Source organism: Lonchura striata, chromosome 20 (genome assembly GCF_046129695.1).
Source record: "Lonchura striata isolate bLonStr1 chromosome 20, bLonStr1.mat, whole genome shotgun sequence".
NCBI classification, from domain to species: domain Eukaryota; kingdom Metazoa; phylum Chordata; class Aves; order Passeriformes; family Estrildidae; genus Lonchura; species Lonchura striata.
The window spans coordinates 8,824,526-8,944,778 of record NC_134622.1 but is presented as its reverse complement, the minus strand read 5'-3'; the positions used below and the strand labels follow the sequence as shown (position 1 = coordinate 8,944,778).

Sequence of the window (120,253 nt, the reverse complement as noted above, 5' to 3'; positions counted from 1 at the left end):
GAGCGGGAGCGGCGGCAGCCGCGCCGCTGCGATGAGTCATGCGAAGGCAGCCAGACGCGTAGGTTCCTCTCAGGAACCAGGAGGAAACCTGAGCGCACATCGCTCGTTACCTAATCCCTGCCTCCTTCGGGGCTTCCCTGGAGCTTCCGCCGCCGGCGGCGCCTCCGCGGCTGCCGGAGGGCGCGCGGGGCCGGGGCTCGCCCCGCCGTGAGGGGACGCCGCTGTCCCGCCCGAGCCGCGGCCAGGAGCGGCCTCGGAGAGACGGATGGACGTCGGAGAGTGTTTGCTGGCCATGAAAAAGGAAGAGGGTAGGTTTAGTTCAGGTGTTCGTGAGGAACTCTTCGCTGTGAGGGCGGTGAGGTCCCGGCAGAGGCTGCCCACAGAAGCTGTGGGTGTCCCATCATCCCTGGAAGTGTCCAAGGACAGGTTGGATGGAGCTCTGAACATTCCGGTTCAGTGGAAAGTTTCCCTCCCCATGGCAAGGCTTGGAATAGATGATCCTTAAGCTCCTTTCCAACCCAAACCATTCCACGATCCTGTGATAAATTACCTATTACACAATATCTACTCATTCCATGTTCTGGCAAAGGAGAATTTGTGAAAAACTGAAGATGCTTCACCAACTAAAACTTAAACGACAACTTGCCAGTGGGAGACAAACTGTAGTGAATATTCTCTTGCTGTCTAATAAATGTCTTTCATTTGTGAAAGGCATTTTGGCTTGTTTTATTCGTTGCTGCTGGAAAGCTATTTTCAGAGCTATCAGGTCCATAAATACAATTAATGAACAGGTATAATTGCCACACATTTAAAATAGCTTGTACACATGGGAGGGAACGATATCCTTAATGTGAGACATACCTTGAAAAATGGTGAAATCACGAGCTTCATATGCAAAAAAGACCCTCAAATTTTTATGTATTGTAACAAGTATCTTGCTGAAACCTGTTGTTCTCTGCATGTCAGGGTGCTCCTGTAAATCTGTCTTCTGTTTGGTGAATGATTCCAGAGCCAAACTAATTTTAGAATATTTTCGGCAATCGCGTTGACTGATCATATTGCGATCTTGTGAATATGTAAAAGCCCTGAGAGTTCAAAATGTGATTGTCACAGTTAGTCTTTCACAGCTGACAGTGACAAAAAATCACACTGCTTGTCCCGGAAGGTTATGGCTAAGCGATATTTTTCTTTATGCCATTTCTTTGTTTTCAATTTAACACTCATTTATTTAGCAAATGCCATGTGGGTTTGCAAGGTAAGAAACAATGAAGGGTAAGAAACATTGCAGTTCTTTTTGAGCAGAGAGCTCCCAGTTGCAGCTGATGATGTCATTGCTGGATTTTGTTTTTTATTTATTTTATGTTTGTGTGTTCTGCATCATCAGTGAGTCACAAGCCCCGGGAGGATGTATATCAAAGCAAGTATCACAAAGCAGTTTTAACTTCATGATCAGTTGTTTTTCACTCAGAATCCAGAGGCAGTTGGAATTTCTAAGAAACTATAATCCAGGTAATCTTAATGTAATAAGATCTGAATTATAAAAATTCCTATTATTACAATATCTTAGGAAAGTCACAGCTAATTCAACAAGATGCAAGATCAGCTTCATGTTTTATGAAAAACAGCAATTAAAGCTATCTAAGAAGAGATTCAAAAGCATTTAGGCAACCTTTTCCTGTAATTTTTGTTAATTTTATATCTATTTTTTTAGTTGTTTCAAACAGCACAGAAGAGTATCTGGGAGTAATACCTACTCTGTTTCATGTAGAAATGTTAAAGTTACCAGATGTCCTTGATTCATCTTGGCAGTCCCCATGTGCTTTTCATCATTTGTCTCGTGGCAGAAGACACTAATTAAAATGAAATAGAGTAGAACTCCACACTCAGGACACTTTGTCAACTTTTGGCACTACGGTCAAGCCGGGATTGTTTTGCTCCGATATTAAACAGAGAGCTGATGGCTCCAAGCCATGCTGGCATTTGTTTGTGAGAGGGAAAGGTGGAAAACCATTCCCATTAAGCTGGAACACGGAGCAGACGGTGGCAGTGGGTGGTGTGGCTGAGCCAGGCAGGAGGCTCTGCTGGCCCCGCTCTCTGTGGGGCCACTGGGGTGCCCAGCTCCCCCAGAAGGAGCCACCCTGCCCAGAAAAGGAAGCTCTGAGCACCCACTGATCCCTCAGAGCGTGTGCTCGGCGCTGTTATGAAATGTTTGGCGTGTTCAGGAACTCTGGGAGCTAAATTTAGAGTGCCTGGCTGTGCTCTGGATATCACTGGGTGGATGGTTCCTATGGGATGAGGGGAGGTGGATGGGATAAACTCACAATTCCCAACGTTCTGAGTCCGAGACCATTGGAAATCATATGGAGAACAAGGCTTGCACTTGATGTGAGAAGGAAATACAGGTGTTTGTATCATTTTCAGCTTAATCGTGTTGCTTTTTGTTTTAAAAAGGAACATTTTGCAGTATTGTTTTGGAACAAATCTGTTTCATTTTAGTCTTAAAACGATGCCTTTCTCTTTTTCATTTGCTGTTGAGTAATAAGCAGAGTTTGAACAGGCCTTGGGGAGGTGACCTGAATTGTATGGAGTGCAAAAATAAGTGCTTTTTAATTCTTCGTAACCTTTGGAAGTGACTCCTGTGGGCTGACAAACAGAAGACAGGTAGGCTCATGAAGAATGCTTTGTCAATACTTAACATACCTGTGATACATGATCTCATACCATACAAACGAGTTTAATGACAAAAATCCAATGGTAAATGGATTTTTAGCCAGGCTCCCTCTTCAAACTAGGGCTTCTTTCTTTAAAAAGTAGAGCTTTTGCAGTAAACCTGAATTAATTGTAGCAGCTATATTCAGTTTTAATAATTCCAGTTGCCTAAGACTAAAGACAGTGAGAATTTGTAAGGAATAGAGCAAGAGGACTCTTGCTGACAGAGTCAACATCCATCACACTGCAGTTCATTTTCTTAGGTTCAGTCTGGTCAACTGCAGCTTTGAAAAGCTAAGTAACTTCTGTCACCACAGTTTTACTGGCTCCTTGACCATAATAAGGATTTTTTTAGGGTGTTTCTAAACACCAAAGTCATTCTCTCTTTTTCTTTCTCTTATTATTTTTTTTTAAAGTTTTTGAGGTCAAGTCAGATTTTCCAGATTAATAGTCAAAGATTATTCTGAAATATCCCCATCCATTGCAAAACACGGGATTTTGGGCCTGAATCCCACTTCCAGCTGTCATGGAAATTTCCAGTCCCATCCCAAAGTAAAATTCCATTTTCACTTTCCATTCAGACCCCTGTTTAGGAAAGGGTGTGCTTTGAATTAGTGTCTCTCTCAAATCCCATTGATGCAGCTCATTCTAACTTCTTTCAACAGCCTCAAACCCCATGATTTAACCACAGATACTTGTGTTCATTTCACAAATTAATGAATGAATGGCTTTTAAAGAGATAAATTTATGTGATGGAACACATTTACTATCAAAAGTGTAGTAAGGAGTAAGTTTATCTAGTTAAAAAAAAAGGTGTTACAATCTCTTATTGACACGCTGCACTTTATAGATATTATTTTCTTGCTAAGGAGACAACTTGTTCTTTAGCCCAAAACATTTTAATTTAGTAACATATATGATACAAAAAGAATTACTAAGTGAGTGTAGTTGTAACTGTGTTGCTAAAATTGCAGCAGTTCACACTAAATAAATTAAGAGTATTAGAGGGATATGTGTCAGAAATTTAAACCTCCAAAATAATGGAAGATGAACAAGTATTCAAACAGCATATTCGTGACCTTTGAGAAAAACATCCAGACCCAATTAAAACCATTTGTTAAGGTCTGTAGAGTTTCTTTTTTACTTTACTATATATGTTATAAAATATTTTAAACATTCCCCCTTCTCATTGTTTGAAACTTAAATGTGATTTTTTTTTAATATCCCAATGTGTCTTCGGCTCCATTTAAATCCATGGCAAGTAATTCTTGTAAAAATGAGCATTATTAGCTATAATTCTTGAAGTCTGACTTAGTAAAATACAGACTTTTCTATGCGTTATTTTGGCACATAATCTAACATTTTTACTGCTTGTGTGATGATGGAACTATTGGTTTTAATGCCATTTATTATTTCAATAGATGGAGTTCAAACTGTGTGGAGCTCGGGCTCTCTAATAGATAGCAAGTGGATATTGTAGGAATATTTCTTGCTTGTGGGAAGCAAGACAGGAGCTGACAGTTTAACAGTGGGTGCATTTGTGGGTGAAATTCAGTACTGGGAAAGGGGCCAGTTCCCGGTGATTTCATTCTTCAGGAGAGAACATTAATGCAGGCATCTTGCTGCAGCCAAGGGAAGGCAGCTCCCCTGACCCTAATCATCCCAAATGAGCGCATGGCCAGCAGCCACGAGACACCGAGTGCCCAGCCTGGGGAGCAGCAGAGGGAAGCCCGGAGCAGGGAGCAGCTGGCACCGGTTCCTGGAGCCGAGGGGCTGCGGAGGAGGAGGGCTGGCCAGGCTGCTCCCGGCCACTGCCAGCGCCACATTCCCCTGCAGCCAGGCTCCCTGCGGAGCTCTTAGCACGGCCCTGCTGCTTTGGGAACACAGGCTGACCCCCTGCTTCTCATCCTTTTAAAAAACTGTTATTTCCCTTCTGTAATAGTTGTGTTACTGCCATGTCAGCGCTGTTTATTCCATTCCTCTCAAGGATAAGAAAGCATTAAGCCATGCTTCTGAATTTACCACATTTATTTCATGTTGAATTATCATGTGTTAATACAGTACGACACATCTTCATGTGCCTTTCTAAAGAATTATTATCCTGAGCATGGTAAAGACAGTCTCTTTGGAGAAGCTGGAGCACAATGACTTGCCCTTCCAACTTCTCTATCTTTTTTTGTTCAGGACAAGGGTGGAGTTCAAACAGCAGGCAGTAAGGATTTCACCTTTGTTGTTAATCCATGAAATACCTGAGAATAAATATGATCCTAAATTTAGTCTCCCTGTAAAATAACTAAAGGAACTGAAATTGAACAGGAAAATGGTTGTTGTAATTTAAACATGCTTTTCTCAGCTCTGTATTCTGCTCAGGTTAGTGGCCAATCTCCTTTCCACACGAGTCAATCTCTTTGTGACTGACTTCAAGAGGAGCATGATTTCCTACCTTGAACCTTGGCTACACCTTTTTATCTCCAGTTAAGCTATTTTTTCTCCATGTTTTCTTCAAATTACTCTACTTAGAGGCTTGCTGGTTCCTCAGTATTTCATAATGGAAAAGGTGCAGAACATATCAAAACAGGAACAAATAAATTGTTATTTTCCCTGTCCAAACTAAAGAGTTTCAAAGCAGGACTCAGGGCTTGAGAATTCTCCTGTGACCGCAGTGTTTGCCTGTTGCCAAGGCCCATGGTAGGATCTGGATTCTTGTTGTGGTGACAAAATAAGTTCCTCCACCACAAGTAAATGTCGTCCCCACAAAATGGAATAATTTCAAACTCAGCATGACAGTTAAAGCCCTTGGCTTTCAGCAAACTGGGACTTAAGCAGCAAATCAAACAACCCATTTTCTTTTTGATGCAGTGCCATGAGGTTGGCTACTTAGAATCTCACTTTTTGTGCAGTAATAAAATCCCTTCTGCCCCTCACTGTTGGGCACTGATGCTGTGACATGGATGAGAATTCCAGGCACATATGGGAAAAAATCAACTTGCCATGGAAGATTTACTGGTGAGGCAATGGTCACATTTTTTCATTCTCTGCAATTCTGAGCCTGGAACAGCTTCCTTGTCTCCAGCAGATGAGAACGAAATCTGGCTCATTTAATCTAATTTTGTCTCCGCCAACAGATCCTTCTCTCAGTTCTGGTCTGCAGAGCTGATTTTTATAATAGCTTCAATAGGAAAAAAAGAGTGAAAAATTAAAAAATCTCAGCATAGAGAGCCTCCAATGTTTCCTCTGGACATTTTGTAACTCCCACTGTTAACCAGTAACTGTGCATCTTTTTTTATTTGAATAATGATGCCCATAACACTGGAAGCTCTAACATTTACTCGGCCAAGACCATTTATCTTGTTATAACAGGATCAGCATCTCAGCTGGGGCTTCTGGATGCTACTCTACTACAAACAAAATTAAAACCACCAGTCAGCTGAAATTAATAGTATAAGGGAGCCACACTGTTGCTCTGCTTACACACGGAAGGACGTGTGGAGGGTGTTAAATCCCAGCACAATGCACTGAGAGAAATGGATTTTTCCATAATTACCAAACCCCTTAGATAGCAGCTATCACCAGGAACCAGGAGTGCTCTTGAAAATATTGCTCCAACATTCCTAATGGATGGTTTTCCTCGTGCCTACGTAGGCAAGAGCCCCGGTGCCAGCTCCCCCCTCCTCCTGCACTGCAATACGTAGGAAGGCTTTATTCCCAAACGGGAGCGTTTGCTTGCTGACATCACATGCGCTAGGATCCTTTTGTTTGCCTGTGTCTCCTGCATTGAAATGTTTGTCTGAGTCACAGATCCCGCTGCCTCCCTTCCCCTATGTCATGCTGCTTGCTTCAGAGCTTCTCCCTGACTCACAGTTTTTAAATTTTGACACAGCCCAGTTTGCTGCATGGCAACTCAATATTTTTCCCTTTAATATTTTATTATGTAATTTTTATCTAAACCCTGTAATGATGCAAAAAACCACTGCCCTTTTTTTTTTTTCCTTCAGCCTTTTTTGAATAAGGAGATTTTATGACTCAGATTCAGCACTGAATTTCGTTTCAAGGGAAAGTCAGTTTAGTGTATACTAAATAAAAAATTTAAGATAGTGACTCCCACAACTTGAATTCTCCATTTAGCTGCTGGCTGAGTTTCCTCAGCTCTAACGTTACTGAGTGCTCTGCCAAAAGGGGTCATCTATGTGCATGTGTACAAACACTTCTAATAATTGAAGTAATTACTATTTTGCAGTGCAGCACCTTTCTTCTCCTCTAATAATCTCCTTGATTTGTTTTGTCTTAATAAAAAAGAGGACAAAAAGCTGCTGTGCTTTCAGAATACATTCATTTTCTGGGTTTAGGCTCTGGAGCTGCTGATATTGCTGGTACCTAAGTCTGGATTTCCCCTTTATTACAGCCACAAACAAAAGAGATCCTGATTACAGCAAGAAATGAAATGAAGAATGTGGAAGTCATGGCTGTGCAGCAGTTTGGTTCAAGCCTGAGCCACGGTAAAATATTCCCACTTACTGAGACAGGAACATAAAATTATCGTGCTGGATTAAATCCTTTGTCCTTCAGATCCAGCCTTTCCTCACTGTTGTTGCCACTACAGGACAAAGGAGAAGTTCAAAGCAGAGCTTTGATTGTCCTTGACCAAGGACTTTGCGGCAGGTGAGGGCTAAAGCCCCACTCTGGTGTAGCACTGAAAGCTGCATTTCACTGCCTGTGTCCTGCTCTGAGCCTGTGGTGAGCACAGTGCTGCATCCAACCTCCTTAAAATTCAAGTACACACAAAGCCAGATGACTGATCCACATGCCTGTCATTAAATGTGCCGTGCTAGAGGCTCTCATTTCATTGTCTTTTTACCCAGTGTGAAAAGATGGAGTTGTAGCCCCCACATCCACCCCCCCTTTAAAAATAAACCCAAACAAAAAAGCCCCAACCCCAAAGCTGAAGCTGCCTCTTATAGAAAACACAGATTTTTATTATAAAAGTACAATTATGCCATATACAAAGGATTTTTACACCACAGAAATTTGCACGCTGCAGTCTTAATGCTAAAATAAAGTCCAGAGCAGGAACTGAAGTTGAGTCTCTCAGACTGCCTTTGGCTGCACGTTCACTCTGCCACTGCTCTCCTGCAGGTTTTTAACATCCCACTTTGGAATCACTGTAACTTCTCCTCCTCTGTCCGTGGCCTTTTCCGAGGGTTCAGCTCAGTCCCTCCTGTGCTGGGAGTGACAGCTGGAGGCTGCACATCTCGGAAGCCATGGGACTGGAAGATGAAAGGAAAATCATGTGCTAAGGCTTGTAGGGATAGAAAGCATGAGTAACCAGTTCCCAGAAGATCAGAATGAAGGATCATGCTGCCATTCATTCGGGATGAGCAGCCACAAAATGTTTATAGACCAGGTTAAGCTCAGCACTGCAAACTTTACAACACATGTGCCAACTCATGTCTGCTCATTTTGTTTTTTAAAGATATTTTATTTTCACCAACCAGGCTATCACTTTCATTTTACTGTTTATCACCCCTATGGCTATGAAAAACTGCTTCTCTGTAAATTAACTTATGTTGCCTATTTAAATAAATCAAAAGACAAATCCATCAGCTCCCACAGAAGCAAGGAGATGACTGGATTAATTGCCTCAGTCATTTTCAGAAACAAAACTGTGAATTTCTACAACCTAGGATATTTTTGTTCCATGTACCTACTTAATGAACTGAAAACATCAATGAGACATTGTAAGGGAACAGCAGAGCTGAATCTGTCTCTAGACTGCAAAGACTGTTCCAGCATAGTAATTTATGGGACACAATGGGATGAAAACCTTTGACTGCCAAAAACTAAATGGAGAAGTGAAAACTACATGCTGCTACTCAGGAGAGTGCTTGAAGTGATCTATCTGGCCTAGTACCACTCATATTTTCTGTTACTGTAGCTCACAATTTAATTTTTAACCGTTTTAAAATATGAAAGATCTCAAAGTCAGTTAGCTAAACATATTATGGATGCAGATGGAGATGATGAGATGTTGTGTGAAGCCTGCAACTCTCTGAATTCCCATCTCCAGCCAAATGCTGTGCAGAGAGCACTGCTGACAGCTCAGTGAACACTCTCGGTGCAGACTTAGCAAGGAAAAGGCATTAATCAGAACACAGAATTGCTCTGCTGATCCAAAATGCTCAGGGAGAGTCAATGTGGGGACGAGAGCATTTCAGGAACACTGACATTTTGGGATGGTGCAGTGTGAGGAAAGCAGGCAGAATTACCATCAGAGGTGACTCTTCCCAAATGCCAGTGTGTCCCACACCGAGATCAATCCCAAATCCCAGCAAAATGTCTTGTTTAAGTCTCCCATTCCTGTATTTCTATTTCTGAATGCCTCACCTCACCCAGCCTGGGCTTTTTAAAGGAACAAACAGCAAGAGCTGCTACAAGGGCAGGATCTGTGCAGCCCCTCTGCTATTTATAAGCAACTCAAGTGTTATTCTAAGGAGCATAATGGGGAATCTTCAAGTTTAATGTTTCACTACATCTAATCTCTGCCATTTCCCTGAGGCACAAAGGTGGATCTGTAGCCAAGTATCCACTTAATCCAGAATGCTGACTCCCAGTGAAAGCATTCCAAGGGTTAGAAGGGCCAGAACATAAAGCAGGCTGCCCAGGATGGATGTTTTGCACTTGGCTACAAGCAGGCACCTTGAAAATACAAGGATTTTGTGTATATTTTTGAGGTTTGGTAGTGGCTTTCACATGGTAAGGAGGTGGCTGCTGGAACCAAGGACAAAGCTCAGTCTTTCATTTTGAATTGTTCCTTAATGTCCTCTGGATTTCACACCCTCTGCAGCAAGACTGGCAGGGGTAGATGTGTTTATTACCTGAGCAGTGCTCCCACTGCTGGCCTGGCAGACCCTCCACAGATCAGGCAAACACAATTCCTACCCAGAATTTAGATCCTGCGTCTCTGTCTTTCACTATGAAATAATCAGGTCACATTCCTGGGAAATTCAGGTGAATCAGCTGAGCTACTTACTCCCTTGTGCATAAATCAATTGCCATTTCTATACTCTGCATTTAAGAATGAATCCTTATCAGCCTGTGGAAGAAAGGATTTCATGGGAGAGGAGTTCCACAGCCCCCTCAGAGTGGTGACTGACTCCAGTGTGCTGGAAAGGACAGGGATAAAAAAAGCCCAGAGCTCACTCATGAATTTACACATTTCATCAGCTCATGGGTACTGAGCAGCCACTTTGCCAGTGGTACCAATGCACCTCATTTGCCCATTTCTGACTCCTAAGGAATAATTACTTTCTAAAATATCTTTTTTTTTATTGTTGTTTGCTGGTTATACACAAATCTGACTTGGAAACACGGGACATGTGTTAACATCTTTCAGTTTAACTATTGAATGAGAAATGATAACAACATATTGTTATCAGACCTGAATTTCATGAAATAAATTGAGATAATACAATTTCTTACTAAAAGAAATCATCTACTGAAGCAATTAATCAGGATTAAGGGAAAAAAACCACAGCGATAATCTTAAATTTTAACTAATCTTTGATTAGAATTCACTCTTAACTCTATTTCAAGATAGTGTACATTCATACAAAAGAGAGCATAGCTGTTTCATGATGCTTATAAAACTGAAAGAAAAAGGCAATTAAACTGTCTGAGATAAAATCCATCTGTTTGTCAGCTGCAGAAAAAAGGACTCACATCACATGATCCCAACAACCTTGGGATGTAGTCCCACTTCCCCTTTCAGTCTTTATAAAAGTATATATTTGCAGTATTTCTTCTGTCCAGGTGAATACATTCAGGGGTAGCGGGGAAAAAAACTGATTTCTGTTTGAAAGTTTGAGAATCTCATTTGATGGCAGCATTAAAACCTGCAGAAAATGCTATGGCAACGTGTTTCCATGAGGACACGTAGCAAATAGTTATGGAATTGTACCTATGGGTGTGACATTTGAGGATGTAAGAATTGAGTGGTACTGTCTTTTTAAACCTAAATACAGCTTAGACAGCATCTCTTCTCATTAATATGTATCTAAGCACTCCACAATAGGAAATAATCACAGGATTTAACTAGGAATGAATAAGGACTCCAGCCATAAGCTGGAAGCTCCTTCTATGATAGGGACAGAAGAGAAAAATCTGTGTATATTGGCTGTAGGGTCAGTGTAGGATAAACACAGCCTGGGTTATACCACACATAAAGCAGAGATGGGGAAATACCTATGGAACAAAACTCTGCAGAGGCCTCTGGAATATCAGGTTTAATTCTGGTCATCCTCATCCTAAAAAGAGGAATTCAGCTGGAACAAATGTAAAAAGCCACCTGAGAAACCACACCCTACCTGACCAGGGAGACAATGGTTCAAGTTTCCAAAATACAGCTCAGATTGTCCTTGGTTACTGCACTTAGGGCAAAAGTTAACTTCAGGGGCAGATAAAATAAGCAGCACCAGCAGCAGAACAGATGGGGACAGGCTGCCTGAAAAGTTTGATCTGGAAATCAAAAGTATCTTAACTTTGAGTAGACAAAATGCTAGGTCACTTTTCTGAAGAGAAAAAGAGCAAATTACCCCTAAATCTGGAGTTATCCCAGTATTACTGCCTCCCTTCAGAAGGCAGCTGAAAAGCAACACTAAGAAATCAGACCATTCTGAGATTTGTCTGAAATTCCTTTCCAGCTGACAGCGTGCTCCCCCCTGGGAACGTCCATGCCCACAGGAACACTCACTGTGATGAGATAGGCTATGGTGCACTCCTTCTGACTTGGTGATTTGTACAACGTGGCCAACCTGGTAAAACAAACCCCAGGGAATTATGATGAATTAATACAGTAATAAAAATTCCAAATAGCCCAGTGACCAGAACCAAATTTTCCTACAGTACCAGTGGAATTCTAAGGGATGTATTTTCATATAGGTCATTCAAACTGTGGATTCCCATCCTTACATGACCTGTCAGCTCAAACACAATCTAGACCTACTAAAAAGAGTGAATGATTAATTAGCCTTGTTTCATCACAGTATTTGATGACATTTTTGGAACAATATTCATCATGAATTAATTCCAAATGTCACTTTCTTAAAATGCAAACAAAAATGGTTTTGAGCACACCTCTTCTCTACTCCATTAATCACTTGTTCTTTGACCTCTCAAGGATGTGAGAGACCTTCAAGAATTCCAGTACTTCTATGGAGACTTTTTCCAGAGATTTCCCAAGCCTGTCAATATAACCCAGAGGCTGGAGATGTTCTATTTCTAAGCCTGCCCTTGCCACTGACACACAGCACAACCTTGAGAAAATAGTTTCCCTTTTATTTCTCCTCTGATACTTCCCTGCTTTGCTGCATTTAGACTCTAAGCAACACACCTTGATTTGTGTTCTACAGTAAATGCTTGCATAATATAGAGAGAAAATTGCACAGCAGCTCAAAAGGAAAGGGGTTTTCAACTCTTGTCAGGGCTGCACCATGCCCACCTCCCCAAAACTCACACTTACATAAGCCAATCTAGAAAGTGTTCTGCTCTCTGTAGCAAGACACCCTGCCAAAAATCCTGTTAATTATTTTTGGGGGGTTTTTTCCTCCCTGAGGTGCCATTCTATTAGAGAGCACGTAATTACAGCCTGAGGAACGCTGCCACTTCATGTTAGCTACACAGGGAATTCCTCAGAACACTCAAATGCTGGGTTATACTTGACAAAATTGCCCAAATCTGGAGCTGCAGAAGCCAGGCTTTCACAAGAGCTCAGCTGGAGCCTCTGACTCAACAGGATCTTTTCTCCCAGCAAAGAGAACCCTTAGAATTAAGCTCTGACATTTTCAGGAGTGGAGAGAAAGGAAACAGGTATAAAACTTGGCCAAAGCACATTCAAAAAATATTTTTTAAAAGGCAAATGGATCCTCAAACGATCTTTGTGCCTTAATACCCTGATATAAAAACAATAAAATCCACAATGGATCAGCTGTAAGTAGCCTGTGCAAAAATTAGGCAGCATTGAGCTAGTTCTGCTTTTACAGTTGTATCCAGAATTGCTGTTTCTGCGGCCCCACTCCATGTTAGCTGCAGATTTACATCAGTAAATAAGCCAGGTTTGTCTCTCCTTGGCTTCTGTTCTGGGACTTCTATCTGCAGTCTTCCTAGCTCTGTTGCAGAAGAAGAAAGTTCTTTTCATATATAAAATTAACTTTTGTTCACTCTGTAATCATTATGTTGATGCAACTTGTCCTAAAAAGACTGTTAACTAATCAGTGATGTTAATTTAATTCCAAATTAAACAGCCTGCTGTAATCATCCTGCATTGCCTTCAAACTTAGAATTTAAAAACAAAACTCCCCAAGAAAGTGTCACTGCATTTTTCTTTCAAATTCAACAAGCAAAACACTGCAAAACAACATTCTAGCACCATTTTTGCTTAGTTTCCACAAGATTAGGGAATTGCAGCACAGCTCCTTAATCTCAAGCTGCTGTATGGTGATATTACAATTAGGACAAATTTAACTAACCAGGAAAGAGAAATGACCTTGCAATATAAAGACGGGAAACAAAGAACCAGGCAACAGAGGAGGTCTCACTGCAACAAACAGAATTTCACATGTTTTTTGAAGGTTCAACCCCTGAAGCTCAGGGTCAGCAGCCTGTCCTGAAGGTTACAGGCTAGGTGTCTTTAAAGCCTTCTTTGGTATCTCTGGAAACACTGAAGTAAAAAAAACTCTTCTCAAAGAAATTATAGTGGCTACAGCCAACCAGGGAGGAGTGGGAGGTTCTTTATAATGATACTGTTGAAATTACACCTCTTCAGAGAGAGGCATAAAAATCACCTTGTAACCCCCCAGCTTAATACTTGCACTATGGCAAAAATTCACATTAAAATGACAAGAGTTTTATTAAAAAATAAACAACCCAACCCTATCTTGTAAAATGCAGATAGCAAAATAAATTTTCTGCTCAGCCACCAGATCCTAAATCCTTGTGTCTCAACAACTGCCACGAGGATGTTACACTTCTATAAACCATGACAGCTTGTCAGGAAGAATGCACCATGGTGGGGAGGAGCCCGACAGTTCAGCCCACATTGTCCCAGCCTAAATGAGAAAATTCCCGAGCCTTGGGAGCCTGGGATGTGGCACAGCAAGGCCAGGAGCCAAATTCAAACCCCTGCTTGGCCCCCATGGCCCATTTGAAAGATTCTCCAGTGCCATATTTGTATTTTTGTGGATTTTCCTCACATTTTCCCTCACCTCTGACTGTTGTCCCAATGGAAGATTAAACGGACGGTGGCAGCGTGTCCCCAGCTTTCTCCTGAGGAACACAAAATGACAGATCATTATCTCTTACACTACCAGCATCAGCAAGCTGAAATGAAATTAATCTTCAAAAACCCCCTGTGATTAAAACAAAATATGTCTTTCTTGCAGTAATGCATCACATCTTTTTCATACTTGCAAGGATTTCACAACAAATAGACCTAAAAAGGAATAACCTCTCTAGTCTGTGTTTTACAGAAATCTTGATGCAATACTTCCATATTTGTAAAAAAATTTCCTGGATGCCTAACAAAGCACAGGTACTAGAAAGGTCTTGAAAACAGAGGCAGCTTGAAGAAGAGATTTGTCTAATTACTACTGAAGAAGTCTGGTGAGGAGGTCTAAATCCTAGCTCAGAACTGAGATATTCTGTCTCTCAGGCATAATTATGAACAAACATCAGTCCCTTTGGGACGCCAGCTTTGGAGAAAGTCAACCATTATTAAAGCATTAAGGACCCCTGAAGCAATCTTCTGCTTCTGACAGCAAAATGCAAAATAACACAACCTGCAAGAAGCAGGAAGGTGTGGTGGAAAGAAAGAAGGAAGTTTAGATTTCTATCTTACTCCAGGGGCTCAATCCCAATGTTTCAGGTTGCACCTGACCACAAGTCAATGTACAGACATCTTTATTGGGTGCTTTTTCCTCTGGTTATCCCTGTCAGCACTCCAAAGATGGACTGCAGTTTAAACCAGTCAAGTCTTCCCTGTGCACCTGCTCTTTGCTGCCCACTCCTCCCTGGCCTCCCTCACATCCCCAGACCCTCATGCCCCCTGTGCTCTGATATTTATTAGAGCACAGAGAAGGAAAAAAAATGATCCTGCTGTAATGAAGACCTAGACCCTTTAGGCATCTCGCCAGATCTTGCTCCACTACATCTCAGTTGAGATTAAAGATTTTGGCTCTCAGAAACAGCTCTGAGGAAGAGATCAAAACACATTTTACAGTGGCTACAAATTCCACACCAGCAGATTTCCAACTGCATTGAATATGAGTGAAAAATGCTACTGTAAAATGAGATATTTCTGAGTTGAACTGCCTGTAGATTAATATTTGACCTCCTTTCTAAATATATTTAGTAGAAATGTCTAGGAACACCCAGCTTAGCCATCACTAGTGGGAAAGAAAACTGTCCCCTTCATAAAGCTCCTGACTTAATACCTTGCAGCATCTGTGCTTTTTCTTTTTTTTTTTTTTTTTCTCATAATTAAGATCTTCCCTTCTGCTCAGGAGCTGAATAAGAGTTTAGAGATTAATGCTTTCATGAAAAAACTGTTTCTCATGCTTACCAATCAATGGGGGGAAAAACCCAATTTAGTGATTTTACTTGGGGGTTTGCTGCTGACTCCTCCCTCAACAGTTCCTTTGGCTACACCAAACCATGGAGCAATGGGAGGTTTTTTAGCCTTTATGATGAGGCTTTTGAAACACCATCTCTTCAGAGCAGGGCATCAAAAGCACTTGGTTAAATATTTTCCCAACTGGTACCAAGTTGCATTTTTGGAAGAGTTCACACTGCTCAGTTTAACAATACTGTGGTCACACATGCTGGAGAGAGTCACAGTCAGCTCCACAGGAGGTCATGTCAAATTAATTGTTTGTGAAAGAAAATATGCACAAGGCAAGGCAGGATATCTGGGACTTATAAACTTCCCTGAATGTCTTCACATTCTTTACTGTCCCCATGACTCAATAAACACAAGAGCTCCCAAACAATGCTGGCCAGTGAAAAAAGACAGGCTCTATTAGCTTTAATTGAGTTTGTAGCCAGAAAGGCTGCCAAAAATAATCCATCAGAGAGCAAGAGGCAAAACTGACAAAAAGGGTCAGATCCTGGGAGCTGGGTCTGCCTGCACAGCTCTGAATTCCATGTTCTCCCCATTCCTGCAGGAGGTGGGCTGTGTTTGTTCATTTTACCCTCTAGCTCTGCCAAATGGTTTGGTGCTTGTACAGACTCTGGGAACATCTTTGCCTTTGTACTGTCCCCTTCTCTCTCCTCTTCAGAGCAAAAGAATCATTACTTAGCTCACAGAAACTGAAGAATTTGTGCCCTTTAAGTGAATCATAAAATAATGCAATGCTACAGCCTGAAATAAGATTTAAATGTTGAACTTTTCCTTAATTTGTAGAAATCTCCACTTCAGAACTGTTTTATTTTCCCCTGTGACTGCAGCAGAAAGGCATGGATGAGGTATCTGCTCATTACAGGGCAAAATGGAGCAGCCTGCAAAAAAAAATCTTTAACCTGGCTCAGGGCAGGCTGTGCCTGAGGATCCCCCACAGAACTTCCCTCTACATCATAACTGCAAAGAATTCCAGTGATACAGCAATTATGAAATGCCTTTGCAAATAATTAACGGGACATGTTCAAGGGTAATGGGAAAATAAACAATTTAAACTGTTTGGGAGAGGCAGTAGATGGTTCTCAGGGAATTTAGGAAATTGCAGCTTAGTTTGGGGTATGCAACCATTAAGCTAGGTTCTTTTTTGAGTGATTTAACCTTCTCCTCACCACATCCCTGCCAGAGGTTTACAGCTCCCAGGCACATTTTTGGATTATCTATCTTTGTACATACAGCCGAAGGAAAGGAATTAATATACCAATTTTCAACTCAAAGCTCAACACTTACCTAAAGCAGGTACCAATGTGGACTGGCTTTGTCCAATCCTTGTTGTCATTTGGTTTGTCAGAACTACCTGAAAGAGGAAACAGAAGCAAAAAAATAAGAAAATCTCTTGGAAATCAGCTTACTGGTGGGAGGGAAGAGAGGGAATTTTCAAAAAAGTTTTTACTGGTGAAGCAGTTACTCAGGCAAAACTCCTGGCAACAGTAATGAAGAGAAACTTCATTAAGGTAAGCGTGCCTCATCTTTTCAAAACAAATTAAGACTACCCTGCAAAATGTATTTTTGGTTTGAATGGGAGATTTCTTTCATTCAAGACTTTAAAGAACTCTCAGTTTCTCCCTCCCCAAGGGAGACAAGCTCCACACAACTTATTTATCCCACAACATTTGTCCTAAATGTTGTCTGGATCTATGTTTAGCTGCAGCTGACTTGCACTGGCTCTCCATGAGGAGCCAGCTCTCAGTCCCTGGGGTAAATGAACTTGGTGGTGCTGCTCACAATGTGCATTAGCCTGGTGATTAACTGAATTTCTGTGCCTTGTAGTCTAAAAATGCACATGTGGGTACAACACAAAGCAGAATGGAAGTGAACAGACAGAGAGGGGGAGTGTTTTCGCAGCCCCAGTCACTTGTGGGAGGCTCACAGACAGTCTAGGTTAGATCCCTGGCAGAAGTGGGGGTGGGTGAGACAGAAAAGAGCCAGGAATATTAATGACAAAGTTCATTAAAAATGAAAAATTGTCCCCATCTAAGACCCTAGAGAGTTCCATTGTTTGACATGCTCAGAGGATTCTTGTTGGAGTACTTCAGAAAAGTATGTGAGAGCAAAGAGTTCCACTGAGCACACCCTAAAACAATCACACAGCTGAGAGCCCGGCATAGATATTGCACATTTTAGAGAAGTAACTCATCACAAGTGCATGGTAACAGCCCCAAATAGGCTCCTCATCTCCCTGCTGGAGAAGGGCTGGGCATCCTCACTCTGAGTCCAGCTTTAGGATCTGACTTCCTACCATATTAGAGCATCCAGAGCTGCCTGACCAGCAATCCCTGGCATGCAGGCTGGATTTAGCCTACTCACAGCTCATGGAACTAACTCAGACACCACTAACAAGAGGGCCAATCCAAGCAAAACCATTCCTGAAGCTCTGATTCCTTTAGCAAGAGTTCATTTAGCAACTTTGTTCTAAACTGCTGCCTGGTTCAGAAGAAATTATTTCTATATTTTATCCTTGACCAAAGGAAAACATTGTACAATGACAGCAGCCGCTGTTCAAGGTCACCAGGTACCAAACTGTGGGGGAAAGCACTCATGAAACCTGAGGCTGTGCAGATCTTGGAACATCATCTCCCTGGTGCCCAGAGCAGCAGGAAGGAGCTCCACAGCTCAAGTCAGGACACTTTGGGAATGCTGGGCTCTTCCCTTCCCACAGCTGCCAGAGGAAGCACAAGAAGAGTTTTATTTTTAGCAGCTCAGAACAAAAGCCAACTGCGCCAGAGAGTTGTGGGTGACAAGGTCACAAGTCACCTGGACACTGTTAGAGACAGGAGCACCATTTTGAGGGCTGGGGAAGATCCAATTCTTGAACAACGCTTCTCTGAGCTGTCAGAGACTTTCAAAAACAACTTCTGGAACAGCTGCAGCTTCCCAGTGCCATCTGCTGGCTGCGGGTCTGCTGCTCCAGTCAGTGACGTAGAAACAATGCCCAGGAAGGAGGCTCTGGGTTTCCATGGATGCCAGAAGAGAAGGCCAATCCAGTAGATAGTGGTTTTCCTCCCTAGGAATGCTAATATTTATTTTTAAACAGTGAGTGGAAAGTTGTGTTGGAACTGCTGAATGCTCCCAGGTGTTTTTGTAGGTAAAGTCAGCAGAGGAGCATTCATTGTCCAAGCAAATCATTGGAGATGATGGCAAAGAGCATTAGAAATGCAATGCTACCACTTAAGATCCACAGGAGACTATTGATGCAAATTTTACTTATTTTTTCAAGTCTAGGATTACCCCACCTTTTAGGTGTTTTGCCTTTGTGATCCCTCTATATTCACCAACTAAACTAGCAAGAGTGAATGCAGAGAGTATTACTGCAGCTTTATTTTGCTGTTTAGAGACACATTTCCTTAATTCTTTGTAAAAAAAAAGTAGCATCTTTTGGGATGGAAGCCTGCCCTGGACTTACAGCTGATCTGTGGTCGTTGGCTATGATGATGAGCTGCTGTGCCAGCCCGTTCAGCAGCCTCGTGCGCAGGGACAGGTCCTCGAAGTCGTGGCGGAAGGGAAAGGCAATTCCATCAATCACCACCAGCCGGACCTAAAGGCAGGAGAAAAGATAAAAAACTGCCATTACTATCCTATTAAAAAATGACAAAAAGCAGAAAGACCTGTTTTTAAGTGCACTGGAATGTTTTATTTCATCCTTAGGTGAACACGACTGGCAAAGCTGGACTTAAAGCCTTGCAGAGGAGAAGCTGGAGAAAATAATCATTAAACAACAGAACTGTACTTCAGTCAACTCTCCAGAAACAACAATTAATACACCTTCTCCCTCAGAAATTAAATCCCAATCGGAATCAGAATTCAGGCTCCCTAGAGTCACTGCTGAGATAACTCAGCTGTTATCAGTGATCTGTCTTGGAAACACAGAGTTTAGCATATGCCTGAAGGCATTCCAGGCACACTGCACTGGAGCTGAGGATCTATCTTGCCTCAAGATGTTTGCTTTGCTGAATTATTTCTTTTGTAGCAATCATTAGCTGAAGTCAGAGCACGCTGCAGCTGCTGGCTCATCACCCTCAAGACACTGTATAAACATTAGTCTGGGATTTTGATTTATTCTAACTTCATTTGTTGTGGCTGTTTTGATGACCCAAGTCTGAAATACAGGAGGGAGATGGATGGTCTAACAGTGCCTGCATATTCAGATGCCACTCAAATCCCTGGTGTCTATAAGTTCCTGCACAAAATAACCAAGTGGAAACAACACAAAAATCCTGATTTTCTGCATTACTGATTTAATTCATTACTGGGAAGCCTCTTTACAACTGGAATATACAGGCCTGCACAGACATCACTCTGAAATGGTCCTGGGCCTCCAACTGAAAAAAACCCCTTAATTTGCAAAAGAAGATTAAATAGTTGGGATTAAAAGAAGACATTAATCATACTCTCATTTTCCCTCCTTCCTACAAATTATTTTCCATGAATCTACATTTTCCTCACGTATCATTTCTTTAAGAACAATGAGTTTAACAGCATAAACATGACTCATGCTAGACAGGAATATATACATAGTTATATAACTTGGCTATCACAAGTATGTCCAGGCAGGATGCAATTTAGTTAAATTTCTCCCAGAGAGCAGACAGGAAAACTTAAAGTATTTAAAGTGTAAAGAGAGCTTGGTAACACCTGCCTTGTCCATGCCAGCTTGGCTCTCGTAGACCTTAAAAAATTAGGTTTTTTACCACAAGAACATTTTCTAACAGTCTTTCTCATTTTATTAACAAGATCTCAAATGAATTCGTATTTCTAAATGGCACATTTGGACCTCTAACTCTACATCTTTCTTATCTCTAAACTTCTACAACTTTTCCTCTCTCCTAAAATCCCTGAAATCTGAAGGCTTCCTGTGGTCCCAGACAGGGCTCCAGAGGGATCAGACTAATTTAAATGAGAGCTGGACTGCAATGAGCAATCTGTCAAGTCACTTCTAGCCTGTCCAAGGAATCAGCAGAAGGTCTTGTGGTTCTCCTGCAACCTTCAGCACTTCAGGCTGCAGGCCAAGCCCAGATAATCAGCACAGATGGTTCCAGGGAGCTGCAGCCCAGTGGAACTGTGCTAATGAAGCCATGTACTTTCCAGAAGAGCAAACACAACAGGGCACCGTTAGTACCTGGCAGGGAAAGGGAAATACCAGACTACACTGAGCACAAGTGAGGCTCCCATCTGTGTTTTCCAGAACATGACAGCTCCCATAAATGAAAAATTTTGGAATATATGCAAAAGACATTCTAATTCAACACTGATTTTTGCTCTGCTAGAACAAGGCACAGTCATATTTCCCAGATCCTGACAGGGAGTGATCTGCAGTGCAGAACCCAGAAATCTGGAGGGGAGGTGGTGAAAATCTGCCTTACAATAGCATTTCTCTAAGACATTAGGCACTAAGAAACTTTCTGGCTGCAGTCCACCCAAGAGTCAAGCTGCAGGCTCTGGTTGCTTGTAGCAACAGAAGATGCACTGAAAAGAAGGAGAGTCACTTGGATGGTGCAGGATATTTCTGGTCCTCAGTGCTATTTTAGGGCAAAAAAAGTGGCACCAAGGCTTTCTGATGGCACCCTCATGGTCACCACACACCCCTTGGCTGTGAGGCTCTTGTGAGGAGCAGTTCTGTGCTGATTCACAGCTCAGTGCTCACAGAAATGGAACATGTGGCAGCACAGACCCAGTGTCCTCAACTCCGAGTGGAAATCAGGAGGATGGCAAAAGCAAATTATTCTTGAGAGTAATTGGGATGGGAACGAAAAGGCAAACAAGCAGAAGGCTTTACATTTGTACTCTGCTATCAGCCAATATTTTACTGCCAAGCTGACGAGGTACCAAGGTGTTTACTCCTGTTACTACAGCAGACAAAAACTCTTCAGCGTGAAGATGGGTGACACCTCCTGACAAGCCTGCAACGAGCCTTACCTTGGAATGCTCTGACAGGAATTCTGGCAGGAGGTAGACCTGGGCCAGCAGCTCTGTGTAGTCACGACAACGGAAGTAATAGATGTGAGAGAGGATATTTTCCAAGGAGAAAGTCTCCAAAGCTTTCCGATGATCTGAGAACAAAACAAACAGATGAGTAAATGAGTCAGAAGTCTGTACGAGCATATTGTTACTTTCATCATCCCACCAAACCCTGCCCTCCACACATAGCAACAGCAAAGCCCCCAGAAACAGAACGGGCAAGGTAAGGAGCGTGGAAACATATTTTCCATCTGGCTTGAAAGTCAGGAAGGTGGTGAGCAGATGCTATCCCAGCATTTGCACACAGACACACTGGAGCCTCCAAGGGAGGCCTCCAACAATGAAAAATTTATTTCTGAAGCAAGAACTTCTCCAGTAAATCATTTTCAAGCCAGAACGCCACCAGAGGACATCAGGGACTATTAATCATCCCTTGTTTAATATACAGGCAGTAACTCATTTAATACAGTGTCGTTTTACCTCAGTTCAAACAGAAGTTTGGTGCATAAATTCTCCATAAGCAACACAAAAGTTGTGTCCTTATCCCCAAGAGACTGATGACTTAGAGAATAAAACTGTTATTAAAAGCAGCCTGGCTATACTGACTTTATGGAGGAGCTGAATTCCAGCTACGGTTTTACTCTATGGGCCTTCAGTAGCAACATTGCCTCATAAAATTCTGCTGTTCCTCTTTTCTTTCCCTAACTGTTCCTGTGTTTTGAAACAAAGCACTCAGTTTTGCTCAACAGGTGCAAATATGATCAATAAGGTGCTGCAAATATGATAATTAAGGTGCTGAAAAAAATTGGAAGGAAAAGAGGAAAGGAGGAAGGTCAGACATCAAAATCCCACATGCCACCAAAAACCCCCAAGATCAAAACATTCACAAAATCACCATGTAGAAAAATAATTATTTTTGAAGTAGCCCAGCTCAGTCTGCTCCAGACACAGATGTAGTTCAGGGTTTGATACACAGAGGAGGAAATAAAAAGCTGTCAGCAAACACTCCAAAAGCAACACTGCAGCCTACGAGACACTTGTTTCACTCCATCCTTGCCTCCTCCAGAAAAAAATGACTTGGCAACGTACCCTCTTCTTGCTGAGCCTCAGCAATAAGGTGGCAGTGCTGCACACAGGCAGCTGCAATGTCCACCACTCTGTCCACCATAAAACTTCCCTCGGTGTCAATGAACACAGCTTCTCCTGCAACGCCCCCGAAGCACTCCGGGATCTGGACATCCACTGCCAGCTGCATGCTGCCATGGGAAACAGAAATACAGATCAATATTTGCATCCCAGAGCTGTCCCTGCTCACTCCTGGAGTGATATGCCTGCTGAGGAATGCACGGGACAGGGAGCAGTACAACCATTATTGTATTTATAATGCTGGAGAAGAATCAGACATTGCAGTCACGACAAGAAGGAAAATGGACTCATTTCATAGCTGAGTTAAACAAAAAGTGATTCTTGGTTGCACACAAGCCACGGGACACTGAAATACCACAGCTGTGTTTTGCCAACACCGGGTGCTCCGCAGATCTCGGTGATTTTTGTCAGCTGCACTCCACCTCCCAGGATGTTGTCCAGTGCTGAACAGAAGGTGATGATGAAGCCCTGGCTTTGCTCTTCTTCCAGAAGCTCCAGGGCTGTGCACTTCCTGGTGCTCCCTGATCCCCCAGCCGTCCTTGCTGCGTGCCCGTGACATTCCTGCCTCACCACCTGCAGCGCTTCCAGCGCCTCTTCCCTGGAGATCCCAATTTCTAGAGAAGCCAAAAGCACAAAACACCACCTTTATTTAATAAGCAGTGACTGATTCCGCAGCATGACACAAAATTATCCATATTCACCCTCTCAGGACAACATGCACACAGCCCTGGTACTAACGATGTGATTTTCAAATTGTTACTGTCATAGATAATAAAACTATTGATAATCAAAATCCCAGACTGGTTGGGTTTGAAAGGGCTGTAAAGACAACCCAGTTCCACCCCTGCCATGGACACATGGACACATTCCACTATCCCAGGCTGCTCAAAGCTTCATCCAGCCTGGCCTTGAACACTTCCATACATCCAGGGGTATTCACAGCTTCTCTGGGCACCCTGTGCCAGGGCCTCACCACCCTCACAGAAAGGAATCACTAGATATATTCCTTGAAAAAGGCAATTTTCTAACTTCAAACAGGCTTATTTTGCCTCAATCACCTAGTAAAAAGAGGAGAGATGAGCCTAACAGAATCCCTTCGTTTTCCTGCATCCCATTGACATCCATCAGTGTCACCATTCGCCTATTTTCTTTTATTACTCACTGCGCCCATTTCCCGGAAGCCTCACCGGGGCGCCCCAGGGCCCGGGACGGACAAGGCGGGAAGGGCCCGGAAGATGCCGGGGAGGCCCCGCGGGGCCGCAAGCCGCCGGTACCTTTGCTCAGGCCGCAGGGCCCGGTGTCCAGCAGCTCCTGCGCCGTCTGGAAGCCGGCGGCGGCGAGGCGGGCGCGCAGGGCGGGGGCCAGCGGCAGCGTGCCCACCTCCCGCTGCATGGAGGGATGCCCCGGGACGTCCCGGGATGTCCCGGGATGCACCGGAGGCCCCGGATGGCTCCGGATGCGCTCCGGGCGCGCCCAGCGAGCGGCGGGCGCTGCCGGCCCCGCCCCCGGCCCCGCCCCCGCCCCACCCTGGCGCGAACCCGGCGGGCGGCGGCGCTGCGCATGCGCGCCGGCGTTCCCGCGTGTCGGGGCCGTTCGGGTGAGCGGAGCCGCGTGGGCCGCGAGGGGCCGCGAGTGGCCGCGAGTGGCCTCGAGGGGCCGCGGGCTCCGGGAACGGGCTGGAGCGGGCAGGCCCCGCCCGGGAACACCGCTGGCTGTGTCCCCCTGTGTGCCCCGCAGAGACCGCTGCTCCTGGCGGGTTCCGTGGACTCCCGGTTGTCGCCTCTCCCGTCCCCGCTGTGCTCCCGCAGCGGCCGGTCGAGAGGGTGCTGTTAGGGAGGGTAACAGGCCGATTTCCCCTTCCAGCTCTGGGTAGATCTGCAGGAGGCAGACGTAACTTTAAGCAGGTTCTGAAGTTCAGAAATAAGTTATTAACGTTGAGGTGCTTTGCAGCTTGATGGTGTTTCCTACCTTTTCCCACTTGTGTTCAGGAAAGAAGATGGCTCATCCCATCCCTCTTCCATTTCCATGCCCAGTCAAGCTTGGAAGTGTAAAAGGAGACTCCCCGGAAGCTGAACTGCATGACTATGTCAGGGAAGGGAATTATGTGAAAGTGAAGAAGCTTCTGAAAAAAGGTAAAAGCTAAGTTTAGACAAGTATTGGCAGAAAATATTTACTTTTTCCTCTGTTCTTTTATTTCAGGTAAGAAATAGTCAGCATACTGCTTGTAGAATCCAGTTTTCTGAGTGAAATACATTAACAAAATGATTTATAGCTGCCCTTTTCCATTAAGTGGGAATAGTTCTCGAGTCAAAAAATGTATTAAAACAAGTTATTTGAAAAGAAAACTAATCTTTTATAAGTAAAGGGCTCATGAGGACATAACTGAGGCATTGTAAAACTAAAGTTCTGAAAGACAGCTGTAGGAATATTCTCTTTAAATGGGGTTTTAGTCCGTAAAGCGAATTGCTAAGAAATGTTCAGACGTTAAGGATTTTGACAACCAGATATATAGCCGCATAGGAACAGGGAATTTTGTACAAGGAACCAAATACTCGGTGCGGTTTAGTTTCGGTTTTAGGATTGCGGGTCTCGGTGGGTTGCGCTCATCCAGAGCTGCACCTCCCCAGGGCGAGGCCGGGCGGGGCTGGGCGCTCTGCTCTGATTGGCCAGCGGGGCCAGAACATGCAGATGAGCCGGGTTCGTCGCGACCCGCGCCACGCGCGGCCGTTCCGCGGGGCGCGCGCGCTCCCGCGGGGCCCGGGGCGCGCTCCCGCGGCCGCGGCGGCTCGGCGGGGCCGCGCCCGCCGCTCCCGGGCGCGGGCTCGGGGCTCGCCGTGCGCTGGGCGCGGGCGGCGGCGCTGGGCGCGGGCGCGGGCGGCGGGGTTGGGCTAAGACTATACTTTCAGGGATCATTTCTGTAGTTGGTCACTAGAGGAGAGTGATCTTCCCTGATCGGCGTCACAAGCCACGAGGAGGAGCGAGGTGTTCTCTCCTGAGCGCGAGGCGGGCGGGCGGTGCTGCCTGCGCAGGGGCCGCCCGCCATCGATGACCGTTCCCGGCCCCTGAGCGGGGCTCGGGAGGGAGAGAGCACGGGCTGAGTGGTTTGTGGCCCTTTTTTATTGTGGTTAAAGAAAGACTAAGAGGGATGGATGATCCTCACCCAGGAGCGTTTCCTCCTCTCCTACACAGCTCGCAGTCAGGCTCTCGCTGCGGTGACCCGCAGCGGGTGATGCCCAGAGATAGCGCAGCAGCCACACGGATTTCGGCTTTATGGAGGTATTCAGACCAACGGCATTCTCGACCCATCCCTTAGTGCAGGGCAAGGGGGCTTTGTTTTTTAAAAGTGTTTCCTCTGAGTGACACGGAACTAAGGGGAACCTCTTCCGAATTTACCTTTCTTCACTTTTGGAAGCCCGTGTCATTCAGGCTACAACTTCTGATGGGGTTTAGGCAGAAACTGCTCCTTGTGGTGCTGTTTAACCCGTGCAGTCGATCCGTGATGCTCAGGCTGAGCCCTGAGAAGCGAAGGCCGGAGTTGATTAAACAGCGCGCTGCGGGGTTGTTCTTTCCGGTACACGAATGCCGCCCTGAGAGCGCAGGGAGAGGCCGGGAGCCAGCGCAGCCCGCGGCGGCAGCCGCGCCGCGCTGCGGGTGCTGGCACCGGGGCTCCTCTCCGCCCTCGGCCCGGGGCGGCGGCGGCGACAGCAGCGTCACTTGTGGGCGGGGCGGGGCGCGCCGCCGCCGGCTTGGGGAACGCGTCTGATTGGCCAGCGGGGCCAGAACATGCAGATGAGCTGAGTTCGTCGCGACCCGCGCCACGCGCGGCCGTTCCGCGGCGCGCGCGCGCTCCCGCGGGTCCCGGGGCGCGCTCTCGCGGCCGCGGCGGCTCGGCGGGGCCGCGCCCGCCGCTGCCGGGCGCGGGCTCGGGGCTCGCCGTGCGCTGGGCGCGGGCGGCGGCGCTGGGCGCGGGCGCGGGCGGCGGGGTTGGGCTAAGACTATACTTTCAGGGATCATTTCTGTAGTTGGTCACTAGAGGAGAGTGATCTTCCCTGATCGGCGTCACAAGCCACGAGGAGGAGCGAGGCGTTCTCTCCTGAGCGCGAGGCGGGCGGGCGGTGCTGCCTGCGCAGGGGCCGCCCGCCATCGATGACCGTTCCCGGCCCCCGGGGCGGGGCTCGGGAGGGAGAGAGCACGGGCTGAGTGGTTTGTGGCCCTTTTTTATTGTGGTTTAAAAACAGATCTCGGCGATGAAGGGATTCGGGTGTAGCTGCCTGCTGCATCCTCAATCCTGACCCCAGTGCCACAACCGCATGCCGTGCAAATCCCTCCCGGGATGGCGACACACCCCTGGCCAGCGGTGCCAGTGTTGAGAACATTCCAGTGAATTAATTTTTCTTAATATCAAACCGAAAGCTCCCCCTGGTGTGACCTGAGGCCGTTTCCTCTCCTGCTGTCACTTGTTCCCTGGAGGAGAGCCGGACCCCAGCTGCCTACATCCTCCTTGCAGGCAGCGGCAGGGAGGGTGAGAGTCCTCCTGAGTGTTATAAAATGAGGCGAATAATTTGATTCAGCCTTTTAAGATCAATTAATGCTCTTTATTGATTATAGCAAGCAAACAGCGCTGGGTGCAGCCAAGAGTCTGTGCTCCGCCAAGGGATGACCCCCTCCCTCCCTTCAGTCCCTTTTTATACTTTTTTTTTTCTTTTCTTCTTCTCCTCTGCGTTGTGCTAAGCTGGCAACAGTTGATTTCACAAGAAGGGTGATGGGTCTCGCTGCGGTTATCAGTTCCAGCCAGTCCTGCAAAATCTTTTTTCCATATATAGTTATTACATGGTTTTACAATATTTGCTTGCGGTTACCAGCTTTGCTCAAGCCTGCCAGTTCCATGCCCCGACCCCCACACTTTACCCTAATCTTCCACCTTTTGACGAACAAACAGATCAATGCAGTTTTTCACACTGAGGCTCCTTTTCTCCGGGCTGAGCCCCCCCAGCTCTCTGAACTGCTGCTCCCCAGATCCGTGACCCTTCCCGGAGTGCGTCTGCTTGTCTGGACACACTCCAGCCCTTCAGTGTCCTTCTGCTCGTGCTGAGGCCAAAAGTGGACGCAGGATTCTCACCAGTGCCGGGTACAGAGGACCCTCACTGCCCTGGTCCCGCTGGTCGCATCGCTGCCGACACAAGCCACGCTCCGGTGGCCTTCTTGGCCACCCGGCCACGCTGGCCGCTCTCGTGCACCCACTGTGGAGCGGCATCCGCGGGTCCTTTTCCTCCGTGCGGCTTTCGAGCGCGCCTTCCCCCCCTCCCGTAGCGCCGCAGGGTTTGACCGTGACCGCGCGCCCGCCGGCGAGGGCGCGGGCACAGCGCGGTGGCCGTTCCTGCGCGGGAAGGCGGGGCTGGGCGCGCTCCGCTCTGATTGGCCAGCGGGGCCAGAACATGCAGATGAGCCGGGTTCGTCGCGACCCGCGCCACGCGCGGCCGTTCCGCGGGGCGCGCGCGCTCCCGCGGGGCCCGGAGCGCGCTCCCGCGGCCGCAGCAGCTCGGCGGGGCCGCGCCCGCCGCTGCCGGGCGCGGGCTCGGGGCTCGCCGTGCGCTGGGCGCGGGCGGCGGCGCTGGGCGCGGGCGCGGGCGGCGGGGTTGGGCTAAGACTATACTTTCAGGGATCATTTCTGTAGTTGGTCACTAGAGGAGAGTGATCTTCCCTGATCGGCGTCACAAGCCACGAGGAGGAGCGAGGTGTTCTCTCCTGAGCGCGAGGCGGGCGGGCGGTGCTGCCTGCGCAGGGGCCGCCCGCCATCGATGACCGTTCCCGGTCCCCGGGGCGGGGCTCGGGAGGGAGAGAGCACGGGCTGAGTGGTTTGTGGCCCTTTTTTATTGTGGTTAAAAAATAGAATTAACTCCCCCCATTGCTACCGTGAGACCCGACACTCTCTCATTTGCTGATTCAGGTTCGGAATTATTTATTTAGAGTAAAAGCGAAGCGAGCAATATTGGAAATCGCCAAGGTTCTGACTTGTAAAGGGCCACAGACATCACAGGGTTAATCTCTTCAGTAAATGGCCCATGCAGGGATCGAACTCCTGACCTTGGCGTTGCCAGCGCCATGCTCTGAGCAATTAATAAAGAATAATTGACTTAATTTATTGATACTTGTTATTCTATTCTATTCTATTCTATTCTATTCTATTCTATTCTATTCTATTCTATTCTATTCTATTCCATTCCATTCCATTCCATTCCATTCCATTCCATTCCATCCATTGCATTGCATTGCATTGCATTGCATTGTATTGTATTATATTATATATATTATTTATATATTCATAAATTATGCTATTATTAATTATTTATTAATTGATTTTATGTCTTTATTATTATATTGCTTTATATTGTATTGTATTATATTGTATTGTATTGCATTCTATTGCATTGCATTGTATTGTATTACATTACATATATATATTATTTATATGCTCATAAGTTATGCTATTATTATTATATTATATTATATTATATTATATTATATTATATTATATTATATTATATTATATTTATTATTATATTGCATTCTATTCTATTCTATTCTATTCTATTCCATTCCATTCCATTCCATTACATTACATTACATTACATTACATTACATTACATATATATTATTTATGTATTCATAAATTGTGCTATTATTAATTATTTATTTATTTATAAGTAATAATAAGGATAATAAGAATAATCACAATCATAATAGTAGTCATACCCATAATCGCAACATAATTCTTTATTAATAACTAATTAATAAAGAATAATTTACATACTTATTAATTCTCTCCTCTGTTACATATACTCATCCATCTCTACTTAGATCTGCTTATATCGTACCATCCTTATATCTACTTTTATCATTTGTACTTATACAGATGATGAATATATATAGATATCCATAGATATATTTCCATTTATATTTCCATGTATATATATTTCCATATATATATATATATTTTCATACTTAACATATCCATCTCTCTGATGTAAACAGTACATATAAATTCCGTTTACACCACACTGAAGCACAGCCTGGAATCTTGCTTTTCCTCGCAGGAGTTTTTGTGGATGCTGTGAATTCCATGGGCCAAACCTGTCTGTTCACTGCTGCGCTGCTGGGGCTGGGTAAAATAGTGGATGTTCTGCTGGAGTATGGTTCAGATGTCAATCAGTTAAGTATCAAACTTTTTTTTTTTTTTTTTTTTAATTAAAATTAACCCTCGTGCGGGTTGATATTGTGTTATTGTGTTAGTCCTTGTGAATATTGTGTTCGTCCTTGTGAATATTGTGTTAGTCCTTGTGAATATTGTGTTCGTCCTTGTGAATATTGTGTTAGTCCTTGTCCAACACAATATTCACTGGGCATAAATGAAGAAGTGCTTAAGATGCACGTTGGTATTTTAGTTTTTAGCCAAAGCTCCTCAGAGGTAAATATAAAATAATTTTATTCTCTTTTAAATTTTCTTTTTTTATTTATAGCAATCATTTTCTTTTTTTAATTTTATTTTTTTAATATAAATAATTTTCTTTCTCCTGACTTTTTAAAACTCAGGCTGTCTTTATATATTTATTTTTCCCAATTCTGTCATCTGGGGGCACACGAACGTGTTAACCGCGCTGATTCCCCGCTGCTGACCGTTTTCTGCCGTTGCCCAGTCGCTGCTACGACGGGAGCACGCCGGTGCATGCAGCCGCTTTCTCGGGGAGCGCGGGCATCCTCAGCAAGCTGCTGGCCGAGGGCGGAGAGCTGCGAGCGCACGACCAGCAGGGCAGAACCCCCCGGCTGTGGGCGCTGGCAGCCGGCAAGGAACGCAGCGCCCAGGTAGGGCTGGGGCAGCTCACTCCTGCCTGCAACGCTGCACTGGAGATCTATCATATGTGATATGTGATATGTGATATGTGATATAATATATAATGTATCATGTATAATGTATAATGTATAATGTACAATATATAGTATAGTATATAATATATAAAATATAATGTATAATGTAGAATATATAATGTATATGATGTACAATATATAAAATATAACATATAATGTATAATATATAATATATAATTAATATATACTATATAATATATAGTATAATATATTATAATATATAATATATAATATATAATATATAATATATAATATATAATATATAATATATAATATAATATATAATATATAGTGCAATATTATATATTATATATATAATATATAATATATAATGTATAATTTATAGTGTATAATATATAATGTATAGTATAATATATAATATACAATATATAATGTATAATAGATAACATATAAGATATAACATACAACGTATACTATATAACATATAATATATTACGTATAACATATAATATATAATGTATAATCTATAATATATAATTTACAGTATATAACATATAATATATAATGTATAATCTATAATATATAATTTACAGTATATAGCATATAATATATAATATATAATATATAATATATAATATATAATATATAATATATAATATATAATATATAATATATAATATATAATGTATAATATATAATGTACAATATATAACATACAACGTATAATATATAATATATATTATATATTATATATTATATATTATATATTATATATTATATATTATATATTATATATTATATATTATATATTATATATTATATATATAATGCATAATATATAAAACTCCTTTTCCCTCTGATCACAACGCTCCTCTCAGAGACGAAGGTGAAGCTGCAGTTTTGTGGGGGTGAAGTGTTGTGTGCCGTCCCTGTTTGCCGTCTCCTTTCCTGCCGTTTCCAGCAGTTGATTTCCCCGTGCCCGTTTCCCTCTTGCCTGTCAGGAGTTCTGCGGCCGTGCGCTGCCTTTACTCGGTCTGAAGCTCTCTCTGTGCTCTCCCCCGCTGCTGCAGCTGCTGCAGTTCCTGCAGCGCTGCTCGCTGCGCATGCAGGCTGCCCTCTGCGCCCGGCCCCCCGACCCGCTCCGGAGAGCTGCCTCCTCCAGGGCCCTGCGCGGCGGCCCCGCCGGCTTGGCTGCCCTCCTCCAAGGGTAACGACATTGGGCTCCTCTTCTGTCCGTTTAAAATGGAAATATTCATAGTGATAGGTTATAATTATAATTTTAATGTAATTTTTAGCTAATCGTAATAATTTCTATAATAATGTATCATAATATATAGTTTCTATAATAGTATATATTTATATTATATAAAAATATATTCTATATGTTTATATATTTATATATAATTTATATATATAATTAATATATACAATTATATATTACATATATTTATACTTACTATATATTTATATATTACATATAAATATATATTTATATATAATTGTATTATATATAATATATATATCTACTGTATATAGTAGATATACAGTATATATACTATATATACACTATATTTATACTATATATATAGTATATATAGTATATATAGTATATATATATAGTATATATAGTATATATAGTATATATATATACTATATATATACTATATATAGTATTGTATATGAATATATACTATATATACTATATATATACTGTATGTATACTATATATAGTATTGTATATGAATATATACTATATATATACTATATATATAATATATAGTATATGAAGTATTGTATATGAATATTATATACTGTATATTATTATACATAATAATATATAAAATATATATTAATATATTAATGTATATTATAGGATTATTATATTAATACTATATCTCTAGAATTGTATATATAATATTGTATATTGTACATACAGTATTGTATATATAGTATTGTATATATAGTATTGTATTATTTCTATAAAATTATATATATTATCGAATGTATATTTATTATTATATATTTATATTACATAATTTTTATATTATATATTCTATAACAACAATATCATTATAATATTATATTTTATACATAATTATATAATTATATAATATAAATATATAGTACATATTCATATTACATAATGATAACTTTTACATATATATTTCATATATATAATTTATCTATTTTTAATATATTATAATTTAAAATTAGCAGGTTCTTTTATCTTTCTGACAACAGCAGATTTAAGTCCGCTGTGATTAATTTTATTTCTGTTGTGACAGTTCCAAATAGAAACTTGGTAGTTGTAAATAATTGTATATTAAGAGAAACTTTATTAATTAAACTCTTGGAACCAGCATTAAAAGCATGGGGTTTTAGTAGCATTAAAGTGGTAGCAGGAAGTAATTTGGTTTTTGACTTTTTAAGGTCTCTGCAGATCTTTTTGGGGATGCTCCCAACAGTTTCAGGAGTTTTTGTGTCAGATAAATGTCGGGGAAAATCCAGATTTGTGAACAAAAAGCAGTGCAGGATAGACAGTGTGTGTATATATCCATTTATTGGTTATTTTGCTTTAAATAAATATAAAAGTGCATCTAAAAATTTTTAATGAGCTGCACAATAATTTGGAATTTTAACATCCACATTATACGTGTGGGCCCAGTCAAATGCAGGGTTCTGGCAGAAATTCTGTTTATTTTTTTTTTCCCTTCTCTGTCTGTTTCCAAGCCTTGGAGTGAATAAATTCCTTTTGTTCCTTTTGCTTTTGGTATTTAGAAATGCTGAGAGTCCTCTGGGAAAATGGAAGAAGCTGCAAGGACAGCCCAGTGTGGCCAAGAACATTTACAGCTTTGGCTTTGGGAAGGTGAGGAGCTGTGGGGAGGGATGTTCTGATGAAAATAGAACATTTTTACCAGAATCTCCTGCTCCTAACAAATGATCTGTGCTATTTTTACCTTTTAGTGCATTCTTATTTTTAACTTTTAACATTTTAGTGCATTCTTAATTTTAATTTTTAGTGAATTCTTATTTTTAACTATTTAACTTTTAGTGAATTCTTGTTTTCAACTCTATCTTCTAGTGCATTCTTATTTTTAACTTCTAAACTTTTAGTGCATTCTTGTTTTTATCTCTTTAACTTTTAGTGCATCCTTATTTTTGACTTTTTAACTTTTAGTGAATTCTTATTTTCAACTCTTTTAGTGCATTCTTGTTTTTAACTCTTTAACTTCTAGTGAATTCTTAACTTTTAAACTTCTAGTGCATTTTTATTTTTAACTTTTTAACTTTCAGTGCATTCTTATTTTTAACTTTTAAAATTTTAGTGCATTCTTAATTTAAACTTCTAGTGCATTTTTATTTTTAACTTTTTAACTTCTAGTGCATTTTTATTTTTAACTTTTAAAATTTTAGTGCATTCTTATTTTTAACTTTCTAACTTTTAGTGCACCCTTATTTTTAACTTTTTAACCTTTAGTGCATTCTTATTTCTCCTGAAAAAATATGGGGAAAAGCCCACGAAGAGCACAAATATTTGGGCTGGAGCAGCAGAAATTCCTGTTCAGTGTCACCTGTGGCAGCTCCCAGGGACGGGTTCTGCTTTCCCCCTTCCAGCCTCAGTGGGAAATTCAGATTTTGGCTCCGAATTTTCCCATTTCCTGGTGATTTTTGGGTGCTGCTGCACTCGGTTGCTGGTGAGCCGCTGGATTTTGGGAATTGTTGCATTTTCCTCTTTCAGTTCCATCTGGCAAGCAGTGGCCACCTGGGCTACCTGGCCTCCCTCCCAATTATTGGGGACAAAGATGTGGTGCAGGCTGATGATGAACCTGCGTTTTCCTACCACCTGGGGCCCTACATGACCATGACCAAGTAAGTGGAATTCAAGAGGTTTTTAGCCCCAATTTGTGTCTGTTGCAACAAGATCATGGCCAAATAAATGGAATTCAAGAGATTTTTATCCCCAATTTGTGTCTGTTGCAGCACAATCATGACCAAATAAATGGAATTCAAGAGGTTTTTATCCCCAGTTTGTGTCTGTTGCAACAAGATCATGGCCAAATAAATGGAATTCAAGAGGTTTTTAGCCCTAATTTGTGTCTGTTGCAACACAATCATGACCAAATAAATTGAATTAAAGAGGTTTTTAGCCCTAATTTGTGTCTGTTGCAACACAATCATGACCAAGTAAATGGAATTGAAGAGGTTTTTAGCCCCAGTTTGTGTCTGTTGCAACACAATCATGACCAAATAAATGGAATTAAATGTTGGGGAAATATATTAAATATATTACATATATTAAATATATTAAATATTGTAATATATTATTATATATAAAACTTAAAATATTGTAATTACAAAGATTGTAATTAAATAAATAATTTAAACATTAATATTGATATAAATATATAAATAAAACAAACGTAAATATAATAAAATAAATAATATTTCAGTTATTTTAATTTAAACATTGTAATTACAAATTACAAGAATTTTGTAATGATTGGTAATGACTACGAAAATATGGTATTGTCCAATTACTGTGTGTTAAGCAAGTGGTTGTCTCTCAGAGGCAGCCAGAGAATTGACAAATTTGTGATTTAACCTCCCCAAAACTCCCAATTTGTGTCACCAATGGCCTTTGCTGAAGGGAATTCCTTGTGGGAGGGGTGGGATTTTGGGCAGTGAACCTTCCCTTTAGCAGGGCTGAGTTCGTTCTCAGTTTAAAAGAGCAAAATTCAAATTCCTGACGGTGGGAGGCAGCACCAGAGCACCACAAAAAACCCTTGGTGAGAATTTTCTTGGCAAGGCTCACGAAATTCTTGGTAAATAACTACGCAACTGGGGAAAAAATAAAAGAATAAAATAAATAATTTTTTTAAAAGAGCAAAATTCAAATTCCTGACAGTGGGAGGCAGCACCAGAGCACCACAAAAAATCCCTTGGTGAGAATTTTCTTGGCAAGGCTCACGAAATTCTTGGTAAATAACTACGCAACTGGGGAAAAAATAAAAGAATAAAATAAATACATTTTTAAAAATAGTTTTTTTTTTATTTTGAAGCTTGGTGTGGGGAGGCAGCAGGGTGACAGTGAAGGAGCTGAGCTTCCAGCCCCAGCAGCACAGCTGGAAGCTGCGCCTGGCCGATCTCCTCCTGGCAGAGCAGGAGCACAGCAGGTGGGACAGGAGTGGGATTTACCTCATGGGAATGGGATTTACCTCAGGGGAATGGGATTGACCTCGGGGGAATGGGATTTTCCTCAGGGGAATGGGATTTACCTCATGGAAATGGGATTTACCTCATGGGAATGGGATTTTCCTCAGGGGAATGGGATTTACCTCATGGGAGTGGGATTTACCTCATGGAAATGGTATTTACCTCATGGGAATGGGATTTTCCTCAGGGGAATGGGATTTACCTCATGGAAATGGTATTTACCTCATGGGAATGGGATTTACCTCAGGGGAATGGGATTGACCTCGGGGGAATGGGATTTACCTCGGGGGAATGGGATTGACCTCGGGGGAATGGGATTGACCTCATGGGAATGGGATTGACCTCATGGGAATGGGATTGACCTCATGGGAATGGGATTGACCTCATGGGAATGGGATTGACCTCGGGGGAATGGGAGTTATCTCATGGGAATGGGATTTACCTCATGGGAATGGGATTGACCTCAGGGAAATGGGATTTACCTCATGGGAATGGGATTTACCTCATGGGAATGGGATTTACCTCATGGGAATGGGATTTACCTCATGGGAATGGGATTGACCTCGGGGGAATGGGATTTATCTCATGGGAATGGGATTTACCTCAGGGGAGTGGGATTTATCTCAGGGGAATGGGTTTATCTCAGGGGAATGGGATGGATCCCAGGGGAGTGGGATTTACCTATCTCAGGGGAACGGGATTTTTTTCCTCAGGGGAATGGGATTTACCTGTCCCAGGGGAATGGGATTTACCTATCCCAGGGGAATGGGATTTATCTCAGGGGAATGGGATTTACCTCAGGGGAATGGGATTTACCTCATGGAAATGGGATTTTCCTCAGGGGAATGGGATTTATCTCAGGGGGATGGGATGGATCCCAGGGGAGTGGGATTTACCTATCTCAGGGGAACGGGATTTTTTTCCTCAGGGGAATGGGATTTACCTGTCCCAGGGGAATGGGATTGATCTATCTCAGGGGAATGGGATTTTTTCCCTCAGGGGAATGGGATTTACCTCAGGGGAATGGGATTGATCTATCTCATGGGAATGGGATTTACCGATCCCAGGGGAATGGGATTTATCTCAGGGGAATGGGATTGATCTCTCTCAGGGGAATGGGATGGATCTCATGGGAATGGGATGGATCTCATGGGAATGGGATTTTCCTCAGCCTTCAGGAACACCCAGAATCCCAGGATATGACTCTATGTAGATGCTTTTATTAAAGAACTTTTCTTCTCCTCAGCTCAGAATGGCCTTGAAAATTTGATTTTTTCCCTCTCCCTCTGCAGCAAGCTCCACCACCCTCACTTGCTGCAGCTGATGTCTGTTTGTCTGTCCTGGGACCTGGAGAAAACTCGTCTGGTCTATGAGAGGGTTCACTTCGGCTCTCTCTACAGCATCCTCCATGAGAGGGTAACTGCAATGCTTCCATTTTAAATGATAATTAACACAAGTTTAGTGACTAACATCTTCCCTCAGGAAGACAAAAGCCTCAGTCTGTATATGTATATGGTATATATAGTGTATATATGGTATATATAGTTTAGTGTATACTATATACCTTCTATATTATATATAGTATATGATATATGTACATAGTATATATAATTTATAAGTATATATAGTATATACTATATATACTATGTATCATGTATATATATAATATAGTATATATATAATATAGTATATATATAGTATATATACTATATATCACATATATACAATATACCTATAACATATATATAATATAATATAATATAATATAATATAATATAATATAATATAATATAATATAATATAATATAATATAATATAATATAATATAATATAATATTATAATATAATATAATTAATATAATATAATATAATATAATATAATATAATATAATATAATATAATATAATATAATATAACTAACATGCCTCTTTTCCAGCGTGCAGAGTTCCCAGTGCTGCAGACAGAGACCATCGTGCACGTGCTGCTGCAGGTCCTCGAGGCGCTGCGCTTCCTGCACTCCCGGGGCTTCATCCACCGCTCCCTCTCCTCCTTTGCCATCCAGATTGTGTCCTCGGGGGAGGCCAAGCTCTGCAACCTGGAGTACATGATCCAGAGGTGAGACCCTCCCCGGGGCTGCTCTCAAACGGGGCTGCAGCATCCAGCACCTCTCCTTAGACTGCTGCAACTCCGTTACTCGCTTCGGCACTGAGAACAAAAAATCGGCAAGAGGGTAAAGAGGATTTCTTGTCATCTCAGTGAATTATTACTGAAATTATCCCCTAGACACAGTGGAAAATGCAATTATTTTTGACAGGCTTCCTGTGTGTAATCCATGGTTGTTTGGAAAGCTCCTGTTGGGAACAGTTCAGCATTTTTTTAGTTGTTTTTGTTGTAAAGTCATTCAAGGAGTTGTTGGTTTCCCCAGGCTTTACTGCACGTTTCTATTTGCAGACATGCCCTGAACCTTTTATGAATTAAACTAAAAGCTGTAGCACACTCAGGTGTTTAATTCCTAAATATGAACCTTGTAGATGAGTGTGCTGTATGTCCTGATGTAGTTTTTGTGCTGTATGTCCTTGTTTATAGTTTTTGTGCTGTATGTCCTGATTTCCAGTTTTTGTGCTGTATGCTGTATTGATTTACAGTTTTAGTGCTGTATGTCCTGATTTCCAGTTTTTCCCCCTTTTTGCAGCAAGGACAGTGGAGTGCACAGTGACCTGACCCGAATTCCTGTCCCAGCCCAGCTGTTCCGCTGGAGCTCCCCTGAAATAATCCTGGGGAAACCTGGAACAGTCAAATCTGATGTTTTCAGCTTCTGTGCAGTGCTGCAGGAGGCCCTGACAGGTGAGTGCACAGATTTGGGCTGGGAAACATAAACCAGGCAAAAAACCCCAAATATTACTGACACTAACAATGATTATTGGGAACTCGTGTAAAATGTGATCAGAAAATTAAAATTGTGTGGCTAAGGGATGAAATTAATGGTGGGTGTTGGAGAAATACATTTGGAAATAAAGTGGTTTTCTGCTGTTTGTTTTTCTTCTTCCTACCAGCACAGCAAAACATTCAATTAAGTCTTTTCAGTGTTCAAAACAAGCTTGTGCAGCTTTTATGTTTTTGATCTCTGTGATAAGTTAGAGATAAGTTAATGTAACTCTGTTTTTGTCATGTATTGTAGCTGTTATTACAGATAATGTCTGTTCTGCATTCACTTTGACTATTCTGACAATGAAATGGGATCAACAATTACCCTAAAAATTAATCCCAGTGAAGAATCCAGAGCAGGGTTGTTTGCAGTGTCACTCTCCTCTAGATATTTCTGTCAGCTCCCTTGAAAGCATCCACTGTTGGAAACAGGGAGGAGCTGCCAGTGCTTGTTTTTATTTGTAAAACAGGGAATGGACAGGGAATAATGTGATTTAAAAAATTTTTTATTTTATAACATTTTATTTTATCACATTGCAAAAATTTTTGTTACATCGGGGAACGATGTAATTTTTTTTTTTTATATTAGCATTAATGTGCAGGTGGGGGCATAAAATCTGTACTTGTGTCTTGCAGAGAGCCTTCCCTGGAAAGGTGTGGAAGACTCAGCTGTTAAGCAGCTCATCCTTTCAGGGGAGCAGCTGGAAGCAGATGTCAGGCTCCCCCTGCTCTATTATGATGTTGTCAAGTCAGGCCTGGAGCCCAAGCCGAGGAACCGTTCCATGAAGCTTCAGGATATTCAATATATCCTGAAAAACGACCTGAAGGTGATTTCCAGCATTCTGATTTTGATGGATATGCTGTTTAAATCTAGAGGAAGTGATCCAGCACTCGGTGTTCTGCTCAGGGAGCTGGATCCCCTCAGAAGAGCAGGCAGGGACACAGAACTGACAAATTGTATTTTATTCTTTTTTTTGTTTTCTTTTCTTTTCCAGGACTTGGTTAAATCTGAAAGTGGCCACTCTGGTGGAATGCCCAAAGCACAGAGATCTGCTGTTCTTGCAGATGTGAACATCTGCTGGGCATCAGCTTTTAGCTTCCAGAAGAGAACAGTGGAATTCCAGGAAGAAGAGAAAAGCAAGGCTGGTGAGTTTCTTGGAGCAAGATGTCCTTCCTGTGTTCCTCAGTCTGTCAGAAATCATTAAAATAGTAAAATCATACAATCACTCACAGATTTTGTGATGTAGGTTGAGGATAGGAAGCAGTTGGCTTTGGATTTTAGCTTCCACTTCATTGTTCATGTAGACTCAGAATCTGTTTTGTTCAGGCCCAGTTTTCAGCAGAGGTGTCAAATGCTGCTCGTGGAATTCCTAAATTTCCAAAATTCTCTCCTCAGAGTGCAAATGCAGCACAGGTGCTGGGTTGCTGGAGTGTGAGCTTGTGGGTTCTAAGCTGGGTAACTTTTTGGGGGTTCTTTTGGTAGGGGAGACTCTTTTGGAGTAGTTTTGTGTTAGGAATGAGAGATGTATTGGATTTTTTGGGTCTTTAGGTTTTTTTTATTGTTATCTTATCAAAACTTTAGTATACTGTCTGTACTAGACTCTGCATGTATGAAAAGCAGTACAAAAATGGCTAACAACTTCATGTTGTAAGGTCTTTTTAAGTCTAATCAAAAACTAAACTACCTAATTAAGAAGTGACACTTAAATTATTTTCTTTTCTAACCCAATCACTGACCCCTTGGAATCCTTAACATCCATGTCATCGTTAAACAAATGATTTAACGTTTCAAATGGAATTTTTCAGGTGGCTTTTCTGCCCCCCAGGACTCTGTTCTCCCCAGGGAGAGCAAGGCTGTGGTGGTGCAGGAGGCAGCAGCCAGTGCAGAGCCCCCTGTGCAGGACAGAAGCCTGGAAGCCTCCTCTGAACTCCAGCCAGGAGCTTCTCCCTCCAGTGAGAGTGAAGTGGATGGGAGCCTGTGCAGCTTTGAAATGAATGAAATCCTGGCCAGTTACCCAGAAGGTCTCCAAGAGTTCCTGGAAGGAGGACCTGGGTCTGGCCAGGCTCTGAAGGATGCAGAAAAGCAGCAAAAGGAAGATCAGAGCCCGTGGGAGGGCGAGGAGGAAGGAGAATCCTCAGGGTCCAGCATGGGGTTCACAGGAGAGGAGGAGGAGGAAGAGCTGGAAGAAGAGGAGGAGGAGGAAGAAGAGGAGGGGGTGAGAGAAGCCTCGGGGCTGTCCCAGAGGAGAGGAGATCCCTGCAGGAGGCTGAGCAGCTCCTCCCAGAGCGAGCAGCACATCAGCAAATGCGTCCTGAACCTCAAGATCATGCAGAGCATGCTGCAGCAGGCAGGGCAGTCCCTGAGCAGGACTGAGGAGAAGCTGGACAGGCTGAAGGCCATGGCAAAGCAGAAGAGGCTGCTCCAGGAAGTCAGGATGAATCTGCTTCCTAAGGAAAGTTCTCAGGGAAGACACTGGGAAGGGTGTGATGCTCCTTCCCAAAACACCAAGAAGGCTTTTTCTGGAGGTGATGTTATTTTACACCAGGCTGTGGCTCCACCATCCAGGGACTACATTCCACCTCCAATAACGTGTCAGGCACCAGGCAGAGACAGCTTCCAGGCTGTTCCCAAGACAGCCAAGGAAAGAGAGGCAATTCAGAATGAGAAGTGGAAGAGAGAAATTGCAACCACCCATCGTGATCCGGGCTGCAGCGTGGGCCAAGGGCTGGATGATGAAGTGAGCCTAACCCAGGAGGTAAAGTGTTGAGCAGGTTATCATTTCTGTGTTCCTTAACAGGCAAAGAGATGCAGGGATGGGTGGTGTCCAAGAGGAGGGATGAATCTGTCCTTTAAAATGTGCATTATATACAAGAATGAAGACAGCTCAGCAGTGCAATTGAATTATTTCCTCTTTCTTTCCAGTCCTGCCAGGACAATACTGATCCAGTGGCTCAGGGTGGGGTTAAAATCCAAATCCTGCATTGAAATGGAGATGGGAATCTCGAGGAAAAGGCCAGTGGATAAATGTTTCTGTTTGTGTTGAGGCCTGAGCTGTTCTTGGGGAGGGCTTCTGGATCACTTTAATTATTAAATACATGAACCAAAGAGAAAGAGAGAAATTTGATTACATCTCTCCTGTGAGGTTAATCTTGAGTCATTCAGGTCCACTCATCCCCCTGACAGCTGCATGCAAACTACCAAAACCTGCTATAAATTCAGGGCAGAGTTTAGGCAGAGTTGTCATCCTTTTTCCTGAGCAGGGAAAAATAAAACTCGGGGAATAAAGTTTGTGCTGTCCTGTGCTCAGGCAGCAATTAGCAGGGTGCCCAGGGCGTGCTGAATCATGGCTTGGGTTCCTTTCAGCATCTCCTCCCACACGTGTCTGCAAGATGCCAGGAGGAGTTGAGCTTGCAGTGTCAGAGAGGAGCTGATTCACAGCCTGCAGCAGGAAGGGAAGAGGAGAAGTGGTGAGTTTTGATCTTATTCATAGAAGAGTTAATTCTGACAGGTTCATCTGGAGCAGAGTCGCTGTCAGAGGAGGCACATCAGGATCAAGGCTGGCGTTAAATGTTCCTCAGTAAGGCAAAAGCCATCTGTGCAGAGAGGAGCCTGCTGTGAGTCACTGTCAGCTGCAGAGCTGCTGTGACAGGGCACTTTGTGTTAAGGAGTGCTGTTAAAAATGATTTCACATGCCTCTGGGATGGAGGTCAGTGGTCCAAAACTCCAAAAACTCCAAAACTCTCCAAAAGGAGAGCAATCAGGGAAGGTATGAATAAAGGTTCTCCTCTCTGGGCACAGCCTCCATCAGTTCCCAGCAGAAATACTTTTTAATGTCATCTCTTTGTGTTTTTAAGCAGGAATGGAAAGCACATATTGAAATGACCTGGCAAAACTTGTGCAGATTCGTGTTGGAAAAGAGGGAGACAGACACTTCTTTCAGTGTTTGGTCAAATCAAAAAAACTGCTGCAGTTTTAAAATTAATCCATGATCCATTTGGATCAGAAAGACCTGTTGGCAAAGGTTAGAACAGAAATATTTCATGGTCAGTGAAGGTCAGGGAGTGAACTCTGGTGAGAGAATCATTGTCCAGGTCTGAAATTGTGATCACCTCAATAAAACAATCCCTACATCACCCATGGTGTGTTTTTGGAGCTGCAGCATCTGAAGGCAGCTGACAGCTCTGAGATGCAGAGTTGAATGTACATCTTGTCTGGTTAATCTAGAATAGACCTAAATAATAATAATAATAAAAAAATTAAATTATTAAAGTAATTCAATAATAAAATAATAAAAAATCAGTGCTCTCCAAGCTCCTGGCAGCTCAATCTGCTGGTTCTGCTGGGTTGTTAAAAGGCTGAGAGCACACGTGCTCTAATTAATGTTAAAACAACTTGGAGCCTTTTCCTGGCTGGGGAATACTTGACACAATATGCTCGGGCTCTAAAATAGTTTGTGCATTTCATAATCATTTATTGCAGGTGCCATTCAAAACCAAGGGCTGAATTCTGCAGCAAAAAAAGCAGTGAGAAGAGGAGGGTGATGCAGTCGGGATGGAGGAGTGAGTAAATCAGTGTTAAATCAGTGTTAAATCAGTGTTAAATCAGTGTTAAATCAGCATTAATATCAGAAATCTTGCTGCAGTGCATTAAACTCAGCACACAAGGAGAGGTCCCTGTGCCTTAATTGCTGCAGCTCTGTGAGGCTGTTTTTGGATGGAGCCCAAGTGAGGGGGATCTTGTGTCTTGCACATTCTGGGCATAAAATAATCCCAGGCACGTTGAGGTGGTTTGGCTGCTGGAGCTGAAGGGATTTTTTCCCGGTTTTGGGCAGGGTGTGGATCAGGAATGGCAGGGATGGCAGTGCCCAGTGGATGGCAGCACGGGCATGGATAATAGAGAACCAAACTAACAAAACCTGCTCCTGGAGAGACCTGTCCATGACAATTTATGCAGGTTTTGAGCTTTATTTGAAAGAAAAGAAAGTGTTTAGCTCTTTTCATGGTGCTGCCAGTTGTAACCTCAGCATTTCCAAGTCTGCAGGCACAGTGAAACACAGGGGCTGCTTTGAAGGCCCAGATCCTTGTTAGCTCAAGTGATCTCTGGAAAATCTCTTCTTTCAGGCGTGAAGTGGTAATTTTGTTTAATTCTGTTCTTTTTGCGTAGCTGAAGTCAAGCAAATGGCCAGGAGAGTGGCCTCAGGTCGGCTGGGGCTCAGCTGTCCCTACCCTGCCACTGAATGCACGTCTGAAAGTGAAGCAGAAAGTGTCAGGGAACCCCCCCAGCCTGTCCCTGGCAGAGCCCCAAAAATCCAGGAGCAGCAGAGGTGTGGGTGGCAGCCAGGTGAGCCCTGGGAGGAGGACAGAACTGACTCTGGGGACAGTGACCTGGAGCCTGCACTCAGGCCTTCCACAGGTGAGGCTGAGGAAGAAAATGCTCTGTTCTCTTTTTGTCTCCTTCCATTTCCAATCAGATTCCGGCTTCTGTGCTTTTTTTATTTTAATTTTTTTTTTTTTTTTAAACAAGTGTTGTCCATTTTATCTTCCAGAGCTTTGCCCTCAGAGCAAGTCAGTCACTCTTGATGGGCATAAATAGAGATGAGTATTAGGTGTTAATAGGTGGAGGGAATGAGCTTGGAGACCTTCATCATCACTGATTATTGTTATCAGCATGAGAAACCCAAAGCTTTCAGACCCTTGGGAGTGCTATCACACTTTTATTTCTTCCAGTCTCACCACACAGCTGCCTTTTCTGCAGCAGCTCAGTGGGTAAAGCTTTTGAAAAAGTTCTCTACAGAGGAACAGGGCAAGGTTCCCCTGCTTAGATTAATTAACGAGGTGAGCATTTAAATGTCATTATTTCTCCGTGTTCCTGGCAGACAATTAGTGTCACTGTCTGCTCTCATTGATATTCCAGCAGTGCCTCAGATCACTCACTTCACATCTCTATTTTTTTTTAAATTTTATTTTTAGTTAATAATTTTGTTCCATTCTGACATCCTAGGGAGGAGCTGCCAGTCCCCAGCACCAGATGAGCAAGCAGAGTCTGGAATATCCATTCCTAAGAGTTCAGTCCTTCCTCAGCAAACTGAGAATCTCTCTAGAGTATGTACAGAAATCCAGGGAATTTAGTGGCAGCTACTTATCATGGAAAAGTTTAGCCTGGTGTTGCATCCTGAGCTGATCTGAGTAACAATTCCCCTCCTCCTTCATCTTTTTTTTTTTTTTTTTTTTTTTTTTTTTTTTTGTTTTGTTTTGTTATTTTGTTTTAAAAACCACCAAGGTAATGCAAGCAGCAGGAATTGGGTTGAAAGTCAGTGAACAATTAAATAGAATTTCAGAATTTCAGCGGTTTTTATTGGCTGGAATATGTATTTTTTTTTATTAATAGAGGGTGGGATCATCTCAGGTGATGATGTCTTTCACAGGGACATTCAAGGGAATTACATTGTTCCCTTAATTCACCTCCTGATGTGACTGAAGAATTCTTCACTCCTGATTATTTCCTTCCTCCTGCTCTTGAGGGAAGGTCAGAACCAGAGGTAAAAATAACAATTTTTGGACATAAGTTACACAACATGTGGTTTAATTGTGCTCCCATTTGATTTGAAGAGAGATATGGAAAATGGGAGATTGTTTCCCCATTATTATTCTTTACTTTCAAAATAGTACCTCCAAATAAAGATTTCAGTAAGAGTAAGCAAATTAATCTTCATTATTTTCTGGAAGACACAAAACTTTCCTATTTTACTGCTACATCCAGTCTGGGCTGTTTGCTGATGAGCTCCTGAAGTTTCTCCATTCCCATTATTGGGAACATCATCCTGGGAGGGTTGTCCTGCCCTTTGCAGCTGCTCTGTTAAAAATGGAATTAATTTCTCTTTTTCCCCTTTTCAGACCTCAAACGCTGAGGGCAGAGCAGAAGCTGTTTGTGCAGGATTTTTGCAGAAATTACCTGGAGATGTAGCATCAGGAATTCAGGCTCCAGGTAAATGTCCTTTTCCTTGAAGCACTTCTGAGTCAGGGACACGGAGTCGTTGCGTTGGGATTTTTGCCAGCAGCTCTCCTGTCCCAAGGCTGGACTTTCATTCTTCAGGCTCAACTGATCTCTTTTTCCTCTTATTCCCAAATTATTATTTTTTTTGGGAGAGTTCAGGACACTTAGGATTTTGGTTTGGGCACTGCAGTGCCTGAAATAATTTCAGATGCAGTGTTCATGTACTTGCTGCGTTTCAGTGAAAAAGACAAACCAAAAAAAAACTTGTTTGAAACCTTTTCATTTTTACCCTGGGGCGAAGTTTAATCTTTTTATGCAACTTGCTGTGGTGCTGGAAACCGAATTAGAGTTGTATTTACACATTAATATTCTCATTGCTGGGAGGATCTTGGGCTTAAAAACAGTGAGAGCTGACAGAGTGCGTGTGCAGAATAATGGAAGAATCATTGTTTCCTTACTCTGTTGTCTCTTTTAGCTCAGATTTCTAAATGTTGTGATATTCCCCAGTGCTTCAGTGCCTGTCTGGCAGCTGTGCCATGTTTATGAAAATGCATCTTTAAAACACATTTGTCTCTCGATAACAACAAAGGTCACAAGAACTCAGACAAAAAAAAAAAATTAATAAAGTCACAATTTCCTGTTCAATGAGTTGGGTTGTTTTCTTTTGTGCTTGCAAAAGGCAGTAACAGGGAACATTTGTTATTTGTATTCAGGAGGAAAAATACTATTCTGCAGCACAACACCACAGAGCTGTGGCAGTAACAAGCTGGGAGTGAATCAGCTGAGCCAAATGCCTGGAGCCAGGTAGAAAAACTCATTTTCATTGTTCCTTCAGGCAGAAATTAGCTTTTAAAGTGTGCTCTCTTCATTAATTCTGCTTATATATCTAATATTCAAATATGATGCCAGTGGTGGTTTTTAATGATTATCTACATAGCTCAGCTCCTTGCTAAGAAAATACAAAAATGGATTTTCACAGGTCTCAAGGGGTTTTATCATTTGCAGAGTTTGGTGGTTTTTTTTTTTTTTTTTTGCCTTAATGAGGGAGCTAAAACAGGAAAAAAAGAAAGGAAAAAAAAAAAGCCATGTCCATATCACAATTCCTTTTCCACTGATAAACCACAGCCTGAAACAGAGCAGAGATAATTCAAATTAAAGCTTCAGTCGTCTGCTTTAATTTTGGTTGTGGAGCTGAAGTGCCAGGACGATCCTGCCTTTCCCAGTCCCGTGGGATCAGCCCAGTGCAGGAACGTTCACTGGATTTTGCCTGGGGGAAACATCAACTTTGGCAGTCTCTGAAATCTTGGAGGTTTGGCTGGCTCCTGAAAAACAGGAGGGGTTTTTTTTGTCCTGTTAATTTTATATTTTATATTTTATTTTTATTTTTATTTTTATTTTTATTTTTATTTTTATTTTTATTTTTATTTTTATTTTATTTTTATAATTTTATATATTTATATTTTATGTTTTGTGTTTTATATTTTATGTTTTCCTGTCAATTTTTTGTCAGCGTGGGGAGAAGTTGGCTGTGACTGTCAGGGCTCCTCCCCACCCAGGAGCTGAGTTCCCTGGGCCAAAGGGAGGCACCAGCAGTGGAAATCACTTGGCTTTAGGGTAAAAAAAGCATGGTTTTGGTTGCTCCCTTCACTTTTGGCAGCAGGGCAGAGGGAATGTTGCTCTCTGAGCATCTGCCTAATCCTCTTTGACCTTGAGTGGGCTTGTCACAATCTGAGGCAGATCAAGGGATGATGGAGTGGTTTGTATTCCTACCTAGGTTTTGAGTTCTTGTATTTAATTTTATTAATTTCAACCTAATTTTTATTAATTTCACTTAATTTTCTTAATTTCACTTTTTGTTCTGAAGCCGCAAATGTCAGTTGGAAGTTTTAATGAATCCTTAATGTGTTAAAAATGACATTTTTCTCCTACCAGTCCCCACTTTCTAAGGTTTTAAGCAAAAAGTGTTTCTGAGCTGCAGTCTGCCTCTGAGTGCTTAAACTTCCTGAGAGAAAGGAAACCAAATCCTTCTATTTCCATCATTTTCTGAGGGTGAACATGACCTTTCCTCCCTCATTTCAGTCTGGATGCTGCACGAGAAGCGATGCTGTGGGAGCCACAGGAAGAATGCCAAGAAAAAGATGTGTAAGAGCCACATTTTATAGCAAAACTCCAGCAAATTGGTCATTAACTCCAAAATTTCGTGTTGGTGCAAGACAGGGAGATGGGACAGCCCAAGAGAAAACTCCCCCAGTGTGTTTTCCTGTGAAAAGTTGTGAGATTGGTGTAAAAAAAAGAGTTGTCCTTAGCTGGAAATATTTTCATATTCTGAAGTAATTAACTTGGTGTTCATCTGGGTGTGCTTCTTCCCATTAAAGTGTGAGGATTCCTCGTTTCTTCTCTCCATATGGCACAGGGAAATAAAATCACTTTAAAGAGCAAATGGGTTGTGTGGAGCCAAATAAATTTTATTCCAGAAATAGTCCTGTGATTTTCGGGGGGGGGGGGGGGGAAATTAGCAGAGTATGTTTGTGATTAAACTAATGAAGTTAATTTATATTTACAGCTAATGGAGATTTGCATCAAATTACTGATTTACAGGAGGTGTCTGAGGATGATAGAATCCAGGGTGTATCTCCCCAAAATTTGATCAATTTGGATTTCATTTTTTTCACTTGTGTCAGTGCCTTCAGCAGTCTCAGTTTATCAGAATTATACTTTTAAATGCTCCCAAGGCCTACATTTAGTCTTAATGAATGGCTCGTTAATTTTTCCTAACCCTCGAGGTTTTCCCTTGGTTTTGGGGAATTTTTTCTACCTTTTGGTTCACATTTGGAGTTCCTGCCCTTTCTGGAAGCAGCTTCCTGAGCTGGTTTTATAGGAGGGTGATTTAAAAAAAATCCTGGAAAGGGAAGCAAATAATTAACCTTTTCTGCCTCTGCAACTTTCCTGAGGATGGTGATTTTGGGCCTCCCAAGATTCCTGTGGGAAGTTTCAAAGGGAACATCTCCCTCCATTCCAGTCAGCTAAATAAAACTGCACGAAAATTAAAATTTCAAGACCCCTGATTCAAATGTCAAGATCTGCTGATTCACAGGTGCAAGAAGTGGCTATTCTAACTGTCAGAACATCTCTCAATAATTCAGATCCGTGGCAGATATTCAGGATTTGTCCAGCATCCCCTGTGAGCAGAACTTCCAGAGGGGAGTGGAGTGTAAGACGCCTCGGCTGAGCCACGCTCCCACCAGTGTCAGCACCCCCCTGGGCTCAGGTAATGCAGGGAGGGGGAAAAAGAGGATTCACAGGGGGTGATTTCTCCTCTCATGCCAGCCAGACCTTTCTGCCAGGATTTTTTTGGGTGTAGAAAATCACCAAGGTGAATGGTGAAGCTCCGTTTCTCTGTGCAGAAGCGCTTGCACAAGAAATGCTGTTGCTCCTGTTTGTTGGGAATCTCACTGCCCAAAGGAGAATTTACAGGGACACAGAAAGGTCTCTGGAAGATATTGGCAGCCTTCATAAGTCAGATATTAAGTAATTTAAAATTGAGCTGATGCCTGTGGGTTTTAGCATTTTAAAGGCAATTTAATAAGCACTCAGTATGGTTTGAATGTTTATAACAAGTTAAATAGCATGATACATGCTTGTTGAGCTGGAGTGGCTTTAGAGTAATGAATTGAAATTTGCTTTGTGCTTCATTAATTTGGTGTAACACAGTGGCTGGAATTCCTCAGTTGGCAAAGTTTTGTCTGGGGTGAAACTCCTGGGTTATCAGTTTGGTCTTTTATGGGTAACAGTTTCTCAAGAGTTTCTTGTGCAAATGCCTGTTCCCTTTAAACATTTTTCTGCTTCTGTTGAAATGTGCGAAAGATACAAAACTTCCAAAAATAATTCTCCAGCTTTGCTGTCTTTTTTTTTTCTTTTCCCCCGTGTTTTTTTTTTTTTTTTTTTAATTCTAGAGGAAAAATTTCCATTGGCCTTTGAGAAATACAAACAGTGCCGTGAATTTTCTTCAGATTCTTCCTTTTGTGGCTCTCAAGAGACCTCCTCCACAGTGTTCCAGACTTTCACCACAGCCTGTGAAGGGGAGAGGAGCATGGAAATTCCAGTGGTGGCTCCAAGAGTTTGCCCATTTGCACTGAAAGAGCCTGTAAGTCAGAAGATAACTTAGGCCGGGAGTTTCTTTAAATATTCCTTTAATGTTCCTCGGAAATATTTTTAACAGTATTTTTATTAAAAAGAAATGCAAGTAGAGAAATGCTTGTAGGTCTTTGTTTTGGAATCGTGGCTCTGGTGGTGAAGTCCTGGTTGATGTCAAGGCACTGATGGTACAAAGGTTTGGGTTCCTCTTGCTGGTGCCTGCTGGCCTCTCTCCAAGGGGCCCTTCCTGCCTCCATCCCTGCCTGGCTGTGGGGAATTTCCACCTCCCAGCCTTCGGAATCTTGGATTCCCACGGACTCGGCAAAAGGGAAAACCCAGATTGAAGATGGAGTCTGGAATGGACTTGGCAAAAGGGAAAACCCAGATTGAAGATGGAGTCTGGAATGGACTTGGCAAAAGGGAAAACCCAGATTGAAGATGGAGTCTGGAATGGACTCGGCAAAAGGGAAAACCCAAATTAAAGATGGAGTCTGGAATGGACTTGGCAAAAGGGAAAACCCGGATTGAAAATGGAGTCTGGAATGGACTTGGCAAAAGGGAAAACCCGGATTGAAGATGGAGCCTGGAATGAACTCAGCAAAAGGGAAAATGTGGACCAGATTTCATCCGGAGTGGACTCTGGGAAAAAAAAGGGAAAACCAGGACTGGATTATGGGTGGAGTCTGGAATGGACTCTGCAAAAGGGAAAACCTGGACATGATTACAGCCGGAGTATGGAATGGACTTGGCAAACAAGAAAACCTGGACTGGGTTTTGGGCAGAGCCTGGAATGGACTTGGCAATAGCGAAAGGCCAGACTGGATTTTGGCTGGGCTCTGGCATGGACTTGGCAAAAGGGAAAATGAGGACTGGATTATGGCCGGAGACTAGAATGGACTCTGCAAAAGGGAAAACCTGGACCAGATGTTGTCCGGTGTCTGGAATGGACTCAGAAAAAAGGGAAAACCAGGACTGGATTCTGGCCAGAGTCCAGAATGGACTCGGCAAAAGGCAAAACCTGGACCGGATTTTGGGCAGAGTCTAGAATGAACTCGGCAAAAGGCAAAACCTGGACCGGATTTTGGCTGGGCTCCTGAGTGGACTCAGCAAAAAGGAAAACCAGGAATGGATTATGGCCAGAGTCTGGAATGGTCTTGGCCAAAGGGAAAACCCGGTCCAGATTCCGGCCAGAGTCCGGAATGGACTCAGTGGGTTGAATGAGCCCTTTGATCGGGGTTTTCCCTTTGTGTGCACATTAAATGTGCCCAATGTCAGCACCCCTCCCTCTGGAATGCAGAGTTTCCAAGGTCCCTGCAGCGATTTCCACTCATCCTTTGGGCACTGAAGGTGTTCCTGAGGCGCAGCGTTACCTCAAATTGTCTGTGCAGGCAGTTTTATATAAACCAGTTGCCTTTTCACCTTTCTGATGATTCCCAGTGCTGGGGCTGGGGTTCGGAGCTGGAATCAGTTTGCTCAGGCACGGCAGCAGCGAGTGCTCATTGTGTAGCTGACCTGACACAGGCAGGTCTGTGTCGTGCTGCTCCAGTGCCAGAACACTTGGAATTCATTAAATTCATTTACAGGGCAGAGTTGCCCTGAGTGGCCCTGCTGATGCTGTCACTTCTTGTCCAAAATCTTATGCTAGAATTAAGTGCATAGTGCCACTTTTAGGGCAGTGGGGATTTACCTCTGGTTACAAATTCTTAATTTTGGGGAGGGCTCTTCTGATGAACAAATGTGCCTGGTTTTAATAGTGAAAGATCCCAAGCAGAGAATGGGAACCGAAAAAATCTTGGAACTTTCCAGTCAGAAAATTCCCATCCAATTCTCCATTCAGAGTGTTGAAATAAAAGATTATGTAGCTGATGGTATCTCACAGCTAAAATATGACTGCACAGCAATCCAAGGAAAATTTTTGACACATTAGTCTTACTCTATTTTCATATTCTGGACTGATTGTAAATCTTAGTTTAAAATTTAATGGTCAGCTCAGGCTTTAATTGATGGTTCTACCTTATTTTGGATTTAGGATGTTGAAGGGGAGGATTGAACATCAGCAGTTTTTCAGTTTAACTTCTTGTATTTAATTCTGTTTGATCTCACACAGGTTGGGTTGCCACCAGTTGCTTCATCCCTGAGGAACACCAGGCAGGCACCTGGTAAGTCTTTTATCCCAGCCCCAGCCAAAATAAATGGTTCAATAAACAGAGAAATGGATTTGAAAAGAAATTCAGCAGTCTATTAATTATTTTTCCTTTTTTCCTCCACTGCATTTCATTGGATGTCTGTTTTTTGAGGGATAAATAGCTAAGCACTCAACCATGTACTGCTGGTGCTAATTAGGTTATGGATTTTGTGTTTGCACCTGCAGACTAAGAACTCTGACCTCTAAATCAACCTCTGTTTGAAGTGTAAATATTACTGGCCTCAGATTTCTGATACAGCATTGAGAGCTGCATGTGCAAGTCTGGCTCGAAATGATTTTTCCATTATGGAATTATTTAGGGAAGTTTGATAAAATATGAATGAGCCAGGCCCGTGCAGGGTGTTAAATGAAATATGTAAGCAAGATGCTATCAGAGTGTAAGCTTATGTCACAGTTATTAAGGATTAATCACTGCTAATTAACTAGAATTTTTTTCTCTCTGTCTCAGCACTCTCAGAGGCATCTCCCCCCTCCATTGATGAGCTGCCTCCACCAGCCCAAGAGCTGCTGGATGAAATTGGTAAGAGGCACTTCACCCCAAACTGTGGGAGGCTTTCCAGCTGTGCTCAGTCAGGATTTCTCCCAAACCATTCACTGCCAAAATACACTGGAGCTTCCAAATTAGTTGCAGTCAATTATTAGGAAGATCAAGAGCTTAAATGATCAACAGCTTAAATAACTGGCAGTTCTTGAAGCCTCTGCATTTCTCTGAGTGGTTTCCTTGCTGCTGCTGCCAGCACACTGAGTGCAGGTGGAGTTTAACACGGAGAGGAATTTGGTGTACACTGAATTTTTCAAAGGTGTCCTGGAGCAATTTGTGTTCCTCATTAGAGGAGGCAGCTGCACCCCCCAGGTGTCTGTGCAGAGCTCATTGATTTACATTTCTTCTTTTGTTCACACACATCTCCAGTCAGAAAGTTTAAAAACTGCGTGGTTTTCACTGGGAGGGTGTTGGGGAAGAGTTTCCTTTGCTTATCCATCACCAAGCTCTTCCTAAATTAACACCAGACATTGGGGTGATTAAAATGTCCATCCTGACTCATTCACCAAAACAAGATTGGCACCATCAGTGATGCCATTAATGATGGTCAGGGGCACTTTGTAGGGTAATATATAAAATAATTGTAAATCATGTGCAGGTTTTCCTCTGGGGTTGGATGGGTAAAGTTATATGATACTTCAGTGTATAGTCAACCTAGATCAATATGGAAATAATGCTGTTTTTAACAGAACACTTAAAGCAGCAAGATTCCATCACTCCAGACTTGGAAGGGATAGGATTGCAAGACTCCGGAGTGCAAGTGAATGGTTGGTTGCTAACAGTCCCAAAGTAGAGATTAAAAATAGAAAATTCCTTTTGCCTCGCTGCAAACTGCCTCTGAGTCCTCATCACTGTGTGTTCAGCTGTAACAATAAGCTGCAATTTTTAGCCTGGTGCCCCCACCAATGTTTGCTGCCTTTCCCTGTGTGTTCCCTCCAAAGTCCACGGGGAGCTGCTGTGGGAGGTTTGCAGGTCTAAGCAGGAGAATTAATTTTCTGCTTTTATTATGCCACTGTGGCTTGTGCTGTGTTCCAACACAGGTGGCAACAGCCACAGGAGCAGAGGTGGTGGGCAGGTGATGTCAAATCCATTGAAGTTTCCATTCTGGGAGGGTGATTCAGTTCAGAAAGTGGCCAGTGCACCCTACCTGTTAATGTTCCTAATTCTCCAGCGTGAAATAATGCCTCTGATTTCATAGAGGAAGAAAATAGCTTCCACTGGGGTAATGAATATTGTATTTCCTGCTCTGTTACAAAGACAGCAGAGTGGTGAATCTTTGTGCTGCTGCAAATGCAAATGGTGCTAAGTGGGAATCATTTTTAGATGTACAACAAGTCGTGTCAGAGGAGCAGAAAACCTAAATGTTTATAGGCTGTGCTTTTTTTTCCCCTCCAGTGAGTCACAAAGTGAGCAGCAGTAGAAAAAAAAGAAGCAGACAAAAAAAGGCAAACAAAAAAAACCCCCAAAAAAATGCAGAACATGAGTTAAGTCTGTAAAAAGCTCAATAACACAGTCACTTGAGAATGATGCTGGCACATGTTTGGTTATCCTACAGCTTTGTTAAATCTTTCCTGAGGGATGGAAGTTCATTGGAGCTTCTTGTTTTTAGGGGGAGAGGACTGCAGCAGGCTATTGCTGGCTGCTCAATCACTGTGGTTTTCTTGGATTTGCATAAAGCACAGCTATTTCAGACTCCCATTTTCTGTGGCAGCCTCGTGCTTCCTGCTTATCACAGCCCAGCAGAAGGGGCTGAAATATTCCCCATTAGCGCAAACCTAAATTTAACCCCATCACCATGAATTTCCAGATCAGAAAATTCACCATGGGGTGCCCTTCCCATCCCCAGTGTTCCTGGAGCTCAACCTCAACCCTAAGCCCAACCCTAACCCTGATTTCTGTGGGGAGCAGAACTTGCTGATAAGTTTTTAAGGGGAAATCACTGGATTTTGATAAATAGGCAAACCAAGCTGTCATCCTCAGGTCTCCCTTGGATTTCTCTCCCATATCTGGGATTGGAAGGGGAAAGATTAAAGATACATTTCCACATGCATTTTTCATTTCAGTGGGAAACAAAACGTAGAGTCCTGTGAATCTGGAAATGTGTTGGAGTGAAATATTTATCTGGGCCTTGCTGCTGGCCACCTTTGACTGCAGATAATGGGAATTTGTTCATCTGGTAGAAAATCAGGCCTGACTGAGGAAAGAGTGACTGAGAAATGGGCAACTGGAAATTGCCCAAGTGCAGCAAAGAAAACAAAATTTTAATGTCTTTATTTATCTTACTTTAATACTAAAATCTTGCTGTTTGTGTGAATAGCTCTTGATCAAGTTCAAATGGAAAAAAGAGGAAAAGAATCTGAGAAAAATGAGAAGGCAAATCAGAGTTCATGGACTAAGGAGTCATTTAATCTAGCAGAGGATACAGAAAGGTATGGAAAAGGATGGGAAGGCATGTTTGGCTTTGAGTTACAAAGACTTAGAATTTTAATAAGATTCAATGTTTGCAGAAAACTTTTAAGTGCCAAATGTTTTATTTGGAAATTTGCAGCATGAACCTTGTCACCATCACTTTGGGATCTTTTATTTAACAGGGCTCACTCCAGTCTTGATGATATTTTGGAAAGAATGCTCCACGCAGTTCCTGGAGATGAGGAGATCCAAGAACAACCTCAGGGACACACTTTTGGGTGAGCTGATAATTTATATTTGTGTTGAAGGGTTTATTTTGTGTGCTGTGTACAGATCTGTGGAGAACTTTGCAGAAGATGGGCTGTGACTCCTTAGGGAGTGTCAGGGAACTTGCCTGGAGACATGAATGTGAACTCTCCTACTAAACTGAGAGGGAAAAGAATGTTTTGTTAATAATACAACTTCCTGTAGGTGGAAAGCAAATACTTCAACAGCCCTGGGAGGCAGTGCTTGGTCTTCACAGAAATCAGAGATAATTTGACAGAATGGGGGAATTTTTTGAGACAGAGAAAATGTGCATTAAGAGAACAGAGTCATGAAAGCTCTTTATAAAGAAGATTTTGTGAAAATGGCTGTGCTTTCATGGCAGCATATTAGGAAATTTGAAGAATGTGACAGAAGTAATTTAAACGTCATTTTAAGGAAAACATTCACATCCTAAATAACTGTTTTTCCTCTTAGAACTAAAGCTCAGAGCCCAGTAACTGAACAACTGCACAGTGAGTGCTCATAACTGGTCCCTAACTTCTGTCTCACCAAGGAACTTGAGAAATTCTCATGTTTGACATCAAAATTTTCTGTTTCATCCTGTTAAAAAAAAAAAAAAAAAAAAAGAGATGACAAAATGACAAAAACTCTGTCATTCAAGGGCTGCCAGCCTGCAGGATCTGCAGGATCCAGAAGATGCTGGAAGGAAGAATGGAGTAGAGGAGAGAGGAGCCTGGGCTGGAGGCAGAACATCAGGGACTTCAGCAGGTGCCCTTTGTCTGTAGAGCTGCTGGATGCACCCAAAGTTTGAAATGTGCCAAATTTCTGGTTACTTTTGGAAATATTGATGGTAATTTTAAAATGTAGAAGCCTGGGAGTGACATCACTGTGCTTGTTATTGCATTACAATAACAGATTGTTACAGCATCAGCAGCTGTGCCCCTGTTTTCTGTCAGAGCTGAGCTGGGACTGGGCTTCAGGGATGGAAATCAAGATTGGTTTCTGATTTTCTGATCACCACAAAGCTCCTGGGTGATGCAGGAGCAGCAGAGCTGAGACTGGGCTCTGATTCCAAATGTGGCTGAAAGATTCAAGCAGAGGAACCTGTAGCTCTTGATTCACTTGCTGTCTCTGTGTGGCTTTCATGTTCTGAGCTGAATTTCCCTGTTTTTCAGATGAGATAAAGGATCAGGAATCCCACCCCCAGCAGCAGCTGGCTTCAGGTCCACCCTTCAGGTGAGACTCTGTGAGTTAAACTGGAATTGTGGTAGAAATTTATTTGTGCATGAGCTGCATTCCTGTTTTCCCTGAAAAAGAAGCACTGTGAAATCCCATTCCCTTCATCTTGTACTTTATATTAGAAAAAAACAACTGCCTAACCTTTTTTTACTCCCTTTTTTTTTTTGTCCCCTGCAGGATAATTGTTTTGGATGAGAGCTCTCTCCATGATTAAAACACAGAGTGAATAAGTTCTACCCATCACCTGCTTGCTGCTGCTTGCACTGTGTTTAGTCTGTGAATTACAGCCCTTTTTGGCCACATAAACACCTGTAAAGCTCAGACTTCATTAACAGCAGCAGCAAGTTCAGAAGAAAATCTAATTCTCTGTGTTCTGATATGGTTTGTACTGGTTTGATGCCATTGTTGCATGCCCAGGCAGTGTCAGTGTGCAGAAGTGAGCTGTTTTTTTACTGTCACATCCTTATGAAACTGCTTTTTATTGTATGTGCACGTGCACATTTTCATAAGCTAAAGAATTCCTTGCTCTGTTGCATTATGCAGTTTTCAGATTAAAGACAAAATGATTGTAATTCTGTGGGCTGCTGGTGCTGCTGAGGCACTGAAATGTTTCCATGCTGGAGTGTTACAGCCCATGTAGTGTCTGTTTTTCCTTGCTCATTAAATTTAACAAGGTAATTTCTTGTTTTCGCTTTACTTAGTGCTTTTGTGATCTAGTGTTGAACTGATTTGACTGATTAAAGGGATTAATTGCTGTGCAAAAAGCTAATGAGGAAAAGGCAGTGTTCTCCAGAGATTGCAAGTGCAGCAATATGTTCCCTGCCAGCACCAGACAAGAATGTGAAAAAAATGTGGTTGTTATGAAGGTACCTGGTATTTAATTCAACCACATTTTTGGTAGGCCTTGTCCAAAAAAAACCACCAAGATCTCTGGATATAATTGAGTTTTGGATGAGAATTTTGATGGGCACAGCAATTTCATGTTTAACACTTTTTTTTTTGTGGTAAATACTGTTCAAGGTGCAGGAGTGAAGGGTTGTCCTGTTACCTGGGCTTTGAGCTGGTTTTGCACATTTTCGGGAGTGTCAAGTTTTGCATCTTCCTTCCTGCTTTTGCAAGGAAGCGCTCCAATTCTGCACTTGTTTGTTTGGTTTAACAACATGAATAAAAGTTTCCAAGGTTCTTGTGCTGCCTTTGGTTCTTTCTCTGGCTTGGAGGTTCATTTTTGGGCTTGTTTTGTTGGGGTTTTTTCACTTGTTTTTAATGCTGCTTCCCATCATCAGCCCATGGTACGGCCAGGGAGCTGCTCCAGGGAGGATGCTGCAGAGGTGAGGGAGATTTCTGAGGAAAGATCAAGAGAAAATAAAAATCTTTCTTGTGTTTGTGCTGTGGCGGCAGTGACAGAGCTGGAGCAGAAACGCCTCAGGCCTAGCACGGGCCTCGCCCCAGGCTCTGACACAATTCTGTCCAAAAAAAAAAAAAAAGTTTCATATTTTCGAACCCAGACTTGTACCAACCTGGATTCTCCGTGTGGGACTTTTTTCTCCAGGCAGAAGGATTTTTATTCCTGGGAGGAGCTGCTGGAACAAGATCCTGCTCCCCACGGCCCTGGGGCTGTGTCAGCAGCAGCGACAGAGAGCGAAGAAAGTGAAATTGCAAATTTTTATTTTGTGATCCTGTCCTTGTGTGGCTTGTGACTCATAACTGAGGGTCATTCCCTCTCGCTTTTTGGGCAGTGTTTTTGTTGGGTTTCAGGCTTGTTCAATGAAATGAAAAGTAGCCAAAGCCCGTGGGGCTGCAGCAGTGTGGCAGAGAGCAGCACGGGATTTTCACATGCACAGAATTATCCATCCCTGCATGGATAACAACACGTGAAAAATCTCAGCTTCCTGCATTTCTTCTTCTATTTTATCTGTGGGACCAAATGGTGAGCAGACTGTCAGCCGTTTCCCTATCTTTTTTTTTCATCTTAATGTGGAGAATTTTTATTTCTGTTGGTGGAGGGCCTTTCAAGTAGCCCCATAGCCTGTCTGATCTCCTTATCGGGGCCAGAACACAGCAGAGATTTCAGTTCCTCAGCTGCTTGTACTTTCCCAGATTTAAGTTTAGCATGGATGTAAATCATCCTGATAACATAAAGCATGGGCACAAAAGCTGTGATTAACAGGAACAATTAAACAAGGGCCAGTGCAAGGCAGCAGAGGAGATCAGAGGACCCATCTAATGCTGGTTTTCAGCTTCCCAGAGAATGAAAGCCCAATTAATTAAATTAAAACAGTGATACTGAGCTGTTCTAATTCCTCTCTGAGCCCTGTGAGCTGAGCTGGTCTGCACAGCAGGAGAGAGGGAGGCTGAGACAGGGATGGGTGTCCTGTCCCCCCACACCAGGTCATGCAGCCATGGGATGGTTTGGGTTGGAAAATACCATAAATATTATATAATTCCACCCCTCTGCTACCTTCCAGTAGCCCAGGTTGCTCCAACATGTTTAATTCCTTTGTACTGGGCTGGTTTGGGGATTTTTGTTTTATTTTTGGTTTGAAGCAGAGAATCTCAGTGGAAAAAAAACCAAAACCAAACCCTCAGTCTCCCAAATCTCATGGCAGTACAAATTGCTGGGGTGCCTGGCTGTGGCTCACCTCATTTTGACAGCAATTCAAGGGTTGAGGAGCAGAAATCTGTAAAAAACTCTGAAGGCAGGCAGGCTTTTTTAGAGATAGAGGAATTGGGTGAAACCCAGTTTCATTGACTTGCTTGTCTTCAATATCACCTTCAGAAGCCTTTCCTGGGCTCCTGAATGGCAGAATCTGCCTCCAAAAACAGAAGTGTGATTGCAGCTGGGGTAGATAAACAGTGGGACTGGAGATTTAAGATGAGGTGTGAAGCTGTGGAGCTTGTGGAGGCTTTTTTTTATCTTTTATTTTATCCTTACAGGCTTTGGCATCTTTTGTTTGCTGCTGGTGGGTCTTTGCTATGCCTTGGGGCCTGTTACCATTTGTGTTTTCACCCTTGCTGGGAAATCAGTGGATCCAGACCTTCCCTTATTGCCTTAACTCTAAAAAAAGAAAATTAACTTTGTGTCTGGTTTGTTGTTTTTTTTTTTCCCCTGGCTGTCTGTAGTGATGTTTGTGGCACTTGCCACGAGGGATGTGCCAGCTCTGGTGGCAGGAGGGGATGTGTTTTCTGTCAAACCTTCTATCAGCCAATAAAACAGATGAACTGCTCCGTATTTATCAGTGTTTATTAACACAGTTGGCTCCTAAACATCCCTGCTGGATTTATGCCAGATTTGCAGCATCTCCCTGAACTTCCCAGCAGGACCAGGTGATGCAGGCAGGGCTTGGTCTGTCAGGGGATGGTGACAGACCATGTTCCACCTGACTCTGGGCGCCAAACAGCCACCTGGGATGTTGGGCACTGAGGAAAAATTGCTGTTCATTTTTTATTTGGTGTTCTTGAAAGGCTCCAAGGTGAGGGGCTGGGAGGGAGGGGGCTCCTTAGGAGAGGGGCATGGTGGAAATCTGCAGTTTCTCCCATGATGGGATGGCTCCTCACCTGCAACAAGACACTAAGACACTGTAATATCTCTTTTTTTTTGTCGCTGGGGACCTCTCCAACCTCTGAGAGGCCCCCATCAGCCCCACCCCGAGCCCCTCTGTGCTGCTGTGGGTGGCACAGGCAGATCCTGGAGCTGGCAGTGGTGCAGGCAGGACGTGGCAGCTGTCACACGGGGTGGGATGGTGTCACCTTGTTCCTCAGCCCCTCTGCAGCGACCTGGGGACTGGGGGCAGCTGGAGAGGTTTTCCCCATCCCCCGGGGGTGGTGACCACAGCACAGCATTCCCAGCAGGCAGCTCTGGAACTGGGCAGGGAAGGGAGGGACAGGTTATTTGTGGCAGCAGAAATCCGGCGTCACCTGGAGACCCAGCAGCTTGGACGCTGGTTATATTTTGGGAAAGATCTCTGTCTATTCCCAGCCCAACTCTTTGTGGTTTATGGACAATAAAAGTTTCATCCTGTTTGCTTTGTGCCTTCAACGAGCAGCTTGTGAGCCAACATTAAGTTGCCTGACCCCATAAAACCATGGAAGTGGAAAATGAGCTCTTGTTCAGGCTCGCAGGCTGCTCCCTCCCTTTCCATCTTATTCCCAAATCCTTGCTGCTTACACAGCAACCCCGAGCCTGTGACCACACTTCCAGGTAGGACAGATGGTTCCTCCAGGATTTTTGAGCTGTTCTCCAGCTTGGTTTGTTTCTTTGGAGCTTTGTCTCACCTGTTTGTTCATGAAGACGTAGATGATGGGGTTGTAAACCGTGGCCGTCTTGGAGAAGTAGGAGGGCAGGGATGCCAGGGCTGGCTGGATGACAATGTCCTTGTTGGTGGCCACCACCAGCGCAAAGGTGGTGTAGGGCAGCCAGCAGGTGAGGAAGGCCACCACCATGACCACCACCATGCGCGTCACCTCCCGCTCCGCCTGCTGCGTCGTGTCCGACTCCCGCTGCTGCGCCGCGGCCTGCGGGGAATTTTGGGAGAGAGGGAGACGCCTGGCAGCAGCTCTGGAGCAGCATCCCATCCCTTGGGAGCCCTGGTGGCAGTGCCAGGAGGAGCCAGCTCCTCTGGCTGTCCCCAAAACCCGCCCTGAGGCTCCCCATGCCGTGGGAGCGGAGCGGCACGGGCGCACTCACCGCCCGCAGGGTCAGCAGCAGGTTGGTGTAGGAGAAGAGGATCAGGCTGAGGGGCACCACAAAGCAGGTGACAAACAGGGCCAGGATGTAGCTGCTGTTGTTGCTGCCACCCATGTACCAGTTGGGCCCGCAGGAGGTTCTCAGGCCTGGAATAAAGGTTGGGAATGAGCCTAAAGCTGTTAGGGCTTGGATGAGGGCTCAAGGATGGGCTCTAAAACAGCCATGCCACCCGAGCACCTCATGTGTCCATCCCTGAGGGTCTGGAGATCAGCCACTGGGGGGTCTGGGCTGGCCAGATGCCCTCGGTGATTTTGTGATTTGTTGTGGAGTTGTGCCAGGCCCCTTCAAGAGCGGGTTTGGGCTGGGTGTGTGCAGCCAGAGCAGCTCCTGGCTCCAGGAAGAGTGTCCTGTGATGGGGAACTTCCAAAGAACAGCCTCCAGGAGAGGACTGTTGGCTGAGCAAGGAGGAGGTATTAACAGGAGAGATTAACCCTTTAGACTCCAGCCCAGACACTCTCCAGCTACCCCAGGCTTGAAAACAAGGTGCAAGAAGACAACACGGCACAGTCTGGTGCACATCTCCCCTACCTTCAGGCACGTAGCTGCTCCAGCCCAGGAGTGGTGGGGTTGTCCAGAGCAGGGACCAGCCCCAGGTGAAGGCACAGCCACTGGCAGCGTGCTGGTGCTGGAACCGAAAGTCTCCCAGGGGTCTGCAGACCACCAGGTACCTCTCCAAGGCCAGGATGGCCAGGGACCACAGCCCCACGATGCCTGGGGGGGACAGCAGGGGTTGTGTCTCAGGAACAGCTCCTGCTGCCTGTGCTGGGATGTGGTAGATGATGATTTAGTTCAAGTAAATATTATCTGAACGAGGAGTCGGATGTTTTTTTCTCACATCAGGGACAGCTGTGATATTTGGCAATTAAAAACTGTGATTTTGGCATTGTTTCCCTCACGGCAGGGACAACTGTGATATTTGGTCCTTAGAAGTGAAGCTGGCAATGGGTGGCTGTGATGCCTCCTAGTTACAACAGAGCATCCTCGAGGAGAAATTTTGTGCCATTTCCAGTCCCTGGTGCACAGCAGCCACCCCCCATGAAATGCATCCCAAACAATGTCCCCGGGTGGCATTTCTCACCCTGCCAAGACCCAGACTGGACGTGTGGTGACGTGGCACAGCCAGCCATCTCCCCAACCCTTCCCTGTGCTAACCAAGCGCTGAAGGACACGAGTCCCACAAGTGTCGACGTCAGGAGGCGAGCCACCTCCAGCTCCCTTCTGCTAAACCCGAAAGCACCGTCACGGCAGGTCTGGAGCGGCCTCCTTACCCGTCAGGGACACCATGAAGCCCTCCAGCTGGCAGAGCCGCTCCCCGAAGACGAAGAAGCCGCTGACGTTGTTGGAGAGGCTGACGGAGCTGCCGCAGAGCGTCACCAGCAGGTTGGCCACGGCCAGGTTCAGCAGGATGTAGTTGAGGGGCGAGCGCAGCCGCTTGTGCCTGATGGACACCACGATGACCAGGCCATTGAGCACCGAGGCCGAGGCCACCACCAGCCCCATCAGCACGGCCACCGCCACGTAGGTGGCCCGGGGGGCCTGGTGGGGCCACTGGGGGCCATCGAAAGGCCCCGGGGTGCTGCTGTTTGGGGGTTCCTGGGTGCTGTCCATGGAGCAGCAGCACCTGGGTTAGGTGAGTCCCCCAAAAGCAGAGCCCCTTTATAGAGCTGGAGGGGCTGACGTGCCCCAGAGCAGCTTGGCTTTCAAATACCTTAAGCTTTTTTTTAATCTGAAGGGTTTGTCCTCCCCTCCTGCTTTTTATAATCAGCTCTTTATTCCCGAGGGGATAAAGAGTGACTTAAAACAAAAATCTGAGGGCTGAACAGAGCATCATTTAATTGAGTAGGTATTTTTTTTTCTTTGTGCTTTCCAGGTGGGTTTTCCTGTGAGCCCAGCCTTGGCACCTGGATCTGGACATCATTCCCTGTGCCCTGGGTTTGCTGGGCTTCAAGGCTACTAAATACATATTAAACATAAATAAATATAAATATACATGCAGTATATATACTTAATTGGGCCATATAGATGTATTTTCTCTCTCCATATATATATATATATATATATATATATATATATATATATATATATATATATATATATATCCATATATCTCCATATATATATTTTTTTTACAAATACTTATAAATACATATATAGTATTTATGCTATATTGGACCAAACATCCCCCAGTGCTCTGGTTTAAAACCATTTCTTCCCAAATCCTTGCCACCACCCAAATTCAAAAGCTGCACCACCAGCATCAACTTCTTTTTTTTTTTTTTTTTTTTCTTCCAATTTTTATTTTTTAACCTTTTTATTTTCGGTTCTCATTATAAATATTAACAAATCTGACCAAAAGTACACAGATAGGTAATACTGGAATACAAAAGTCTCTCAGGATGCAGGTAAGGACGGTTTCTGCAGCCTTCACATGGTAGCAAAACATTGGTATCAAACATTTCACGAGGCCTGGCATGACAACCACCAACTCTGCATGCAGCTGGGATGAGGGACAGTGTCCACTTAGAAAAGACTGGGGTACAAAGTGAAGGAACCCACACACACGTGTCCTGCTCCAGCTCAGGCATCAGCCAGGTTCATAGGCTGGAAAAAAGGATGGAGTGGAAGGAACTTTGCCAGAAAAGGGAGGCACAGCCAACCTGGTGCTCCTGGAGCTTCCCTGGAAGCTCAGACCCCAAGCAGGTTTTAAGGTGCTGGACCAGAAAGGATTAGTGGGAACATCCGGCTTGACAGGCTGCCAGCATTCAAATAAAATCCGTGTGTATCTGCAGGATGCATTTACAAATACTGAGTTATTTAAAAAACCCCTATGAATGTTGTTTTTTTTTCTTTTATCTCCCCCTCCCTCGATATCAAAGGTGTAACAAGGTGTAACAGGATCGTCACTTGGAAAAGTAAACTGTAAGTTTCCAGAGATTCCATTGCTTCCCAAGAGAAAAAAAAAAAGAAGTTGGCAATACATGCACAGGGCTTGGGAACTGAGGGTAACTGAGACTCGTGGGGAAAGAGCAGCTCTTCCTAAGAAATCATTGTTTAAAGGCTTCCAAACATTTTGGGAATGGTGCAGCATTTCCTAGAAAGATTTAGCTTATCCCACTGGGCGTCTGGTGGGATGAGGATGAAGAGACCAGCCAAGGTGGATCACAGAGGATGATATTTGGGATTATTATAACATTAATATATTATTACAGTGCCAAATTGATATTACTGTGCCATACACAGACATTCATTTGGTTTGGATGCTGTTTGAGGCAGAAAACGAATCCACCTCACGGCCATGCCGAACTACAAACACAATTCCAGCTCGGCTCCGAGGCTCAGCATCTTCATTATTTAATGGATGAATCGGAAAGGGACGAAAAAGGGAAAAATGATAGAAAAATTCAGCCTGCAAGCTGGCTTTGCTGGCAAAACAGCCGTGCTGCTGCATGGCGTGCTTTCATTAGGAGAGAAGCTGCTTCCTGGGAAGCAGGAACAGGCAGGTTGTTCCAGGGAGCTTTTTTATTTAAATGTGGAGCTGCCTACCCCAGGAGGAAAAGCGTGCTCTGCACAGCTCTGCTGCCTGCACGTGAGTTACTGGAGAGGACGAGCACGACACTCCTGGAAGGAAAGCAAACACTCGTTCTGGGTTTACCAGGGACACGATCAATCATTCCAACAGAGGAGCTTTAAATGCAAAAAAGACTGTTTAGGCCCAAACCACAGAGACTGACAAACCACCAGAGATATGGCACAAGCTGCCTCGAGGAGACAGTTCTGGGTTTTGTGAGTTTTTTAGGGACGCCTTTTGCTGATGCCGGACACACGGACGCGGACGGACGCATTCGGTTTTTTGTTGGTTTTTTTTTTTTTTTGCCACTGACTTGCAAGGCAGCGAGAAGGTAACTGAGTGGAGGCAGGATTTGGGAGAGGAGCCAGGCTGCAGTGCATGCAGGGGTGCACACCTGCGTGAGTGCGAGCGGGAGTGTGCACGTGCACGCTCGAGAGCGGGGCCGTGGGCGCGGCAGGGCGCGGAGAGGCGTTCTGGACAAGCCTTGGGAGCCAAACCACCCGTGCCTTCTTCCCTGCGAAGGGCTTCCCTGCAGCCAGGCCCTGCTGTGGGCTGTCCTGCTCCCCCGGCTGGCCCGGGATCCCCCGGATCCAAAGCTGGGAGGAGCCCAAGGGCTGTGGAGCTGTGGCGCCGCGGGGCTCAGTCGCTGAGGACGGCGCCCGGCAGCTCGTTGGTCAGCGTGTGCCAGCGCTCGATTTTCTTGTCCTTGTTCTTCAGGCAGTCGAACCAGTGCTTCAGCCGCTCCCCTTTGGCATTAATTCCTAACACGACCCCGCCTTGGGAGGGAGACAGAGAGAGGGAGAGGTGTGGGGGGAGCATCAGTTCTGCAAGGGATGCTGAGAGATGCTGAGAAGGGACACCGGGGGATGCTGGAGGGAACCAGCATCCTCACAGCATCCAACCTGATGTGAAATCCAGCCCAAATTCCCCACTCCCTCGTGGCTCTGGTCTGGGATCTGTCCCAGGCAGTGCCCCAGTGCCAGGCAGTGCCCCTGTCCCTTGTGCCAAGGGCTCACTGCAATCACAGTGGCTGTCAGAGGTACCGGGCACTTGTTAGTGATAAATCACAGTGACCAGCAACAAAATCATAAGCAGCCCAGACATCCAACAGAGATAAATGAAACCTCCCTGTTAAACATGTTTTGCACTCAGAGGAAAACATCTGAAAACAGAAATGGACAGGCAGATGCATTTTCTCCCTGCTTGGATGCTCGTGAGAGGCTCAGGTGCAGGAGAGGGATAAAAGCAGAACCAAAACCCGGCGAGAATGAATGTGGGCATGGAGAACAAAGCAGGAGGGTGGAGGAGTGCAGGAGAAATAAGAGGAACAGACAGCAAAGATAAATAAAAAAGAGGCCAAGGAGACCTTTTGGAGTGTGCTGCTCACCTATGAAATCGTTGGATTTCCCAATGTCATAGTCCCACACAGTGACTTCCAGGGTCTTCTTTGCCAGGTCACCGTGCTTTATCTCATAGAAAAACTCCTGTGGAGGAGCAGAGGCAGCATGAAACAGGGGCTGGGGCTGCCCATCCTCCTCCTCAGGCTTTGCTGCCCACGGGGAACCCAACCCCAATCCCTCACACAGTGACTAAAGTGGTGGTTTTTTAATCTTTGAAGTCTGAGGTTGAGAAAAGCCCCTCGGTGAGAACCACACCCACCTCATTGAACTCGGGGTTCAGCGTTTTCTTCTTCACCGCCGTCTTGTGCTTGGATTTCTTGTCCTCATCTGGTTTCAAGTAACTGCAACGAGACCAAAGTGGGTCCCAGTGAGGAGGGCAGGAGGCCACGGGTGGGGACATCTGTGGCTGCAGAGCCAGGCTGAGCCCCCTGACCCTCCTCCCCTGCTCTCCCCTGCCAAAATGCCCAAAAATGCTGGGGCCAGCTGGGAAGAGGCAGCATTTCCCCTCCTCAGAACCAAGGCAGCTGCTGGCTGCAGGCAGAGAGCAGAGATTATCCCATCTCCAGTCCCTAGGGGACACTGGCACTGCACACATGCTCTCCAAACCCAGCACTGCCAGCCCAGCACCAGTCCAGACTGGGGACTGTGACTGGTCTGCTCATGCAGAGCCCCTCAGGAGACAGGAACCACATGCAGTGTGGAAAAGGGAGAGGAGCGAGCAGCTTTGAGCTGTTCCCTGCAGATATTGAGCAGCACAGCACCAGAGCTGGACAGCAAACAAGATTAAAGTGTCATCAGGCAGAGAGGGGACCTGAAATGTGGGCCAGGCCAAAGTCAATCCATCGTGGTTTTGTGCTGGTGCTGTGCCTTTAAACGTCAGTTCTGCTGCCTTGCTACACGTTCCAGATCTTGCTCATGATTAAAAAATTAGGCTTGTGCCGAGAAGCATCACTTTGCTATCTGCTCTGATCCCAGCCCTGCAGATGCAATCTCCTGTGGATGGCACAGGGGACACCCAAAACTGGCTGAGTGCAGTGGCAATTGTGTTGCTCAGGGACTGAGCCTCCCATGGGCATCTAAAAAAACAAGACGGGATTTTTATATAAACACCTCCACCCTTAAAAAACTATTAAATAAGAACATGAAAGTGTGCTGCTGATAAACTCCATTATTGGATCTCCCACGTATGGTTTCTCCCAGTAGTTCTGCCTTTGCAAATACCATCCCTAAAAGTGCCCAAATTTGAGTCAGCACATTGGGGACGAGGAGGCAGGACAGGCACAGGGTCCTTCCTCGCCATGGCCACCCCTTCTTCGCAGAGAGTGAATTTGAAACATGCCATCCCCCCAAAAAACAGCCAGGAGCCGTGGTGAGGCAGGGGGACAGCCCCACCCCACCTCACCTGGAAGCTCTGGCAGGGAAGGACGCCCCAGGCAGAGGCAAGCTGCTGCCTGATGGCCTCATTTGCATCTCCTAATGAGAACAATTAATTCCTGCTGCGGGGAGAGGCGGGGGTGACACTCACATTTTGACGTAGGGGTCGGAGTAGCCGTTGGCATCCATGGCGGCCAGGTGGGCACAGCGCATGATGCCCACCTGCAGGCCCTGCTTCTGCGAGCTGTACTTGAGGGAGATGAGGATCCTGCCACGCTCCTCCAGCGACTTGTCCTCTGTTTTATCTATCTGGGGAGGGAATGCACCCAGTCTGGGGGCTGTACCTCGGTACAGCCACAGCCAGACACTCCCCCAGCCGAGGGATGCTCTTCCCCGCATCCCTGATTATCTTCGAGGGGCCAAACAGCTCCAGGTTCCCACGTGCCACGGGGAGAAGCTGCTGTACCTGTGATTCCAAGGTGGGCTGGGGCTCTGAACCCCCTGCACTCACCGGCAGCTGCTTCTCCAGGCAGATGTTGAAGTTTTTGGTCTGGTTGGGTTTCAGTTTCTTCAGCGGGATGCGCGTCTCGCCGATGAACTCGTTGTGGCGGAACTTGTCCTCGTCGCACACCGAGATCCTGCAAGGGCACGGGCTGAGCAGGGACACTGGGGACAGGGGAGGGGCTGCCCCCTGCCCTGCAGGTCCCCCCAGTCAGGGAGCAGCTGAGGTCACCCTTCCCCAGGCCGTGGACGGGGCACCTCCTCTGCAGGCAGCTGGAAAACAGCTGGAATGCAGCTGGAATGGAATGCAGCCCGGGCAGGGCAGCTCAGGGTGTGAGCCTCTGTGTCTAAATGCACAAGCACCGTTGGAAAAGCAAGCTGGAGCCTCCACCATCCTAATGACCCTGCCATGAAAACATCAGAGTCATCAGTGACTAAAGCAAAATGATTCGGGGATGCTGCAGCTCCATTTTGCCCAGCCACGGAGGCTCTTCCTCATCCCTCCCTTGGACTCCCTGCTTCCCACACAGCTCCTTCCCTTCCCCAGGAGCTCAGGCACTGCTGGGAGCGTGGCAGCTCCCAGGGTGACCCTGGCTGGGACTCAGAGCAGCTCTGCCACCTCCTGTCCCACCAGCCAGACAAGGCCAGGAGTGATTTCCACCCCTCGAGCACAGGAAACATCCCAGCCTGGGCAGGTGAAGCTCCCCCAGCCCTGCTGGGATCCATCCCAGTGACGTGGTGCTGAGCCCAGGCTGCTTGCCATGAAAAAGCCACCAGTGCCTCTCCCTGAGCTGGCAGCTAATGAGTCATTCCTCTGCTGCTTCTGACAAAGTTGGTGCTTGCAGGGAGCCTCTGCTTGCAGCTCCCAAAATCCCAGAGGGCCAGAAGGGTGTCTTGAGGGACCAGCAGTGCTGGCAATGGGGAAAGCCACCCCCATGCAAAGGGAGCATCCTGCATCCCCACTGGAGCCATGCAGGGACTGCCTGGGCTCCCTGCCCATGAAGGAAAGGCATTTCTTTTCCCTTTCATCCTTTCTCCTTTAAAAAAAATATTCTTACAGTGTCTTCTCATCTTTTGGGTACCTGATTGTTTTATTTTTCACCCACTCCCTTTGGTGTCCATCTCCCCACAGGTGGCATTTCTGCCCTCAGGGACCACAAGGAAAAAGTAATTAAAGATAAATAATGCCCTGTGATCCCACCTGAGGGTAAATAATTGCACACCACACCTCTGGCCTGCTCAGCATCTGCATGGTTTATCCCTGGGTGGGTTATCCATGGATGATTTATCTGTAGATGATTTATCTGTGGATGCTTTAGTGCCTTACCCAAGGATGGTTTGACCACCCTCATGCTCACAAATGAGCAACAAGGAAACAAGGAAGCCATGGGGATGTCTCAGTGCCACAGCACAAGGATCAGCAGGGCTGAGGAGCAGCAGAGAAAAGGAGTTTGGGAAGAAAAAAAAAAAAATTACACAAGGAGGAAAACAGGGAATGCTGCTCTCCAGAAAACTGTGGCTGGATGCAGCGTTACTATAGATACCCACGGAAAAAACCACCCCACCACAACAGTAAAATCCTCAAAGAGAATCTCAAATGCAGGCACGATATTCCCCATTTCCTCTCCTCTTTCTTGTAAAGATCAAAACCAACAATGGAGCAGCAGCAGCTCCAGAGCCAACACTGCTCTTGCCAGGCGTGGAGGGGACAGGAGGGGACAGGAGGGGACAGGAGGGGACAGGAGGGGACATGGGCTCACAGGGAGCTGGCAGCCCAGGATCTGTGTCTACACCCAGAAACTGAGCAGTGGTGCCTGGGCACTCAGGGAGACAGGGTTTGGGATGGTTTACCTCTTAAAAATGGGAGTACCAATTCTCCTGACAATGTCCAGGGACACCCCAGAAGCACAGCAAGATCCCAAACACAACCTCCTGCTTGCTGGGAAAGCTCAGGAACCTCAGGATGGGCAAAAGCCCAGGAAGGAAACATGGAAAACTCATGGGGTGGTGGCAGGGAGAGCATCTCCAGTGTCACACTGGGAGAAACCCCCCTGGGCCCTGTCTCAGTGCCCTCAGGGACATGGGAAGGCCCTTGGGAATTGGTTTTTGGCACATCTGCAGGGCCTGGGAGCTGTCCCTGCCCTGGGCAGCACAGTGGAGCTGGAGACACCTCCAGACCTCTCCCAGCCCATTCCCTCTAGCACCTCTGGCCACCTCTCAGGTGGGTCCCCACATTTTGTGCCCACCTGTGTGTGCTGCCCAGAGGGGGTTTTGTGTCAGCTCTGCCAGTGCCTCAGGCTCAGCCCCCAGTCCCAGTTCCTCTTCCCAGCTGCAGCTCATCCCCACTGGAATGGCATTTCCAGCACTGCAGTGCCCTGGCCCGCCAGCGAGATGAGCAGGAAGCTCCAGCCCCATCCCTCCCTTTGGAAAAAGGCATAATGCAATCACACCAGCTTGGATTTTATTAGGAGAAACCCATCTGATGGAAATTTTTATGCCTTGGGTTAGAAAATCAGCCCCATGCCAAACAGCACGAGGCGCCTGTGGCAGCTTCATTCCCTTCCATCCCCACCTGGAGCTGGAGCTTCACCCCTTTCTCACATCTCCTTATTAATCCAAATCCCTCCAACCTGGTGTTTCATTTGATATCCTCACTGTGGGGTCCTGATCTTTACATCAAGGGCTGTGAACACCACCTTGGAAGGAAACTAAGCAGCAAATGAACAATCACTGCTCATTAAACTTCTCCTCCCTCCTACTCAGCCCGGGCTCCTGGGCTCCAGCCCTGACTCACCCAGCAGCTCCAGCAGCTGACTCACGGCTTCTGCTCCCTCACACCAGCTCCTCGGCCTCTTTCCCGGTGTGCAAAGGGGGAATGGGGGTCAGCAAGGATCCTTTGCCACAAAAACACACAGAGCACAGCCTGAGATCCAAGGTGGGACGAGGCTCTGAGCCCCCTGCACAGCCTGAGATCATCCCCTGCATCTCAGATCCCTCATGGCAGCAAGGGCGGCTCTGCGGGAGGAGCAGGTGATGCTGGCTTGGTTTAAGGACAGGCAGCACCAGGCAAGGAGACAAAATAACACCTTGGGAAAGTCCAGTTCTCCAGAAAACAAAAGGAGGATTCCATCACGGGCTCCATCACAAAATGCCTCCAAGTCGAAGCACAGAAACCACAGCAGAAATGAGTTGTAATTACGAGTGCACCTGCAATTCCAAGCAAACCTCATTCATCCAGAGTAAAGCAATTTGGGACCCCAAACCTTTAAGTGGCTGCACTCTGCTTATTAGTCCTGATCAAATACTATTTTCTGAATAATACATTTAATGAGTCATGATGTTTGTCAAACACATGATTAAACAAAGAATTCCTGGCATCCGTGGGCTAGCTGAGTACCCCATGAATAATGCATCACCTCACCAATATATCTGGATATGAATAATTGTATCCAATATCTGGCCAGCTCGGGTATTTATTATGAATGCAATTTATTTATTGTATATTACATGCCTTATTTAAATGGAGGAGATTGTCTCCTGCCTGTTTCAGTTTCCCTTGCAGCATTTCTCTGCCTCCCCCTGACATTGTACCCTGTGGTGGCAATGGGGGCTCCGGGGTGGGATTTCCCCCCTGGTGCTGGCAGGGAATCTGTCCCCAATGCCATCCATCTGTGCACTCCAGTGTGTTTTGCATGGCTCTGAACCTGCCTTTTCCCAGGCTGGTGGGTGGCTTCATCCCTGCTAAGCCTTGGGCTACACTCAGGGATATTTAATTCAATGAATGGATGAGACCTTTCGAGATCCTCCCACCTGCTGCTCTCCACGAAATCCCAAATATCTGCTGCTTTTTGAGGGGGTTGGATCATTAACAAAATCCTGCCTGCCAGTGCAATTAGCTGGGCTGCCTTCACCTCTCCTTCACCTCGGGGAGGTGAACGCTGCTGGCTCCTGGGGTCTGTGACAGCAAAGTCACTCCACCAGCTTGGACAAGGCCACGCAGGGATGAGGGAGAACCTGTCTGGCCATGCTGTGAGGCTGGTGGGCTTGGGCAGGAGGGGATCCAACACCCAGCTCCCTGGGATGCCCTGACAAATGCCACTTGTCCCCTCCAGAAGCTGCAGGCACTGGCACAGTGCCCCACACTGCACCACCCCAGCTTTCCATGCTGGACACGTCCCACCGGGTGGGCAGGGAAGATTTTTGGGTGCTTTTCCAGCTTCCCTGACACATCTCCAGGCTGCAGGGAGGCGAAAGCTGGCGGCAGCTTTGATCTCCACCTTTATTTTCACATTAAAGAGACTCTGGAATTGCATTCCCTGCCCAGCTGAGCACCAGGGAGGCTCCCAGGGAATGGTCACCGCCCAGACCCACGGGAGCATCACTGATGCTCTTTCAAGCAGCTGCCTGGCAGGAGCCTCTCCTGATTAGCACAGGGAAAATCAAGACTCCTCCTGGCTTTGAAGATGGCTTTTCCTCGTGGAAAAGGAGATATTTTGAGGAGAAGATGGATGGGTGAAGCAAAGCACCCAAGGCAGGACAGTGCACGGAGATGTTTCCTGCGGGAAGCGGCACTGGGAGAGCGAAGAGCCAGCTCAGAGCAGAGAAACAGCTCCAGCCACACCAAAACACTGACGGGTGGCCAGTTTAGATGGGATATTTGGGAAGAAATCCTTCCCAGTGAGGGTGGGGAGGCCCTGGCACAGGGTGCCCAGAGAAGCTGTGGCCATCCCTGGATCCCTGGAAGTGTCCAAGGCCAGGTTGGACAGAGCTTGGAGCAGCCTGGGACAGTGGAGGTGTCCTTGCCCAAAGGAAATGATCTTTAAAATCCATCCAGCCACATTCTCCTGCAGACTGAGGGGTCCCAGGTGGGGTACAGGGGTCCATGCACAGTTCTGAGCTTTGGGGAGGGCACAAGGAGCTCCACAGCACCCAGGCTGGCAGGCAGGGATGGGAAAGGGCAGCACAGGATTTCTGTGGGGAAAAAGGCAAATCCAGCCCCGCACATATTTTGGTGCATCCCCCATCCCACAGCTCCCTGCTGCCTCCAGGATAAACAGCCCTTCCCAAGGGAGAAGCAGCTCCCAGAGCCCTGAAAAAGTGGTGGTCGAGCCCTGCTGCTCCCTGTCGCCTTCCAGCAAACAACTCAGCCAACGTCTCCTTACAAACCCATTTCCACGCTTGAGGAGGCTGCAAACTTCAAAGCCTGCAGTGAAAAAAATACCCACCAATAATAACAACAAACTGGAGGCTTCCCAGCCCCACCAGCCTGCAGCACTTCCAGCATGACTAATGTTTTCCAAGTGAAATAATAATCCACGGTGCTGAATTTCCCAGCACCCTGCAGACAACAGGTGGGCTCTGCCCCTGCTTCACCTGCGAGCAGCACCTTTCACCAGGCAGCTTTGAGCTCTTGGCAGGAGGAAAATCACAAATTCCCAGGGCACCTGCAAATGAGGAGGGTGGGATTCCAGCCACGGAGCTGGCAAAGCCCTGAGTCCTTGGAGAAGGATGCAGAATCCTTTCTCTGCCAGTGGATCTTACAGCAAATCCTGCAGCGCAGCCCCAGATCCGTGTGGTGATGGAGCAGCCGAGGCTGCCCACAATTCCTGCCCTCCTCCAGGTGGGATAGAGGCTAAAACAAGAAAAATCTTTGCATTCCCTGCAGAGCATATTCCAAGCTCTGCCCCTGCTCGCCTCCACCCTCTCACAACTTCTCCCAGCCCCTGAATGCACAGACCGAGCCAACAAAATAAAATAATAAAATAAAGACTCACGTTCTTTGCTTAGTTGGACAATAATTCACAGGTACCCCCAGCTTTCTAACAAAAAGCTCAGCTCTGACAGGAGTCCAGAACTTCCCTGAGGAGATTTTCTCAGCAAGACATGACCACAAAGCCTCAAAACGTGCCCGTGAGAGCTGGGCATGAAGAGGTTAAACCCAATCCATGGCACCTCTGCAGGCAGGAGCCAGCCAGAGAGTCCTGAAGGTGATGATGCAGCAGGAGCAGGCTCCTGGCTGGTTCCCCCAGCCCAGGCTCTGTCAGTCAGGTGTCAGTGGCTCTGGGGTGATGGATGCACGCAGGGCACGCACATTCCTGCCTTTGCTGGGGATAACTCTGCCCTGCTCTGCTGGGAGCAGCTCCAGGAGCCTCCAGACCCTGGCAGGGGGCTCAGAGACCTTCAAAAACAGTTGTGGCTTCGATTTCAGCCCGTGGAAAAAGCTGCCAACTTTTTATAAGGAATTCCAAGCCACAAGGGTTTGAGTAGTGTGGTAGTTGGATAACACAGGATGAAAAAGTAGAATTTTGGGGGTTTTTAGAATGAGGTTCAAGAGGACAAGATGGAGGGATTTGGGTGTGTCCTGACCTCCTTCTCCTTCTCCTTGCCCTCCATGTCTTGCTGTGATGGTGACACTTTTCTATTGGTTTAAGGCACAGACACACTGTCTAACATAGATGACAGATATTGGCACATTATTGTAAACATAGCACAGGTAGTTTCTGGTATAAAATGCAAACACCACCCTGAGGGCAGACAGAATGGCTGACTTGCAAGACAGAGCTCAGCAGCTCAGAGAAAGAATGTTCTAAATACGGGAAAACAAACAACCTTGAGAGGCAGACCCTACACATTTCAGACTTGTCTGGCTGTGCAGGCTGGGAATCAAGGATTTTTACAACCTTGGGGTCATCCCAACACCCATAGCCCGAGAAGGGACAGCAGGCACAGGGCAGGGGGAGGGAGCCGTGTCCCCCAGGACCGGCCCTACCGCAGCGTCTTGCGGATCATGTCCTCGTCGGTGATGCCGTAGTAGGTGAGGGTCTCGTTCCACGTGGGGTTCAGGGTGTTGCGCAGCGTTTTGGTTCTCAGCTTGTTTGCCTGGGAAAGCACAGGAGGTGGGGTCAGTGGGATGGGCCACTTGGGCAGGACAGGAGGCCCAGTTTGGAGATGGAGGGGCAATGGGTGCTGTCACTCTTCCGCCCCAGTGCTGGCCCAAAGCCACCCCTAATCCAGCAAAAATCTGGGTGGCAGGTACCGCAGCAAGTGGGTCATCCCTGGCTGGGTAATAATTTACATAGACTCTGTGCATTTAAAGAAGGTTGACTATTTTCTTCATTAAGAAACCCATTGCTCTTTTATATCTTAGTTTGCTATAGGTGGAATTGATTGGTCTTTTAACTAAAACACTATCATCATTGGCTAATTAAATAACCACCCTTTGTTACAGAGATAAACAAATTTCTATAACACATTCTACATGCTCATGATACCAGGTGTAGCAAGTGGAGATAAGAATTGTTTCTCATTCTTTTCTCTGATCTTCTCACAGATTTTTCTCAGAATGATGCCTGGGAAAGTTGTGTTTCTCTCTGTGGCCACAGAGCTGCTGCCACAGGCAGGGACACAGCAACTCACTCATTTCCAAACCATCCCAACCCCCCATCCTGCATCCTGGAAACCGCCAGCAAAATGGGAACCTTGGCAGAGCACGGAGCAGGATTTCGTTTAAGCAGGAGAGAGCAAGGAAGGGGGGAAAAATACTTTCTGGATTAAATAAAAAAATGCTGATTTTCTGTTCTGGCTGCTTGTTTGCACTCCTACTCCCAGCACAGCTCTTGATCCTGCCTGACTCCAAACAACTTCCTTGGCAGGTGTTTTGTCAGCACCAGCAGCTCCTTCCAGCAGCCCTGCTGAGCAGGAGGATGGGGACAGCAGGGCTTGTGTCCCCTGCGTGGATGGGACATCCTGGCACACTGCCATTCCCCAGCTCAGGGGACATGGATCTCCTTGCCCCCTGAGCTGTCCTCACTTCTGGGAAGAGCAGACAAAATTAGGCTGAGGCTGCAGACTGGGCTTCTCCACCAGGCTCCCAGCCTGGCACCGCCTGGCAGAGCAGCAATTTCCCCTCTAATTAGGTGTCAGACAACTCAATCCCTGCCTCAGCTGCTGCTGGGCATAGGAAACTCTCAGCACATCGATACCTCCAAGTTGTCCTGTGGATCTTTGTGGGAAGCTGCTGCATCCCCCACCTTGGGAGCCCCGAGTGACAAGGACAGCAGGGAAGGTGTCCCAGTGGCACCCACAGCTTGCTCAGATCCTAATCCCTGCAGCTCCAGGGACTGGGAAGGAAAGTGGGTGACATGAACATCACCCAGCTGCTAAACTGCCCTGGGAAGGGACACAGTGAGATCAGAGGAGCTCCGGGAGTGCCTTTTTCTCCCATCTGGAATGACTCAGGAGTCAGCAGCCAGCTCTGCACGGGGAATGGATCCAGCCCTGATTCCCACACCCACAAGAGCTCTCAAGCCCAAATGTGGGACAGAAACACCCAAGGGACTCAGGGACTGTCCTGCTGCTGGAACAACTAGCCCAGGACAAATCTCTAGTCCCCCCAGAGCTGCTCCCCTCTCCCAGGGCAGAGCTGGAGCAAAGCACAGAGATGGAGCAGAGGGGGCATCCCCATGGCTTGTGCAGCTCCTGTGTTCCCTCTCCTGCCTCCACCAGCTCCAGCAGAAATGCTAATCAATGGATTTGCAAAACATGGAAATGACTGATAATATTGCTGATGAAAGCGCTCCCGGCTCTGTTTGCAGCGGAAGCTCAGAATGTGGTTAAAAACTCCCTCTGCCACCCTGAACATTAGGAATTAATCCAACTGAACTGTAACAAGTAAATACACCTTCCTCCCCCCCCCTCCCCAAAAAAAAAAAAAAAAAGGTATTTCCTTTCGTCTGGAGTAAGAGTGCAATTAATATTCCTAACACACACACTGAGCATTTAAATTCCACATCCCCGTCACTTACACCGAGCTCTCACCACACATCAATATCTTTAATTACTCTTCTCTCCAGCAAGCGCTGAACCTAAGGAGATGGAAATATTTCCCTTATGATTTATACTCTGTTTTATTATGATCTGAGGGGTTTTAAATGCAAAAGAATAAGGGCGGAAAACAAAAAAGGAAATTAAAATGGTCCGGTTTGTTTATAGCTGAGGCTGCTTCACTCGGTGCTTCCCGGGGGCTCCTGGAATGCAGCATTCCCATCCTGGGCTCCCAGGGTAAGGAATCAGGGCTGGCACCTGGCTGCCAGCCAGTGGATTCCCAGCAAGGCATTTTCCATCCCTGTAAGGATGGATTCAACCCCAATTCTTACCTCCTGCTCTCTCTGAGCACCTTTCACTCAAGAAACTCAAGCCCACAGCCCCTGGGTGAGGAGCTTCTCCCAGGCCTGAATTCCACCGAGAAGCTGCAGCCCCAGGAAAGGAAGGAGAAGTGAAAATGTTTCTCACCTTACTGGCTCCGGGGAGCAAGTGCAACTTGACATAAGGATCAGCCAAACCATTGTGGTCCATTGGCTTCAGGCCCTGGAGAGGGAACAGCAAAAAGCAGGCTCAGGGTGGCACTGGGATGCTGGGCAGGCAGGGTGGAGCCCATCCTCTTTCCCTGGAAACTTTCCCGAGGCTTCCCCAGGATTGGGGAAGGAGGGCAGAGTGGGTTCTGCAGGCTCCAGGCTCAGCATTCCAACCTGTGCCGTGCAGGAGGGGCAGGGGGAAGCTGCTCACCTGCACGTGGCACCATCCACCCCTCCCTGCCTCCCTCCCCCCCCAGCAGCCAGCTCTGCCACCCTCATCATGATTAATTTGGGGGTGAAGCAAATCAGTGCAGCGATTTTCCCAGGCTCGAAATTACAGGGTTCTGTCATTTAATAATTGCTTCTGAGCAAACACACACCTCTGCTGTTGTGGTGCCTTTTCCAGAGGGTGTGATAGCACCTACCTACTCCCAGTTATTAAGGAAGAACAGCTCCAGGCCAGTGGGAGGCTGGTGCCAGCCAGATGCTGTGGTGTTCACAGGGAAATCTGGGGTTGCAGGAGCACCAGTCCAAGGAAACACTCGCTGTGGCCATTCCTGGTGGGTTTTCTACAAGACCCTCCCAGCTCTCAAAGGATGGCGTGGATCAGGTTTGTTATAGCAATGCCCTGCTTTGGGCAGAGGAAGGGCACAAGCTGTGCCTCTGCTCCTCCTCTAAACCCCCTGAAAATTATCCAGGAGTGATGCACGAACCCAGCTGAAAGCCACACCTGCACAAACTGCATGGGAAAAAAAAAACTCCACAGGGCAGGGAAGCAAGTCAGGAGGGTGAAAAATGGAGCCTAATTTTCACCAGTGCTAAGTAGAAATGAGAGTGGTTCCACGGTGGAAGTCCTTGGATTATTTCCAGCCTGGCTGTGGGATCCCTGCAGGAATTATTGCTGGGCTGGCTGAAGGCAATCCTGTGGCTGGATCAGAGCAGGGCTTCTCTGCAGAGGTACCCATCCAATCCTCCAGCCTGGGCTTGGAGACAAGGCTGGGGGTGCTGAAGAGTCCTCACACCCTTTTTGTGAGGAGCAGAGTGTGTGCAGCTGCCAGGCATCCAGCAGCAGGGAAGAATTTGTATGGACTGCTGCTGGAATGGCTGCGTGCAGAAGGAATGCAGCAATCATCCAGGATTTGGGCAAATGGAGCAGGGGAATGCTGGGGGGAATCATTTCCATGCCTCACAGGTAGGGGATAACTCACCCAGCCTGACCCACAGCATCACAGGATCCTCTCTGAGTTCTGGCCAGGATGCTCCTGACCTTGGGAGTGTCTCAAGGGCTCTGCTACAGAGACAAGTGTGCTGCCCTGGGGCAAGGGAGGCCAAATGGTGCCCAGCAAAGAGGATTTTGCTTCTACAGCAAAACCGAAAGGATAAAAATATCAGCAGTGAATGGAGGTGAAGGGCTCTGCTTTAAGAGCAGCCTCTGGGGTGATGTCTCTGGCCCAGCAGATGAGGATGGGGCAGCCAGGGCAGGAAGGGGCTGGGCTGTCCCCAGACTCTGGGGGGAATTGCCTGCACTATCCACTGGTGCTCGAGGTGCCCAACCTGCCCGGGCTCCGAGCAAATGAAACCAGAACAGAGCAGGCAGATTCCCAGGCAAATGGATGGAGAATGACAGGCAGTTCTGTAATTCACCCATCAATTCAGCTCAATTAAATTACCTTCTGAGGAGGCTATTAAAGGCTTTTTTAATAGATGTGCTATGGAAGATGGAGTGACAGGAGCCTGGAAAATGGCTCCTAATGTCACGTCTACCTCCCTCCCGTGTCACTTGATCCGTGTTTGGCACAAACAGCTGAATTTAACAGGGCTCTGCTTTGCCAGGACCCCTCCCACAGGGAGGACCCCCATTTCTTCCCCTGGTGGAGGGACCACCAGCCTGGAGCTTCTCCAAGAGGGATGAGAAGCAGGGAGGGACAAGGCACAGAGTCACCCTCAGATCCAGCTGGGGCACCTCCCTGGCTCCAACTGATTTTTGGAGCTGGGATTGAGTTTCATCTTTTCTCTTCCTCTACCCAACCCCAAAAGTCTCTGCTGCAATCCTACAGAGACCTCCAGCTCCCTGCATGCCAGGCTGTGCCAGCTGCTCCCCATGCCAGTGACATTTAGCTAATCAATAGGATTTAATTACAGCTTGGGCTAATCGGGCTGCCGATTAATGCCACACTAGAGGCGTCCAGAAATCACAGGAGATGGATTCATTCCATCCTTCACCCCACAATGAGCTGCCTGCCCAAAACCCAGCCTGGAGAACTCCCAGGCATCCCGTTCTGAAAGGGGGCAAACTGCATTTGCACCCTGCCAGCCCAGAGGAGCCCGACAGCTGGAGGAATTTCCCTGCAGTGATAAATATTGATGAGTTAATACATAAGTAATGCTCCAGCACTTGCCTCGGGTGGAAGGGAGGGAGCAGCCAAATGTTCAGTGGGGTGGAAACTCCTGGGTGTTTCCTGGCCCAAGGATGCTCCAATGGGCAGCAGCTGCCTGGCATGGCCTGCCTGGGGCCAGGAGCTCCTCCACCATCGCCCCACAGCCTCCTGAGCCTTGTCCCAGGCATCTTTCTCCCAAAAGCAGGAGACCACTGGAGCTATAGGACAGCACAGCCTGCTGTGTCTGTGCTGCTGCATGCCCCTATCCATCCCCTGGAGCAGGCTGGGCTCTGTAGCACCGAGTCTCAGCGAAGCCATGGCACGGCAGGGCACAAAACCAGGCGCCTGCACATTCACCAAATCCTTTTCCATCCTATTTTCTGGGAGGTGGTGATGCCCAGCGCATCCCACACTGGACAGCAGAGAGCCACACAATCCCAGGGCTCGTGCAGGGCAGCAGGGGAGAGGGAGAGCCCTCCTGCCTGCCTGGCTGCTCCTGCAGTCCAGGAATGAGCTTCCACAATGCCCTGATTTATTCTCCTATTGATCTGAGCTGAGCTACAACGTGTCTGAGTTCAGCCGTGCCTGAAGTGTGACAGGCGGGGCTGCTGCCAGCACCCAGAGCCATCAGTGCCAGGTGGCTGCTGCCAGCCTGGCTGCTCCTGCCTTTTCCTGTCTGTTCCTGCTTTTTCCTGCGTGTTCCTGGCTGCTCCTGCCTGCTTCTGCCTGCTCCTGCCTTTTCCTGGCTGTTCCTGCCTGTTCCATGCTGCTCCTGCCTTTTCCTGCCTGTTCCTGGCTGCTCCTGCCTTTTCCTGCCTTTTCCTGCCTGTTCCTGGCTGCTCCTGCCTTTTCCTGCCTTTTCCTGTCTGTTCCTGGCTGCTCCTGTCTTTTCCTGCCTTTTCCTGGCTGCTCCTGCCTCTTTCTGCCTGTTCCAGGCTGCTCCTGCCTATTCCTGCCTTTTCCTGCCTTTTCCTGCCTGTTCCTGGCTGTTCCTGCCTATTCCTGCCTTTTCCTGTGTGTTCCTGTCTGTTCCTGCTTGTTCCTGCCTTTTTCTGGCTGCTCCTGCCTTTTCCTGCCTTTTCCTGGCTGCTCCTGCCTATTCCTGTCTTTTCCTGCCTGTTCCTGGCTGCTCCTGTCTTTTCCTGCCTGTTCCTGACTGCTCCTGCCTTTTCCTGGCTGCTCCTGGCTGTTCCTGCCTTTTCCTGGCTGCTTCTGCTTGTCCCTCCTTATTCCTGGCTGCTTTTGCCTGTTCCTGCCTTCTCCCACCTGTCTGGTGACACCCAGAGCCTCCCAAATCCTGCTGTGAACTTCCACCGCTCAGGAACCCCTGCGACATTCCCAGGCACAGCAGCAGGGTGAATTCCCACGTGGAGTGGCTGTCCCAGGGAATTGTTGGTGGAGCACAGCAGGTTGGATTGAACCTGCTGCTGCCCAGCAGTGATAACGGGACTCGTCAGGAGCTTCAGCAGATATAGAAGTGCTGGAGATTAAAAAAAAATAGAAAAAAAAATAGAGGGAAGTAGAATAAAAGGAGAGAGGGAGGTTGTTTGGGGTTAGCACAGAGAAAGAAAAACGTGTCTCACGTGGCTGAAATAGGTTTGAATGGCTGCTGGCAGCAACAGAGGCTCCAGGAGCTGCTGGAGTTGGGCACATCCTGAGAGTGTTTCCCTGGAGGAAATGTGACACAGGTACCCAGGAGCTGGGCTGTGGCTATTCTCAGTTCAGTCAGAGAGAAAAAGAGAAAGATTTCTGCCAGGCTAAGCCTGGGGAAAAGTCCAGGAGGAATGTAAACAATCTATTATCTCGTTTTCCCGTTCATATTGTTTATAGATATGTTCTACCACACTGACCTAAGTCCAGTGCACCAATCAGGTGAAATGTTTTCACTTTAAGACCAATGAAATTAATGTTCACGATGTTGTCTACAAAAGAGAGAGGTGCTTTTGAATAAAGATCATTCTTTGCCTTCTGAAGATGGAGTCTCTTCATTCCCATCCCTGCCTCAACAGCGACCCTGGGCAAGGGTAAACAACATCCCAGCACTGTGGGGCTTTTCCCCCATCTCCTCCTCTCCAGCTCTATTACACCAGCCCTGGAGCCAGCAGGGTCCTGGCCCTTACCTTTCTGTAGTCAAGTTTTGGCAGCTTTCCCCAGGCGAGAGATGAAATGAGAGCGAGCAGATGGCAATGTAAATAAAAGAGAAAAATGGGAGAATGAGAGCAGAATGGAAATGAACAGGACTGGAGAGCTCAACGTCAGGGTGGCCAGGGGGGCTCTGCCCTGCCCGCGGGCAGGGGCGATGCTGGGGTACCCCCACACCCCTGGGTGGGCACAGCGGGGACCAGGGCTCTCCTTTGGCAGCCCTGGGCTCTCGCTGATGTGAGATTTATCAGTTGCTGCCCAGAGCTCTCCTTCCTCCCTGTCTTCCACCCACTCCAAACCCAATTAGAAATCTCCTCCTTGGCACGGCTCCCGTGTGCGCCGAGGGAAGCCTGACCCGGCGGATTCACAGGAGACAGAGGGAAGCAAAGCCCTGTCTGCCTCAGCCCTGCCCTGCCGGGCACCTGGGGGTGCTGCCCTTGCCAGGAGCAGCCCCAGGAGCTGATCCCTGCACACCCATCCCCAAAATCCAGCTTTGCTGCTTGTATTCCAGCATGGATGAGACTGGGGGGGTGTGCTGCAAACAAGCCACGGAGGGGAGAGGAGCATCCTGTGGAGGTAAAACAGCGTGCTCTGACCCTCTGGGGCTCAGCTCACAGCCTCTTCTCCTGCCTTCTGTGAAAACCCTCCATCCCCTCCCAAAATCTGCAGGGTCTTTTCCCCCCAGCCCCCCCGGAGCCCTCGTTTCTGGGTGATGCAGAGGGGAACCCAGCAGCCCCCAGCAGCACCTCACACCGGCCCTGAGGCTGAACCAGGACCTCAGCTCCCTCTTTCCGCTCCCAAATGTGCAAAAAAAGCCCCTAAATTGCCTCAATCACGCAGGCGGCAAAGGCGCTGAGGAGCAGCACTTTGGGGCCGTGATTAGCAGCATTTAAAAGAGCCATTTATAACCCGACAGCCGGTGACAGTAAATAACAACGTGGGGATGGGCTGCTGGAAAAAGCATCCATCCCAGCTCGTCACAGGGGACGAACAGCCGGATCCCGACCGCCGGGAACGCCCGGGATGGAGGGAAGGACGGGCAGAGGTGCTGGGATGGCAGCGGAGCTGGAAGCTGATGGAACCAGGGATGCTGGGTGTATTAACAAAACAGCCTGCCTGGGACACTTGGCTCCAACTAAGTACTGACATTGAAATGTTAATGAGCTAATTGCTCCTGGGAATCACCTACAACCCCACCCACACTAGGACCGGGATGCAAAATAATCCAGTGGAATCATGGGAGGGGGTTTTGGGGATGAAAACAGCCCTAAATGGAAGGCTGGGCACAGTGGAGGGGGCTGGATGGGTGCGCTGGTTGGGGAAAAGGGAACCACATCCCTGGTCTGTGTCTGACCTGTCACCAAAGCCTGCAGGGGACCAGACTGGGCTGTGGGAAGCAGGGACAAAGGAATACAAACTCTTCCTGGTGTTACCAGGAGGGCAGGAGAGGGATAGCTGCTGCTGGACCTCGGCAGCAGGCTCTGCACATCCCCCCACCCTGCGACTACCAGTGTGCCAGGAGGAATGGAGAGAGGGTGGTCTGCTGGGATTTCAGATATAGACTGCACACCTCTTCACCTCCAGATACCAGTGTGCCATGGAGACCCCAGGGACAGACCCTGCATGGAGAATCCAGGGACAGATCCTGCACAGAGACTCCAGGGACAGATCCTGCATGGAGAATCCAGGGACAGACCCTGCACAGACCCCAGGGACAGACCCTGCATGGAGAATCCAGGGACAGACTCTGCATGGAGAATCCAGGGACAGACCCTGCACAGACTCCAGGGACAGATCCTGCACAGACTCCAGGGACAGATCCTGCATGGAGAATCCAGGGACAGATCCTGCACAGAGACTCCAGGGACAGATCCTGCATGGAGAATCCAGGGACAGACCCTGCAGCCTTCTCCCCCTTTGGCTACTGGGAAAAAGCTACAACGCAATCCATGTCAAGCCCCCTGCCCAGCTGACTTTTTAATAAAGAGCTGAACATTAATAAAGGCACAGACCCTGCTTATTTCGCAGCCAAGGCTCGGGTTCCCCTCAGCCCTACCTTGGCTTTGTTGATGGTGCAGTGGAGAGCGTTGTTCTCCTGGTCGTAGAGCAAGCTGAAATCCAGCGTCCCCAGCGCGGCTGCAAGGGAGGAGAGATGCGATTAACCTGCTGCACCCTGCGAGCACGGGCTGCTCTCCCTCTGAGCACGACAGGAGTGCGTGGAGATGCTGAAGAACAGGCTGCAGACATTATAAAACACAAAGCGTCCTGCTGGGAGCCCTGTTCTGAAACGTGGCTGCGTGCTGGGAGGCTGGTGGCCATTCCCAGGTTGGCTGGCACGGCCCTGGGAGAGGAGTGAGGGATGAGTGGGTGCAGCTCTGCCAGCACTGCAACTGAAGTAGAGATTTTTGGAGTTCACTTGAGCTAACAAAATGAATGTATCGTGAAAGAAACCTCTGCCATGGTACAAAGGGCATAGGGAAACGTAAATCTTTGGAGCTTCCTGCATAAAAGACAATACCAGAGAAGACCAGGGAATGCAAAGAACCCAGATAAAGGGACCCCTCTGTCTCCAATCATGTCAAGGCTGACAGACATACTCAGGTAAGACACCAAAAGACCAAAAGCATGCACAGAGGGGAAAAGTTCAAAAGTTCAACCCAGAGGAAGACCACAATCTTCAGCCTCAGAGACCACCAGGGACCACCACAGCAAACCATGCGTGCCCAGAAGGGCATGGACCTATTTAGCCTGAGAGAGGAGGACAGGGGTTGAATATGCACAGAAAAGTTGTGTAATGTGTTGCACATGGAACACCTTTGTGAATACAGATTTGGGACAGACGGCAGCTCGGGGCACAAGTTTTTGGAGAGTGATCTCACTTGTGCCGGGCGCTGACATACATACCCACTTCATAACTACATTGAGTTGTGGAGTCTATTTATTTATTCCACATATCACTTCACAGCCACGGCCTTTGCTTCCGTGGGCTCTCACCTGGGTTATCCCTGTTAAGTGTAGTAAATATAATTCACACCATTCCTTGTATGAAATATGTAATATTGGATACTTGTTAGATTATGCCTATTTGTATTTTGCAGGCAAGACTGGGTGTATATTGGAAACTGATTTACAAGTAACAGGATGTGGCTATGGGGATGGGCCATGGCTGGACTCCAGGTGCTGACCATCAGTAAAGGGCCCAAGATGGATCTCATGGAAATCCTCAGGCAGATCCATGTGAATGCAGCCTTCGGTAAAATCTCATCAGGAATTCACCTACTCCAGACACTGAATTATTCCTCCTCATCATCAAAAAAAAAAAAAAAAAGAAAATCTTATTAACCTACGGACTCTGAATAGAAGAAAAGACTGATTGCTGAAATCTTGGCTTCAGGTGGAATTTTCCCTATAAACACCACTTGGGCCAGGATAGAGGTGTGTGGGCATGGAGGAAAACCTCTCCTGAGATTGACTCCTTGTGGCACACCCAGGGTCAATCCCCGGGCTCGGCTCTGTGTTTTTCCATGGCTGGCTAGATAGAATTTGACCACTAATAAAATTATTTTTTTCCTTATTTTTAATCTGGCTGAATAAATTCTCATTTATAACATCCCCATCCCTCAGCAGCCTGACTGCAGCCAGCAGTCCCCCAGGAGATGAAGGATCTCCCCCGGGAAGATTTGGGAATGGCTGGGACACAGCTGAGAGCTGCTGTTGGCATTCCCAGAATGTGTATTTGTATAGTGACACCTTCAAACAAATGAGCCACCAGTGGGATCCCTTCCCAGCTCCAATCTGCCTGCAAACTGTAAATTAAACCCAGTGAGGATGGAAATACTTTCCTGGTTAAAATGAAAAACACCAACAGCTTTTAATCAGCGCAGGGTTCCTTTATGGCATCCCCAGGATCTCCTGGGATGGGACACAGGGATGGGACAGGGGAGCTGAGCAAAACCAGAAGAGCCTCAGCAGCAAAAGTCCTTTTGATTTGACAAATTCTTTCCCTTTGGATGATCTGAGCACTAATCTCACTAATCCAAAGCAGAGGAAAAGCCTTAAAAAGACAGGCTTCCCAAAAACATGGCTTAACCTTCTCCAAGGCTCCCAGGCCTGATTTGCACACCAAAGCCTGGGCATGGAGCAGCCTCTCCCCTGGCTCAGCTTCACCTGCCACCAGCCTGGAACTTCCAGGGTGGCTCTGGACCCAGCAAACCCCACTTTTCCATGCCCAGCTTCCCAAAAGAGTTTTGCCTGAGTGCTGCCCTGCCACCAAACACCATCCCACCGCTGTTTCCAAGGTAAATGCACCTTCCTGCCACGTTCAGAACGTGAAAAAATGTCCCAAATAAAAACCAGAACAGTTTTGCTTAATATCAAAGCAGGGTTTGCTGACTGGAGGAGAGTTGGATAAACTTTATGGGAGGAAATAAGGTGATTTTTCCCCCCCAGCACGGAGTTTAAAGATATTCAGGGGACCGAAACCTTCCTGCTGCAATTTCACAGTGATCTCCCAGCCCAAAGGCAAAGGAGCTACAGGTTTGCCTGCTGGCCAATGAAAAAAATCATTTCTCCCAAGCAAATATCTTGAGTTCAAAGCACAGTAAATACCCAGAAAGAGTTCTGCCAGAATAATGCACCCCCCTCGTTGTGCAGCAATTTCATGGCACATTAGCTCCTGCTCTGGGTAAGGCACAAATCAGTGGGGTTTTACCTGCCAGGGGAAGATGAGGGGTGAGGCCAAACCTGCTGTACCTTGTGCATCCTCTGTGACTCAAATGAGCATTTCCAGAGCAATTCCCAGCTAAACCCCTGCAGGGAGGAAGGACCAGCAGTGCTCTGGGTGCTCTCAGCGACGGGCAGCTCAAGGATGGCAGCGTGAGAAGCTGGAGGCTCCACAAACCAAGTCAGCAAAACTTCCCAAATCTGCATTTTTCACTCAAGAGCGGAAGATGAAACCTCCGGTTTCGGAGCCTCATCATTTCCACCTGCCCTTTAATCAGCATTTCCTGCCAGCCCCACCGCTCGGCCCTCCGAGTTCAAGCTGTTATTTTATTTTTATCACAGAAGGGGGCCCGCAGTTCAGCAATTTATAAAACAAATTAAAAAGCTTGCCGGGCAAACAGGGTTTGGCCAGGAAATACTGACAAAACCCCAGCCTACCCCCAGGGGGGAGGGAAGCGGGGAGCAAGACAGGGAAAACCCAAAATCACCCTGAGACAGCAGCAGGAGCTTGTGCTGCAGGTGGGGACTCGGGTCCTGCTCCCAGCCCTGGCAGCCCATGAGCAAAAATCCAGCAGTTCCCATTCCTCCTGGAGCTGCCAGGGGTGGGGGGGCACGGCCAGGGGTGCAGGGTTCCCATCCGGGCTCTGCTCCTGTCCTGGAGGAGTTTTCCTCTAAGCAGAGAGGGGTTTTTGTGGATGGTGAGTCTCAGTTCCCAAGGAAGTGTGAGTCTCAATATCCAGGGGCAGAGGGATGTGGAAACATCAGCACAATGCGTGCTAATTGCTTACAAATGTGGTTGTTTGATGAACGGGAGGAGGAAAAGTTTGCCAAAAAGGGGTCTGGCAGCCAAGGAGCTGCTGTGGGGCTGGAGGCCAGCACTGCCACCAGAGCCAGGAGCCAGAGGATGCCCAGGACTCATGGGACACATTAAGGACACGGTGACAGTCCCACAGCCTCTGGGACATCCTGGGAATGCACAGCCAGGGATGGATCCAGCACAGACAAGGCTGGAGCTCCTGCTCAGGGCTGGGGAGGTGGCAGGAGACCTCCAGCTACACCAAGGGCAGGAGGCACCCCTGCACCCCCCAGAGCACCCAGTGAACTGCCAGGAGCCCCATCCCAGCCCTGGGCTCCTGCACGGGGCAGCACAAGCCACCAGCAGCAGCCCAGCAATGCCTCCTGCAAACCCCAGCAGCATCTCCAGCCCTGGCTGGGGAAATCCTGCATCCCCAGCTGGCAGAACTGTGCCCAAAACCTCTGCAGGGCAGCCTAATCCCCCTTCTTTAATTGCTTTCCCCCTCCCACTCGAGATGCAGCTCGATTGTGATCTTAATTAGGGGAGCAAGTACCTAAAAAAGAAAAGGGCAGCAATTAGACTCAAAGCGCTGTTAGCAGGATTATTTAACTCGACTGGGCTATTCTGAACACTGCCCTCTAATCACAGAGGCTGCAAATAAAAAATATAAATAAATGCCTTTGTCAGGCATTACAAAGGCAGCTCGGGCACTCTCCAGACAGCAGGCAGGATGTATCATTATTATTACAATTATTCTGCTCCAATGATAAAATAACCATTAGGAAAACTGAACTCATTAGCAGGTTCTGACCCTCCTTCCTCTCCGTGAGCCGGGAGAGATTGATGGGAAGGCGCTGACCAGGGCCTGCCTTTTAACACGGGCTCTAAAAGGGAAAATAAATCCCACTTGCACGGGAAGGTGGCCTCTTCTCCCACTGACCTTTGGGCGTTTTGATGAATTCGGGGGGCCAGGGGATGATTGGGGGGCAGCAGAAGCAGCAGATGTGTCCGTGGGCTCGGGCAGCCCAGCACAGCCCCACTGAGCTGGCAGGAGTTTATTGTTTATTGCTGACATTTCCCGGCTGTGCCAGGGTGAGGCGAGGCTGAAGGAGCTTCTATTTATACCTGTGGGGTGAGAGGCAAGATGTGGTGATAAAGATAAATCTGTGCTCTGCTCCCTTCCCCAGCCCCTGTCCTTGCAGGGCTGTGCTGGGTGGCAGAGCCGCCCTCTCTGATGCCTGGGATGCTCCAAGGTAAAGAGTTTCACATCCCAAGATGTGGAAGAGCCACTGACACTCCCAGGAAAAGCTTCAGCAAAGCCTGGGAGTGATGACAGAGCACACTCCTTACCTTCCCAAGGCAGGTGTGACTGCCATTTGAAAGCCCAGCAAAGCTCTACACCAGGAGAAATTGAGGTGTGCACACAAAAACCCCACTATAGAACTAATTAAAAAGAAGTCCAAAAAGCCTTAAGTCCCTCTGCTTATCAGCATTGCTGCTCCCAAGATAATCTGCTCACGGATTTTGTGCCAGGGAGATCAGAGTGGAGCAGTAAAAAGACTGCTGGGGATTGTCTGGATTAGCTCTCCCTTACAGAAAGCACAGGTTCAGTAACCTTCAGACTGGGTATTTTTTAATGCACTATAAAAGATAGGTCCCTATTCTTCCATTGCTTTAATTTTCCCTTGCAATGGAGATAATTTTAAAGGTCCTGAAAGGCAGCAGGTAATTCTGTGCACTTAGAGGCCCGTATAAAATGTTGGTAAATGACTCCTCAGGAGGAACAGAAATCACATCCTGCCATTTCCAAGCCAGGCTGCTGGAGAACATTTTGGTGGGTGGCTGTGTGTGCTCCTGCCTCCCTGGCATCCCGACCTGGAAAAGCCTCAGTGTTGCAGAATTCTTGAGAGACAGAGGTTATAATTTATGTTTGGAATGAAGTTTGAGCTACTCAGTCAGACTAGGCTTGATAAGAGGCTTTGATGGGGCCTCGAAGCCTTTGATGCAGGGAGAATTCAGTTGTCGTGCAGATAGAAATTATGTTAAGGTAACTACAAAATAATCAACTATCCGAGCATGAATTAGAGTAGAGCTGCAGTGTGAAAAGTTTAGCCACCTTAAAGTTTAAACACCTTAAAGTTAGTGTGCCAATCAGAGTGCCTTTGTAACTGTAAACTATATAGAAGCTTATATAAACTACCACCTTATCTTGAATAAAAAGGCAACGTTTGATTAACCACATTGCTTCAGAGCTGCGTTTGTCTTGTCCAGCTTCCCGTTTTCCTAACATTTCCCTGGCTTTTCCTCAGGGTTATCCCTGGAAAGCAGCAGCATCCCCTGCAGCTCACCCTGCACCCGCAGCACCCCAGATCCGCTCAGGACGCTGCCCTGCCAGGGATGGATCCCAAAGGTGCTGAGCTGAGGAGCTGCAGCCTCTGAGGGCTGCAGAGCCCCCGATGGCAGCACTGACCTCTGGCATGAAGCTCCAGGCACGGCATCGCTGCGGGATCCAGCGGCAGCCAGGAAAGGCGCTGGAGGCAGCTGGGATGGGGTTTGTCTGAAAGCTGGCGTCACCATCAGCTATTCCATGAAAGCAGATCCTCTGGGAGGTTTTGGGGCATGTCCCAGGGGCAGCACAGCGTATTTGGGCATGAACATTCCCATCAGCACCACTGGACTCAGATCTGTTGCTGCCGGCAGGGCAGATCATTCCCAATCCTACAAAAAAACCCCAGGAAGGACCAGATCCAGCACACAGGCAGGAGACCTTCCCTCCTCAGCAGATCCACAGATGTGGCTGAACTCAGTAGGATCAGAAGCAAGGAACAAACAACTTTTCTCTCGTGCAACTGTTCCCTGCCTGGCCGTGGGTTTTTTCACTTAAAATCTGCAGCAATTAATATTTCTTCATTTTGGAGACACGGCGCCAGTGCCCGGTCAGCTCTGGAGCAGGGAGCTGCTTCTTCATGAGGTTGGTTGATGGATGCTCATCAGCTCTTCTGTCTTCTCCAGGAGGAGTGTTCAGAGGAACACTTATCTGCTCAGAACAGTTCAGAGATGCAATTATGTTTTACAGCACTAAATGGTCCCTGATGTCAGCAGCAATTAGACTTTCAGCAATTTCAGTTCAGAGATGGCCTTCAAATCTCTCCCGCTCTCCTCCTTTAATGAAGTACAGTATTGCAATTAACAACCCCCCGAAATTGCCTTCAGTGTTAAACACAACGAGGAGAGATCTGGGGACCCCTTGAGCGTGGTGGAACAGGGGGTGTCGGTCCTGTCCCTCCTCCTGCACCCCGGAACTGGGAAAGGGGAAGGGCTGGGCAGGCTGTGGGAGGGGGAACCTCGTTACCCAGCAGCTGCGTGGCTCCTTCGTTAGCCGAGGTGCCAGAGGCCACAGCCCATGTGCTGCTTGCACGGCTGTTGGAGGAGGGATGCCCAGCCAGACCCTGCTCCCCCTCGTGTGCTTTCCTCTCTGGTGCCCCCTGCTCACCTCCAGCACTTTAGGGTGTCCCTGGCTGTGGGCAATCCCTGGGAAGAGGAACGTTCCTCGGGGGATCGGGATGTGCAGCCTGCACCTGCATCGCTGCTGGGATGGTCAGCGGGAAGGTGAGAGAGCTCCCCCACACCAGCACATCCCAAATATCCATCTATCCCTCAGGAAAGCAGGGAGGAGCTATTCCAGAGTCACCCCTGGGACACCTGGGTGTGACACTGCCCCGTTGCTGCACACATTTCTCAGCTCGGGCCGCGCTCCGCTGGGCAAAGCCGTGCTCTGCTGAAATCAGTGGTGGTTTGTTTCGTTTCCTCAGCGAGAAAAATACTTCTTTTGCCCTTATCTGGATTGAAAAGACGATTCAAAGCTTATAAATAGCAGTTGCAGCATATGCTAAGGAGCTGTGTTTCAGAAGTAAATACCCTGCTCGTTCTCGCCGTCTCCTCTGCCTCCCCCTGCCTGGCCAAAAGCACTGCCAGGTGACTTGCAAACCCTGCACCCCTTCAGACCTTCTTCCTCCTCCTTTACGTCTTCAAGCAGCCAGTAATTAATATCTCCATGATGGCTTTGCCTGCCTAATTATCTTCTTTGCTCAAAATAAGAGTCTTCCTAAATAACTCGTGTGGCGCTGCAGGCGTCACGAGCCGCCGCGCACCAGGGCTGGCCTCTCAGCTGCACTTTGGAGAAGTGCTTTTCATGCTGCTGCGGCTCCAGAGCTCGGCAGGCTGCTCTTCCACGAATAAAACCGGGCAAGAGGTGGAGCTGGACGGGTTTGTGCACAGAGGAACAGTGCCACAGCGCTGGCAGGAGCAGGATGGGGCAACATTTCCAGGGATGCCGGCTCCAGCTGCAGCCCGTGGCTCTCAGGCTCTCTCCTCACCTGAAAACCCAGAGCCAAGCACATTTGGAGGAAGGAAAGAATTCCAGTGTGACCAGAGCCTCTTTCCAAAGCCAAACAGCAGCTCAAGGAACGGGGCATTTCTCCAAGGGCTGGAAATTTGATTGCCTGTTAAAGGAGGATGGCTGCTCCCTCCCAGGGACTGTCTCTACCTCTGCTCCTGCAGGGGTTTCAGAGACCTCTAAAAATCCCTCAGGTACAAATTCCTGCTGCTGCTGTGGAGGGGAAAGGGCAGGTAGTGGAGGGGCAGCAGCATTTGGGTGAAATGGGTGGAGATGGGAGGCGATAGGCAGCTCCTCATAGGTGGCACATTGCCATCTAGCTGGCATTTGCTTATTTTCCTTGCAAACCAAGTTTCCCTGGCACTGTGCTGCCCGGCGGGGTGGGAAGCATCCCTGGTGGCTGGGGACCCTGGGGACCTGCTGCTGTCACAGGGCACCAGCCAGGGGAGCCAAAAATGAGGTGACAGCTAGGTGTCTTGAGGCAGCAGGAGCGAATCCCCCCTCCCCAGCCTCCTGCCTGGTCCTCTCAGCTCACAGCAGACGCTGGTCCAACAGCACCAAACCACCCAAATCCCCATTTCCCACTTCTCCTGCCTCATTCCTTCCACCTCCTCAGCGGTTCTTCGGGGATAAACCTGCTGTAGGAAGAGTCCTGCCCTGTCAGGGCAGTGCTGATCCCTCTGCCAGGGTCTCCCAAGGGCCCTGGCATGGCACGGGGTGCCCACCACAACCCTGCACACCCTCACAGCAGCACTGCTGGCAGGTCTGATGGGAAGAGCTGGCTCCATTAAATTCCCAGTGATCCCAGAGCCAGCCCAGATGTCTCCACTCATTATCTGCTGTGTTGGTTCCCTGCCTGCTGCCTGCATTCAACAGGCTGCTGGAGAAGTGTCCAGAACCACAAACCTGAGCCTCCCATGGCTGTCCTCCCACCTCAGGCAGGTCCCTGCCCATCTCTGGGAGGATTTCACCTGCTTCCCTCAGCCTGGGGGCTCTCAGTTTTCCAGAGCACCGATTCCATCACGCACTGACATTCCCCCATCACATCCCTGCTCCCTGCAGGTGCCACACCTGCCTCAGGCCACCCTGCCCGGGTGGCAGCAGACACTGCAGCTCCCACGGGCTCCACGGACACTGCAAGGTTTGCTGGTGGGCTCTGGAGCACGACTCAGCAGAGGATGAAAGAACAGGGTGCAGCCAGCCAAGCTCACCTGAGCTGCAGCAGGGCCAGGCAGGACCTACCCTGCTCTCCCCCCACAGCCCTCCTGGAATTCAGGCTGGGATGGCAGCTCAGATGCTGCTGGAAAAACCCCAGAACGCCCAGGCTGGAGCAGTAACTCCAGGCAGGAAGGAGCTTGGGGAAACCCAGACAATTGCTGCATTTCTCCAGGCAGGGGCAGCTCTCCTCCTCCCACCCAGCAGCATTGCCTTGGCATGGGAGGAGGGAAACCCACAGGCAGGTGGGACAAACAGGAGGGAGCCATTCAATCTTCCTCCTCCTCCTCCTCCTCCTCCCGATGGATTCTGCCACGGCAAAATCCCTCTCCCTGCACCTCTCCGGGGCTGGGCTGGAGCATCTCCGAGGAGTGAGGCGTGATGTGCCTGGCAAAACCTTGATTTGTGGGTGCTGCACCCAGGCTCCAACACCAGAGACCCCCTGTGCCCCCCCAAGGGGACTGGCACCACCAACACCCCAGCGCTGTCCTGGCGTGCAGGCACAGACAGGTTCTCCAGGGGAAATTTAGTGCAGGTGACTAATGCAGCAGCCCTGAATCACCCTCCAGAGATGTGGGGGAGCTCAGGCACACTCCCCAGCGTGGCTGATGGCTCCAGTCAGGCTGCACGGATCCCCTCCCTGCTCCCAGCCTGGGGAATGGGTACAGGCAGCTCTTGCCTGGATTTACAACTTGGCTGCTAAACATGGGGGAGTGACAGTCTCATCCTGCACATCCATGCCAGCCGGTGTCCTCAGGGTGTCTGGGCCACCCCGTGCTGTCCCCAGAGATGTGACACCAGCACTGCCACCTCCCTGCTCTGCTCCTGGCACCGCTGTGCCTCTGCCAGCCCAAACCCCAGCGCACCTCTGGCAAAACAGCCTCAGCAGTTTTGCCTGACACCTGTTAGCTGCAGGAAACACTTCCTAACACCAGCCTGGGTGAGAGAAACACCACCCCAGCACCGAGCCAGGCTGCTTCCAGCACCCAGCTTCCAGCACCCAGCACCGAGCCAGGCTGCTTCCAGCACCCAGGATCCATCACCCAGGGTCCAGCATCCAGCACTGAGCACCCAGCACCCAGGATCCATATCCAGCACCAAGCACCCAGCATCCAGGATCTAGCATCCAGCATCCAGTACCCAAGATCCAGCACCCAGGATCCACATCCAGCACCCAGGATCCAGCACCCAGGATCCACATCCAGCACCCAGGATCCAGCATCCAGCACCCAGGATCCAGCATCCAGGATCCACATCCAGCACCCAGGATCCAGCATCCAGCACCCAGGATCCACATCCAGGATCCAGCACCCAGGATCCACATCCAGCACCCAGGATCCACATCCAGCACCCAGGACCCAGGATCCAGCACCCAGCACTGCCGAGGGATAAATGCAGAATGCAGCGCCCTGGGCAATTTCCATGCGAGTCACCCAGAGAAAAGCTGCTCTCCCCAGTGCTTTGGGCCACACACCCCTGGCCCTGCAGCCCGGCTTCTCCCGTTCTGCTGCCACGGGGAGCAGAGACGGGATAATTAGAGCAGCTAATGATCCAAAGCCGGTTAAAGTCCCCGTTAACTGCCCGGCCGGGACAAACGCGGCTTAGCAGAGATGTTCTCCCCGGCAGTGCCAGGGCTGTCGCCTCTCCGCGGAGAGCGTGACCCCGACAGCAGCATGGGGACAGAGGTGTGCCAGTTTGGGGCTGGCACCCAGCACCAGCCTCTCCAGGGCTGTGCCCAGAGGGGGGACACAGGGACAGCAGTGCCACCCTGCAGCCCTTCGGGAGCCCTGCCTGGGGTCACGCTCTGGGCTGTGGAATACCCGGCAGCAGCCAGGCAGCGATGCCGAGGCAGGGCGGTGACATTCTGCCGGGGGACAGCCACCGACCGCCCGGCGCTGGGCCCTGAGGCTCAGCCTCCCCGCAGGGCGAGCACGCAGCAGCGCCCAGCAGCACCCACCCCCTGCTCCCCGGCATCTCCCGGCTCCAAACTTTGTGGCCAGCCCCTCGCAGGGTCTGGCCCCCGCAGGCCGGGCTGAACCGAGCCCCTGGGGCTTTTCTAACTCCGGGGTTATCCCGGCGGCCGGCAGAGCCAGGCAGCGGCTGCCTTGCGGGAAGGACGTTTCGGGTGGGGAGGGGTTAACCCTTGCTGCAAACACCTGCATCCAGCAGAGCCGAAGCCCTCTGCTCCGAAGGCCCCCTGCTCTCCTGCAGGGCTCTGTGAGGAACGGAGGGATGACACGCCAGAGTTTGCCGAGGGAGAGGGCAGAGCTCTCCCGGCCGATGTCATTCCCGACAAATCTCCCCGCCGCGGAGCCGGGCGGTGCTGGAGCGGATCTCCAGCTCATCCATCAGCAGGGTGGCTGGAGCAGCCCGCACCACCGAGCCGGAATACAAGGCTCTGAGCCCAGCCGGAGGGCTGGAGGCACGGAGCCGAGCAGGGACGAGGCAGGGAAGTGCACCGACCACGACAGCAACTGGTGGCTCTCGGGAGACTTCCCTACTTTGGGTTCAGCAGCCAGCCTGGCTGCGGCACGGACACTCCCAGGGCAGCGCCGGCAGAGCCTCCCCGGCTACACCTGGGGACTTCTCGGCGCTGCAGGGTGATGCCAGGGACGGCCACACGCCTGGAAGGCTTCCCCGAGACGGACAACCAGCCCTAACACCCACCCCATGCCCTCAGCACCGAGCAAACTCCCACGGAAACTTAAGAACTCACTGCAATCGTCGGACTCGTAGCCCTCGGGGTCCACCGCTTCTTCGGGCGCTTGGCTCTTGGCCGGCTGCTCCGCGGGCGTCGTTCCGTGGGCTCCGAAGAGCTGGTCCACATCCTCGTCGTCGTCGCGGGGCGGCTCGGCGGGGCTGAGCGAGGGCTGGCTGGGCGCGGGGCGCGGGGCGCCGCCGCTGCGGCCGACGGCGGCGGGGAGCCCGCGGGGGAAGCGGGGGAAGTAGTCGGAGATCTGCTTGATGGGCTTGATGGGGCCGGGGCAGACGTCAATGGCCATGTGCTCCTGGATACTTATGGTCGTTTTCTCTCCTTTTCGGAGTGTCATGCACGCGGCTGTCGCTGCCGAGCCCTCCCCCCCCGGAGAAGCCCGGACCGTGCGGGAGAGGGAAGTTTGTGCCGGGGGATGCGGGGGCAAGGTGAGGAGGATGCTCCGGCGGGCTCCTTTACGTGGTTGTCGCGCCCTGAGCCTCGGCCGCCGCACGCATGCTGCTGCTGCCAGCCCTGGCGCTCGCACAGCCCCTGATCCTGCCAGCGCTGCCGGGGAATAAATGAGCGAGACGGAGAGACGGATAAGAGGCAGGGGGTGGGCTCTGGGTGATGTCACCAGCTAGCAACAAAGCGGTGCCCAGCAGCGGAGGAATGAGGGCTGTGGCCGGCCTGCCACCCCGGCCACACGGCCACCAGCGCGGCCAGCCGGTCCCCTGCTCCTTCCCCGGGCCCCGGCAGAAGTTGGGGTGATGGGGTGAGGGGAGGTGGGCTTGGATTCCTCTGGCAAAGCTGGGCTGGTGCCCGCTCCGGGGGCTGAGCTCACCGGGCAGGGGCAGGAGCCGCCGTCCTGCTGTGTCACATCCCGGCGCGATGTGGAGAGGGACCGGGACAGGGACCGGGACAGCCCCCAAGGACCGGGACAGGAACAGGGACCGGGACAGGAACAGGGACCGGGACAGGGACAGCCCCCAAGGACCGGGACAGCCCCAGGGACCGGGACAGGGACCGGGACCGGGACAGGGACCGGGACCGGGACAGCCCCCAAGAACTGGGACAGGGACCAGGACAGCTCCAGGGACCCTGACAGGGACCATCACAGCCCCCAAGGATCGGGACAGCCCCAGGGACCAGGACAGCTCCAGGGACCCTGACAGGGACCATCACAGCCCCCAGGGACCCTGACAGCCCCGCAGGCTGTGCCACATCCTGAGCCGAGGGCATGGATGGCATCGCTGCCCGCTCCCTGTGGTTCACAGGGGCAGGAACAGCCCCGACTCGGATCCCTGCTGCCCCAGCCCACAGCAATGTTCCTTCCAGAGCTCAGCACCAGCTGGACGAGCTTCTGGAACTGGGAACGCAGCAGGGACTGAAGCAACATGTGTGCCCTGCTCGTGGCCCGGGTGGCACAGACCCTGCCAGCCAGTGTGTGGCTGGTGCAGCATCACAGAGGGGCCAGGGACGGGCAGGGCCAGGCTCAGTGCCACTGTGGCCACGCTCAGCACCTCTCCTGCTCCTCCCTGGGCATGGCCAGAGCCCCAGCACCAGCCAGGACAGGGACTGGCTCCTGCCACAGGCTCCCTGGAAAGTGCTGAGCTGTGCTTTGCCCAGGGAGTTGGTCTCAAGCTGCTGTTTTTACTCATCCCCCCTGTGTTCAAATCAATAAATCTGCGGCTTTACAAGCTGCTGGAAGTGGACTTTTCAGCAAGGAGTGCCAGAAGAGAAACACTGCGAGAAAATGATAGAAAATCCTGCCCAAGTAACTCTCCCTGCCCAGGAAAATGTCTCTGAAATATTTCAGAGGAGCAGCCTCTCTGCTGGCTCGGCTCTGGGGGGGTCTGCTGTGAGCCTGGGACACTTGGCATGCTCTGGTCACCCACCACCATGCCCAGCTGCCCACAGGTAACCTGGCACATCCCTTAGCCATGCACACAGAGCTGCAGTCTCCTGCAGCCTGGCACGCAGGTGATTATTAAAAACAAAGCTCTGTTCTTCAGAGGATTCGCCCCAAATCCCAACAAAACAACACCCCAACCTTTCTGCCCACAGCGGGGTTGGGTTTTTCATTCAGATTTTGGTAAATGTGAATGCAAGGCTTTGAGTCACAACGCACTGACACCATGCAAACGAACCTCATTTGCTCCTCCCAGGGAAGTGAACGTTTCTCTCCTGAAGCATCCAAACTTGTCACTGCTCTGCACCCAGACACGAAGCACATCTGAGGGTGATTTAGTGACCTGGGAGAACAGGAGGCAGCTCCCTGCTCCTTTGTGTCCCTGTGTATTTTCACTCTGAGGTGGCTCCTGCCCGTTGCAGGTCTAACAGCAGATCCAGCCTCAGACACTTCAACCCTCTCCCCACATCCAAGGACTCCCAGGACATTAATTCAGATGGAAATGCCACCTGCTCTGCACGTGGAGGCTGGAGATCTCACGGGTGGGCTCACATCACAGCGAGCACAAGGAGGTACCTCCGGATTTGGGGGTGTTCATCCACACAGGCTCCATCTTTGGGTGCAGCATGCAGGATGTGGTGTGCACTCAGACAGAACCAAGCAGAAATTGGGCCTGATGCCCAGAAAATAGCAGCAATTTCCTCTAAGAAAGGGCAAATAAATAAATAAATAAAATCAAGTTACATGTGAGAGCCTAATGCCGTTACTACCATTACAAAAGCATCATCGTTTCAAATGTTTCCTCAAAGACCCAAACAGGCAAGGGTTGTTTTATAGGACAGAAAATCACGGCTCTGGGAATTAAGGTGAACCTCTGAGCTCTTCTTCCTCCTGCATCTACAGCCCACAGGTGGGATCAGGGCCCAGCAGCACCAACTGGGAGATACTCAGCTCACCCAGGGATTCAGAAGGGCAATAAGGGCACAAAAAAGGCAGAATTGAAGCAGAAAAACTCCCTGAAGCAGGGCAGGCGTGGCCCCCCGAGGGACACTCCATCACCAGCCCTACAGATGGAGAGAAAGCACGACCAAGACTCGCTGGTTTGGTGGCTGCTAATAGCCCAGATGGGACTGTGTGCTCCCCGCCCGATCCCAAGCCTACAGAAAGCAGCTGGAGCCTTTCCTTAGCCTTTAATGAGTCCCAAAGCAGCTTGGTGTTGATAAACCACATTTTTCCTGCCTTCCCATCCTGCCTGAGTGCACAGCCCCATGTGGACCCAGGGTTCCCCAAATGTGCCACGCACGACAACACGGAAGGTGAAAGAGGACAAAAATAGAAAGCTGGGCTGGAAGACAAAAGCAGGGCTTGCAGATACAAAGCCAGTTTCCAGGTAAAGCTCTTAATTCCCACCGTCTGTCTAATGCCCTGGAATGTGACTTGATTTGATCCCTGCCTCTGCCAGGGCCACCCAGAGCTGCTGCTCTGCCCACGCACGTGGCCTCTGCTGCCCTGGAAGGGGGGATTTGACTTCCCCACCAGCCCCCCAGGAGGGAGGAGAGACAGCTGAAATGTTAAAATGCCAATTTTGCAGGAAGCAAAGCCACTCTGTCAGGGAATAGCCATCCCTGTAGGAAGCAGGGACAGCCTCCAGGGAAGGGGGAGGTGGCCACCACAGAGCCAGCATCAAAGCAGGAATGGGGTGAGGAGGAAGAGCAATTGTCCCTGTCAAAATTCATGTTTCCTCCCAAGATCCTGAGCTCTGCACCTGTGACATTGTACTTGGGATGTGGGATGCAGGAACTGTCACTGCAACTGCAGCCCAGGCTCCGAAAACACCAAGGTTTTACTTTAAATGTTGGGCTGGACAGGAGCACAAGCACAAGTTTAAGTACATCCAGAAAAAAGCCTGTGGCACTCACTCTTCCTGTGCCACAGCCCAGATTCCTCCTCTGGAACTTCCCTGCAAATGGACAAACAGAAGGGATGTTCCTACAGCCCCCAAAACTGCAGCACACGGATTAAACACACACCCCAAACCACAGGTGTCCCCAGGACACACTCCAACCAATTTTCTAACAAATGCTGAGCATTTGTCCTGCTGTTCCAGGTTTAAACCCATGAGAGCAGGGGCTGCTTCCAGTTTGATCAAGTCCTTTCCAAATGGAAAGCACAGCAGCAGGATGGCACATCCCATTGCTTGCCAGGAATTCACCCCCTGGCTCTTCATTTATTTCTTTGTCAACTCAAAATCCCTCTGAGCCCCCCCTGCTCTGCTGGTGCTGCTGGAGAGAGCACAAGGAGATGATGCCAAATTAAAGCTTCACTGCCTCTGGATCTCATCCTGGACCTTGGAGAGGTGACACAGGGAGGTTTGTCAGTGTCCCCAGGGAGGTGACACAGGCAGCACCAACCTGCACAACCCTAGCTGGAATTTTGCTTTTCCCAACCATTTCTAAGCCTCAAAGTCCCCACAGCTGCAAGCAGGAGAAGGTGCCAGCAGGGACCAGCAGCTCAATCTGGCTGCAGGGACAGGACTGGGGGGCAGCAACAGTGCCAGGGGATGCCAACACTGCTGGAAGAGACCCCTCCATCCCCCTCAGGACTGCCCCAGCCTTCAGCTCCCCTGGCTGGGAGGGGTGAAACATATTTTTGATTCCTTCCAATGAGCTTAGCTCCAGCAGGGCTGTGTGCATGGGAAGGGGGTTAATTGAAAAGCAACATGTGCCTGGCTCCTTGGCTGGCTCGGGGCTCTGTCTCCTGGCTGATGCACAGCTCCTGGCAGCTGCCCCTCAAAGATCCCTGCCCTCCATTGCTGGGGAGGCTGGGCCGAGCCCATCCAGGGGATTGCACTCCTCACCTGGTCAAACAGCCTTTGCATTTGCTAAGTAAAGCAGTAATAATGATGATGATAACTGGGAAACTTGGCAAAAATAATCCTAAGGAGCTTATTCCAGGCTGTGCCGATTACGGCTCCCCAGCAGTGCTGATATCCCAATGCACCCCGGCCCCCACTGCTCCTCTGCTTGGATAATATCTGAAGTTATCTGTGCTCCAACAGGCCCTGCTAACAACCATTATTTGACCAGATTTAACCAGCAATTACTAGCTGTGAACAAAATCACTGTGGTGGAATACAACCCACATCCCTTTACAACACAGACACAAACAAACCCTTGGAGAAAGCCAGACAAGGGCCAAATGCCAGCAGGGAAGAGCCCTCTCCCCTCAAAATACAGCTTAAGGCTCCCAAAGACTTCATGAAATTCCCAACCAGTGGCAAAGGTGGATGGGATGTTCCTGGCCAGCATTTTGCTACCTGCAGATGGACCTGGAAAGGAGCTCCCAGGAGGAGGGAGGGAGGCATCAGCTCTCCCTGCATCTCCAGGATGGGCCCAGAATAGCTCTACTTTTGGTAGGGGCTGATGTTTAACGTTTAGCATATGTTGCCATTTCCATGGGAATCCCAAAATAGTTGGTGTTTTCTTTTGTAATTGGAATGCCCTCGGTTTTTTGGAGTCCTGTGGAACGTCTGCCCTCCTGCTGGGGAGGGGAGCTGCTCTGCTCTGCTCCCTGACACCCCACTGCCAACACTGCAGGCACCTGCCCATTGAGCAGGGGGGACAATCAGCTGCTGGAAACCTCAGCTCTGTGGAGCACAGCTGAAATCCACCCCAGGATTCAGCAGGGTGGGTCTGTGCTGCAGGAAAATCCACCCCAACGATGCCCAGGAGGAGAGTGGCATCCAATCTCGGGGCACAGCACTGCCAAGGGCTCAGTCCTCAGGGAGATTTTTTTAGGGATGAACCTTTTTGGAGGTTTTTTCTCAGATTTCTCTCCTGATCTGTGGGTTCCTCTGAACTCCAGAGCCTTGGCAGGGGTTTGCCATCACCAGGCCGGGCAGAGCCACCCTCTCACAGGGGCTGATTGTTGTGAGATAAATGCAGACCCACCCCCTTGCAATCAAGGGAGGGGAGACTTCTGTGCAGCATCAACTCCTATTAGACTAATTTTATCTGCTCTCAGTGCCTTTCCAAGCTGGAGTCCACATCCTCTGAGATTACCCAGCTGACTTGTCTTAGGAGTTTTACCCTGCTTTTACCCCTTCCCGCCTGTCTCCCAGCTGCAGGAGGATGACAACATTCCTCCTCAAGACTTTCCAGGCAGCCAGGAGCAAAGCCTGGCGTTAATTCTGCAGCAGCACCTGATCCCGTGGTGGCTGGGACACCACTGCTGGCCTGGAGAGCCGTGCTGGGGCTGGGCACTGCTGCTCCTGCACCCCCAGCTCTTCCCACTCCATCAGTGTCCAGGAGCAGAGTTCCCATCAGCATTTAGGGCCCGGCCCCGTTGCCATGGAAATGGATAGACTTTCTGCTCACATTTTGGTGGGAAGAGGCATTTCAGGAGCCACACCAGCTCCCAGAGTGAGCACAGGAGGAGCCAAGCGAGGGCAGAAAGCAGCCGAGCTGCACAGAGGCACCGGGGGGAAGCTGCTCCCACCCCACGCTCCAGGAACTCGGAGCTGGATGCAAGCAGAGGGAAAAAAAGGCACCAAAACCCAGCAGCAGAGTGAGCTCCAGGGATTCATGAAATAACATCTTGGGTTTGCAGTATTAAAGAGCAATTTGGCTGCATTAAGGGAGCTTTATAGCTGCTCCTCTCCCACATCCACATCAGGCTAATGACATCCTGTCAAAAGCAATCTACCCAAACCCCCCCTGTGCAATGCCTGTACCTGTCACAGCTCTGGGCAGCTCTGTCCTGGCTGCTGCTCCTCCCAGGGCTGGGAGATGTCCTGTCCATGCCTGGATCATGAGGCTGAACCATGAGCTGCAAGGGAATGATCCATCGTGGGTGGCAGGGCGTTTTCCTGGCCCCATCCACAGATCCCAGCATCGTACTAACATTTAAAAAAAAAAGGCAAGAATAATGAAAGAGCAACAAGAGGAGCAGGAAGAGGAGCAGGAAGAGGAGCAGGAAGAGGAGCAGGAAGGAGAACAGACCCCACAGATTCACAGTGGGATCAGGCTGCTGGAGAGCCAAACCCCAGATTCCCTGAACGTGCACCACAAAGACAAACTCACAGCAGCACCTGTGGGTCAGCAGGGAAGAAATCGAGGCCACAGCCCAGACAAGCTGATTCCTGCCTGGAGAGCAGCATTCCTGGCAGGGCTGAGCAGGCAGGCCAGCCTGCAGGATGCTCTCAGAGCCACGGGCTATTCACTGCCTGACCTTATGTCACCCGACTCAGGACAAAGTTCCTCTCCACTGCAGGGGAGCCCAAGAGTTTTCCAGCTCTGTGGTGATGCAGGGAAAACAAAACTTTGGAGCAAGGAATGCCCACCAGCTGAAATGATGGGAGCCAGAGGGAGAGGTGGCATTGCTCCAAATGCAAACTTTAAAATGATCGCCGCTGAGGGGGGGTCATTGAGCAGCCAGAGGAGTCACTAGATGGCCCTGCTAGCCCTGCTCATCATCTGATCACAGCACGGATACTGAGAAACTGCTCTGGCTGCTGGGCAGAGCTGGGAAATCTGCTCCAGCTCTCCTCCTGTGAGCAAGGGCCTCCAGGAGAGCCTGGCAGCCAGCTGGCACCTTGGCCAGGTGAAGGCTCCTTCCTGGTGCCACCACGCCCTGGATGTCCTCTTCCCTGCCCAGAGTGGCTCCAGGGATGCTGGAAAGCTCAGCACAGTCCTGTTAGCAGTGATGGGTGTAAGAGGCAGGGAAGCTGCTGGGTGATCATGACATTAGCCTTTTTGGATTAGAACATTTGCATCATTCGGGCACGAGCTGCTACCTGCACGGAGACAGATGTTGACATGAATTTACATCCATTTGCATCCCGATGAAGCCGCATCCCCAGCGGCTTCCCCGGCTGACCGGCCACGGGCCATTGGCAGCTCCACCCCGGGGGCATCTCCTGCTGCCAGGGGCGATCCCAAAGCACTCAGGTGTCGGAATCTGGGGTATTGATGACCCCGAGATTGTAAAAAGTCTCTGTCTGTCAGCCCCCTGCCAAAGCAGAAGCCATAATTGGTCTGTGCTGGTTTCCAGGTTGTTTATTCTGTTTATCTCTACCATGTTCTGCTGCCCTGCCCAGCTCTGTCCTGCAGGGCAGCGTGTGGGGCTCTGCCCTCAGTGGGACGTGACAAACATTAAATACCAGAAACTCCCTGGGCTGCATTTACAATAATGTGCCAATACCTGTCACCTACGTTGGACAGTGTGTCCCCAGCCTGAACCAACAGAAAAATGCCAACACCACAGTGAGACATGGAGGGCATGAAGAGGAGGAAAAGGACAAGGCACACCCAATTTCCTCCATCTTGTCCCCTTTGGAACCCTCATGTGGAATCCTAAAATTTTACTTTTGCACCCGTGCCACACTTAATTATTACTTATATCAAACACTCAGAGCTTGTAATTCATCCTGCAAGATTGAAAACTCTTTTGCATGGACAGAGATCACAGACAGTGTCTCTGGGGGCTCTGTCCAGAGACACTGTCTGTGATCTCTGTCCATGGATTCCTGACCAGGGCAGCCAGAGGGAAGCTCTGGATTCCTACACTCAAGGTGCTGACAAACAGCAACATTTTCCCTCCTCGAGGTGTTCCTCACACCTCATTATAGCCCTTATCCACCCCCAGCCTCAGCACTGGGGTCACCCAGCCTCAGTTGTCCCTCCCCAGCTCCCTCAAGCTCCTGCTGCCTCCCAGGTCCCAGGATAAGGGGCAGTTCAGTCCATCCTACTCACAGCTGTGAAAAGGGATCGATGAAACACTCCCAGCAGGCTGCAAAGCTCAGAATTTAAGAGGCCAATAAAGGAAACCCAAAATGAACTCCTTTCTCTGTCTTTTCAAATCACGTGCCCTTTGATTCAATTGCTTGATTTTACAGGAAAAGGGGGAGGGAGATTCAATTATTTGATTCTTGATTTCTTAGCTTAGAAGTATAGACTGTGCAACCACGGAAAGGCAAAAATCCCTTCAAAGCAGCATCACAACAATTTGGTGGCAACATCAGGTTTATAGAGCTGTGAGAAATCAGCAGTTCCCCCTCCTGGGCTCCACAGCAGAACCTGCTCCAGCATTAAAAGAGTGCAGTAATATCTGAGCACAAAGTCCTGCAGCCCAGCCACAAAGTTACAGGCTGAGAGGTGGCAGCTGCCTGGCCGTGTGTCCCTGAGTCCTTTCCTGGAGCTCAGGGAGTCACCACATCCCTTCACAGCCCCGGGAATGAGGATTTGGGAGGGAGCAGGAGCTGCACACTCACTCCCAGGCACCTCCAACCCCAAAAATTGCTGCTGCTTTCTTCCAAAGGAAGGCCAAACTGACAGCAGGACCAGCCCTGGGGTGTCCAAACCATTTCCATCCAGGCTCAGGGTAACCACAAGGCTGCAATTACAGGGATTTATCTCTGCAAATGCAAAGAGCTAAAAACCCCAAAGTGCCTTTGGGATTAAACCTACCTGAACCCATCAGCAGCACATCCTGCAGGGATTCCAGCTGGGAAGTTTTCCCTGGGGTGCTGAGAGCTGGAGCAGCCCTCTCTCCCCTGTTCTGGTGCACACAAGGATGCTGCCACGCGGATAAAAGCTCAAAGGGTGTTTCCAGGGTCTGCTCACCCAAACCAACCCACAGCTGCTGCTTCCTCTCCTGAAGAAGCTGGAAAGGAAAGGAGCATTAAGGAGCTGCTCACTTGGGTGAATCCAAGCCTGGGGGATTGGATTCAGAGCCCAGCTCTGTTCTGAGGAAGGTGAGGAAGGCAGCCTGGCCCCCACCCACCACATTTCCACTCCCTGCATAGCTTCAAAACCTGGCATTTAGCACATCTGTGCTTCAGCCCCTCAGGCTGTTAAATGGGCACGTCCTCCCTCCTAAAAGCCATGTCAAGACCCTCTGGGAAACTTTTATCCTTATTTTAAGTGGATTTCACTCCAAAGCTGTTCATATCCAGAAACTTTTGGACTCACAAAACAGAAACAAACCCAGCAGAGGGGTTGGGGGGACTCTCAGCTCCACAGGAGGGACAGCAGCAGAATTTCTGGCTGAAAAACTCCTGCTTTGGAGGAAGAACACGCTCGCAGCTGCCTGTGCCATCAGGTGCCAAAGGCAGCTGCTAATGCCTGATGGCAAAGAGGCAGGAGCCCAAAATCAGGGCAGCAGGAGGAAGGAAGTGCTGGAGCATCCCTGCCGGGACCTGGGCTGGGGCAGAGCCCTGCAAACATCGATGGGACGCTGCCTGGGGGCCACTGGGGTGTTTGTCACAGCTGGACACACCAGCTAACAGGAGAACATTCAACTCCTTTTTCCCTCTCCTCGCCCCTCCGGCCTCCAAAAGAGGGAGGAGGGAGGAAAGGAAGCTCAGTGAATGAGTCCTGCTGCTGCACAGCAGCTCTAGGCCTGCATCTGCCCAGGCTGGGGGTCCTGGGGGATGTGGGGTGCAGGGTCAGGGCTGCAGGAGCTGGCACAGGTGGGGACATGTGAGAACCCCGGGCTTGCTCTGGGGTCTCGTGTGGTGGAAAAGTCTCTCCTCCAACCCGAGCTTCCAAAGAAAAACTGTGCAGGCTCTTGCTGTTCAGTCTCAAGGCAGTTTATTGTGAGTTATCTAAAAGATTTTCTTCTCTGGCTGCAGTGGTTTGCTCACAGCTCAGGCAGAGGCACACACACACCCTGACATCCTCTCTGTCTGCTGTCCTCTTCTTCTCTCCCCACCCAGGGCTGCTGCTCTCTTTTATATGACATATTACATGTTCCATGTTTATAGTTTTCCCCCAATACCTACTACCTGTATTACAAAGTGCTTTTCTACTCTAAACCAATCTGTGAGTGCCAGCATCACCAAGAACATGGAGGTAAGGAAAAAGAAGGAGGAAGAACAGGATCAGCCCACTTTCCTCCATCTTAGAACTTCTGACCCCCATGTACAAAGTAAAACCCCCCTGGACAGGTGCTAAAACCCCCCTGTACAATACTAAAAGATTTTCCCCTCTATTTTGTAACTACTTTTACTATACTATCTAACCCTTTGTGACTGCTTGTTCCACCTCCAAAGTTGGTAACTCGTCCCATGGCTCAAACCCAAAATCACAGCTGTTTGCAGCTGCCTGCCAGGGTCTAAAATGCTCCTGACCAAGGCCTGGAACCTCTAAAAATGCCTGAGGGACATTTTGAGTTCCAACAGGGACAGAGCCCAGGGAGCCAGGCAGGAGTGATTGATTTCCAGCTGGGGAGGAGCAGGACCCACCCCAGACCTTGGTCACGGTGGGGCTGAGCTCCCTGGGGCATCCCTGCCCCACCACGGGGTGGCTGTGCTGACCTGTTGGGGAAGATGAAATGAGAAAACCTTATAAATACGATTGACCCTTTAAGCAAAACCCCTTTTCTGCCTCTCCCCCACGCTGGTGTCTCACTCACCTCCAAAATACATCAGGACTGAGCCTGTGCTGCAAAAATCTGACTCCTGCAGGCTTGCCTCTGCACAGAGGTGATGTACCAGGCTGCATCTGATTTCTACTCTCCCCTTCCAGCCCTTCCACCCTCCTTTCCCTATCTTCGAGGAACAGATGCCCCCATTCAGAACCAAGCAGAAAAAAGCCTGAATTCGCCTTCCCCACTGCAGTGCAGCTGGCAGAGCACAGGAGGGAAAATGATGTTTTGCACGAATGCAGAAATTATCTGCACTGATCTTATTAAGCTTGAATGGGGAACCGACAGCAAAAGAAAGGAGGGAAGTGAAAGGCATTGTTTGGGTGTAGCAACGTTATTGTTTATCCTCTCCAAGAGCTCCATCATCCCAAAGCCAGCATCTCCCACGGTGACAGGTCAGGAACAGAGCTAGGAACAGCAGCATCCAGAGCCTGCCAGGGGGATGCAAACCCGGCAAGGCAGCACCTCGGGGAAAGCCTCACCTCCAATTCCACCACCAACATTATCAGTGTGCAAAATATCCATGTGGTACCAATTAGCACCAGAGAACTGGGATGGGCAGGGGTGAGGGAGAAACAAAAGCTCAGGAACTCCCCAACCCACACCCTCACTGGGATATTCTTATTTATCACACGAATAAATTCCATGCCAAGATGCCCAGGACACAAGAGCCAATTGCTGATGCTACAGGCAGCACAGCAACTCTGGCAAGTACAGAAAAACAATCACAAGGTGGAAATACAAAGAGAACAAGTCACCCTCTATCAAAACTGGGGGAATTTGGCAAGTTTCCTCCTCAGCACTTACCACATCAAGGCTGCTGAATGATGCTAATTAAACAGGTACTGGAAGATTTACATCCCTCATTTGCATTTCTCAGTTTATTTTGTTTTTTTTTTTCTTTCCTCCAAGGCACCATTTGAACGGCCACGGTGTGATTGCTTGGAGGGGTTGAATTTTGCACGAGTGCCATTTGAAGATGAAAGTCTCTCCTGTCAGCTGCTCCTCCTGCCCCTGCTCTCCCTCAGTGGGGCTCAGCTGGTCACGGAGATTTTCTTGGGCTTGGTTTCACCAGCTGAGAAATAAAGAATGCTGGGCTCTGGGTGATCCAGCAGCTGTCCCAGGAGCTGGGGATGGACCAGTCTGGGAATTCTTTCGAGGATGAGTCTCTGAAACACCCAGCAGCAGTGCAGGGCTGTTAGGACCAGTCTCAGAGGTGTGATGTCCTCACCCAGCTCCCAAATCCAGTCCCAAAACCTGAGACCAGGGCAGTTCCACACCCCAGGGCTGCTCCCACGGGATGGGACAGCAGAGCTGGAACAGATTTGTATCATCACAAAGCACTAAAAGCAGCCAGGGTGCTGTGGGAATTTGTCAGCTCTGAAATCACAGGTCAGTCACACCTGGGGAGGTGTCTCTGCCAGCACCCTCTCCTGATCAGGCTCTGATTAGCAGCAAGTCACCAGGCTGGTAAGTGGGAGGAGGTGATGTTATGGACAAATTCAACTGGGGAGCCTAATTATAGATAAATCAATTAACAAGAATTATTAAGCAAAAGAACAGCGCTGGGCGGCTGGGGAGCCTCTGCTCTGCCACGGTGCACCTTCCCCCTTTGTCCTTTTTGTTTTTATAGTCCTTTTTTTTTTTCCAGTTGATGTATTTTCTCTCGATGCACTCTGAGCTGGTTGCTGGGGGGGTCTTTTTTTCTGCCCTTGGTGGTCCTAGGAATGAAGGCTCCTCATCTTCCTTGCAGATTGTCCTTGGCCTAAAAGTTAACTTGTATATAATTAGTTAAAGTCTTCTATGCTAGTTACATTCCCTACTCAGTTCAAATTCTCATCGTTTTGATGGACAAAGACCTTTTCATTTATTACAGGTGACATGGTGCTCCTGTCTGTTCTGCCATGGAGTAAAGGCAGGAGCCTCACCTGGTGCAATTCCAGCAGCACCTGGACGTGCTGCTGCCAGAGGAAATGGTCAGGGAGGACTCTGGATGAGCAGCTCAGGATGGAAGCATCCCACAAGGTGCTGACCCATCACCTGCTGAACATCTCATTGTGTGAGAGCAGCATCAGCCCTTCCAAAAACTGCCTGCCCATCCCAGACACCCGCAGAGCAGGCTGGAGAGCAAGGTGGGGAGGGAGAAAAGGGAGAGGGGAGCTGCTGAGACACCACCAGCCCTCTCCCCTTGAAGAAAACAACTTCTGGGAGGGCAGGGGAGCTACTGCTGCCAAGCTCAGTCTCGCAGATGAGCCCCAGAGGTTGTTTGCCAGTTTGTCTCACTGTCCAAGCCCTCCTGCTGGCTCTCCAGGCTCAGCACCACGCTGCCCAAACACCAGCTGGTCGCCTATTCGCTTTGGATGTGCTCTGGTGGGGGAAGCACTGCCCTCCCCTCCCAAAATGAAGTGTAAAAAGCAGCCAGGGGAGCTCAGCAAGCCATGGGCAGAGATCCCACAGCTGACTCTCCCATCTGCTGGCTGTTGTCATGGCAAGCAGGGAGGGAAGCAGCAGCACAAGAGCTGCCGAGTCCTTGACACGCTCCATCCTCGGCCTGGTGGCAGCTCCCCAGCAGAACAATCCCAACAGCAATTAATTACCAAGGTGCTTTCAGAGCTGGGGGGGGGGAAAGCAAAACCAAGATTAAAAAGCTGCTTGAAACCTTGAGGCTGAATGCTGGGGGAGCAGGAGAGGCAGGGCTGTGCGAGCTCGGCCAACAACGAGGAGACACGGAGACGCTTCTTGGTGGGCCAAGCTGAATGGACCCCGCTTGTCAGAGAGCCTCGGGAGGCTGTGGGGACAGCAAGTGACAAAAGGACAATTGCTGCTGCTTTGTGGGTCTTGGTTGCAGCGTGGAAAAGCTCCACGGAGGGGCTGAGGAGCAGATCTGTCCCCCTGCCAACGAGGCACAGAGGAGGGGACAAGACAAAAGGTGACTTTCAAGTGCAGGATTCAATTACAGCCCAGCCACACGAAGCACAATTCCACTGGCTGGGTGATTGTCTTGCCTTGCTGGAGGATTTGGAGAGTATCTACAAAAAAAGCTTTTTTACTGTTTCACAAATGGCAAGGAGCTGTTACTGAGCAAAAGCTTTATTGTTTCCAGTAGTAAAACACCACATAAAAGTTGTGAGGGATGGAGATGAGAACAAGAAAATAATAAACACAAATGACCAGAGCAGACTAAGCACATTCACTGAGCTCTTCTTGCTCACATTGAGCTGGCCCAAAAGACAGGTACGGGTTTAGGATAATATTCCAACAAAAGCTACAAAACACAACCAAGAGAATCACCACAAAGGGAAAAGTGGTCTTCAAAATAAAATAGTGCACAGAGCTACAGATGTTCCTCTATCACATTCAGTTGTGCCTGGATCACATTGTCCAGATCCTTCCCTCAATCCAAGAGGAGTCTTTCCACAGCTGATTGAACAATTCTGGTTTGAACTCAGGTGGAATTACCCCATGGAGTTAAAATGTACAGGTAAGAAAGTTTCCAGTCTCACTAGCACCAGAGCAATGCCAAATTTATCTCTGAGAGGGTTTTATAAAAGCTGGCCTCAGTTAAAAATCAAGCTCATGCCTCACAGTGGCCCAGCAGGGATTCCCAGGCTCCTGGGCAGAGCTGGCACCTCCCAGAGTGGGAAATGAGAGTGGGAATGGGGACACGAGTGACCTGCCTGCCCTGCAGTGACTCAAGGAGAGTCAGAAATGACACTCCCATTTTCAAAGCTCTTTCCAGCTCAGTGTAGAGCTGGTGATGAGAAAGTAACAGGTTTAAAGAAAACAGAGTCAATTCCTAAAAGTCTTCTTCCTTCTCCCCCTGCTGTAGATTTAACTTTGGCTGGCAGGCCAAATTACTGCAGTAATGAGCAAGACAAGCCTCACTTGGACTGTCAAAAGCTTCAAGGCAAACCAGAACTCTTTGTGGTGCCTAAACACACTGGGAATTGAAGACCCTACAGCTCTCAGAAGAAACAGCTCTGAAACCACACCACTATTGCAGCAAAAGCTGACAGCTGGAGTTACTTTTTCAGACACAGCTGATGGTTTTGGCATTACCCATTCCACAGATGCAGTTAATGGCCAGGTTAACAACAGAGCATGCCATAAAACATCCCTCAGGGGAGAACAACCTCATCCCTTGCCCTCTCCAACACTGATGGTGTGCACTCCACACTCAGTGATTCCTTTTTCTGCCATCCCAGGGGGCCCAAAGGTTTTGTGTCCATTTGTAAAAGGGCAGGAGGAGATGACAGAGGAAGGGCTGGAAGCATTCCACCAGCACCCTGCCACAGCACATGAACTGGGGGAGCAGTGAGGGGATGGCCTCTGTTGGGCCATGCTCATCTGAAAAGCAAGTCAGGGATTGATTTCCAATCTCCTGCCCGAGTGTTCCAGCACCCAATCTCATTTATCTTCATATGCAGCCATTTGTAAGAACACACACTACATGCACACAAAGTGCCCAGAGCAAAGGAAAACAGAACAAAAGAGAAATAACCGAGGGGAAAGGCTGACATTAATGGCCACAAATTGCCTTTAACTCCGTGATTTCAGAGGGAACTTTTTGGAATCCTTTGTTTCTTCATAATAGACAGGTCAGCTCCAAAGCATTTAATAAAATCCACAGACTCCCAGTGTGGGTTTTGTTCAGGTCTTCAAAGATGTAATTGCTCTAGAGATGTGAGGTAATTTGATTTTTCCCATCTGTCAGGCCTTAGAGGGAAACTGTCCATTCTGGAGGATAAGCAGGACCAGGGCATGCAGTTTTCAGCAGCCTGACTCATGATGACACCACCAGAGTCAGCCAGATGATCAAGACTTCCAGGAAAAAGGCAAAAGAAAGGCCCTTGCTCATGTAAGGTGTGCACGTGGGAGGGGAATCTGCAGAGCTTGACAAGATGAAGTCATTTGAAAGCTTTCATCCAATTTGGGTACTGACAGGCAGCCAGCTGGGTGTGTTCCCCCAGGAGCTGCAGCAAACACAAACCTCCCCTGACCCCCAGCCTGCCACCAGCCAGCACAGGGCCAAGAGGAGTGACAAAAATCACAGCAAACTCCTTGGAGTGTTCCTTTACCCCGAGCAGAGAGGGAAGGAACGGGAGCACAACTTCAGCAGGTTCACCAGGAACTTCTGGCTCCTGATGCCCCCTCCAAACTCACTCCAAGCAGACACGAGGAGCACCTTCCCCACGGGAGCCACGGGCAAGTCACAGCCCCAGGTGCCACCAGGGCCTTTGGGGGAGCATCACAAAGTCACCACTGGCAGCAGCTCCTGTCTGGAGTGGAATCTGAGGGATGGCAGTGCTGGATCCAGGAAAAAGCAGCTCCATCTTCACCCCCGTCAGAGTCGTGTTCTGGTGTGCACTCGTCGTTTGCCTTCAAAGAAAAAAAAAAAAAAAAGGGTGAAAGTTAAATAAGTAAATAATAAAAGTTTTGTTTGGAAAGCAGCAAAGGGGAGAGATTCCACCAAGTTATTTCACGTCGCTTTTGCGTGCTCAGTGCCATTTTAAGAGCTTCCTAAAAATAATAAAGAGAACATCTTTATGCACCATTAGTCCAGCAGTCAGGGCCCATTAGACTTGATTAAAGGAAGAAAAGCCAGGGGAAGGAAATGTGGAAAGAAGGAGAAATGAGGAGCTGTGCTGCTAGAAGTGGTCCTTCAGCACGTGCCCCCCAGGTCAGAGAGAAAGGCAAAGCTCTGCTCTGAGGGGTGGCAGAGCAGAGCTGCCACGAGACCCTGCTGCTCTCCTGTGCTGGGCAGAGCCACAGCAGGATGGGTTTTGAAAATGCAGGTGAGCCTGGTGGGCAGAATGCTGATGTCTGACTCCAGGCTGAAGGATTTCTTTATTATGACTATACTATAATGCATTAATATACTATTTAAAGGAGATACTCAAACTACAAACCTACTTTTCTAACTACCATATTTAACTAACTCACAACTCGTGACCCTCTCTCTGTCCAGCCCCAGGTGGGTTGGATTGGCCATCAGGCTCAAACAATCCTCACCAGAATCCAACAAAGCCATCACCCCAGATAAACAATTCTCCAAACACATTGCACATGGGAAAAAGAAGGAGCAGAAATAGAAATTGTTTTCTTTTTCTTTCCTCTGTGCTCCACTATGAAAAAGCCCTGAGAGAGAAGAACGTGCCTGCCACAGACGTGGCCCTTGGCAGATGGGCACAGGACCTGCTCTGCTCCAGATTTTGGTCTCCTGCTGACTGAACAAAGCTGAGCTGATCCCTTCAGGCCAAGCTCAGGCTGTGCTGGGACCCTGCTGCTCCTCTTGGAGAAAGGACAGGGGAATCCCAGCTGGGAATTGTTCAAGGCTCCCAGAGCAAATTCCTCCCCACGGCTGCTGCCTGACACCCCTGTTGGAAGATAACCACAGAACCTCTCTGTGTTTACAGACTCCAAAATCCAGGCTTTTCACTTCTCGCTGACTTCCCTGCTCTTTCCTCCCTGCTTTGTTTGCAAAGGTGACATCAGCTCTTGCCCTTGGTGCTTTGTGCCAAGTGCTGAATGGCAGGTTGGGAGCGTGAGGGGTAAATGCATTGCAGAGGGCAGAGAATGAGTCTGAGGAGGTGGGGAGAGGAGGCCAGGCAGGCTGTTTGATCAAAGACCAAAGCACACACCTCTGCAGTGGGAAAGAAGGCACAAAAATAGGAGTTTCATCCTCAGCAGCAGACTTGTTTCCTGATGTATTGAGTGAAAGAGCCGAGAGAATGAATCTTTGTCGTCCCTCTATTTTGAAGGAAGAAGCCTTCAATTTAAAACTCCATAAAGAATTACAGGAATAGTGAAAGTAATTTATTTTTTAGTTACTCGAGCCTTTATTCACTTAACTCCGAGGCGGGCTTGAAAGAGCTGAAAATGTTTTGCTTCTACCACTCAAGGATGAAAATATTTTAATTCCCTCAAACATGGAAGGGGGCACAGGCTTCTCCTGAGGTTCATATTTACAAATGCATTGTATCTGGAATGCAAACCTTGAATAATTTCCTAATGCTGCCACTACCCAAAGCTATGTTTTATTTATAAGTACAGCAGGACCACTTGGTGCTCTGTGGATATGAGGAGGCAGAGACAGCTCAAAGCTCCTCAGCCATGAAGGCACAATTCAATTTTTTCACTTTGGGGAAGACAGACAACTTATCCTCCTTGGCAGCAGGAAAACTCAATTCTAGTGAGCTCTGAGCTAATGGGGATAAAGAGCAGTGCCCAAAATCTGATGTGAAGGGAGCAGAGGCTTGGATGGGAGAGGCTGGGTGTGGGTGAGGGTCTTTCCTTCCTATCTGATCCCCCTGTCCTTCCCAAACTGTGCCCTAAATGCAGGCAGAGGGAGGAGGGGCAGGGATTTCCCACCTCTTCCAGCCTGCTGCAAAACCAGCCCTGAAAATCCGCACAGACAAGGAACAAGTCTGAAAACACTTAAGCAACTTTCTCACCAAGCACAGGAAAACAAAAGTCAACTCCCCAAAGACTGCCATGAAGCAAGTAATTAAAGAAATTACTACCTCATTTGGAGCCTAATTACTGTTAGGACATTTTTTTTTTTTCCTTCCTACATGGAATGGAGTAGTCAGACCCACTGATGCAAAATGTTACCTCCTCATGGGTCCCTGAGGGAGCAAAGCAGACATCTGAGAAGAAGAATGGAAGTGAAAATAGAAGTTAATGCTTTAACTTCAAAGATGCCCAGAGAATTTCGTGCCATGACAATAACGCTGAATGGCTCTGCCTGGCTCATGTATTAACAGCTTGAATATTTACGAGCAAAAGTGGATGCCTACCCCAGCCAGGGAGGCACTGAGCCCACAGAGAGACACCACCTCATTTCTAAATCCAGTCAGCTCCTGAAAGACAGGGCATAAATCTCCCCAGATTAAGAGAGCTGGAAGCAGCACTCCCTGTCCAGCTCCCTCAGCCCTGCTCAGCCTCTCCCAGCATAAAGGAGGCACCCAGGAGATGCAGGAGAAGGGTTCAGGCTGGACCTGGTGACACTGGGTGACATCTTTCCAGCAGCTCTCACCCCGTGCTTGCAAACCAGAACATTTCTTACCCCTCAGCTCAGCCCCCAGCCCTGGTTAACGTGGCTCTGTTCAAGTGCCAGCTGCTGCACCACTCTTTAAGTATTAATGATTTAGACAACACATTGGCAGGCAGGCAGAGATGGGGAGGCTGTGGTTTGCACTCACTCATTAGTTTCTCTCGTGGCTGCCTCTCAGACCTGGTTCCAGCAGGAATCAGAGCTTTCTCCAGCCCCACAGCCCGTGCCAGGCTCGTTCCCCATTCCCCAGCAGCCAGCTGCTGATGGAACAGCCAGCAGGATTCACCATTTCTGGGACAAATCCCTCAGAAGATGCTGAGAACCCCATCAGTGGTACCCATCAATGCAGAACTTGCTGCTGATCTGAGGGGAGATGACTTTGGTTTAATTTACCCCCTGCAGCAGGCCCAAGCTTGGATTTGTTATCTGCATTAAAAGCTTTCCCTGGGCTCCCTCCACTGTAAGATATTGATTATTTCATTGTTTCATTCTGTTAAATACTCCCTTTCCTTAATAAAAATGTCATAATCAACACAAGTGAGGATTTGGCTCTTTTTTAAGGCATCTCTCAGCATCAGCTGTGCAGCCAGAACAAGGTGAGTCACCTGCCCTAGCTGGGAGCAAGCAAGAGGGAAAAGGAAAACTCTGCTTCTCCATATGTGCAAATTTAATTTTCTTTAGGATAAAACATTCTTCAGGACAATTGAGTGTGTGACCTTCCTCTTGAAAGCTATCAGGTCAGAGCAGGCACCTCCAGGAGCTGGAGCTTCAGAAGCAGGAGGAACAAACCAGCCCCTCAGAAAATGGGGATTCTGAAAGGCTTTGAGAGCAGGTGGTAAAAAAAATACATAAAAAACCCAATAAAATTGGCAGCCACTCAACTCACCACTCTTCTGAAACTTTGGCTCATGGGCTGAGGTTGCCTAAATCCCAACCCAGCTCTGACAATGAGTCATTTTATGACAAACTCCAGGCTTCATTATCTGCCTCAGCAAAGCCCAGGCAGAGCTGGAGCAGCACACTGGAAACCTCCAACCTCTCCTGAACAGCTCCTTGTCTTCCCTTGGCCAAAACCCTGCTGCTGGCTTGGCCTTCAGGCTGAAAGGGCTCAGGACTGTGAGAGCAGCTGCTTTGGCAGCACCAGTCCCCAGCTCCCTGCTCTGGAGGTGGCCTGGGATTTCGGGATGCTCTGCGAAGTCGCGCTTGAGAGCGGAGTTAGAGCAGAGGCGAGAAAAGAAGTGCAAAGAAAATCACTGGTGGAACAACACCTAAGGTGATAATATGGAGCAAAAATTGCTCCTGACAGGGTGTTCTAAAGGTGCAGAGGAACCACAGAAAATCATCTTTGAACAGCCCCATTCTGCAGCTGGGGATCAGCAGGTGAAATGAGGAAGGATCTGCTCTGCTTTTGGGGCAGGGCAGAGCTCGGGGGCTGTCCCACAGGCAGGGAGATGCTGGGAAGAGTTTTGCCAGCCCTGACATCCAGCACCCATCACTCCTTGAATATATCAGCAGCAAGACAGTCTCTGTTTGTGGGCAAAGAGAGGCACCCACTGTACTGAAGCACTCACTGCTGATTTCCTGCCTCCCTGCCTGGATTTGGGAAGCCACAGAGCTCCTGTCCCAGGGCTCTTGTCTGAACAAAGCAGCTCATTCTGCAGGAACACTGAGAAATAAATGACCCCAGGCATCATAAAGATCTTTACAGAAACTCCCTAGGCAGCCAACCTGGCTTAGCCTATTCCTTAGCAGGATCCTCTCTGCATCTCAGGGCCAGCTTTAACTGGGCTCAGGAGAGTGCTGCAGTTTTCCTTCTTTAAATATCTAAATATCTGCCCATGCTGCCTGTCACCTCAGCTCTCCCCCATCTACACGGGGAGATCCCACTGGAAAGATCTGACACCTTGTGTCAAGCTTTGCATATGGAGGTTATAGCAGGAGAAAGGTTTTTGGGTTTGTTTTTTTGGGGTTTTTCTGGCCTCTGAAATAGTGTTTGCACTGTCATGACCAGGCAGCAGCTGGCACAAAGAGCAGGCAGAGAAATGCTGAGTACAAACACGCTGTCCAGGAGTGGATCCATCCATCCATCCATCCATCAGAGGCAGCACCCAAAGGGTCTCTGCTGTCCACCACCACCCACTCCAATCCCTCAGGACAAGCTGCAGCTCCTCCCCACAGGCAGCAGGAATCCAGCCTCTAATCCTGCACAAGGGCAGCTTAACACAAACCAGCCAGCCCAGGGCAGGCTCTAACCCAGGGGGAGGAAGGACAGAGCAGAGGAATCACTTCTTTGGTTTGCCTGGTGAAAAACGAAAAGAAAATTGCAAGTCTTTGGAAGCTGGGGAGGGAGGGAAGAGCAGAGGAATTTTGTGCTGCCTGTTTTTAGCAGGAAGGGCAGGGAGGGAGGGGGACCACGACTCAAGGATGAACCTGCTCTCTCTAATCCAATTTATACCTCAATATGCCCAGCACCAAGTAGGCTCAGGAAAAACAGGAGAGGCAGGTCAGAGGGCAGGAATGCTTGGGGAGGAGCAGGGCTGGATGATAACTTGAGGGGTTAGTGACTAAATTAGTAGGAAGTGCAGAGAGAACACATTTGCATCTCTTTCAGCTGCTTCAGGTGTGATAGCAGCCTCTGCTTTCCCAGTCACTTAATTGTTCTGAGGTTTTTGAGGGGGAAAAAGTGTCTTTCTTCTGCACTGCAGAGTTCTGGGAAGAGCCATGCTTGGCTTTAAGAGCAACCTCACTTCAGGAAAAATGTTACTTGGTCTCACAAAGCTGCTGGGCTTTGCTTTGCTCTGGGGGAAGCTCAGCTGTTCTGCTGGCTCTGCAGGACAGAGAGGAGCTCCAGGGCTCTGCAGGGCCACAGCCCCAGGCTCTGAGTGCTCCTGGCCGTGGGTGCAGGCAGCTCCCACCCCAGACCATTACTCACGTTGTAGAAAAGGCTTTGCATTCAGGGAAGAAGGTGTGACAATGCGACAGCATCTGCCAGTACAAAAAAAAAAAAAAAAAAAAGCAGGGAAAAAGTGATGCCAGGGCCACAGCTTTGTGTGCATCCTCTGGGAAAGCTGTGCTTGCAGGGAATTCAGCCCCAAAAGGCAGGGATGTGCCTGGAGAGGGGGTGCAGCTTACCAGGGGTGCGCCGGTCCGAGGCTTGGTCACTCTGGCCGCTCTCTGCGGGGCTGAGCTCGGGGCCCTGCTCACTGCCCAGGCTGCTGTGGCTGCCCCACAGCGGGGGAGGCTGGGGGGTCCCCAGGGCTCTGCTGCTGGCCTGGCTGGGTGCCCTGGTGGGTGCTGCAGGGACAGGACAGAGATGGTGCTGAGGGAGGGCTGTGCGCCCCGAGCCGGGTCCTGCAGCAGCAGCAACAGCTCCAGCTCCATCCTGGAGCCCTCAGGAGCAGGGGGAGCCCCAGCTCCTGTGCTCTGCCCCAGGAAACACCAGTGCTTCCAGCCAGGAGGGAGGAGCTGGCCAGGGATGTGGTGGTCCCAGCTCCTGGAATGCTGCAGGCCATGGAAAGAGGCAGGGAGAAATCCCAGTGGGAAAGGCTCAGAGCTCACCTGGCACAGCCAGGAGGGGAGGAGAGCCAGGAGCCAAACACTTTACACCTCCCACCCTCCAGCCACAAGGAACTCCTCACCCATTCCTGCTTGGAGCTTTCTCCCTTGAGAGCTTTTCAGTCCCACGGGGACGGGTTTGTCATCCAGGCTGGAGGAACTGAGCTCCGAGTCGCTCTCGCTGTCACTGGAAACCACTGCAGGAAAGATCAGGGGGAGGAGAGGAGAGAGACAGTTATTCACAATGTTCACAGCACTTCCCAAAGAGCTGCCAGATGGATCCAAGTAAAGCAGGAACAAACCCTGACTCGCTGCTCACATCCTCCCTCTCCAAAGGAGACCCTACCTGCAGTTCCCCCACAGCTGATGTGGTTTTACTCCTTGCAGATGATTTATAACTTGGTTTTACTCCTTGCAGATGATTTACGACTCTGTAAAGTGCAGACACCACCAGAGCTTCTCTCCTAAAGCTGATTGGGAGCATGGGGCTGCTCCTGAGCCACTCCTTGCTGCTCCTGAGCCACTCCTTGCTGCTCCTGAGACACTTCTTGCTGCTCCTGAGCCAATCTTTGCTTTCCTGAGACACTTCTTGCTGCTCCTGAGCCAATCTTTGCTCTCCTGAGACACTTCTTGCTGCTCCTGAGACACTTCTTGCTGCTCCTGAGCCAATCTTTGCTTTCCTGAGACACTCCTTGCTGCTCCTGAGCCACTCCTTGCTGCTCCTGAACCAATCCTTGCTGCTCCTGAACCAATCCTTGCTGCTCCTGAGCCAATCTTTGCTCTCCTGAGACACTTCTTGCTGCTCCTGAGCCACTCCTTGCTGCTCCAGGCACGGGGCTCTGCTCCCACTGCCCCATGCCAGCAGCCCAGCAAGCCCCCTGCTCCTGATTTCACTGCCTCCCACACAAAGTCAGCCTCTAAGGGGTGGCACAGGGCTGCTTCCTGCTCAGCTGCAGCTGGAGGGGTCCTGGCTGCAGCCCTGGGTGATGTGGGGAGAGGGGTTGTTTCCCTCCAAGCTGCATTTCAAGTGTGGCAGGGTCTAAGAGGAAAACACCAGATAAATCCTGAGCACATCCAATCATCCCCATCAGCAAACTCTTGTTACTCCTACATCCCCAAAGTTCCAAAGGCAAGAGTCACTTCTTTCCTCAAGGAGACTCTTCTTCTGTTCCAAAACTGTTTTTTTTTTTCCTGTGTTTTTCTTCCTCCTGAATCCTGGCTCTTTTCCTGCTGCTTTCCACTCCCCATATTTTCCAAAGGAGCTGAAGGAGCCTCATTTTGCCAGACACATCTCCCCAAACTGGCAGGTTCTTTCCACTTTTCCATGCAATTATGCAAACACCTCTCCTGCTTATACCAGTGTAAAAGATAACTCGACTGCCAGCTGCTCTGGGTAAAATGAAAATAGTGTTTTTCCCAATTCCTGGGCTTTTGTGGTGGTTTGATCTCAGAACAGAAATGGTGGAGCTGAGGAGGAGGGGCTGAATGAGAAAAAAAGAAAAAAAATCTGGTTTTTGTTTGAGGGATTGCACCTACAGCATTTCTCCATCTGAGCAGGCAGGGACCAGCTCAGCAGCCCCTTCAAACAGCAGGTCACAACTCCTGGTGAAAAGTACAAAGCAGCCCATGAGGGATGTAAAGTAGGGAACACTGCAACCTGTGGAAAAAGGAAGCCCCAA

The 120,253-nt window shown here is 48.1% G+C and overlaps 5 protein-coding genes and 3 non-coding genes across 9 annotated transcripts in view; 4 read left to right on the top strand and 4 right to left on the bottom strand.

Moving 5' to 3' along the window:
* Window positions 1-7,661: 7,661 nt before the first annotated feature.
* On the bottom strand, window positions 7,662-23,996 carry RAD51C (RAD51 paralog C). Of its 2 annotated transcripts, XM_021524896.3 has the most exons (9): window positions 23,806-23,995; window positions 22,887-23,145; window positions 22,475-22,641; window positions 21,344-21,477; window positions 18,834-18,965; window positions 16,661-16,727; window positions 13,965-14,025; window positions 11,456-11,516; window positions 7,662-7,973 (listed from the first exon to the last, which is right to left on the bottom strand). In XM_021524896.3, exons 1-9 carry the CDS (start codon window positions 23,921-23,923, stop codon window positions 7,866-7,868), a joined length of 1,107 nt encoding a protein of 368 aa, XP_021380571.2. In that variant the 5' UTR covers window positions 23,924-23,995; the 3' UTR covers window positions 7,662-7,865. The 2 variants fall into 2 exon arrangements, with proteins under 2 accessions (XP_021380571.2, XP_021380572.1); XM_021524897.3 differs by lacking the exon at window positions 11,456-11,516 and having other exon boundaries at window positions 23,806-23,996.
* A 531-nt stretch (window positions 23,997-24,527) lies between these two features.
* On the top strand, window positions 24,528-57,526 carry TEX14 (testis expressed 14, intercellular bridge forming factor). Its single transcript, XM_077787558.1, has 31 exons — window positions 24,528-24,663; window positions 29,626-29,740; window positions 30,226-30,391; window positions 31,486-31,622; window positions 33,194-33,281; window positions 34,155-34,285; window positions 35,476-35,589; window positions 36,922-37,045; window positions 37,566-37,744; window positions 38,322-38,473; window positions 39,191-39,381; window positions 39,550-39,700; window positions 40,361-41,310; window positions 41,919-42,022; window positions 43,035-43,114; window positions 43,719-43,967; window positions 44,556-44,656; window positions 44,980-45,093; window positions 45,449-45,539; window positions 46,262-46,352; window positions 47,628-47,690; window positions 48,692-48,816; window positions 49,502-49,692; window positions 51,790-51,841; window positions 52,337-52,408; window positions 53,119-53,196; window positions 54,747-54,858; window positions 55,021-55,116; window positions 55,767-55,873; window positions 56,281-56,341; window positions 56,522-57,526. Exons 1-31 carry the CDS (start codon window positions 24,528-24,530, stop codon window positions 56,556-56,558), a joined length of 4,458 nt encoding a protein of 1,485 aa, XP_077643684.1. The 3' UTR covers window positions 56,559-57,526.
* Window positions 25,422-25,634, top strand: LOC144247265 (small nucleolar RNA U3). Its single transcript, XR_013340995.1, has one exon. It is a non-coding gene; the product is annotated as a small nucleolar RNA U3 (small nucleolar RNA).
* LOC144247266 (small nucleolar RNA U3) lies at window positions 26,523-26,736 on the top strand. The gene has a single exon (XR_013340996.1). It is a non-coding gene; the product is annotated as a small nucleolar RNA U3 (small nucleolar RNA).
* LOC116184317 (small nucleolar RNA U3) lies at window positions 28,175-28,388 on the top strand. Its single transcript, XR_004149079.2, has one exon. It is a non-coding gene; the product is annotated as a small nucleolar RNA U3 (small nucleolar RNA).
* A 2,537-nt stretch (window positions 57,527-60,063) lies between the features above and the next one.
* On the bottom strand, window positions 60,064-62,696 carry LOC110467708 (pinopsin). Its single transcript, XM_021524966.2, has 5 exons — window positions 62,357-62,696; window positions 61,617-61,799; window positions 61,029-61,174; window positions 60,617-60,856; window positions 60,064-60,205 (listed from the first exon to the last, which is right to left on the bottom strand). The coding sequence occupies exons 1-5, from the start codon at window positions 62,694-62,696 to the stop codon at window positions 60,068-60,070; spliced, it is 1,047 nt and encodes a 348-aa protein (XP_021380641.2). The 3' UTR covers window positions 60,064-60,067.
* A 2,272-nt stretch (window positions 62,697-64,968) lies between these two features.
* On the bottom strand, window positions 64,969-96,189 carry DOC2B (double C2 domain beta). The gene is made up of 9 exons (XM_021524898.3): window positions 95,650-96,189; window positions 83,861-83,940; window positions 77,223-77,297; window positions 74,701-74,810; window positions 67,942-68,068; window positions 67,582-67,739; window positions 66,316-66,397; window positions 66,044-66,140; window positions 64,969-65,432 (listed from the first exon to the last, which is right to left on the bottom strand). Exons 1-9 carry the CDS (start codon window positions 95,981-95,983, stop codon window positions 65,296-65,298), a joined length of 1,200 nt encoding a protein of 399 aa, XP_021380573.1. The 5' UTR covers window positions 95,984-96,189; the 3' UTR covers window positions 64,969-65,295.
* Window positions 96,190-117,321: 21,132 nt separating this feature from the next.
* Window positions 117,322-120,253, bottom strand: part of RPH3AL (rabphilin 3A like (without C2 domains)) — a 22,066-nt gene continuing 19,134 nt past the window's right edge. The window contains exons 6-7 of the mRNA XM_021524900.3: window positions 118,658-118,771; window positions 117,322-118,313 (exon numbers count right to left, since the gene is read on the bottom strand). Of these exons, the coding sequence (XP_021380575.1) occupies window positions 118,105-118,313; window positions 118,658-118,771 (323 nt within the window). The 3' untranslated portion in view covers window positions 117,322-118,104. The remainder of the gene's footprint in view (window positions 118,314-118,657; window positions 118,772-120,253) is intronic.

Excerpts from the sequence above, each read along its gene's own strand:
- RAD51C (XM_021524896.3), bottom strand. The coding sequence starts at position 23,923 with ATGCAGCGGGAGGTGGGCACGCTGCCGCTGGCCCCCGCCCTGCGCGCC. Across the intron at positions 18,966-21,343 it reads TCCTGTCAGAGCATTCCAAG|GTCCGGCTGGTGGTGATTGA; the intron begins GTAAGGCTCGTT and ends TCCTGCCTTTAG. Across the intron at positions 14,026-16,660 it reads CACATTGGTACCTGCTTTAG|GAGAAAGCTGGGGACACGCT; the intron begins GTAAGTGTTGAG and ends TGTGTTCCTCAG.
- TEX14 (XM_077787558.1), top strand. The coding sequence starts at position 24,528 with ATGGCTCATCCCATCCCTCTTCCATTTCCATGCCCAGTCAAGCTTGGA. Across the intron at positions 43,968-44,555 it reads TGCACTCAGGCCTTCCACAG|GGAGGAGCTGCCAGTCCCCA; the intron begins GTGAGGCTGAGG and ends CTGACATCCTAG. Across the intron at positions 48,817-49,501 it reads CAGCACCCCCCTGGGCTCAG|AGGAAAAATTTCCATTGGCC; the intron begins GTAATGCAGGGA and ends TTTTAATTCTAG.
- LOC110467708 (XM_021524966.2), bottom strand. The coding sequence starts at position 62,696 with ATGGACAGCACCCAGGAACCCCCAAACAGCAGCACCCCGGGGCCTTTC. Across the intron at positions 61,175-61,616 it reads GAGCAGCTACGTGCCTGAAG|GCCTGAGAACCTCCTGCGGG; the intron begins GTAGGGGAGATG and ends CCTTTATTCCAG. Across the intron at positions 60,857-61,028 it reads TGCTGCTGACCCTGCGGGCG|GCCGCGGCGCAGCAGCGGGA; the intron begins GTGAGTGCGCCC and ends AATTCCCCGCAG.
- DOC2B (XM_021524898.3), bottom strand. The coding sequence starts at position 95,983 with ATGACACTCCGAAAAGGAGAGAAAACGACCATAAGTATCCAGGAGCAC. Across the intron at positions 83,941-95,649 it reads CTACGAGTCCGACGATTGCA|CCGCGCTGGGGACGCTGGAT; the intron begins GTGAGTTCTTAA and ends CCTCCCTTGCAG. Across the intron at positions 66,141-66,315 it reads TGAACCCCGAGTTCAATGAG|GAGTTTTTCTATGAGATAAA; the intron begins GTGGGTGTGGTT and ends GCTCCTCCACAG.